Source organism: Sinohyriopsis cumingii, unplaced genomic scaffold (assembly GCF_028554795.1).
Source record: "Sinohyriopsis cumingii isolate HCF-2022 unplaced genomic scaffold, ASM2855479v2 utg000781l, whole genome shotgun sequence".
Lineage (NCBI taxonomy): Eukaryota > Metazoa > Mollusca > Bivalvia > Unionida > Unionidae > Sinohyriopsis > Sinohyriopsis cumingii.
The window spans coordinates 445001-558893 of record NW_028315930.1 but is presented as its reverse complement, the minus strand read 5'-3'; the positions used below and the strand labels follow the sequence as shown (position 1 = coordinate 558893).

The window sequence follows — 113893 nt, the reverse complement described above, 5'->3', positions numbered from 1 at the left end:
ATATATATATATATAGATATATATATATATATATATATATATATATATATATATATATATATATATATATATATATATATATATATATATATATATATATATATATATATATATATATATATATATATATATATATATATATATATATATATATATGGGTGGGGGTGGGTGAGGAGTGTCTGCGTCTGTGGCCGAGTGTCGTCTGTGCCGCTCCAAGATCTCGCTGTAGTTTCACTATCTGGTCTGGGAGCAATTTTAGATCCGTGATTACCACTAGCTGCGTATTAATACATGTAGTTGAATTTTTAAATCCGACAAGATCAGTGAGTTGCGCGTGTATATCTACAAGCTGTACGTTGAAGACTGTGTGTTTTCCAAAAATTCATCAACGGCCTTGTCAATATCCTAAAGATTTCTGCTAATTGAATCACCGGCTTTTGCAACTCACGTGTTGACCATCACGGTAATTTCATTTGTGATTCTCGATTGACACGTTCGATTCTCTGATTCGCCCAGCATAGCTGAGTACCACGAGGTTATTGGTGGTCGCACCGAGCACTCGCATTATAATATAGAATCACCTGATATTGTTCGTCTTTAGCTTTCCAAACCTATTTTGAAATAAAACAATTGAATCAGGATCTATTCATCATTGATAAGATAAGCTAAATCGTCTTTGTTCGTGTACTTTGACAGCTCAGTGTCTATCTAGTGGGATTTCGTGTTCGTGAAAGTCCGTAGATGTCCACTACTTTTATTGTATACATTTAAATGTGTATCTATGTGCAACTACGTGAAGAGGTAAACGTGATTCGGATGTTGCGTCGATCACCGCCGACCACATATTGGAGGATCAATCAGGTTTGAGTGGGGAGAATTGAGTGCCCGAAATGGGACAACCTGTTTGTCACTCACCATCGTTACTAATTCCGTGGATGAAGTTTTCTGCGGTGGTAGAACATATGAATCAAAGTAGACAACTCTGCTTGGGTCAATTACGTATGCGACATAATGCATACCTAGACCAATTTGTTGATCACAATTAATTATTCCTCGGTCGACGACGTCTGGTTTGTTTCTCAGGTAGCTGAACACCTATCGAAAGTTTGGTATCCCCTGCCGCTGTACGTCCTCTACGATGTCAAAATTAAACATTGTAAGCAATTTACTCACATCTGGACCAGTTGTAGTTCATGTCTAATTCTGCAGATGTTTTGGTGTTAGTCTCAAACTGCGCCCCTGTAGATATTTTGATGTTTCGGTGTTTTTCATGAAATCTTTTCATTTTTTAGATTGTCCCCCCATCGCATTTTTCAGTGCCTTTCCAGCTGAGGTTCCGACTGCACCGAGTGCAGCTGCTCTTGCCACAGCCGGTGCAGTGGCGGCAATCAACGAAAATAGCTGCAATATTCTAACAATCTTAGGGAGGTCAGAGATCACAGACGCTGATAGCGTTAACTTGAATTAAGTACTGTTTTTATTTCTGACAGCGGTAGTTTGTTTCGGCCTCCTTATAATTGTGAATGTTTTAGCGAAAGTGTTATCGAGTATTTGTATTCTGAGGCTGATTGCAGTTTTTTTAAGCTCATCTGTTGTCTGCGTAACACTGATGTGCTTGTATGACATTATTTGTTTCGGACGGTGCGTCAATGACTTTTATTTGCCCACCAATACCTTCGAGTGTCCTCGTTATGTCTGACAATATCACAGCAATCACTCTGTAATTAGCTATAACAGCTGGTTTATTTACACGCTGTGGAAAATACATGTCAATAACTGATTGCCTAAATAAATCGCGATATTGCAGCGAAAAGTTATAGATTAGATACAACGATGTAAAAAAAATCCCGCAGAGATATTTGTAATCCAGTGTAAATGTTCTGATCGCGTCACATAAGTGACATCAGTTCGTGATATGCACAAGCCATATGGTTGTTCTCGAAATCAAGCTGTATCTCTTCTAATGTTTCTTGATGTCCGTTTAATCGCTGTGAAAGTTCACCCACCCCGAGCGTGTCAAACACCACTGGATATCTTATCTGATTATTTTAGTCACGTGGCATAGTGAAAAAGTAAGAAATACAAGTCGTGCGTATGCAACACCCTGCTGAGATGTAATCTGCCATATAAAGTATCCTTTTACCGCAGTGAGATTGTAATTTTCATTCACCAACGCGACGTTGGCGTCAGCAAAGTTCATGGCTACGTTTTTACGCTCAGATTGATAAGTTGTGTCTTTTGTGACTATCACTGACGGCAATGCCGGGCGGGACGGGACGGCGGACCGAGAGTAGGCGTCGATATCTGTTTAATCCGAGTATCGTCTTTACGACGTCGACGTTGTCATGTCACGCTTCGACTTCTGTTCCGTCGATGATGTTTCGTGCCATTACGCTGTTGTTGACAAAAACCTAAACCAACGTGATCAGCAGGTGCCTAAGTTGTGTCAACGGATTTTACAATCCTACCTTTGACTTCACTGAATGCCACAGCGGTCAGCCATTATCTACTTGCATCTTGAACTTGTAGTTCTGCACGTCCACGCTGGTTAGGTATACGTGCGGGATAAGAATAATATTGATAATCGCACACGGATTCGTCTTTGAGAGCCTGCGCGTCCGTGTCGAATGCGGAATCTGTTACACATTGGAACATTTTATTATATTCGTGGTTGTTTAAAACCACGACCGCGACGTGCTAGCACAATACATTTTTACCCTCTACCTGCTATTGGCATTTGTTTCACTCATTTCTGATTGACTTTTCGACGGTACGCCGTCTTGCGGAGAAGTAATTGGATCTCTTTCACCAGGCGGATCACCAACCGATTCTCGTAATTGCGCATTTGCAGCTGCATTTATGATTTTGATGACACTCGCTGGCGGTGTTTGGTAGCGCTACAGACTTGCTTGTTTATGATACTACCCATGCAAGTCTAAGATATTCAAAAACGCTTTCCGGCAGTATCAAAAATTGTAAAAAAGACTTTGTCTCGGACGACACCAATAGCTTTCATTCCTAACTGTTTTGCGATCGTGAATGCCTTTGGAGCTAATCGCCGTAATAAACCCTGAACAACATCACGAAGTCCATCTCTATAAAAAGCTCGGTAAACAGGGAGTCGTGAATTCATCACTCTGACTTGGACGGGAATACGTTGCTGGTTGTGTATGATCATTATGTTGTTGCGTCGATTTCATTGCGACTTTCATCAGCCGCTCTATTAAATATCATCGATACGTTCATCGACGAGTACTCGATATATATGTCGTCCCATTATTTTGTTGGCATATAACCGATGGCAGATCTCAGTTGTTTCACTGACAAGTTTTGGGGAATTGTTGCCGTCTCGTAGACCACCAACAAAGACTTCTAGTCGATCAACGTCGGCGAAAATATTACCGTGACAATATGCAGTTTAACCATGGTGTTTTAACCCATATCCATTACCGGTTCATTCTTACTCGTCGAACTACTGTCTCCTAATTCGAGCTCGTTGACGCTTTGATGACAAAATTGGTTTACCAGCTATTCCTCTCACACGATCGATCTGGAGACCAAGTCATTATACCCATCTCTGTATCTTTTATTCAATCAGTGAAATATCCTCATATTCACGAAACTCCTTAGACCTTGGCCTGGACTATTCCTCAATGTGACTTTTGTTATCTTCGATTTCAAGACTAGTTTGATCAGCTGATTCAGTCGCTTCATCTATTTGTTTCGGAGGCATTTGTGCAGTTGTTTCTTTAAAATCCGTTATATCTGCTTATAGCGCTGCAAGAGTTTTATTCGTCGTCTTAGTTTTACCAGCGATCTCCATAGTTGGTGTGATAAGTAGTTTAAACAATTCTTCAGACCCCCCCCCCAGCGAGATCTTCTCGAACTTACTGACGCTCATGTAAATTTTCTTTGTCCCAATCTCTGTCAGGTATATATCGTCGGATTGCTTTGGGTCGTTACCGAGCTGATCGTGCTGTGCGTGATCCTAGCGGGACTGTTTTTTTTTGACTGTTGTTAGTGAGTTATCCTCGATGTAATTGTTACACACCCACCCATACCTATTCAACAGCATTGTGCGATGGCCATCACTGAAGTTTTCCGCCCTGACCATCGTGGTTGTCATACCCGCGAAGTAATGTTTCTTGTGTATAGCAACTGCTTGGTCTTTATTCTACCATATATATATATATATATATATATATATATATATATATATATATATATATATATATATATATATATATATATATATATATATATATATATATATATATATATATATATATATATATATATATATATATATATATATATATATATATATATATGAGATCCCTTATTATTTGAGGATTTTGGGGGTCTGTAATTTTGACTAAGTTGCTGTTTCTGTAAATATTTATATTATGTGTATATAAATGTCTCATATATATATATATATATATATATATATATATATATATATATATATATATATATATATATATATATATATATATATATATATATATATATATATATATATATATATATATATATATATATATATATATGTGTGTGTGTGTGTGTGTGTGTGTGTGTGTGTGTGTGTGTGGATCATGCAATAACCAGTCAGTATCCCCAACAATGAAAGCCTTTACTTACTATGAGACTTCAATTCTAGAGTGGGAGCTGACCATGAGGCCTGGTCCACCTGTCTCGGCTTTTACGGAAGGGGCAAGATCAACGAGAATGGTCAGCGACTGCTGGAGATGTGCTGCTCCCACAGCCTATGTCTGACCAACACTTTCTTTAAATGCAAGGAGATCCACCAGGTGTCGTGGAGACACCCACGTTCACGTCACTAGCACCAGCTAGACCTCGTCATCACTAGGCGTGCAGAACTGGCCAGTGTTCTCCTCACCCGCAGCTACCACTGTGCTGATTGTGACACGGACCATTCCCTCGTGGCCAGCAAGGTGCGAATATTACTCAAGAAGCTGCACCATGCCAAGAAGAAGGGTCACCCACGCATCAACACCTGCTGTGCAAGCAACCCAGAGAAAACACAGCAGTTCATCAGCATACTGAAGGAAGCCCTCACCAAAGTGACACCTGATGACACCATTGACAAGTGGTCCCATATCCGTGATTCTGTGTACAATTTAGCCATCACAGCTTACGGGAAGAGGGAGCAAAATAATGTCGACTGGTATGAGGCAAACTGGGAGGAGATGGAGCCCATGACTGAGGCAAAGAGAAAAGCCCTCCTGGCATACAAGGCTGAACCTAGCCCCAGAACACTTCAAGCCTTCAGGATTGCAAGGAACAACGACCAGAAGACCGCCCGCCGCTGTGCCAACACCTACTGGCTGAACCTTTGCAACAGTATCCAGACAGGTGCCGACACCGGTGATACAAGAGGAATGTACGAGGGTATCAAAAAGGCTACAAGCCCCCCCCCCCCACCGCCAGCTACAAGACCGCCCCCTCAAGTCCAAGACGAGTGAAGTCATCACAGACCAGGGGAAACAACTGTGGCGATGGGTTGACCACTATCTCGAGCTATATGCAACCCAAAACAATGTCACTGGAAATGCCCTGGACGCAATTCCAGACCTGCCTGTCATGGAGGAGCTAGACACACAGCCAACCCTGGAAGAGCTCGGAAAAGCCATCGATTGCCTTGCCTGTGGGAAGGCTCCTGGAAGCGACGACATTCCGACTGAAGTCCTTAAGATCGGAGAACCAGTACTGCTCCAGCATCTACACATACTCATCTGCCTTTGCTGAGAACAGGGATACATCCCACAGGACATGCGTGACTCCAACATCGTCCCTTTGTTCAAAAAACAAAGGAGACCGTAGCGACTGCAACAACTACCGGGGCATCTCCCTCCTCAGCATCGTCGGAAAGGCTTTCGCCCGTGTTGCTTTGGCTCGCTTGCAGATCCTAGCCTCTCGCGTCTACCCAGAGTCCGAGTGTGGATTTCGAGCCGACAGGTCAACTGTATACATGATCTTCTCACTACGTCAGCTGCAGGAGAAGTGTCGCGAGCAGCAGATGTCCCTCTAAATTGCCTTTATAGACCTGACAAAGGCGTTTGACCTGGTTAGTCGGAGTGGACTCTACAAACTCCTGCAGAAGATCGGCTGCCCCCACGTCTGCTTGATGTCATCATGTCATTCCAAGAGACCATGCACAGCACAGTGTGCTTCAATGGCGCAACATCTGAAGCATTCCCAGTCATCAGCGGAGTCAAACAAGGCTGTATCCTTGCGCCGACGCTCTTTGCCATCTTCTTCTCCATGCTTCTCCAGTACTCATTCAAGGACTGCAGCGAGGGAGTGTACATCCATACTAAAGCTGACGGCAAGCTGTTCAACATCGCCCGTCTCCGTGCTAAGACTAAAGTCACAGAGGTACTCATCTGTGAATTGCTCTTCGCCGACGATGCAGCCTTGGCATCACACACGGAAGATAGACTTTAGCAGCTGGTATGCCGCCTCTCCTATGCTTATAGCGAATTTGGGCTGACCATCAGTTTGAAGAAAACGAACATCATGGCGCAGGACACAGACTCCCCTCCCTCTGTCACCATCGATGGGTACAACTTGGAAGTTGTCGAGAACTTCACACACCTCGGGTCTAACATCTCCAGCTCACTCTCCATTGATTCTGAGGTGAACGTCAGCAGCAATGATGGCCAGACTTAACCAGAGAGTCTGGAACAACCCCATCCTCACAGAGAAGACCAAACTGCGTGTCTACCAAGCCTGCGTGCTCAGCTCACTTTTCTACATCAGCGAAACATGGACCACCTATGCAAGACACGAGAGGAAACTCAACCGCTTCCACCTGATATGTCTGCGGCGCATTCTGCACATCCAGTTGCAGGACAAAGTACCCAACACAGAGGTTCTAGAACGCGCGAAGATGAATAGCATGTTCTCCTTTCTCAGCGTGAGGCGCCTTCGTTGGCTTGGCCATGTCAAGAGAATGGACTCAATGTCAATGACTGGGAGAGCTGTGCAAACAATCGTTCCAGCTGGTGTCTAGCTGTCAGGCAGGGAGTTCAAAAGGCAGAGGAAGAGAGAAAAATAAAACAAGCTGAAAAGAGAGCTAGAAAGAAGGATAAGCAAAATCTTACCTTGGAGCTATGCCATCGTCTCCCGTAGACGGACTGATGCCAAGAGAGCAAGAATATATATATATATATATATATATATATATATATATATATATATATATATATATATATATATATATATATATATATATATATATATATATATATATATATATATATATATATATATATATATATATATATATATATATATATATATATATATTCACACATACATATATCAGACTATATATATTTATATATTTCCTGCTTTGCATCAGAATTCTTATTATATTTAAAATATTTGTTTTCTGTATGCATGCTAAATGTGGTAGTCCAAGCCCCGCTCCCCGTTTATATTTATTTAAGTATTTTCTTGGTCGATAATGTATTCTTTTTCCCCTTATAAAGTTTATTATTTTTTCCTTTATGTCATTGAGCTTTACGTCCATCAGGTTTTTTGTTTTAGTTATAAATTCTATCTGAGTATAAGATAAGTTTTGTCGAATTGTACCCTTTCAATTAGATTGAGTGGAGTGTACGACCAACTTTAGATCTATGTATTTGCTTTGCCTAAATGTTGTTAATAATTTTACTTGCGATGAATTCCCTAGGCTTTCACTGTTTTCATGATGAGATCGGGGAGGAGAGACCTGGGTGGTTTAGCCTCCTATTCCTATTTAAAGTATTTCTGATTAATCATGGTTTAAGTTCGACCATCGGGGCTTGATCGGGAAAGAGGGCGTCCGTGTTTTCTGGAACACCTTGCCCCGGCTACAAACGTACAGTTACTTGAAGTTTGACCATCGTTTTATTCTTGCACACGTTTATAAGGTGTTACGCAGACTTTGCGTAAATAGACACATATATTTTTGATGGTATCCAGCATATCACACTCACTCTCAAAAACATATAATGTTCGTTTAGAATATAAGAGAAGGACATGAAATTTTACAAAATATTCTATCCCTTATACCACAAAAATACTATGCATCACACTACCTCTACTATAAAGCATCCCCCTACCATCCAACACTCAATCTACACACTATCAGAAGTCTTCTAGGTTAGCTTATATGTAAGGGAGTCAGATGAAATCTTACAAAATAGCTACCCCTTACACCACAAAAGTACTATCTATCACACCAACTATACAATTCAACACCCCTTAAACACACTCTCCCAAACATTTCGAGTTTTCACTTATAATGTAAATGAACAAGATGAAATCGCACAAAGATAATATTAAATATACTTATATTATTCAACAGAACATACACCTAATTCAAAACACCTTGTGTAGTGTCTAAACTCCCACACCAACTCTCAGAAGATAGGGGTATTGCGTAGAAGAAGGAGATGAAATTTCACAGATATACTATTCAAACATACCAATAATATAAAACACTCACATACTCACACACCTCTAACCCTTATACACAGATACACACAGACACACACACACACACAAACACACGCACACACACACACACACACACACACACACACACACACACACACACACACACACACACACATAATACACAAACATACTAAAATAAGTACATTTGGCAAATTGATTTGTTTCTCTTTTCTAGAGATATGGTTGGTCCTGAGAGGACCGTTTTATATTTTTCAGCCACTTAGTGTCTGCACCTCCCGGAACAATCACCATACACACACGCTCGTCTCCTCCAATCGTACACCCAATCCATTGTGAAAGTGGGGAGCGCAGAGCGCAACATGCAGATGACTGTACTAACTTCATTCTGACGACTACACTTTCAAGCATCTGGAAAAAAATATCATGACTTTTTTGGAAAAGCTACTGAATAAAAAATAAACAATGCAAAAACTAGAATTATGCTAATACGACATTTTAGTGGGATTCACCCTGAACCTACTAATAAAACTGGTCAATGCTCTCAGAATTATATACGGGAAAAACTCCAAGAACAAACCTTAAAAATGTCATAGAGAAAATAATGCAAAATATAAAACTAGGGATGTATGCGAGCAGATATTTGAACTTAATTGAAAGAATATATGTCGCTTATACGACACAGTAGATTTCAATAATTAGATGCTATATATTATAAATAGAGAAGTTATTAATTTCATATAGGAAAGGAGATTACATCACATGTGTAGTCTAATCATCATGGCGTTATCGCTAAAAGACTTCTAAGTATGATGTCTAGTTGATTTTAAATGAAAATGGTGGAGATCTTATATATAATATGGCTGCCATGACAGCCATCTTGAAATTATTGTTGTCGATACATCAGCTAAATAGACGGCAATGTGAACATGGGGTTTTCATTAAAAGACTTCTTATGATTTCTAGTTTGTTCAAGATAAAAATAATGCTGATCAGATGCCAAAGATGTCTGGCTAAAGTGGCCGTCTTTAAAATCTTGTGTTAGGACTCAGTAGTCTTAAATCAAGTAAGACATAAAACAAGAAATGCATGTTTCATATAATTAGACAGATAATTTCATTGTCTAAGTTATAAAATAATTTTTTTATGGAACTTAAGTATTGTGAATTAAATCCCAAATAATCCAAAAAAATCTATCAAAATTCCAAATAAAGAGTGTTCCGAATGAATTCCACTGATGTTTTGAATGAATTCAAATATTTAATGTGTTGATGTACCAATAGTTTTGAATATGAAAATCAACCAGTAATCTTGATATCTTACAATATGTCAACCAGAACGACTTTGAATGGGCCCTCAATAATCACAAAACAAAGTTGTCGTCTGAAAAGTCAGCGAGCACTTTGTAATTCCAATGACTAATTTAGATAAATTATTCCTCTCAAAATATAACTGAACACGGCTAAAACTGATTGCACAAAGACTGAAGCTATTATGGAAATGAACACCTTTGTTTATCACAACTTTTAAATAGAGTTTAAGACACAATAATATGACCAAGATGTGGATCATTGTCCCATTAAACTTGCGCGCTTTATAGTACTCATGAACAGATTCACAAGGATGGCAACGTTGATGAGGTGATTTGACTATGTTGCCACACACACACACACACACACACACACACACAAACATATATATATATATATATATATATATATATATATATATATATATATATATATATATATATATATATATATATATATATATATATATATTTATGTGTGTGTGTGTGTGTGTGTGTGTGTGTGTTCTACGATATTCATAATGACATGTTCTGACAGAGTTCGTATTCGAAGACAGACAGCTTCTGCGTTCCAGTGCTATTGGGCTTTTCGTATACATACATACATACATACATACATACATACATACAAGCGTTTATCTATTTGGCGAAAACATTGCTATATTTTCCTGTCTCATTCTCTTATAAACCTCCATCGATATTTCAAGGTAAAAACAGTAGTGTTTGCCACTAACACAAAGCCGGTCATCAACCTCGGCGTAAATAACCTCAAATGACCCATCACCGAGTACAACACCAACATGAATTTTACCAAGCTGTTGTATGTACCCAACTGTGTTTGACGCGTGGTTAATTTCATCCACATTTTTGGGTTGTTTATGTTCAATGAAAGTGTAATGTAATTTTTTTAAATGTTCGCGCTGCCTCATTTTTGCATCGTGGTATTAGGTTTTGTAAAACAAATACAATGGATTGGTTAACACGAGTGTCACTCTTATACTTATGTCCCCCAGAACATTTGTTTAATTAGCCTGCTCTTGATTATCTTCGTCACTGATTTTATCAAAAGCTTCACTCGCTTTATACATAGTAGGTGCGTTATTGTGATTCTTTTGGGGGTGTACACTTTCAGGCACGATATTCCGCAGATTCTTTTTAGTTTTATATGCCTCAAACCTGCGACAATTCGTTCCATTTCTAAAGTTACTCCCAGATTCACCAACTTATCAATGTATTCTGAGTTTGTTTCCGTAACTTTTTACAACTTTGTGCATCTTTAATGAACATGTATGATACATTCAAATGATGCAGCGATCTCGATGTTTCTGTCACATTTTTAACATTCCGTTCTTTTGTCAGGTTTACTCAACTATTACAAATTTCCATGAAATCCTTCGGTATGCTTTGTGAATCAATAGTGTCGTCGCAACTCAACATTTACATATAAACAGCCACGAACATTTCTTCATATGAAAATATACAGAGCTCAACTTTTCTTTCTCGTTCACCAGTATATATTATAACACGCTATGGAAAATTACTATAAAGAAAAATCAATACACTGCAGAGGCTGGTATTCATTCATTTATTGTACATAGCTGGCATACTCTCCCCATCTTGGCATATTGCCAACTCAAGTCCGCTTGTAATAATCTACTGTTGCATACCGAACGAATCAAACACGTTATAGCGTGTCCTGCATCCCATATTTAAAAGGACCTCTAGTAGTCGCTGTCAACCAATGGGTTCTTAAATGCGAAATAGGCCTACTACAATAATTTTTCTCTAAGCACGAAACACTTTCATACTTGCAAGTGTGTGTTCTGACACTTATAGGACTTATTAGAAAGCCTTTCTAAGCCGAATATTATTAAGTTCACGCTATGCAACACAAAACACGACCCAAACGTCATAAACAAAGTATTATCAGTATTACCTGAAATTGCCAAAACATGTATAACTAATTTATCCGGAGGATTCCTATGTTAGGAAAATTAGAAATGGTCCATTTTACGAAACTAATTCATGCTGTCATAACTCTCGGGAGTACTGTAAATTATGCCGCCTGTTCCTATAGGATGGCTAATTACTCGAGTTGTAAAATATCTACACAACACCGACTGTTCATAATCACCACTAGGATCTGACAAAGCTACAGATGGAGACTTAAATACGAATGGTACATAACCTAGGTTTATTGTACTCTTTTATGCGACATTTTGACGCGTTCATTTGGAAAATTTAATTTGTCTCGTGCAACTTTCCTTCTTCGCATTGTATATGTAGACTGTGTTTAAGATATTTGTGTGTTTTGTGCCATCATCAATATTTTGTATGTATAAATTTTGTATTGCACGCTCTTTCTGTTTTCGATTCTTTCATGAAGCAATACACGTAAATTCCAATTCTCTTCTCTGAATTTGAAATTAAAAAAATGCATGTAAGGCTGTAGAGAAACGTAGGGTTGATTGTTTTGTTTTTGTTTTTTGCTTGAAAGCATAGTGAGGCAGTAAAGTTTCACTTTCTTTTCCTCTAGCGAGTCCTAACATTTTACATTTGTTTTCCGTGATGTCTGGCGTCATAGTTTCGCTTAAAGCTATCAACTTGTATGTATAATAATTTGGTTTCGCATTATGCGTGCACACATGGGTAAACACATGTCACTGATTTGTGAACGGGTTCTGGTGCGCACTGTTTGTGATGGGGTGGTGGGGTCACAGGTATTGTTTACATGTATTCAGGGGCGTACCTAAAGTATTTGGCACACAGGGCAGATCATTTCTTTCACACCCCATAAATAATTTTAAAATTTATACACAGAGAAAGTATATTATGTCTGCATGCAGCTTTTTAAGTAGTACAGTACTGTAATAAGCAGATTGCAAATACGAAAAATGCAGGATAATACAAATTCAGTGACAAGTAATACACCTCCTCCTGGCTGTCACCTGATGCGGACTGCCCCCTTCACACCCCCCGCCTTAGTACGCCACAGCATTTATTCCTTGTAAAGTCATCTTTGGTCGTTTACTTTCTATTTATAGTAACCCGCTTTAGTTTCTTCTAGCAGGTTAAGCCGAAGCGATAATTGGATAGCAGTGGATGTGACTCGTACTAGCTCGTATTGTTGTTCCGTCTTGAGCCCTTTATATATAATGAAGTCCAATATTCTGCTTTGAGATAGGATCTATATTTGATGTGAGATACTGTTTACTCTTGTAGACTTGGTTTGATTTACCGATAAGTTACATCATTCTGTACTACACTATGTGCTGACTGTGGTTTTGAAATCTGATATAATAATTCATTCTGAAGATACACGATACAATCATAATCTCAGAAGGGGGTGGGGGGCGGGGAGCGATTAAGATATTACCCTTGATAATCACTTTATAAAATTATCCATAATTATCCCATTTTGGGAATTGGTATCGCATGCCTCAGTACACTGCGAGGCAAAGTAAAAGAACATAGCATAATAATTCCTCTGTCATCAACCAATCAATGAATTAAAAGATGTAAGTCGCCTTCGCAACTAGTGCTTTCGCGACTGCTTAAGTCTCGAAGGACGAGATTTTCATTTGATCGGGACTGTAGGAATGAAGCCACTACAGTCCCGCTTTCATGTTTGAATGCCGTACTTTTTAATTCATGAACATGTCGCGTAAGATCAAATCAAGTCAAATTGTACCAGTGGACAGAAATATATTTGAATGGTGTGTGTGTGTGTGTGTGTGTGTGTGATTTGGATTTTTAACGTAGCTTTAACAATTTTTCAGTCATAAGCCACTCGTGTAATTTTCCTAATCCTTTCAGTTTTGTAATTTCATTACTATTTTATAATTAAAGTTGGAATTTGGTGTATATGGTGTACTTTTGATTTTCCGAAATGTTGTCAATCAGCAGGTGTGAGGCACCCTATACATGTTGGGTCACGCTGCTTTTACTTTCGGTTTCCACTTTTAATGGCGCTATACAAAGGATCGAGTTAGGGTTGTGGGGATAGAGCTTTTATCGAAAGAGGTCTTCAATAGCCAAAGGAAGAACCTCATATAAATTGGCAATTTGAAAGTCGATGTCCGTTTTCTTCTTTACTCCTTCATTCTGTGTTACCCTCTTTCTTTCTTCTTCATGCTGTTGTAGTATTTGGCTGTTCCGCTATAATTTGCTGTTCTGCGTCACTCGACTTCCATTGCCTTAGATCTTGATGTTTGCGACTGGGTTTTTATCGCCACGATTCTTTGTTTAATTGATATATTGAATTTCGAAGGTATAGTGTGCCCCTTTTTGTTATATAAATTAGTATGTTTGGTCTGAGTATCAGTGTTGGATTTACATGTCGTGTTAATAATTGGGGATTATGTTGTTGTTTATTTAGTTCCGCCTTGTGTGGGGCGCCTTATAGTCTTAAGAGGTTGGGGAATAAGAATTTGTTGTGTTTATTTATATCTTACCACTCTTTTTGTCGTGTTTATCTGGGCCTGGTGGCGGGAGGTTGCCACCTTTATAATATGTATACATAGTTATGGGAATATATGTGTTGTTCTTCTCAGACCATGATGGTTAGTATTGTGTTAGCTGCATGCCTACATGAGGAGAAAAAAAAAACCCACAAACAACAACAACAACCATGAGCGTACGCTTCAGCTAGCAGTCTTACGTTAGTAGTGTAGGGTGACGACAGGTGGACTAGGGGACTTTAATGTTAAAATAGGTAGTTTGGACTATAGGGACAATGGGAATTTAACATGGAGAGCACAGGATATGGAATATAGGGACAATGGGAATTGAACATGGGGAAGACAGGACCGACGTTATAGGGACAATGGAAATTGAACATGGTGGGACTGCCTAGGGACAATGAGAATGGAACAGGGTGGGATTGTCTAGGGACAATGAGAAAAAATACAGGACAGGCAAGAGACAAAACACATAACAACATTTAAAAAGAAAATTGAGGCATGAAAGTCAATGTCTTTTCGTGACCTATGAATGGCCCTGAAAAGGGCCTTTGGTTTTATATTAACATACCATACTGTTAACATAGAAGGCATCATTGAGGTCTCCTTCTTTTCCTTAAACTTTGTCTCACTTCTGGTCCGTAAATTAAAACCCTCTTTAAACAACCTTACCTTTCTATGTAGATTCCTGTCTTCCAAAGGTTTGTATCTGGTATAACGGTACCAATTGCGCAAGTCCAGGTGGGCGGAGCTTAAGGTGTATGGAACATTGTATTCAGAATTAAAGAACAACACTAGCTGTGATTAGTGCATTATGTAAGAGTTGTACTTTCTGTTTGGCTTAAAAAAATGTTGAGCCTCTTGGCAACATGTGAGTTTGTGTTAATTTCTATCTAGATCATATTTTATATTTTTTATGATTTTTTTAAAATATGGTACACATGGCTGAAAATGTGCTTGTTGTGACTAGATAACAATTACCCCTGTCTAGTTCCAGTAGAGTTATCTCTCTTAAATGCAATGGAGTACCTGGTTATGTCATTGTCAAATTGACAATCTAGCATTGTTCTATATGACAGTGTGTGACATGCATGCCCAAGTAGGACAGAAAGCATATTTATTTCACAAAACATTAGCATTGAGGTATATGGAAAAACAATTGGTACCGTGATATCATCTGTTATCCTGACAATAGTCCACGAGGATCGGACATACATTGGTAAGTCCGTACGAAACAGCATTGAAGAGACTAGAGTAGACGATTCCACGTCGGTCCACATCTTGGTGACGAGAACAAGTGAAAGAATGCATCGAACTGTGCTTATTTATAGAGGAAGGGAGGATCGAAACGGATTGAGTTGGTTAACCAATCCAAACACGCGTTACAAAATTTAGTCACCATTCCTCCAATCCGATGAGAGCAGTCTATGACGTTACATTCCCTGTATAGAGGCACTAGCGTCTGTGCGCAGTCAATCCGTGCGACAGTTTTCAATCATGCCTAAACTCTGAAGACAATGAAATGTGGTGCACCGGCGGTGGAAAACAAAAACGATGGAATCGCATCGATGACCCAAGGGAACCCGGACTTACTTCCAGAAGAGGTGAATTGGGATTTTGTGGACTTTCTTTCACAAGAATTTGTTCCGGAACCAGTACCTTCGCCACCTTCTCCTTCTTTACCACACATGGAGAATTTCAAACAGAGACAGAGAGAAGAATGGGAAAAATTTGTACAGCAGCAAAAGGAAGCAGAACGAGCTTTTCTCCTACAACAACAAGAAGAAGAGGCGAGAAGGAAACAACTAGAAGAAGCAGCATAGAAACAAGGATGTGAAAGTCAAACGGTCACGATACTGTTGGACATTTTAGCGCAGTTAAGAAGTCTGAAACAAATGTATCAGACTTTTTTATTACGACCGAAGAGAAAAAGACCTTCCCGAGCTAAACAATCCAACCCTGTAACAACACTTACTGTACCACACTTAGTGGTTTCTACCAAATCATCATCAACAGTACGCAGTCCAGTAGTAGGCCTTGGCCGTGGCAAAGGCTTAAGACAGTTAAAGTTGGTTGCTTCCTAAGTTTGTTGTTTAAATCAACAAATACACCAAAGGCCCTTTTCAGGGCCACCCATTTCTCTAGAAAAGAGATACTCTTTCAATTGCCATCATCAATTAAAATTCAAAAAAGCCCTTTTTTACCCCTATGGTACGTGTGAGTGCGTGAGTGTAGGTTCTTATTCTAAAAATCAAGACCAAGAGACACTTATGTTTTATGCTTGGTCTATTCTGGTACTATTTTGTGTACAATTCAATTCACAACAGAACATAGCACGTTAAAAAGTTCATTAGCTTCTTCTCTGTCTCTGTTCACTCTCTCTTTTATAAAACTTTCTTCACTGTCACAGTACAGTCATTTCATCCTCTTCATCCTCAATTTCTTCCCTTCTTCTTTTCTTCTCCTGTTTCTGTTTCTTCACCTGTCTGCTTTCTTCCTCTTCTTCCTCTCCAGAATCCCTCTCTTCTTCTTGCTCCTCTTGTTTCTTAGGGCATTCTGAAGACCAATGTTCTTTTTCTTGACAATGATAACAGGTATCTTGACATTTGTCTCTTCTAACCCCTGTTTTGCTTTTTTGACGGCTGGGACAATCTGAAGACCATTGTTCTTTCTTCTTACAGATATAGCAAGTATCTTGACTTTTATCTGGAAAGGAGGATGAGTAATCCGTTGGCTGGTCTGAAGAAAATTTTCTAATGACCCCTCGCAAAGCTCTGATGAAAAGTTCGATCTGTGTCGACTCTTCCATCGTTCTGCTCGGTTTGAGAGTGAAATGAATAGTGGAAGGCAAGTCACACACCCTTTATATACGATGGTCTGCGATGGATATAAAGTGACCCATTGTGTTTAACATGTAGTCATTTGACTTTTCGCCCGGGTCACCGACACCCTGACATCGAAGGAGACCGTTTAGGCGCCTGGACAGACGAACACCCCGACAGCAAGATTCTAAGTTTCTCGAGTAGCGGTCCTAAACATTACGGCTACGAATACTGGGAAAAGCCAGGAGAAGTTCACACGGAGTACAAAGTGAAAGGATTGACTCTGAATGATCGTACCAGTCGAGTGGTCAACTTTGGCATATTGAAAGAAGCCTTGCAATCTGAAGAGGATGAAAACTTGAAAGTGACCACCTACCAGCCAAACAAGATTGTACGTTTACCCACTCACGACATCGTCAGTCGACCCTTGGAAAAAGTCTATCAAATCGTGTACTAGAAGCAAGTCCGGCTTCCCAATCATTCACTTTGCCGTATCGACATGTCGGTATAAAACATTGGTTGTAAGAGGATAACCACCCACCAGAAGAATGACTTCATTACAGCAATCGAGTAACTAGTATAATAAGGGATAATGTGCAACATAGATAGTTCATTGGGACTACCAGGACTAAACGAACAAGATGAATCCTTTGAAAGAGACATCATTCAAGTTTGGGGATTGTAAAAAATGTACCTTCCCATAGTGTGACTAATATTGGATGGATAAGACCCATGCATTGCAACGGGAAATGTCCGGAAGGAAACTGCAAGTGTCCATTTGGTTACCAGTGTAATTGCGTCACGGAGTTTGCAGACGAGTGCGATTGTGAGCCGTGCAATATGAGCGATGCAGTAAAGCATCATGGGAACTTTAGTATCACTACTACCGCTACCCTTATCATCGAAAGTGATGCTGTGCGTGTCAAACCTGAGGGATGCGAAAGTGATGCTGCTCCTTATCGTGTACACTTTACTGGGTTTACTTTTAAAGGTGGATGTCAACCTTCACGTCTACCACCTTACGGATGTCAGCCAGCCCTGAGGAAACACCTGTCCATGTCACCCTACCCTCATCGAAACGAACCTGTGAAAGACGAATATTCGTTCCCTGTGCGTTTGCCTGAATACTGCAACTTTGAAAATCGTTTTCAATCGTTTAAAGGAAAATGGCCTAAGTATCTGGGAGGACCAACCCCCGAAGAATTAGTCAGAGCCCGATTTTTCTACTTGGGCGAAGGGGATAAAGTCAAGTGCTTCAGTTACGGTGTGTCACTTCACCACTGGGAACCAGAAGACTCGGAAAACCTGGAACATGCTCGATGGTCTCCCAGTTGTCACTATTTACCTTTAGTGGGACAATATCAGTAATCCCTGAATGGATACTTTACAAGAGACCATTTGTGGTTTGCCTGTAGAATTGAGAGAAAGGATTTACCGAGAACTGGTCAAAATTCAAGTCAAACGTAAAGAACAATTGCATCCGTTACATCACCGGTGTTTAAATCACTCGTACCTGAATGCTATATAAGGACTGATTCGGTTGAGGGTGTTTCATTGGTCAGACCTTCATCAACTATCCTTTGGTTCAAAGGATTGGTTTGTGATTGATAATTATATTTGCTACCAGGTAGACTTACTGCAACAAATTTCAGAGTAAGAAGAGTTAAAGGATTACCAACATCTTTTACAGAATGTCACCTTAGTGAAAGAGGAAACTTCTGAACGAACTGTGATGTGTAATTTAGTGACTAAACGATTTAGATTCGCTACTGGAGTCAAACCATGTCTGACCAGACAGTACACTTATTTTCTCTGACAACATAAAAGAGTTTTAGTATGACCTATTCATGGATACTTTGTAACAGAACATTCGTGGCTTGCCTATGGAGTTGAGAGAACGCATTTACTGAGAACTGGTCAAAATTAAAGTCAAACTTAAAGAATAATTCCATCCGTTATGTCATCGGTGTTTGAACCACTGGTACCTGAATGCTATAAGAGGACTGATTCATGAGAAAGTGTTCCCGTGGACAGACCTTGTGAAACACTTTGAGGTCGCGAATGAACCATGTGTTCATCATTTTCGTTACTTCGAGATTAACCTACTGCAACGCATTGAGGAAAACGAGTTTTACAAACGAGGATTACAAATATCTATTACGTGGAATCTGCCTAGCGGAAGAGGAAACTTCTGAACGAACTCTGACCTGTATTTTACAGTTTGGAAGATTTAGATTCCCAACTGGGGAACGAAGATCTCTGGGTAGAAAGTACATGTATTGCTTCCGACAAAAGAGTATAAAAACAGGTTGGGAAGCCACGACTTTTATCCAGTGTGATTGAACAGATTCCGTGGAAGGAACTCAATGACACTATTCAAACCGTGGAGGATTATCATCACTTAGTACAAGAACTATTTCCGTCGAATTTGGGTTGACGTGTGGTGTGTGTCTTAGTGACTTGTTTTCTGGGATTTCGTTTACCAGCCGATTCCTTGTGGACTCTTTACGAACAGTACTTACCACCCAAATGGCCTTAAATGGCCACGAGAGACTCATTTTGCTCAAAGCCTTGCATTTTCATTTGGATACTTCTCGGCCTCTGCGGGAAAAAAAAGATTCGTCAACTTTTAGCTACCGAAGACGTGTATGACGATGTGTGCGTAGCTTGTGACTTACACCCCCATTGGACAGATGTCCGTGACTGGAAAAAAGTGGGATTTTGAGGCTTGGACCCAAGAGGTGGCCCAGTATGCACGAGAGTTGTTCAAGGAAATATGTCACTTTTCAACCTGTGTTAGTGACAGTGCCAGAATAACCCGTCATCCAGGACAGAACAACTGTGATGGACATTCCTAAAAGGCCCTTTCGGGAGGACACTTGTGTGACCTTACCCCCTGTAGAACTTGTTTCTATTCCACGTTGATCGTTTTCATGTGCCTTTTATCGTTGTACTTAAGCCTTTGACTTTTATGCATTTTTATATTTTTGTTCATTTTTAAAGCATCAATAAACGTGTCCTGAAAAAAGTATAAAAACTCCTGTCTTGTCTGTTTTCGTGTCACAAGTGACAATCCTGACACTATGGCTACCTCTGCTGTCTCTGCTCCCTCTTCCTCCACTTTCAAAGTCATCGACAAACACTTAGATATTGCCAGTTGGGAGGCTTTGTATCTTCGCCATCCCTTTAACATGCTCATTGCTGGACCTAGCGGTACAGGGAAAACCGAATTTATCAAACGTTTGATCGAACATAAACATCATTTAACCGATCTTCCACCTCAACGCATCGTGTGGTGTTACAGAGAGTGGCAATCGGCGTACAGCCTCTTGCGAGAAAGTCAAGGCGATTCCATCGTGCTTGTGGAAGGCATTCCTAAAGAAGACGACGGAATCGTGTCTGACTCCCGTCAAACTGATTTGGTCATTTTTGACGACATGTGACGAGAAGACGAAGAAGAAATTAAACTGGTTTACACGCAAAGGGCATCACCGTAATGTCAGTGTCGTTTACGTTACTCAAAATATCTTTCAACAAAGTAAAGCCCATCACACCATCAGTCTCAATGCTCATTACGTGGTCTTGTTTAAAAGCCCTCAAGATAAATCGCAAGTGCAAATCTTAGTCACACTGTTAGGAACGCCTTGGCTCACTCAGGCGTACGACGATGCCACTCAAACTCCACAGGCCTATTTACACGTCGATTTGAAACCTACTACTCCCTATGATTAGCGATTTCGTACCCATTTGTTTCACCACTGGTGTCAAAAAGGAGGGCCTGTCCTGTACACGTCCCCGTCTTCGACTTAACCCAACAAAAATCTATAAAAACCTCGGACAATCTTCGTCTGTCTCACACAGCGTCAACGTCCCTTCAGTCTCATCTTCCTGTCAAAATGATTCTTGCCTTGTATGGCATCAGTCGCGAAAAAAATCCATAAATACGTGCTCGTGTCTTAGAAGCCAGTCTCAAAGAAGTCTTACGATGGTTCACGGTGACAGCACGTCAATTACTAAAAGGGATAATTCAGATTCCTCATCAAACCAAACACATTTTTGATAGAAACAAAGTCGCTTTGACCCAATTGGCCGATCCGAGCATCGACACTCAAACCAAAAAGAAATCATTTTGAAACCTGGAGGGAGCGATACTCTAGGAGGTGTCATCATTCGCTCCCTCTTAAGATTGAATCGTAATGCTCCCAAAGTTCTCCCCAAGAAAAAACCAAACGAAGCCCCAAGAAGAAAAAGAGCAACGGTGTCCAGACCAGGTCACTACCCCAGAAAAAGAAAAGCTCACCCCCCCCCCAAGAAGAAGAAACAGAGAAGTCCTCCGAAAGAGAAAAGTCCACAGAAAACTAGTCGCAGGAGAGGCACTTTGGCCAGGACACAACCTTACATTCGCAAACCACGGCCTGCAACGACGGTGACCGCGTCACCGGTTGCCTCAGGTTCATCCACTTCTCCGTTAATGACCCCATGGAAGCCCGTGTCTCCAAGAACTTCTCCAGTGGCGGGACCATCCTCTTTAGTGGCAGTGGCAGCTACTCACAAAGTACCTGCTCCCAAAATCAAAGTCCAAGATAGATCGGACATGTTACAGAGTTTACTGGATTTGACCAAGCAAGAAGTAGCTCGATTTAGTCCGTTACGAACCACTGCACGACGTGTCATGCCTGTCATCATGTTGATCATCAACAACGTAAAGACAATCAGTTGAGACGCGTTCCAGTATAAAAATGACTTGAGACAAAGCCTAGGTATCAGTGTTTTTGTGCTCCTGAAGACCCAAAGATGTCACCCCCAAAAAATATCCTTCATCTAAACCCCAATGAAAGAAAAGGAAAGGACTACATCCTCGTTTACTCAAACATAAGAACATGTTGTCTGTCCTGTCCAAAGCTTCTCCATCCCTACGAAAAAAATTCATTCAATCAGCTTCCAAAGAGGTCATCGATACCGTGTGCGAATGTTGTTTGGAGGAATTTTGCCACTCTTGCTAGGCCCATTGCTGAAAGGAGTCTTAGGAACCTAGTTGGTAGAACTCGTGGGAGCAAGATAAAAAGGCCATCTGAATCCCAAAATCTCAGAATTGACCCTTGACATCGAATGGAAGGACGAACACTAGCTTTAGTGCCTTACAAACGATGGATGGAATACCATCGTTGGCAAGAACAAAGCACCCCGCATTTACCTCCCAATCCCAATTTGAGCAAGATGTCCCAGCTACAACACGAATTGCAGTCCTTCATGGATCGCCAAGATTTGTCCGAAAGAGAAATCGCAAAAGTACGGTTAACTCTTGCAACGACTGCAACTCTTTCACCAGAAAGCTTCAGACGAAACAGCTGTACACACTCTGAAAGATTTTAAGACCTTGATGAAAAGTCCATCCCCACACCACCACCACCACTACTGCTACCAGTGACCAAGACAGAAAAAGGAAAAGAAGTAGATGGGTTTCAAACTCCACCAGAAAAAGTACGCAAGTTAAAAACACCACCGACCTCCAGAATTGGATGGATTAAAAAGATGATGACCACCCCTTCTTCAGAAGAAGAGAAAAAGAAGGTGAAGACAGAAGTGAAACAAGAATCGATATCCCCTGTTCAGACATCCTCCTCCTCGACACCTATCTCTGGACGGACACACAAAGCATTACAAACCAAGAAAATACCCCATGATAAAAAGAGTAGCATCCTCCAAGAGTGGGTGCCTTATTAAGAAACAAACAAAAATGGAGAAGGTGTTAGCCAGCATTTACTACGATCCATCCCATCTGTAGGTTACGGAGGAGTTCAAAAATTGTATGGTGCTGCCAAAACTTAACTGAAAAGTCTCCGTTTACCTCAAGTGCAACGATGGTTACAAGAACAAGCTACCTACACTTTATACAAACCAATTCGACGCAAGTTTTCCAGAAGTCGCACATAAGTGGAAGGCATCGATCATCAATGGCAAGCCGATTTAGCCGAGGTCTCTCATTTGGCCACGTACAATCATGGCTACAAATATTTGTTTTGTGTCATCGACGTCTTTTCCAAATTTGCCTGGGTCGTGCCATTGACTTTCAAATCGAGCAACGAGTTGGTGCGAGCCCTGCAACACGTGTTAAAACAAAGTGGTCGTCACCCTCTCCGATGGCAAACGGACAAAGGCACCGAATTTCTGAACCAAGCTTTCCAAAAAGAATTAAAGAAACGTGACATTCATTTCTTTACCACCGAGAATCACGAAGCCAAGGCCAGCATCGTGGAACATTTTCAACGCACTTTGAAAGAACCCATGTGGAAATATTTTACGCATCAACACACTCTGAAGTACATCGACATCTTACCGCAACTGGTGCAAGCGTACAACCAATCTTACCATCGAAACATTGGACGTACCCCGCAAGAGGTGACTCCTGGCAACGAATTGCTGTTTTCTGAGCGCTTGTTTGTTACGTTCCCGACGGGGGCTGTTCCCAAGAAAGGTGAAGTGTTGGCCGTAGGAGATTGGGTGCGCATTGGCAAAACCAAACGCACTTTCGGCAAAGGATACCTACCAAACTGGACCACCGAATTGTTTCGTGTCACTGAACGAGTGCATGGCCGTCATCCTGTCGTCTGTAAATTTGAAGACACGAACGGAGAAGTGCTTAAAGGAACGTTTTACTTGTCCGAGTTAAAGCGTGTCACCAAAAAAGAAGACGACGTGTACGACATCGAAAGCATTCTCGAACGCAGAACCCGTAAAATAGGCCAACAACGTGTCAAAGAAATCAAAGTACGTTGGAAAGGATATCCACCTAGTTTTGATTCTTGGATCGACGCTTCGCAAGTCATCAACTATAAAAAGAAGTGACCATCATGCCCTTTCACACAGACGCAGCTACTGCTACCAGTCCTTCACCCAGCTCTTCTCTGCAAGATTTACTAAAACAACCCTTGTGGATGTGGTGTGGAGAACGTGTGCCTAAAAAGCAAATCGTCTTTTTCTGCCAAATCTGTGTGGGTATTGTGTCATCGGGGCAGCCATTGCCAATTTGAGTTTGCATCAAGGAGACAAACAATTGTGGACCATTTTATTGAGCAGTTGCATCGGTTACCTCCTTCTCAATCCCTCCCTGAAATTCTCCTCGAACGGCAACAACGGGAACCTTGTGTCCAGTGCCAGTGCCAGTCACCACTCCAACAACAACAACAACAACCCCATTTTGGGCGGAAACACTCCTCTGACTTCCAGTAACTCCTCGGACAGTCACATAATTCTGGAATTATGAACAATAAGAGCCAATTTTACTGAACCTTAACCAGTGACAGTTCCATGGAGGTGTTTCCCAAGAACACTTTGTGCTGTTACACGGCCAAATTACCTCAGGCCGTCCACTTAGATCACGAAACCCATTGGGAAGTGGCTTTAGTGGAAATCATTCACCCGACCCAAGTCCTCAATGTCCTTCCCAATCAAAATTTTTTACGGTGGAAGTTCATGACGAGCAATTGCAACAGTACTTAGATGCCCATGCAAAATATGATAAGAAAGCACCTAGTACAAAAATCAAAAGTCGACCACCTATCACTTGTTCATTCCTCCAGGCTATTATTTTAGTGGTCAACATTTAGAGAGCACCGTAGCCTCCAGGTTTAAGGTCGTGTTTCTTAAAACTTTGGAGAGTGTCAAAAAAGTGTCACTCTGAAGTACCACAAAGTAGCTCGTCGCTTCCTAATGAAATTTCCTCGGGGGGGGGGGGGGCAAAATCATGTCAATTTTTTTTTGTCCTGAATTGTTTGACATGTTGGGCGGAGATATGGAGATGAGGATGGCCATGTTCAAGAAAAACAAATTACCAGTCATTTCCGACAATGATTCTTTAGCCAAGTTAATTCGTTCCCCAGTAGAACTGAACCAAGAACTCAATTTGATCTTTGTGTACTCCGATGTGGTGGAGTACAACATGGTGGGACCCACCTCCATATCGTTACTGCGTATCGTTCCTTGACGAGGAAGGTGGAAACACTTATCAACTACACCGCAAATTTGTACATCCTCATTATGTGCCCGTCAGTAAGTCTTATTTGGACACTGTCCAAATTGCTATAAAAGGTCAACATTGCTATAAAACCTCGGTTTTATGGTCAAAGCGCGGACGTGAAGGAAAATATCCCTACATGTTTTTCGAGTCGGAACGTTCAAATAGTGTGATGTGAGGGATAGAGAGAAGTCAAAGAGCATGAATCATGATACCCATAGCAAAACAAACCACAAAGACATTTTTTCAAAACCCAATTTGTTTTTATTCAAATCACTTAACACTAACAAGTAATCAAAATTTTTCAACAATAAAAATTTTTTAAAATTAAACATTCAATTTAGCAATTCACATTTTTTCTTCTTCAACTAACACATTATTTTAGACAGGGCTGACAACGTTGTGAATGAAATTGAGATTTCCACTGTTGGAAGTCATTGGGCCATTGATGGACACTACGTTTCCTAGCTAAAGACAAAAGATAAGCATAATGGTCACAAAAACCAACGATCTACTTTCACATCGTTTCTAGAAGAAGAATGACGATCAAAATTATTCACTAAATGCTCTAAAGAATAGCCCAGACTGCGATGATGCAGAAAATACACACAGTACTGTCCACACACCAAGGAATATGTGCCTTGTAATTTCACATTATTGAATCGGGTGGTCTGAGCATTTCTTCTCATAAAGTCAATGATATCGTCTTCCAAAGGGGGCAATCCATACGAATCAAAATATTCCACACATCCTTCTTGAGGAAAGTAGACGGCTACCCAGTGGGTTCCTGGGAGATAACTGTCGTCCGTCTTGATCACGTAAGCTTGATGGTCTTGAGGTTTGCGATGAGGGACTTCATCTTTAGCACAGACGACATGATTCCAAGAACCCGTGTACGAACTGTGGTTCAAAAGGTAATAAAGTTCCCAGGTATCCATGTTTTGTGTGGGTTTTTTTTCTTCTTCTTCACAGGTAATAATAAGTCATCAATTCGATCCTGACTTTTTGCTTGAAAATGTCTGACAAATAACCGTTTCTTCGCTTCGTCTCCCCACTCTGATTCAGGAGAGCTTCGATACGATGGATCTGTTGAGTGGTTAATGGTGGACAAGAATGTTCACGCAAGTCTTTATACCACTGATGCAACACGACTTCTTCCGAGATGAGACTCCAAGCTTCGTCCAGATACTCGTTCAATTTTTCTTCTGCATTAGGCATTTATCGTGTTGAATTTGACTGGGATGATCGTTGTGACATCCATAGCAATCTTTCTTGATCAATTCCGTCATTTTTTCGACCAAGTGTTTGGCAAAACAGGAGACTAAATGGGCTTCTTTTTCTGGCCATCTTGACTTCATCATGATAACTTCTTCGTCTTTGTCTTGAGATTCTTCTTCCCCGGTCTCCTCACATTCCATCTTCAAAGTTTCTCCACTAGGTAAAGAGGGATAACAGTCTTCCATGGCTTCTAATAGTCTAGAATGACTTCTCTCAAGCTGTTGATTTCTATCGTATTGTCAAATTCTGCATACAGGAGGACGTTCACTGTGTGATCTGGAGGTGGATTTGCAAACTGAAGTTCCACACGATTCTGACCTGATTTTATAGGGTGGAAATGTCCCTCGTCGTTGCCTTGGTCTGGAGTGAAATCAAAACCCCACAAAGCGTAGCCTCCTACATAATCGTCGTACGAAATACCGTGACTGGTGTTGGTTCCTAACTGTCCGGTGGCTTCGTACAGGGACAAGTACGATCTCAAATAATTCTTCGCGACACCAAAGTTAGGCTCAAAGGGTCGGGTAGACAAGGTCTTGCCGTCGCGACTGACTTCGATCTTGGACACATTGTAATGTTGAAACTCAAAAGGATTTTGATCGTGCGTTCCGTTGAAGGCTGAATTCCTGACGATACCAACAATCAAACGCTTGGGTAACTGTCCTTGGAACAGATGATCTTCGATCATAGATCGCTGTTCAGCGGGAATGGTGAACGTTTTCACTTCTACGCGTCGTATCGGATACTTGGCGGTCGTTCTGCTCAACGTCTGACTGACGTCGTTTCCCACTTTAGGTAACACTTCCACACGACGCACGTAAAGTCGGGCTTCTTGAATGATAGCTTTGTATTCATTGGCATGGGCCATCAAATGGAAAGCGGCACTGCTACGATTCAGTCTCAGACGGATATCCACCCCGTTCAGCAAATACTTTTCTTGTAACCACATGTCCAAATGCAAACGATCCATCAGTTCTAAACTTCGCCCTTGCAGAATTTTCTTACGACGGTCGTTAAACCCCACATTGTGAGGATTTTCATCTTCTGTTAGGACTGTGTCTTTAAACGTGCCTACACCTGCCGTGTCAGGTTTCCATACCACGCAAGCGGCCAGATGAGTATTCTTGGCTTCTTTTCCGTACGTCAAGAGATTTTCCAGGTAGGCACGATATGGGTAAGTATCCATGCTGTTGCTGGCCAGTTTGTTATTCAAGTACAAGTCCACTTCGCTGAACAAGGAATGCATGAAATTGTTGACAGGAGGTACTCTAGGATCGCCTCCTGGATTGGTGTTGAATTATTGAATCGTGTGGTCTGAGCATTTCTTCTCATCAAGTCAATGATATCGTCTTCCAATGGAGGCAATCCATAGGAATCGAAATATTCCACACATCCTTCTTGAGGAAAGTAGACAGCTACCCAGTGGGTTCTTGGGAGATGACTGTCGTCCGTGTTGATCACATAAGCTTGATGGTCTTGAGGTTTGCGATGTGGGAGTTCATCTTAAGCACATACGACAGGATTCCAAGAAGCAGTGTACGAACTGTGGTTCAAAAGGTAATAAAGTTCCAAGGTATCCATGTTTTTTTTTTCTTCACAGGTAATGATAAGTGATCAATTCGATCCTGACTTTCTCCTTGAATTTGTCTGACAAGTAACCGTTTCTTCGCCTCGTCTCCCAACTCTGATACAAGAGAGCTTCTATGCGATGGATCTCTTGAGTTGATAATGGAGGACAAGAATGTTCACGCAAGTTTTTGTACCAGTGATGCAACGCAGCTTCTTCCGAGATGTCACTTCAAGCTTCATCCAGATACTCGTCCAATTTTTCTTCTTGACTCAACATCAGACATTTATCGTATTGAATTTGACTGGGATGATCGTTTTGACATCTATAACAATCTTTCTTGATCAATTCCGTAATTTTTTCGGCCAAGTGTTTGGCAAAACAGGAGACTAAATGTGCGTCTTGTTCTGGCCATCGGGACTTCTTCATGACGACTTCTTTGTCTTTGTCTTGGGATTCTCCTTCCACGATCTCCTCACATTCCATGTCCAAAGTTTCTCCACTAGGTAAAGAGGGATAACAGTCTTCAGTGGCTTCTAATAGTCTAGAATGACTTCTCTCAAACTGTTGATTTCTATCGTATTATCGAATTCGGCATACAGGATGACGTTCAACGTGTGGTCTAGAGGTGGGTTTGCAAGCTGAAGTTCCACTCGAATCTGGCCGGATTTTATAGTGTGGAAATGTCCCTCGTCGCTGCCTTGGTCTGGAGTGAAATCAAAACCCCACAAAGCATAGCCTCCTGCATAATCGTCGTACGTAATACCGTGACTGGTGTTGGTCCCTAACTGGCCGGTGGCTTCGTACAGGGACAAGTACGATCTCAAGTAATTCTTCTTCGTGTCACTAAAGTCAGGTTCGAAGGGTCTGGTACACAAGGTCTTGCCATCGCGACTGACATCGATTTTGGACCCTTTGTAGTGCTTAAACTGGAATGGATTTTGGTCGATGGCTCCGTTGAAGGCTGCACTGCTTACGATACCAACGATTAAACGTTTGGGTAACTGTCCTTGGAACAGATGATCTTCGATCATGGATCGCTGTCCAGCAGGAATAGTGAAAGGTTTCACGTCCACACGACGTATCGGATACTTGGATGTTGTTCTGCTCAGCGTGTGACTGATGTCGTTTCCCACTTTAGGCAACGCTTCCACACGAAGCACGTAGAGCCTGGCTTCTTGGATGATGGTTTTGTACTCGTTAGCATTGGTCATCAAATGGAAAGCGGCACTGCTATGATTCAGTCTCAGGCGGATATCCACTCCGTTCAGCAAATACTTTTCTTGTAACCACATGTCCAAATGCAAACGATCCATCAATTCTAAACTACATGTTTGCATAATTTTCTTACGACGGTTGTTAAATCCCACATTGTGAGGATCGTCATCTGCTGTCAGGTCTGTGTCGTTAAACATGGTATCACCCGCTGTGTCAGGTTTCCATACGACGCAAGCATCAAGATGAGTATTCTTGGCTTCTTTTCTGTACGTCAAGTGATTTTCCAGGTACGCTCGATAATGGTAAGTATACATGCTGCTGATGTCCAGTTTGTTATTCAAGTACAAGTCCACTTCGCTGAACAAGGAAAGCATGAAATTGTTGACAGGAGATACTATAACATCGGCTTCTGGATTAGTGTTGTCCGTTTTGATCACTTTGACTTTCAAGTACAAGTAACTGCTATTCAGATCGATGTAATCTTCGGGCTGCCCTTTGAGATCGAACTGGAAGGGAGCTGAATCAGACAAAGAAGAGACGGGGTGAAATTCCACCCATTGGGATTCTTGCATTGTCATCATGGTAGGCGGCATGGCAAACAGATCCAGTTCCATCTTGGAACAGGCGCAAGACTCTCGGTACATAATTTTTCTGTTTCTCAATACTTTAATAATCAAAAACGTCTAAGTCTCGAACGGTTCTTCATTTCTTTGTCTTTCTAGCTTTAGACGTGTGAAGTCTGGTGAAGGGGTGTTTTCTTCGTCGTATTTTTCTACCGTATCCTTGCTGTGGCTTCAGGGAAGCGGGAATGCCTGACTCGGTAGCGTTCAGGGCATTTATAGGCGTTTCTCGACGAGCCATAAGGGCTTTGCCCGTTTGCAACAAAACATTTTTGCCTGCCCTTAAGAAGGCTTCTTTTGGGTTTTGTTTGTCATGATGACCTTTTTGGAGAAATTCTTTGCCTTGTGTCAGTGTGGCATCTTTCAATGCGTGCAATCCACGTGTCACCATTGGTTTCAACACCGGAGCCACCGAAAGAAAACGTATCTCCTAAACCGTGTCCTCGCTGTCAAGCAACCCCTCGGTACACTGGATACATGACTTACAATTTGTTAGAGAACCGGTTTCGGAAATGGAGTTTCACCGTGACTTTGCTTTTTGTTTTGCTATGGGTATCATGATTCATGCTCTTTGATCTCTCTCTATCCCTCACATCACACTATTTGTACGTTCCGACTCGAAAACCGTGTAGGGATGTTTTGCTTCACGTCCGCGCTTTGACCATAAAACCGGGGTAGACTCCAGTCTGGCAATCCATTGTCGACTCATCCTCCTACGAAGATGTGCTCCAGATTAGCAAAGGTGAACGAAGCCTACGTAAATTTGGATCGTACCAGACAAAGTTTGATACCGAAGCCTGATGAGATAAAGAATGTTAGAATGTTAAATGTCACCGAAGACCTGATAAAAGAGCTCTTCAAGGAAGAAATTATCAGGGAGAAAGAAGAATGGACAGAGAAGTACAGACTTCAGAAACAACAGAGAGAACAAAAAGAGCAGCAACAGCAGCAACAGCAGGAACCCGACAGAGGTTTTATCGACTGTCTTGTCGACACCAAAGAGTTCTCCTTCTCTTTCCGAAGAAGCAGACCTTATCCTGTAAGAAAGCCTGTCGTCAGAGGAGGTCGCAATCTTAGATCCTAAAACAGATTGCCATAGCTCCTCGTTCACACAAAAAACAGCCATTTTCAGGGCTACCCATACTCTACAAAAGAAATAACGTTCCATTGCCTATGGTACTATTGGTCAGTTAGAAAAAAAAAACAGAAGTGCGTCTATAAGCACATTATTTCTTTATCTTGGTTAGAAAGTGAGTGTATAAGCATTTTCTGTAACTTGATTGTCAAATTTTTTAAAAATAGTAATGGGTACTAAAAAGGTGAGTGAGTGTTTCTTTTAGGTCCGCGCGTTTTTGGTGATCATCTAGCTAATATAAGATTTGGGTCTTCGGGGATGTTTTCCTTCATGTCCGCGCTTTTCATATAAATACGAAACCACTCGGCAGTCTGACTACCCATCGTTGACCTGTCAACACTGAAAAATGAACACAAGAATTGCAAAAGTTCTTGAACTCCAGTTGCACTTGGAATACATTAGGCGCCTGTTAGATGAGCTGGCTATGGAGGCCATAGCAGAAGAAGCCCGAATAGAGGAAGAGGAGAAAAGAAGAAGAAGGAAGAGAAGGAAAAGGAGAGAACAATCTTGCCTCACGTCATGGTAAAAACTGTGTGTGAGGTGAAACTAGAGATAAAGACGCCTCCACCAGCACAACAGCCGCCGGTACCAGCACAACAGACAGTACCAGCACAGTTGCGTGCACAGGAGGCAATGATGTTACAACCAATAGCTGCACCACAAATTAGACATCCAAGATTGCGGAATAGAAAAGAGAGGGGAGCCTACAATATTCCAGAGACAGAAGATTGGGGTGCTGAAGCGAATCATCCTCCCTCTGCTCTCCCAGCCACAAGAGTCAACTGGGAGAATGATTGGAGGTTTAGATATGTCTGCGATGCCAGGCCAGGGAGATGCAAGCATTAGTCAGGTGCCTCTGGAGTTTGAAAAACAGCCCTTTTCAGGGCTAACCAAAACTCTAGAAAAGAAATAGTAATCAGTTTGCCAATGTGTGAATGTGGAGTAGTGTGATTATCAACACTGACTCCTTTCCTAGTGTGATTGTTATGTGTTTATGTGTGTGTGAATTGTAAGCGCTCACGTACCTTTCTGTGGATAGTAGATTATGGTTTTGTTTTTTGCTGCTTCGCATGTGTGGATAGCAGATTATGGGTTTGTCTTTTGCTGCTTCCCATGTGTGAATAGTATTGTTTGGGTTTGTTTCTGCTGCTTCGCGTGTGTGGATACTAGATTATGGTAATGTTCCTTGCTGCTTCGCGTGTGTGAATAGTATAGTTTGGGTTTGATATTGTTGCTTGGCGTGTGTGGATAGTAGATTTTGGTAGTTTCTTGCTGCTTCGCGTGTGTGGATAGTATAGTTTGGGTTTGGGTTTTGCTGCTTGGCGTGTGTGGAGTGTATTTCGCGTGTGTGGATAGTATAGTTTGGGTTTGGGTTTTGCTGCTTGGCGTGTGTGGAGTGTAGATTATGGGTTTCTTTTTTCCTGCTTCCCATGTGTGGATAGTAGATTGTGGTTATGGTTTTGCTGCTTCGCGTGTGTGGATAGTATAGTTTGGGTTTGGGTTTTGCTGCTTGGCGTGTGTGGAGTGTATTTCGCGTGTGTGGATAGTATAGTTTGGGTTTGGGTTTTGCTGCTTGGCGTGTGTGGAGTGTAGATTATGGGTTTCTTTTTTCCTGCTTCCCATGTGTGGATAGTAGATTGTGGTTATGGTTTTGCTGCTTCGCGTGTGTGGATAGTAGATTATGGTTAGATTTTAATGCGAATAGTAGATAATATGAGAAGAGTAAAAGTAGGGGATGTTTTCCTTCACGTCCGTGCTTTAGATATAAAACTCACAGCATTCGTCATTCGCGCCATTCCACGGAATACGCAGACGAGATGGAAGTGTCAAAATTGTTTAACGATTTATGGAATATTTACTTTTGGATGGTGGACGGGGAATATGTTATTGAGAGAATTGAAAGAGAATGGAAGTTAAAAATTAGTCTTACCTATCTCAACGCAATGCAATTAGCCAGGGAAATGATAGAGGGACTAATAGAAGAAGTCAAGAGATTGAGAGGGTTGATAAATCTCCACTATGTCAGAGTGGGGACAATAAAAGAGGCCATGGACAAGGTAACAGAAGCAAGCCACTATTTGGAAGAGATAGAACAACAGTCAGAGTGATCCTTTGTCAAAAGGGGTAGTGAAACAATGAAGAAAGTGGAAGAACAGATGAGATGTGTATTAGATGAGGAAGTGAAGAAGATTAAGGAGAGATGTTTAAACCAGAGGAAAGAACAAGAAAATATAAAGAAAAAGGAAGAGCTAGAGAGGCTGAACCTTAACTGGATGAAAATCCAGAAAAAGCTCAGAGCCATGGGTCACCCTGACTAGTTACCAGAAAAGGCAAATAGGAAGAAGAAAGGAATTTTGGGAAAGATAAGGGGATGGATGAAGAAATGGAGCGAATGGAAGAAGAAGCAGCGGAAGAAACCAAAGGCCCTTTCCAGGGCCATTCATAGGTCACGAAAAGACATTGACTTTTATGCCTCAAATATTTTTTTTAATGTTGTCTATGTGTTTTGCCTCTTGTTTGTCCTGTATTTTTCCCCATTGTCCCTAGACAATCCCACCCTGTTCCATTCTCATTGTCCCTAGGCAGTCCCACCATGTTCAGTTTCCATTGTCCCTATAATGTCGGTCCTGTCTTCTCCATGTTCAATTCCCATTGTCCTTATAGTCTATATCCTGTGCACCCCATGTTAAATTCCCATTGTCCTTATAGTCCAAACTACCTATTTTAACAGTAAAGTCCCATAGTCCCCCTGTCGTCCCCTACACTACTTACGTTACTGCTTTAGCCTTCTATTAATTGTTATTATAATTACTTGTGGCTGGATTTATATGTTGCCATGTTTGTTAATTTGTTTGAGGTACCTTATTATGTTCATGTATGTGGTATCGATGTTTCTGTTGCGTACCTTGTCCAACAATTCAGGGTATGATGTAGGGGAATTAATTTTCTTTTGGTAATCTTGGAAACCGACTCGTTGATTATGGTATCTGGGACAGGTGTTGAATACGTGGTACAATGTTTCTGCAGCAAGGCAATGTGGACAGTTATTAGTTTGGTTCAATTCCTTCCTGAGATGTTTCCCAAGGCTGTTTCGGAGTAAAGTTTTTCCTGTTTTGATCCTATTGAAAATTCGGATGTCCACGATTTCCAGGATTTTAGGTGTCTTGATTACCTTTGTGGGCTCTTTTTACAGTTGGTATAAATGTCTGCCTTTGTTGGTGTTGTTCCATTGCTGCTGCCATTTCTTATTCATTTTGCTTCTTATCTGGCTATATATCTCATACACACTGTAGTTAAATGTTTATGTTGCATTGTTCAGGAGATTGTATTTAGCCCTTCGGTTAGCTTCATCGTTGCCAATCAGATTGATGTGAGAAGGTACCCATGGGAATTCGATGGCTTGTTGTTTATCTTCGATCTACCTGATCGGTAACATAGTGTCTTCTAGCATATTTGCTCTACTTTTTGACGTACCAGTCTCTACGTATTTGAGTATGCTTAGAGAGTCTGTTATAATGACGTACTGGCTGTGGTTTTAGGTTTTAATCCATTACAGGGCTTCATTTATTCCCCCGAATTCTGCTGTGTAAATGGAGCAGCCATCTGGGAGTCTTGCACCAAATTCAACTTGTTGTTGCGGCACCACTATTGCAGCAGCAATTCTGTTTAGTTCTTTCGATTTAGATCCGTCTGTGTATATTTTAAGAAATCCAGAGTAAGTCTTGATGATTTTCTGGATTTATGTTAGTATTTTCGGTGGGTTTTGTAGTTTGGATCCTAAATTCTGGGCAAACAGGTTTATTTTGGGCGTGCAGTTTTTCCAAGTGGCAGGATCTTTGATTTTGTATTATTCTGCTTGAATTCCGGATAGTTGAATTTCATCAAAGAGTGTGTGTATTTTCTTGCCTGCTGCAGGATTTAGAGCTCGTTTTTGCCTGAATGGAATGTCGCACTTTTTAATCATCATTTTGGTTGGATTGGTGTCTTGATGTATTGAGTTTCTGGTAGCATATTCAAATATGTTCTCTTCTTGTATGAGGTGCAGCGGTAGATCTCCCGTCAGTATTTGTAGCTCCTCGAGTGAGATGTTAGGTAGAGTCCCTGTACATAGTCTAAGTGTTTTATGTTGTATGCTGTCCAGTTTCTTAAGCAGGTCCTTGTTTATCCAGGCATACACCTGGCAACCGTAGTCCAGTTTAGCCCTGAATAATGATTTGTAGAGCTTGAGCATAGTTTGTTGGTCAGCTCCCCACGTTGTCCCCTTGATATATTTTAGGAGGTTGATGTCTTGTTGTCATTTTTTGTTTAGGGTTGTTATGTGCGTTTTCCAATTAAGTGTTTCGTTAAGTAGCATTCCTAAAAAGTATGTTTCTTTTACGAATGGAAATGGTGTATTTTGGATGTAGAGTTTTGGGTATGTAGTAGGCTTCCTGTTTGTTAGAGAGAAAGGCATTCCTACTGTTTCAGTATCAGATATTTAGAATCCATAGTTGTCTGCCCATTTGCCGATGGCGTCTAGGCTTTGGTGTAGTTGTTTGATGTTGGTTTGGCTGTTGGGGTTGCCTGCCTTCCATATTCCACTATCGTCAGCAAATTGGGACAGTTCGACTAGTTTGTTGGTAATAGTGCTGCAGAGGTTGTTGGTCATGAGGTTGAACAGTGTTGGACTTATTGCGCCTCCCTTGGGAGTTCCGTTATCCAAAGTGTAAGTCGCGGAGAGTGCATCGCGTACTCTGGTTTTGATTTGTCTCCCCATTAGGAAGTTTGAGATCCAACGGTGCATTCTTCGTGTTATGCCGAATTGACTGAGTTTGGAAATGACGCCTTTAGTCCAAACCGTTTCAAACGCTTTTTCGAGGTCTAGGAATACCGCAATTAAGTGCCTATATTGTATTCCGTTTGGCATTGAAGGGAAGTTTAATGCTGGCTCCTAGTCGAATTAGCTGATCCATGGTGGAGCGTTTGCTTCTAAATCCACTTTGATATTCAATAAGTAGGTGGTTTTGTTCCAGGTGGTGCCTTAGCCGGTTCTTGATCATTGTTTCCATGACTTTGCAGATGGTGTTAGTCAAGGAGATGGGTCTATACGATATTATGTTTTTGGGTTCTTTTCCTGGTTTAGGTATGGCTATGACCATTGCTTGTTTCCATAATGTGGGTATGTTTTCAGTGTGCCATATTAGATTTATCATGTCAAGTATAATTTTTTGCATATTTATCGGGAGATGTTTATAGATGTCCTAGCTGAGGTTTTCTTCACCTGTGGATGTGGTTTTTTTTGTTATGTAGTACTTTTCTCCATTCATCGAGGTTCAATGGGTCATTTAGTGGTGAGTCATTGTTGGTTCGGTCCGTGAATATGTGAGGGAATTCTTCTTCGATTGCCCGTCTTTGCTCCATAAATGTTTGGGTATGATAGTTATCACTGTTGAAATTAGCAAAATGTCAGGCCAGCTGTTCTGGTTGGTGTTGGTTCCTGATATTTTAGTGATGTTGCCGGGACCTTCCCTTTCATGGCTTTGACTTTTGCCCAGACTTCTTTAGAGTTGGTATAATGGTTCAGTGTGGAGCATTACGCTCGTCATGAATTAGTTTTTGCTTCCTTTATTACTGTTCTTGTGTATGTTTTTTGTTTTGTTTTTTTTTTTTTTTTTGTTTGCTTATATATTATAAAGTCCGAAGCTAGTTTTGTGTGTTTAACACGGTTGAGGGCTTTCTTTGTTTCCTTGATTGATGCCTATGCGGCAATTGTCTGTCCACCATGGTATACTATTGTGGTTGGATTTCCCGGTAGTTTTAGGTATACTGTTTTGTGCCGTTTCATTTATAGCCTGGGTTATGTTGTGATAGTATTAGTTTGCATCGTTACATTGAAGTTCTTTTAGTTGTATCTTGCTCAAGGCTTGTTGGAAGAGGTCCCAATTGGCGTATGTTGTTTTCCATTATTATATGGTTACTTGTTGCGTTTTTGGACTGTGTATGCATAGTGTTATACATAGCGGGAAGTGGTCACTGCCAAGTGAGCTTTGTTGTAGCACTTCCCAGTCCGTGATAAGTGCAAGGTTTGGTGTTACTAGTGTTAAATCAATAAGTGTCAGTTTTCCGTGGATGGGGTCTATTCTGGTGGGTGTGCCGGTATTTAATATTACAAGTTGATTCTCTCTGGCGTATTTTTCGATGCTTCTCCCTCTTGTGTCTGTTTGGTCAGCACCCCATTCAGTGTGGTGTGCACTAAAGTCCCCACAAATTATGCTGTTTAAACCCATACCTTTGAATAGCTCCGAGTAAGTTTGGGTGGGGTTTGTATTATTTCATCCAGGGTCATATTTATTATAAATATGCAAGTTTTTTTGTCCCAATTTAATATTGTTTGATATTCTCTACTGCATCTGTAATATCGTTGTCAACATATATGGCAAGTCCTCCTCCTTTTATTCCATTACTACTATGCTTAAGAAACTTTGTGTCAAAACCATTTATTTTTGGGATAGTCTTACTTTTTTAATTTGAGGGTGTTTCTTGTAAGCATAGGATTTTCGGTTTGCTGGTGGCTATGTTAGTGGCTGATATTAGTTTTCCATGGTTTGGAATTAGGCCTCTGCAGTTTCATTGCCATATGATGAGTTTGTCTGCATATTCTTTGTCGTTATGTGCACCCATTGTTCAATCTATTTATTTGTTTAGTATGATTTTTAGTAAGATACAGGGAAGTTTGGAGTTTTTATTTGTCCTTGGGCAGGTTATTTTTCTAGTAGCTGTAGGAGTAAGAGGGTGAAATCTTGCTTTTTAATTTGATTGTGATGCGTGTTTTGTTGAATACCCTCCCGCAGGGCAGTAAACTAGTGGGTCATTACGGCGGGATCGATATAGTCCTGTGTTGTGGTATTTACCTTTTTTCCCTCTTCTCCAGCGCTAGGGGTGGTATTTTCCTTGTTTATGTGTTGACTACCTGCTGGTTCTTGTATGTTTTGTTTGGGTGTAGTATCTTTTTTAGTGTATTGTCTAATTTATGTGTGTCATTCCTCTTGGTTGTGGGTGATTGAGGTCGACTGTCCGTAGCGCGTGCTCCATGAGAGGTAGTTGCTGTTGTTGGTGTAGGGTTCCCTTTGTTTGTTTGTGTCGCTGCTTTTGTTGGGTTGTTGTTCTTGCTCAGTTTTGATGGCTAGGTTATAGGAGATTTGCCTGTCTTCCATGATTTGTATGATTTGTATCTTCTATATTGTGTAGGGGCACTCCCTAGAGTATAGTCTGTGTTTTCCTCTGCAGTTAGCAGATTTATACGAATTTGCCGCACATTTTCCTTTGTGCTTTCCTCCGCATTTATTGCATCTTGTGTGCTATCGGCATCGGGAGGTGAAGTGGCCCCATCGTTGGCAGCTATTGCAGTAACGAGGCTTGTTGATGTATCTTTGTAGTGTTATGGGCTTGCCATATGGACCGAGCCTGATACATTTTGGGAGAGGTTCTGCAAATTTAAGTAGTATTGTAGAGGTTTCCACTCCTTGATGAATCCTTAGTTTCGTAATTCGTCTTTATGGAATATGGTGGTATGTTAGATCGCAATTTAAAATATAACAAATCTGACACCATTATGATCAAAAAGATAAGGAAAATTATAAAGTTCCTAACATGGAACTATCATCAACAAATAACTCAACGAGAGAACAACTCAACATTAATTTTAACGAATGTAATTTCAACACAAACGTGAAATCCTATCACCGACCAACAAAATAAAAGTGACCTACACCTCAATATAAAAAGTCTTGAAGGTATCGTTCAAAAAACGATTTAGAAAAGAATGTAATTATGTATCGTTCAAATAACGATTTAGAAAAGAATGTAATTATGTATCGTTCAAATAACGATTTAGAAAAGAATGTAATTATGTATCGTTCAAATAACGATTTAGAAAAACATCGTTATGTATCGTTCAAATAACGATTTAGAAAAGCAGTGTAAATTACTAACCTATCGTTCATAAAACGATATTGAAAAGCAGTGCAAATTACGAACCTATCGATCGTAACCAGATATTGAAATAGGAATGAATGGAATCATGAACCTATCGATCGTTCACACAACGGCATTGCAATAGGAATGAACAACATTATAAACCCGTGTAATTATTCGCCTATCGATCCTTCATATAACGATATAACGATATATGTAATTATGAACGTATCGATCTTTCGTATAACAACTTAATAGCAATGAATGCCATTTTGAACCTATCGATCGTTCTAATAACGATAGTAATGAATGGATTGATGAACCTATCGATCGTTCATATAACGACATAGCAATAGGGATGAGTGACAAATGCAATTGTGGAAATAACATGGAACACTACAACTATCTTGACGCCCATTTGACGACCAAGATGTTAACTCCGGTTCCACGCGCTCTAGTAAATGACCAGAGAAGCACCCACGCATAGTCCGCTCCTCTCGGTCTGCTGAAGGATCCCTCACCTCACAGACCCGTTGGTCGCCAAGACCTGGTCCCTCGCACCGAGAAAACCAGTCCCCTCTTCCGATCCTACGTCACCAAACACAGCGCATTCGTCACAGTAACCCCCACGGAGTTCTGTGACTCCACATCAAACGATGTACAAGGCATGGCAGGCATGTATAAAGCATCTCTACAGCTGGTGACTCCACATCAAACGATGTACACGGCATGGCATTTAGGCAGCTCTACAGCTGGAGATTTGCTCCTGTAAAGGGGTGAGCGTCCTGACAAGACTTGGCGTAATGTTATGTTTTTCGAGAATTTGCTCTATAAGACACTAGCTGTGACAGATGCGCAGCTAGGTACTTAGTTTCCCCGCTGCAAGCCATTTGTTCGTGCAGCATGGTTTGTGTTTCGCTCAGGATTTCGAAATAACTAAGCCGAAAAAATGTATGCGGCAACGAAACCAGAGTACATTTTTGACAACATATACATATTGATATAACTCCTACCCAATTCCGTGACAATTATCATTCTGAAAGAATTTGGTAGCGCAGCATGGTGCTTGACTGGTTCTCGTTTTCTTGTCACTGAGAAGTCAATTATATCCATGTTTTAGAAACATATAAAATAATATGGATCTATATTGTGTGAAATGCAGGACGCGTACCCCAACAGGTGATCTAACAACTATTACTACACAAAATAACAGATCAGCGGTTACGGGTAAATGTGAATGATGTGGTCCAAAGAAATTTAAATTTATTCCCGCACAGTCGAGTTTAAAAAAACAAAAAAAACGAGGAGGTGATATTGCAGCAAAATTAACAAAGTTACCCGGAACTCCGTGGGCTAAATATCCAGGAGAAAAACATCTCCCAGGATATAATTACTGTGGTCCTGGTACTCGATTTGATATCAGACTTGATAATCAGGGTCAACCAAGACCCGGTGAGTATCCCATAAATGAAATCGATCGAGCTTGTCACGTTCATGATGTGGCGTACAAGAGTAAAGATCTACAAGACAGATATATCGCAGATGTAAAATTAATTCCATCACTGATAAATCTTTCAAGGAAAAATTAGCTAATTGGTTATTATGATCAGCGATGAAAGGCAAATTAGAGCTAGGAGCTGGTAATTAATTATAAATGGAATGAATTTATTACAGTCAAACGTTCTACTGCTGAAGCATGGTTATCCAAACAGTCAATATGGCAAATTAACTGCCAACACCGAAACGAATTCAATACGCGTATTTCGATGTTAGTGTTTCTTATGAAGTTCATCAGGCCATTATTTTATTTTTACCACACGATACTATACTTCATAAAATATAGAAATACACTCTAACTGTCGTTGATGTTGCAAGTAGATACAAGGAAGCAGAACCGCTATCAACGAAAACATCATCTGAAGTTGCTTCTGCATTTGATCGAATTTATCGATGAGGTGGTCTATGATGGCCACAAGTATTACAGGGTGATCCTGGTAAAGAATTTCTTGGTCCAGTATCATCGTTGATGAAGCAACATAACGTCACCATCAGACGTGGACATACTGCAATTCATCGTGATCAGGCAATTGTTGAACGATTTAATTGAACACTTTGCTGAGCGGTTATTTGGATATCAATACGAGAGGGAAATAATTCAGGATACGAGATCTAGCGAATGGGTTGCAAGATTACCAAGTGTGATAACTGCGCTAAATAATGAAATAACTTGAACAACCAACATGAAACCTATTAACGCAATTACCAAAAAAAATATACTCGTAGAACGACTTGATTTTTCAGAGCAGCCAGCATTAGGTAATGTTACTGTAAGATATTTATATGAACCCGGTGAACTTGAAGGTGGTAAAAAAGAGCGACTGATCCTATCTGGAGCATCACGACACACAATATGTCTAACATAACTAGATCTACTGGTAGACCCGCAATCTACAGACTGGATTCAACTGCTTCTCAGCGTGGATTTGTACGTGAACAAGTACAAGTAATTCTCGAAGACACTCAATAACGACAACAATCACTTATATAGCATCTCTACGCCGATTACATTCAAGACAGGTCAGCATCGTGTTTCCGCGTGTATGGCCAAGACGATTATCTTTTCTATCTACGGTAAATTGTCTTGGATTATTACTCGAGTACTGCCACAATATTATACAATTACAGCTGGCACAATGATTATTCTGCTGTTGTTTCAGCGCTATGATAAATTCAACATGAAGGTCAAAGTCGCGTTTATTTTATTTTAGTTTTTTGTCACACTGTTTATAACCACCTAATTTTTCTTATTATATCGTTGTCAAAATCATTATTGATCACTGACTCGTCCACGACAATTCTCCGCAACTGAGATATTTTTTCTCACTCTAGACACTGCTAAAAAAGCTAAGTTTGACCATTCCACACGATCATCAACGATCCAAACAGCTGTATCAGTAATAGTTAATCCTTGTGATGAATGTATCGCTATCGCGTATCCTAGCATCCACGGAGATTTATTTGTTTTTAGCGCATCTTCAACAATATTGACATCAACTAAAATAATATCATTTAATACGTGATTTTGTTTCTCGGTCTGTCCTGGTTTATCTACGTCAATATTCTGCCGTCACGTGTCTGCTGGTCGATAACACAATGGTACACGTAGATCTGAAAACCTTTCTTTATGTGACTGAAACAACCGCTGTTGAAGTGTATCACGAACTATCTTTCTACTTGCAACAATCAAATCATTTGATCTCCACGTTTGCAGAAAGTCGTTCATAGAGGTTTCGGGAATTATTTTACGCATTACTTCACATTGAATTTTATTCAGTTGTAGTCTGATTAGCTTTTGAAACTCCCTTAATCCTGCATCAAGTGATCTATAATCATCAGTTATCTCCGAGTAATAATCAACAAAATTCTTTAGCCAATCATGTGGAGATGGTCCAACAAAAGGTGGTGGTTGACCATGATCGCCACACATTATTACAGCAGTATTTTTCAACAACAGACAATCAAGAAATGTTTTTAATGTTTCTAACGGTACCGTACATAGTTCATCCCAAACGATAATCCTCGGAACGTATTTTTCTCCCATTCGATCAGAAGTCTATGCGTCACTGTTGTACCTAAAAAAAGCTGTGATAGGTACATGATTGCACTCCTCGTTGTTTCATCTCTCGCGCAAGTCTGTGTGTAGGAGTTAAAACAATCATATCTGAATTCTGAAATAGTTCGATCGCTCGAGTCGTCTTACCAGAACCCCCCGCTCCGTTTATATAAATCGTTTTGTTTCTGGTTATTGGATCGTACACCGATGGTGCAGATGATGATTTTGATATCTGATTATTTTTGTAATAAATATCTTTAATCGTAGCATCTGCGAAATCGGAATAATCGAGTATACTTTCTTTTTTTATTCTCCACGAAGTGTCGATATTTAATTTTTCCAACAATCCTAAATATTTTTTGTTGATATAAAACGAATCCGTAGCGACTCTGACAGCTAACTCAGGAAACCTGTTTATCATCGATAATAGACTTATCGAAACGAATGCGAGCATTGAAGATTTTAAATGAGTATACTGATGTGACTCACCGTTCTTGTAGCTCACGATTGTGCCTAATTTGGTTCCATTTGTCAAGAAAGCTATTTCTCGACTTATAAAAGTATTTTTCTTCGTTGTATCAGCGATTATACAATTTAACTCAGCATCGTCTATAATCAATCTCGTACAATGTCGTTTATGATGATATGATCCTCCTTGGGTGAATTTACCGATTATTTTTCTACCAAGATCTTTAGCAATTTTATTTTCATAATCGGTTAAATCAGGGTTTTCGTCATCAGAATATTTCTTTTGTTGTGGTAGCCAAACTATCGTTTTTTCGGTTATTGGGAATTTTAATTTTTTTCCTAACTCAGCGACATCTTTGATAGACGCCCCGGTGGTTTTTTTTATAACTGTTTCTCCCCATCGTTTATGACTTTACGTCTTTTGTCCGTTAGACCGTTTCCACGGGTCGCGTTTGTAAAATGTTCCCTTACTCGTTCGGCTACACAATTCAGCTCTGACTCCGTCAATGATGAAAATTTCATCGGCTTCAAGATATCAACGCTGGGTTTTTCATTTATCGGATAAATTCCATAAATAACTGCTCTCACAGGTTACGCTCTCTCATGGTACGGTTTGTCGATACCAGTCAACATTCCTGATTTGGAATTTTTACTCAGTACGGCAATTTTTTCATTGTGAAAGACAGGATCGTATTTGTCACGGATAATCCAATTATCTGTTTCTGCAAGTACAACAAATTTTACTCTGAAAGGATAATTTCTATTATCAAGGTAGTTAATGATAGTTGCCGCTCGTTTGTCATTCATCGTAGCGTCGATGACGCTGTCGACACCTTTGTCCTTGACAGAGTCAGTGCGTATAATCTTGAACGTTGACCATACATGAGATGCGCCATCTGTGCGAAATTCTTTCTTGGCTTCGTGAATTTTATTAATCAAACATTTATTTTTCGAATCAGCCAGATCTCGCATCGGTAGGTCAGGAGATATTCTGTCGAGATTAATTTATCTCCAAAATCCTGGATAATCTCTCGAATTCGTTCATATTATGTTTAAGACAATATTTAAATTAAAATATTGTATATACAATGTCTCAAGCAAGAGAGAAATGCAAATGGCTGATGATAGGTTCATTGACTCCTTGCAATAAATCCAGCGTAAAAGAATTCTGCGGACAACACTTGCAAAGCGTTCGTAACGGGAGTTTAGGATCAATACCGTATCTGCGATGTGGTGTCGGAGTTAGAGATAAGACACAGTTGTGTGTAGAATGTGGTGGTAAAAATATAGACAACTTAAGAGATATTAAGATAAAAAATAATGACCCTGACAGAGTTATAAAATGCGTAGAGGATTATGTTAATAAGTTTTCAGGCAAATTATGATTTAAACAAATGATATTACATATTTTGAGCAAAATAATGCTAACCATACAAACCAAGAATTTGTAAAGCATCCTATAATAACGATATACAAAGCAATGTGAAAACACCAGTTGGTTTTGTTAATAATCACGGTTATCTAATGTTTAGTGTTGGGAAGAAAAAAGTATTATTGTCATCGATTCACATATGAGTGTTTCTTTGGAGTGATCAAAGATGGTCTTGTGATCGATCATATTGGCGCAGACCCTTAAAAATAATTCTTTATCCAATCTGAGAATTGTCACGCAATGTCAGAATTGTAGATTTGGAAACATTGGCTGTAATGATAAGAGAGCGAAAGCAGTTGTATCCTTGAATTTAGAGACTGGCGAAGAGATAATTTTTCAATCAATGAATTCAGCTGGCACATATTTTGATATTAAAAGGTTTTTAATAAATTCTGTCGTGGAAAATATAACCAAATCCGCTTTCTCTAAAAAATATAACCAAAAAATTGTTTTCCAATATTATTGTTAGAGTCAAACTGTCAAGCAAAGATATCCCTAGCAGGTAGTTACCTGGAAGTATATTTACTAACTATTTTTTTGTCAGAAATTCCCATTTGCATACTACTTCTTTGTCGACCTGAGCGAAGGGAGATAATTCTGTAACATAGCTTTCTCCATAGATCGTGATTTTTTCAGTCGTAATTAATTAATTAACTATCTACGTCGTAATTAATATCAATAATGTAACGTAGAAAGTTATTTATAGTTTGTAACCTACAAACAGAAAGAATAACTGCAGTTACATTGTACAATATGATACAATATAGTAAGCTAGTTTTAGATCCGTTGCAGATATACATACAATGTATTTTGTCATTTTGATACTTCTGTCGTTGATGAGGAAATCCCCAGAAAACTCCCCAATTACTATATCTATTTATGGGTTTTCCCGGGTTCCTCCACTATATATACTGGCCTTATATGTTGTGTTTTGCCTCTAAACTTGCTAATCTGCGGTGGAAGACTAGGAGTTATGGGGCTTATATGTTGTGTTGTGTTTTGCTCTAAACTTGCTAGTCTGTGGTGGCAGACTAGGAGTTATGGGGTTACTGCTGTCCTTATATGTTGTGTTGTGCCGTGCCTCTAAACTTGCTAGTCTGCGGTGGCAGGCTAGGAGTTAAGGGACTTATATGTTGTGTTGTGCTTTGCCTCTAAACTTGCTAGTCTGCAGTGGCAGACTAGGAGTTATGAGGTTGTACTGTCCTTATATGTATCCTCTGAACTTGCTAGAATGCGGTGGCAGACTAGATGTTCATATGGGGATAATATGTTGTGGAGTGTACCCTCTAAACTTGCTAGAATGCGGTGGCAGACTAGAAGTTATGAGGGTTATTTTTATTTTTATTTTTTGTTATTTGCGAATGAAGAAATCATATATCGAATACTTTAGCTTGTTAAAATTCAATATATATATATATATATATATATATATATATATATATATATATATATATATATATATATATATATATATATATATGCTGTATAATAAACCATAAAAATATCAATGATATTATTTCTAATATTAAAAAAATAGTAAAGAAACGGAATTAATATATCCGATGAACTGAATTCTGAAAAAAATTATTTCTGATTTTGAAATTTTAGAAGAACGTAAAAATTATGGCGGTTATACACTTCCATCTGAGTACAAGTTCATAAAAGGAATTGAGTCACTAGCTGCAGTAAAAGATGATCAGGTGAAGGAATTCGTTCCTCTCTCTGCCGCAGTTGAAAAAATTAGATTAGAATTATCCCGTGAATACGAAGCAAGGAAAACGATTAATGCACTTACAAGAAAATTAAGAAAAATTATGTCAGCAAGTAACTTCGTTTCTGGTGAAACTAATATGACCGAGCATGTGTAATATTCTGAATTATTTTATTATTCTGAAATATTTTTTTATTATTCTGAAATATTTTTTGTGGTATTTTTTTTACAAAATTGATCAGTTTGCACGATTTTAAGTACCAACTACCCCATCAGACTTAACGAACTGATCAGTTTACACTATTTTGAGTACCAAACTACCCATCAAAATTACAAAAATCTGATCGATTTCATAAAAATAAAATATTTTTCAGAATAATAAAAAAAAATATTTCTGATTATAATTATTTCAGAATAAAATAAAATATATCTGATAATTTTACTAAATTGATCAGTTTACACGATTTTGAGTACAAGCACCCATCAGAATTACAAAAATCTGATCGATTTCATAAAAAATAAAATATTTCAGAAAAATAATAATAAAAAATTCAGAATAATAATAAAATATTTCTGGAAAAATCTTAAGACCAAACAAAAGTTAGGAAACTTACGTTGAAGATCATTACGATCTTACATATAGATTTACGAGTAATTCCTCTCCACGCATGTCAATTAAGTGTCCGAGGTGGTCGGTGAGTTTGAAATGTACTCGTGTTAATACATTATTATGACACCGTAGATAAACACGATTGGTTGGTTGTTGCACGATCAAACTCCCAGGGGAGACTTGTGGAGTGAATGTGTATAAAATATAGCCTTGTTGAGCCTGATTTGATTTTCCAAGATCTATTTGATAGCTGCCATCAATCACATCACAAACGAGATTAACCGCGATCGTTAAAGTTATATTAACTATTCCCAGTGAGACGTGACGTCCGCCTCCGTATGGATCGTTATTGTACCCGAGGATAACCGGAGGTATAGCTATTTTTCTCCATGCCTCAATAGTTTTAGGAAAGTTTTCGTTGATAAGATCATTGAGTGATTTTGTCAATTTGTCGGTTTCAAATCCTGGTAGTATAAAATTTAATAAATCTGCTTCAGCTATTTTATAATTATTGATGTATACTTGCCTGATGGTTATTTCTTTTTCGATATCATAAGTACTGGCATTTATTACCTCAGCGGTATCCTGATTAGCATATTTAAGGTCTGAAATAATCTGATTTAGATGTTGTATTGTTGCAATGATCTGATGTTTTAGATCGATATTGGGATACTCCAGTATATAATTTTTTAAATAAACGTGCTAATGTCGTTAATGTACTTGTGTATTCAGTTTTAATTCTGTTAGCTATTTCTCTGAAATCTCTTTCATAGACAATGTCAGTTAAAGTTTTTCTATCAACATCAGTTAAGGAAAACGACACCCCGGGATATCTTTTTCCATCAGAATCAACATAAGCAAAATATCCCGCCCTGTTCCATGAAACAAGCCTTCGATATTCTGGATCTGTTATAAATTTCATTTCGTCCGTGAGAAATTCATTTAACTTCGGTTCTTGTGGCCAATAATACTCCGGCGGGATTTCAGGCCAACCTAGTACGCTTCTTATCGATGATTGATAAATATCAACGACATGTTCAGGCGAGTGTATTTTAATCGTGGCAGATAAGGTTGGTTCATGAACATTAATTGGAATTTTTAGTCTTTTCCAGTTATTGATTTGATTCTGCGCTGAAATTCATCATTGGTTTGTTCAATCTCATAACTACCAGTGGGTATTCCAACAACCTGCCAGTCAGGGGTTTCATCCCGTTTGTTCTTATTAGCAGACAAGACACAAGTGAATTATTTGCATGTAATCCACCAAATGATTTCGAACTGATGTTTGGCCAACTATAGTATACTCGTAATTGTGCTAGTGTGATTTCTTATACTGGAATCGCAGTTGGAAAATTGATGTTAAATTCAGGATTAGTCGCACTTACTGAGATCATCATGGTTTTTGGTGGAGTTGTGTTCGTCACGATCTGTTGGAGTAATTCTACTGACGTCATTATTGATTATACTCGTACCTTTAATACCAGTGTCATCGTGATATATTTTAATCATCTCTGAAAACTCAAAATCAGAAATTATTCCATCACTGAGACTTGATGATAACAACGAAGATAAGTTGGAGTATGCTGTTGTCGCTGTATGTAACTTTATCATGTAATCGGATAATTTTTCATTCGTGCAAGTACATTTTTTTTGTGCAATAATATTGAAAACACGAGCAATAGTTGTTGTGACTGAAATACATATTGTCACGGCTACTGGTGCCATCATTGTCATTGTTGATAATAATACGCCGGTTCCAGCAATAACAGTGGATGCTGAATAAACGATTACGTCAACGATAACTAATCGTCTTCGATATTTTTTTATTTTTACCGTGTATTGTTCGACGGCATCTTTTAATTTCCTTTGCCATTCACGCGCTTGATTGTATCTGAATTTTTGAACGTCGATTGGAGTACTCATTATATTTTATACAGTGACCAATTGAGGTGTTTCAGCTACAAATTCTAGACACCACCAGTAAGATGGTGCGGTTAATTTCTTATCAGCTGCTTCCAGAACAAATGTTTCGTCGGTTCCTCTATTTAATATGATAGACACAAGTCCAGAAAACTTATCAGTTGAATGACGCCATGGATACGTTGTAAATATTTCAAATTTTGCTGCACTGAACACAGACAGCCTGTACGCACCAGTGACTGTTGCGGTATATTTGATAGTATTATTTTGCTTTGACCATGTTGCGAATCCAGATGATACGGTGTATACGATGTTCGTAATATGCCCGGGAGTTACTCCAGGTGGAATTTTAATCAAACTAATTTTGTTAACGATCTCATGAATCCCACTTACGATGACGATGTCTTCTTTGTTTTTTTTTTAATCGTGTCCAACGTTTTTTTATATCAGAGAGGTTTGCGTCAACGGTGAATTGATCACCAAAGAATTCATCTGCGATTTCATTAAGTTTACTAAAATTTCTACGGAGGTTTGTAAACGCGCTTACGTGAACGTCATACTCGGCCCGCAACGTGGACAGTTTACTATCTACGGTGTTGTAGTTAACGTCAACGTACTTTTTTGTCACGGCATCTTCGTCGGATATTGGATCTCTCAAAACTACTATCTTATTTCCGTTCATGCTGAGTTCTCCCGTCATTTTGTCGCCAGTGTTTCTCAACCAGTTAGCAACGCTTCTTGCAATTTCATCACTGATTGTTGCAAACGACATGCTTGAATCCCTGATCCTACCAACGTCAGTAAACAGGGATGTTATCCGTGACCGCATCGAGTACTCGTCGAACTATATCATTCCATTTGATGTTACTCGTTTTTAAAACACCGTATTTATCCTGAAAAACAACAACTTCATCTCGGTCAACTCCAGCAAGATTCATAATATCAGCGAGTTCATCTTTAGTCGCGTACTTCGACAGATCAATATCATCTTTGTTTTTTCTTAACGCTGCTAGAAGAAGCTCTTCTTCCGTAAATATCAATCATTATTGGATCTAAGATCAGTTTAAAACGCTTTGCGTTTAACGAAACGGTTACTTGTATAATCATGCACGACTTTATGAGGTTCCGCGGAAGATCTTGATATAGCGTTAAGCACATTAATTACTTCACGGCCGCATATTGGCGGATCTGTCATTGTTTGTGTTGGTAGCGTTGAATACAAAACTTTTATACCCAACGGTGTGACATACTTGATAAACTCACGCGGTTGAGCTAACCCGTACGAATCGAAATAAACGATTCCACGTGGATCAATTGCGTATGATACCCAATGAGTAACGGGTTCTGAATTCGAATCGAGATTAATAATACCAATTTAAATATTGTTTGGTCGTTCCGGTAATTGACCTCGCATGAAAACACCTGAATAGGCTTTTATTTTTTAGCTGTTTAGCAGCATAAATAAATCAAAATTTGACATCGGTATAAAAACCTATTGGGAGTTCAACGTAGATAGGTCCCTGGAAGCCTGAGACCTCTTCCTAGATAAGATCCCGGCAATCTTAATCCGGTCCCTCTTTTTTTAGTCCTTTTCCTGTTGCTTTCTTTAATGCCATTCCAGCAGCGGTTGCAACAGCACCTAACGAGGCTGCTTTTGCTACAGCTGGAGCGGCAGCAGCTCTTAACGCTGGTATAGCCGCTATAAGTGGAAATATACCACCTGTTTTAATCATATCTTTAATGGCACTCGGAGAAAGATGAAGTTGAACTCTAGTTTTTGATTCTAGGCCTTTATTGAAGTCTTTTATTTGATTCTTGTTTAATAATAATTTATTTGGACCGCCACTAGAAATCTGATTCTGTTTTAACGTTATTTTTGTTCCGCATTTACCTGCAAGTTTTGATTGTAATTTTGTCACCTGACCCGGGGTTAGGGTAACATTAACGTGTCCGTATGACATTTTTATGGTAATACTCGTGTTTCTAAATAACACGATTAAAGATTTTCTACTGGTGCGTCAACAACTCTCATTCGACCACTACCACCTTCAAGTAACATTGCTATATCGCTGAGTATGACCGCGATTGCTCTATAATCAACACCACCACCTGCTTTCGTTATGGCTTTAAAATGTATATCAACAACAGATTGGATAAATCAAGATGCTCCAGAGAAAAATAGTTGATCGGATACAGAGTTTTAAAATGAAGCTGTAAAATCTGTAAACCAGTATCTACATTTTGTTCACGTCCCATATACGTCATTAATCGATGGTACACACGTGCTATACGATTTTCTTCATAATCAAGTAGTATGTTTTCTGTTGGTTCTTGTTGTCCGTTTATCCGTAAAGAAACCTCGGTAACACCTAATTTATCAAATATCATACGAGAACGAAGTTGTGAGTTAAACTGATTAGTGAGCTGAAATCAATAAAAATATGTCGCGGTGCAGAAGCATGTTGTTGTGATGTTATGTGAAATGTAAAATTACCGTTAAGATCGGATTGAAGACTATCCGTGGTTGTTGTCAAACATGACAACATGGACTTACCACCTGCGTCCATGAAAGAAAGCAATTTTTGTTCTTCTGCGATCGTTGGAGTCATCACCGGCATCCACAACGACAGTTTTGTTAGTTTTACTTTACCATGAAGTGCTTTAGTTGCATAGTTGCATCATCATCAACTCCTTCAGCGTGCCAGAGAGTTTCGTCGTCGGTAACCTTTCTAACAATTTCAACCGCTAGTCTGGCTCCAAAGATAACTTTTCTAACATTTCTATACAATCCGAAGATATGTGATAGTGAACAGCGCATGAAAATTTGCTACGATTCCCTACTGACATTGATCGGCGAGTTACAAATCCTAAGCTGAAACTTGGGTTAGTTTTAAAAATTACCGGCTCCATAACTGCATCGGTGTTGGCGTCAGTATGTTTTTGGTCGTCTTTTTTCATACTGATTATCGTCGGGGTGATCAGAATTATCTTTTACAAACATCATCGTGGGACCTGCTTACCTTGTATAATCATTAGAATATCTTGCTAATCCTATTATTGTTGTAGCAACATCGACATCTTTCTGAATTGTCTCAATATTTTTTCCATCAATCATATAAGTGGCACTACTAAACAATGCCATGACACCGTTGTTAACAAAACCAATTTGCACCCCATCTGCGTGTGGATTACCATCTGCTTTCGTAAATTCACCTTCTACCTCAATAAAAGCTTCAGCAGGTGGGAAAAATCTTCTTGTACCATGGACTTGTAGTTCAATTCTTCCACGTTGATCAGGTGATCGTGCTTCATAAGAATAAAATTGATAATCACGTACAGAGTCATCTTTAATAACTGGTGCTTCGATATCAAATGCTGTGTCAGATATGCGCTTGAACATCTTATTATATATGCTTTAGTCTAACACGTGGAATGCCGCGTTTGGAAAATCCGCTTCTGGAAACACCCCCTCCTGATATTAAACTTGAAATATTCTTTCCCGATTCACCGAGTCCTTGATCTGCTAGCGCTGCCAGTTTTTGATTTGCAGCTTAATTTTTTATTTTACTGACATCAGCGGGCATAATTTCAGTACTTGGTAGTTTTACTGGTGGCTGTGATTTTTGTCGCATTAATCGTGCTATTCTTTCTTTGATTGCCGAGAACGCCTTACCAGCAACATCGACAATTGCACCAGGAGCTTTTTCACGAACGACATCAATAGCCTCCATCGATAATTGTTTTGCAACAGGCGCTACTTTTGGAGCTAACCTTGCAAATAATCCCTGAACAACATCACCAAGTCCATCTCCGTAAATCGCTGTGTAGGTTGGTAATCGTGAGTTTATTGCTCTGACCGGTACAGGTCCATAATGATTATCGTGTACGATCATCTTATTTTACTTACCATTTATCTAATCATGGTGACAAGAGTCACTGTAATCATCAACGAGTTCATCGATAAGTTCTCGGTAAACGCCGATATCCATGAAACCACCTTGAAATAATCGCTGACAAATATCAGCCGCTTTTTTCCGGTGTTATTTCCGGCACGTTTCCCTCCTATGAGAACCTCTAACCGTTCTGCATCATTGAGGATATTATCAGGACAAACAAAATTATTTCCCAAACCACTACCAGTAGCACCTGGTGCATCGTGAAATTCTTCTTTTGGAGACTGTGGTCGAGGAGGTTGTTACTCTGGTCGAGGAATTTTTTACTTCTGTGATGAAGGAGATTGTTGCGGTGAGGAAAGTTGTACTTGTGGTTGTTGTATTTGTTTTTGCTTTCCTTGTTCTTTTTGTCTTTGTTCTTTTTATCTTTGTTGTTGTTGTTTTCGCTCTTCCTGTTCTTTTTGTTTCTGTTGCATCTCATCATACAATGTTACTCCGCTCAAAAACATGTAATGAACACTGTCTTGTTTGGATATTCGATTAAAACCCCGGTTTATTTTATACACCCAATCAACCCATGTATCACGACTAACATTTTTAACATATTCGGGTTTTAAAAAGTCATGCCTTGATAGATAACTTGCAGCAGCAAACGAACCAAACTCTATTATATCCTTATTAGTTTTTTAACATAATTTTTATTATTACCTTTATACCATTATCAGTACATTTTTCCATAAAAGTAACGTGTGTTGGTAACCATCACGTAACTGCCTTTTCCCCCACCATCAGGTTTGCGTGCTGGATAGCAAATAGGTGTGTTAGTGACCATTACTCGACTCTCTTTCCCGTCCGTTTTATATTGTATACATGTGTTATCAGAAATCACGCAGAACATTGAAAAGGTAAAGTTCACTGTTCTTCGATATTCAATAGATTTGTAATGATGAGACTCTCAGTTTGTTATCCCTCTCTTCTCTCTCTCTCTCTCTCTCTCTCTCTCTCTCTCTCTCTCTCTGACACGTGTTGCACCTTTGATGACTTCGTATATAACATAACTTTTGTTCTTGACTCGTATGCCTGTAGCCAGAGTCTGATTTTTCATAATAAAATTTTGTTTTTTATAGCTCTTTCCAAATATACTAATTATATTTAGATCCTATCCATACTTATCTTTCCAATGCTTTTCGTTCACTTCCTCAGTTCATAATTGTCTCCTTTCAGCCTGCATTAAATTAAGAAAACTATAAATACTTGGTTTTAAAATTGTTATCCTAATCTGAATTAGAATCGCTTTGCATAATTAAACATTTTCCCAAAGAAATGATGTCTTGAGGAGGTAGTCATGAAACTTGGAATGCCACAGATGGCTTGACACATTGGTTTTATTTCGTTTAAAGGGATTCCTTTAAGATCTGTTGTTGTCTATGAAGATTTTTATTTTGGTATATTTTATGGTCATTTTAATTGGTAATCAACCAAAAAATGTGTTCTTCCGCCTCTGTCGGTTTATGCATTGCACTATAACTTGAATAAGATTGTGTGCAATTTAAGAAGGGCATATGCTATGGAAAATCTCCCCCCCCCTCTCTCTCTCTCTCTCTCTCTCTCTCTCTCTCTATATATATATATATATATATATATATATATATATACACATTCAAACACTAAACTTTGTCTTTAAGGCATAATACTTTGCCTTATTGTAATTCGGCAACTTTGTACATGCAGATTAACTACTGACAAATATATGTTTTTAAGTCTCGACTGATGTAACCTATATATGGGGAACCGGGTAACCGAGTGGTCTAAAGGGCTCGCTTGGCCGATCACTGCTATCTGACCGCTGTCCTCGAGTGTTCGAGTCTCTGACTCGGCTAATGCGGGAATGGCAGAAAGCTTGAATAGCTTTCGTGGTTCAGTGGTTCTTCTTTCATCATTTATACTGGCCGCCATGTATAGCTTATCATGCGCCATAAGAAATAACCAGAGTAATTTTCTAAATAGCTTCGATGATGTAATACAACTTATTCAACATTTCGAAAGTATATCTCAGTAAAATATTTCATACTCTAAAATTTTATATGGCGGCTAAATTGTCGACATTTTACATAAATATTCAACCTTCGGATAAAGATGAAGAAAGGAAGTAAAAACAAAAGAAGAAAAAAAAGATTGGAGAAAGAGGTGGTGAATGACACACTCGGGGGGGGGGAGTGATAAGTACGACTCTTCTTTTCAGAGAAAGAGACCGATCAAGTATGGTTATATCTACAGGCATAATTTTAAAACATTTTATCTTATCGTACACATTAATATTGTTTTGAGGTAACTAGGCTGCCGGTGTTTGAACTATGAATTGTCAAAATCAATCCAAACGTGTTAGGAATACAAAATAATCGGACGAATATCAATGTTGTTCAAGACTGTACTTTTCCGTGGTTTGGATCCTGTCGTATTTATTGAGGCATACTTCTGGCCTGTCCAACGTGTACAATTATCAAAGCTATGATATTATGCACAAACGACCTTTCCAGACTTATTGAAGAAAAGTAACCAGTACTGCAGTTAAACATGTACTTTATACCATATAAGGTAATGTTTTGTCGTCCCTTGTTTTGAATTCATTTCTTCAACACGTACATCTAACATGTTACAAATGAGCCGAAAATGAAGTACGCCGCACATTATATAGTTTAGATTAAATATCCTTTAAAGTTCATGCATACAGTTATCGAAAGACTAATCTTTTCGTACCATTACCAATTTTCATTAGGTAGAGAAAGAGATAGAAGGGATAAGGGAGGGAGACAGAGGGGAGACATGAAGAGGGAGAGAAACGGATAAAGAGGTTGGAGAGAGAGAGAGAGAGAGAGAGAGAGAGAGAGAGAGAGAGAGATGAAGATTAGATTTAATCAGTATACGACGAGTTTGTTATCATAAGATCTTTTCGCTGTCACACCTGTTTGGTACGCAATATGGCGACGCAGTATTAAGGAGACACAAATGTTTTAAAGTTAATTTGTTTAAACCATAACTATTTAATCCTGATAAGAATTATAATTTATATTCATGGATACAAAATGTGTTACCGTTTCCAAACACGAGATAATGTTATTCTCTCACTTTAATGCTGTTTTGTGACCTGTCACATAATAATACTTACGTTATCATGTCTGTAAGTGTGTGCGTGTGCGAGCGAGTGCGAGTGTGTGTTTGTGTGCCAGATAGAATGAGAGTGGGAGCGAGTGAGAATATGCGCAAGTAAATGAGTGCCTGCGTGTGTGTGTGTGTGTGCGTGTTCGAGCGTGTGTACTCGTGCTTGTGTGAGTGCGTGTATATATGAGCTTGTGTACGCGTATGTGTGTTTATTGAAGGGTCGATAATTTGTTTAAAAAAAAATAAAAACAATTTGGACATGTACAATTTGATCCGCGGAATAAAAGAAGCAATGACAGACGGCTACCAAAAATAAAAAATGAGAAAAGGTATCAAGATTTAAGATAAGGTTACGTGGCCTGATTTTTCTATATTCTTAAAGATGTTTAAAGGGATTTTCGCAACGATGCGATCATTTAGCTTTCGCAGTTTATATACTGATTCAAATTCATGGTCAGATATAGAATGATACTAGAAGACTTGCACAACCGCTCCTGTGGCCTAGTGGTTAGAGCGTCCGCCTCGGATGCGGGAGGTCGTGGGGTCGATCCCCGGCCGAGTCATACCAAAGACTTACAAAAATGGTACTTACAGCTGCCTCGCTTGGGCTCATCATTAAGAAGCTAGTGTTAGGACTGATCGGCCTGGTGTCAGGATAATGTGACTGGGTGGGACATCATGCTACATGTCTGCGGCATGATGCCCCAGTGCTAGACATCACTATAAACTGCCACACCGCAGACATCGTAGCGATATGACTGAAAAATTGTTAAAGCTACGTTAAAAATCCAAATCAAACACACACACACACACACACACACACACGACTTGCACATGATCTAGCCTGTTTAAGTCACGAACTCGTCTCAATTTTTCTCTGGAAATTAGATTAGTTTACCTTTGAGACGACCCTTCAAAAATTGTCCTATTCCAATTAATGCGAACGCTGTTTATAAAAGGAGTGGTAATAAATCGAAGCAAATAGGTTACTGATATTTCTTTACAAAAATAGACGGGTGTTAAAACATAACTTCATAAAGAAAATAGATTATAAAATACAAGATGATGATGATGATGGCGACGGTAAAAACGACGATCACGATGATTACGATTAAAACAATCGAGGCAACCATGTTGATGATTATTGGTATGGCGATACAATTCTATCTTACAATAATGATGATATGTCTTAACTGGAATGAAAGTAGATATTTTAAAACATTTCATTTAATGGCACCATATGATGAATATTTATTGTTTTTTTTATTATTATTTGTGGGCAGATTAATACACCAATTTTGAAGATGTTACCGGGCCATTGAGGTGAACCCCACCCCCAACCCCCAACAAAACTTCGAAAATCAAAGGTATTTAAGCACGTGAACTCCACTCATTCATTCCGGTCGTTGTAATTAGTGTGGATATTTTTAAACAAAGATTAATTTAAAAAAGAATATGAATGGGATTGTTGTTTAAATTTGGAAGAAACGTAATGTATTAGATTCCTAGTGTAAGGTTTCCATTCTTTCCGTCTTAATTTGGATTTTAATTTGGGCCTCTACTCCTTTGCTCTCGCGCATTTTATTTTCATTTTAGGGGGTGGAGTGAAGACGATCTCTTTATAATATTTCTTCACATAGCATTTTGGTTTCTGGTATGCAAATACAACACAAAAATATGCAAATATATGGCAGCAAAAGCACGTAGATGGACACAAACACACTTTTTATCTCATTTCTGTGATTTCTTGCTTCAATATGCACTTGGTAAAAACACCATATTACTTTTATAGAAAAGAAAATGATCCCATATAATAAATTTGGGCTGAAAAATAGTGAAGAAGAATGGTGGTTCAAATATATCCCGCACTCTCCATTGTTTATAAATAAAGTACGTTTCTCTACTTCTTTTATACATGAAACCAACAGATGTCGCTCAATGTATTAATTAGCTTCATTCGTCGACGGCGCGTCTGTTCTAGCTACGTGTTGGTTTCCTTGTGCACTGCAACAATTATTTTCCAGATTGAGTGGTTGGTGCGTTATTTGTGTCCTATTGGCTTGACACTGGATACAATGTAAGTACCAAATATTCTGATAATCTGCATGCTTAATAGTTTGGAATATTATGATAATCTCAATCTACACGTTTTTCTTTTCATGCTGGAAATCGATTTTTCGATATGAACATACTCTGAAACATGGCGGCAAAGTTTCTTTACGTTGACAACAATTTCAAGCTTTACTGCAGAAATACTAAGAGCGCATGATACATCTTAGAGCAAGTTTCACACTCAAATGCTGCTATAGTTGTCCGTAAGCATTATGTTCATAGCAAAAAGGTGAATTCGTACCTTGCCCCCACTTGTACAAACAAATGAATGTTGGGCAGAATTCTGTAACTACATGTTTGGTATCATTATAATGGATTCAAGGCGAAATGGACAATATGTAAAGTGACCCGCTTGACATATTAGCCCATTTTTATACATGATTTAGAGAAAATTCAACAACGATATTGTTTCACAGAATATCAATATTTATGTAAATGTGAAATGTCCTTTAACTCGTCTTGATCCATTATGCTTTAAAATTTAAACATGGGGCAGTGATGGTTCTACGAGTATTGAATGTGCCATCAACGTTAGAACTTACATAGTAGCCCTGGATTTGGAGCTATTGGGAGCGAATGTCCTATGATTCTTGAGTGATGTGTCTCGCATAACTGCTAAATGGTACATAGTTCTGAATTTTGTTTGAAAAATATTTGTAAACTTAGGTGAGAAACTTTTGTATTTTTGGAAGCATTCTTACTCAGGTTAAGATTCATTCAGTATTCACCCACTCGATGAAATATATCCGTTATTCTCAGAGCAAGAAAATATCCCCTCTCTATCTTTTGAGGAAAACGTATCTCTCACTCTCTCACCGCTCCGGTGGCCTAGTGGTTAGAACGTCCGCCTCGGATGCGGGAGGTCGTTGGTTCGATCCCCGGCCGAGTCATACCAAAGACTTACAAAAATGGTACTAACAGCTGCCTCGCTTGGCGCTCATCATTAAGAGGTTAGTGTTAGGACTGGTCGGCCCGGTGTCAGGATAATGTGACTGGGTGGGGCATCATGCTACATGTCTGCGGCATGATGCCCCAGTGCTAGACATCACTATAAACTGCCACATTGCAGGCATCGTAGGGATATGACTGAAAAATTGTTAAAGCTACGTTAAAAATCAAAATCACATCAGATCACATCACTCACTCTCTCTCTGATATATATATATATATATATATATATATATATATATATATATATATATATATATATATATATATATATATATATTCATTCAAATCAATTTTAAAAGGTGGTAGCGCGTGTGTATGTGTTAGCGTGTACAGGACTTTTTCCTTACTTATGATATTCAGCCAATATCATATTACTGTGAAATAATTTCAAAGGCAAGTAGGCTAACCGTTGACCGCTCTTTATATGTAAACTACTGACAGTGCGAACAATGTACCTCGTTCAACTTCCAGTTGTTTCATTTTGATGAACGTTATTAATCTCTTAGTATGGCAGATTTCAGTTTCTAAGGCACTTCTTTGTTGAACATACCTATCAATTTAGCCGCAAAAAATCAATATGTCAGCAGACACGCTGTCTAGACAGATGCATAGCATTACACCTCATGTACTTCTGGGGGAAATATCAAACAATCATGTAACAATATTTGTAAACACAGGTGTAAATCAGCTTCATGCAATCAGTAGTTTGATTTGATTTTAAAGATTTTATAAACGCTTTCTCCCTTATTCTAGAAATTGTCTTGTCTTTCTATTTCTTACCACTAACTTCTGCTTGTGATCTGAACACGTTAATAATTTCCTAGAAAATGTTGTACACTTTGATAGAAATGCAATACATTACTGTGGTGGTAACTTCTGAAGTTACAGTCATTTCCAGTTTGTTCATATCAAGTTAACATTGGAAAATGTGACATGAACTAACAAAAGCTGGACAAAAAATTGTTACAAACCTCCTACCTTATTTTCTCCGAGTAACCACATCGACATATATTTTCTCACTCTTTTGCTTTAATGGTGGATATGGATGGAAGGACATATACACAGAAACCGAAATGATCCATAGGGTGAGCTTCTGTTAAGGTGTGATGAAGAAATATGCAATGCCCATTGGACATTTTTTTATTTTATTGACTGTTAGCTCAATATTTAGGCTGCTTATGCATTAACTCAATGGTTAAAAATGCAGATATAATACAAACTCTTTCTAATGTACAGTATATAGTACAATGTATTGAAATGTTTAGCGAACTCTGGGAAAATATACACATAAAACTTATCGCCGAAAGGTAAAACTATGTACGCTCATACAAAATACCAACCTTTGGGCGACCGGTTGCCGAATGGTTGATGTGTCGCCCAAAGGTTTAGTATATATCTCGCTAGGTATAATTTATATGTGTCACCTAACAGTATTATATACGGTGTATTTCGCTATTACGATTACCAGCGAGACGGAAGTAGAGTGATCGCATGCGTTGGACGGTCTGAATATCTGGGTTCTGCTGTCGGCATCCATAAAATATTGGCTTATGTGATTACTTCTCGTAATCAGGCGACTGTTTTAGTATATTTATTAAACGGGACTGGAATAACTGGCCGTAATCCGGAAGAGCGTAATGGTTTTAATTCGGACTGTATAAAGTTTTAATCTTAAAGATAGGCGTGGTTATTTAGATATAGCTCGAATTTGCAAATATTTTGTAGGAGAGATTGTTGTTTAAATTTTTTATTATTTACTTTATATACAGCAATCATTATGTACATGAATTTCAGATGATTATTATCGTATTTTTATTATATGCTAGTCTGCGAATCAGTGGATTTTCCATTTAAAATATTTTTCCATAATTCACTGGAGTAAATTATGAATGGGGTCACGGTTGGCAGAGGGGTCTAATGCGCTCACCTTTATTATATCACTGTCACTTCCCTCTGTTTGCATGGGTTCGAGTGTTGACTCTACCTACGTGGGCATGCGAGAAAGCTTGCCAGTAGCTTCATGTGGGTCAGTGGTTCTTCCAGGGTTCTTCTTCCACCACAAATACTGGCCGCCATGTAGAGCCACATAAATTTGTGTAATACACGTACATATACCAACCAACCAACCAACCAATCAAATTAAACTGGTTTTTGTCCTAATGTAATCGATAGACGTTGATAACATTATGACCATGAACATCGTAGTATTCTTAGTTTAATGGTAAACATATCCACGTATCTCGCAGATGTACCATGTTGGAATCCAGCAAACTACTTTTCATTTTTCTTTTAGATTATGTGTATTCAACGTTGAGTTATGAAAGAGAACTATGTTATTACTAAGCAGTGGCCTTAGCAAACGCGGGGCTGGATTTGGATTATTTTGGCGGGACCCCTTGATTTACGCGAGGGGCCTCCTGTGAGCACTGCATTTGGAAATAAACCTTTAAACAAGTTTTATACAATATCGAACTTAATATTTCTTCCATCGATTTAAAGTTACTTTCTCTCAATATATATATTTTTAAAATTTACTAACGCGCGGGGCACCTTGAATGCGGGGCCCAACTGTGCCTCATCCGTCCAATCGGCCAAAAAGCAGGCTCTGTTACTACTACTATTTTCTATACAAATATCAAGAAAAACACAGCAGAAAATAAACGGTGATCAGCTGACATTATCCAGTAAGAGAGCTTCTACTTCAATTTATTATACAGTTTGCTAGCCAATACGTTCGAGCGGATCATAAAGTAAAACCGGCTTGTATTGAGTGAATAACTGATATATTCCATCCACAAAAAGTTAAATAAATGAAATATATCCACTATTCACTCGATAGAAGCAAATATTCTCTATCAATAAACAGCATACCTTTATTTTATATCCATGATGGTAAATGGAGAAGCTCTCTGAACTATTTCCAAAGTTGTGTGGCAAGGGCACAACCCAAATGATATATACTATCTTGATGAAAGTTTTAGACTTGGCTGACTTCTATAGTTTCAGATGTAGACGTCACCGTCCAATTCATATACAGTTTTGCTAGCTGTTACAAAATTACACTATAATAGCAAGCGAAAGTTTGAATTTTATTTTCATCAGTACGTGTACTAATCGCAGCCGTTTCAGGCATCCTGAAATACAGATTCGTATAATGCAGTCAAAACTGCAAAGAAATACAAGAAAACTGAATTATTCGACCGTTAATTTAGCTACGATTGACATGTTACCAAGTGAAGCTGGGCAAGATTGGGTCAGAACCTATGGCAATTAAACAACTCAGTTGTAGAAGACGAAGAATACAAAGCCATACTTAAAGTACTGTTAGAAACCTTTTTTAAAAATGGGAATATTACAACCTAATCGAAGAGTTGGGGAGGGGAATTAAGAAAAAAATTAAATCAATAACCAAAACATATTGTCAAGTCAAACAAAACATAAGACGGGGAAGGCAAAGAAAATGCAATAAATATTTAAATACAAAACGTAGAGGATAAAATAAAAGTGATGAAAGTACGAAGCTTTATAAGATTACAAATTAACTGGCACAAAATAAGGGCAGGAGAATTCTCCAATTTATATAATAAAGCAAGAAGTGTGCAAATCATAGAAGAAATAAGAAAAAGAAATAGCAGGCATATGAAAAAAACTAAAAAATATAACGTTACCATAACTAAACCAACACACATAATGGGAGATATATACAGCTTTTAAAAAGAACTAAACATTACACAAATATATCACCGGGGCGGGGGGATAAAAGAATATGCTGGGCATATAGAATTGTCGCAAATTCCACAGGACTCTAGGTCTCAAAGCGAAAAACATATAATATCAAATTAAATAATTGCAGCATTCAAGCAACTCCATAAAGGAAAATCAATTGGTTCTGGTGGTTTAACGACAGATTTATATATCACCTTACAATATCTCTTAATTCCAATATTTAAGATATGATATGTTAATATTCTTTAAATAATGAAATGACGTACACGATGAAAGAAGGGGTAGAAACACTTATGTACAAGGGGAAAGGAGATGTAAAAGACATAACGAGTTGGATATCGATATCGTTTTTAAATACAGACTATAAAATACATAGTAAGATCCTTTCTGACAGAATTAAAACATGTGTCGGATCTATAATTAACATTATATTCATAAGAAAGTTCTATCCTTAAAAACAGCGATTGATTTTTTTTTTGGAAACTAAAGAGAGGAGAGGGTCTTGATCTTATATATCAAGAAAAGGCTTTTGACAGAATAGAGTATAGTTACATAGGTATAGTTTCTTATATATGCACGATGAAATTTAATATAGAACGTTCCGAAAGACAGGATTGTTCCTTATCGATGATATTATATGTAATACAATAGAAACCCTCCGAATAAAAATACATAACAATACAAATATAAAGGGAATTTAACTCCCGAACCTCAAAAAGGAACTAAAAATGGTACAGCATGTTCGTGACTAATAAAATTTTTTACAGCCGATGCTTACACCTTCAAACATTTAGAAAAGGAATTTATGGACTTCGGGAAAGCAATAGAATCTAAAATTAATCATGCAAAACAATGAAATTCTGTTAATAAGTAACTGTCGGGGGAACAACACTGGACTCGAACCAGAACTTGTAAGAACACGTGTAATAGGTTTAGGAGTGACTTATGCGTGTGTGCGGGGGGGGCGGGGGATATAAGAGTTTACAAATTCAACACAATTGCGAAAAACTACGAACTACCTTACAAATGTAGGCACATGCAAATTTGAATTAAATGGATCGAATGCAGGTCGCTCAGACATATGTATATTAACATATGGTGCATGTTTAACTAGGTAGATTTAAAGGTCAGTATCATAGATACCTTTGACAAAGAAATACTCCTGTCCATATAGGGAGGGCAGTTACATTACCTCCGCAGCGAAACTCATAAAGTAATGATGAAGGGATGGCTAAATAAATCAACATCTTAGACATTATAAATTAGAAAATATTTGAAAAAAGCATTATATAAAAAAACTACATAAAAGGGAGTCTGTGTAAAAAATATATATTTCTTTGTGTATACGTTGAAACAAATAAATGTGATAAACAAAACAATAATATAACCAAATTAGTAGAACCACCAACAAAAATGAGATATATCAAAACTATAGGTCTTAAATATATAGTCAGATCAAGAAAATATGGACTGAGGAAAAATATTTGTTTGGCTAACTGGAGATGTAGAATTTAGAACATATTTTTAAAATTACCAGTATATCACTTTTTGTAAAACAAAGTGTATACGCAAAAAGTCATTCGATATTGAACTGAAAAACAAATATAGAGAGAAAGAAATTAACTGTAAAAATAAAAACGCAGCATCGTACCTTTTAGATAGAAAGCCTAATATACACAACGGATAACAATAGCAAATAGCTATACAAAGAAATAATAAATTGCATTACAGATGTCTTGATCAAATGTGGTAGAACATATTTTCCGACTTGAAAGAAGGAAGAAAAGAAAAAAACACACCACGGCATTGTAGAAACCCTCGTATATCTTATACATAAAAAAAAAAAAACATATTTTCCATTCTATATGTTCCAGCTGTTAAACAAGAGGACACGAGTTTGGAACTCGTAGCGGCATTCGCAATATATTTTTTAAATTGCTTTTTTATATTTATCTTCTAACTTCTTTTAAACTCTCTCAACCTGTTTATTTATTTATTTATTTTATTTTTTAAATCCCGTCCTAGGACGGGCAATCAAACTAGTCATATAAAAACACCCACATTTGTCTTTCTGTGAAATCCAGGCTGCCAAACAAGAGGTCGCGAGTTCGAAACGAGCGGCGGCATCACAATTCGTTTAAAACTTTATTTGTTTTTGTATGTTTAAACTTTCTTTTAAAGTCGCTGATCCCAAAATATTTTTTTTTATTCCCGTCCAAGGACGGGCAATTGACCTAGTAAATTAAAGCCGAGTGGTCCTGTTCGCCGAAACACAGAAGGGGAGGGGGGATGATGGTAGGGGTTGGTGCATTTCCAGAAAGGGCAGTCAGACATACCTCTTGCAGTAGAAGAGAGGAGCCCTAAGATAGGAATTGCACGGCTTCCCCGCCAGGTATGGGAGGAAAAAAAACATTCTGAATAACAATTTAGCAAATAGAACAGGAAAATCATGGGCTCATGTACCCGAGTGGTCTAAGATGCTCGCCTTTAAAATCACAAATTATTCTCATCTCGCTCGCTTCGGGTGACTCGAATTTCGGGCTCGAATTTAAGAAAACATATCCATCGTTAAGTCCACCAACGCATCGAATCAGATAGACAATAATATTAACAACAACAACACATACAAAGAAACAAAGTGCTTTAACATGCGCTAATGCTCGGGGTTCCTTTCCTAATTGACTCTTGCATTATGTGTGAGAGAAACTTTTGTTACGTCAGAATAGCATACCACTCAGACGTGATCTCCGATTTGTAACTTTGAAGAAATATAGAAATGGTTATGAATGGTTATCATCAGAGTTTAGACATAAGTGGAGGTAACCTCATTGTGTGTGAATTTCTAATAATCAACCATTCTGAAGTTACGAATGTTGTTGATTAACACACTTGGCCAACGGATTTCTCACGTTATACACTACACTAATGTTAAATCTAAGACCAAAATATTATGGGGAGGTCGGGGTGCAGGGGGGTGGGGGTGGATTATATGGTCTATGTAACCTTTACTATAAAACAATCCAGTGGGTAAACTGGATGGACTTCCGTCGAAAGAGATTCAACTCACTCTCGGATAGAAGGTGATCGTGTTGGAATATTTTTCTTCGGCGGGGGGGGGGGGGGGGGGGGGGGAGAACGTGATTATAAAAATCGATTATACCTAAACTCGATCCCTACTCGTACCTAATCACATTTCACTACACCCCAACCAAACCGGAGCAGGAAAAAATGGCCATTTCACCAGTATCAAATATATCTGGGTAAAACGTAATGAAATTATGTACAGTGTTGGTCTTGATGTCTAGGCACTTCTATACAAAAATAACATCAATTGGATATAGTTACTAGGGAAGATATTTTGGAAATTATATTGTCTCTACCATCCGAAGATAATAGTCGTATCGACATGTTTCTTTCTAACACGGCTGACATTAACAATACTTATGTATAGACTATTTCTTCGCACATTAATCTTTATTTCCTCCATTAAGAGATTTTGCATAAGGGATCGACTTAGGTACATGACAAAAACAGTTTCATAGTTACATAAAAGAATAGTTTCATGTATACAAAATATACACAGCACCTCCACGCACAAAAAAGAAAAACAGACACAAGGCGTTTCCCTTTATACATGTAGCTATGGGAGTGTACTTTTCAAACATACGCAGGGACCCCGAGTCGTCTAAAGCGCTAACCATTATGGATCACTGCAATACCACCTCTGTCTGCGTGTGTTCAAGTCTCGAGTTCGGCCAATGTGGGTATGTGAGAAAGCTTGCCAGTAGCATCTCGTAGGTCGGTGATTCTTTTCAGGATTCTCCCGGGTTCTTCTTCCACCATTAATACTGGCCGCCATATATAGCCTCTCTTGTGCTGAAAAATGGCGTTAAACCCTACTACAACAACAAACATACCCCGATGGTTTCCTTCATTTCGGCAATGGCTATGATGCAATACGACTATCTGCGAGTGACCCTTGATGCATTTCTCCAAGGATCCAAAAACTGAATCAATTCACTTCTTATAAATAAACATTCAACTGAAATTATTAGTATCATTTAAGATTGAATATATTATATATGCATAACAGCAACATATTGTTGTTCTTGTTAGTGCTACTCAGGTCAAAATTAAGAGTCATAATTTCAAAGTTATCTGGCTTGTTAGGACTCATTGGTCTTAAAATAAGTAACAGAAAGAAGTAAAACCAACACAAGAACAACGCGCTGAATGAAATACTACCTTCTCATTGGCCAACTGAAAATCAGTTATAAATAAATACAGGACATCATTTTATTTTAATCAATGAGAGGACCGTATTCCATTCAGCGGGATCTTACATATTAAGCGGGCGCGATCACTGCCATGTCGAGCAGTAGCATGGAAAAATGATTTGACATTCCTTAATGGTATGATATTAAGTCAAACGTTTGATAGGGATAAACAGTCGACTGCCTGAGCTAAATATCGGTACCAAATCATTAAGCTACGCAAAGCGTAGCTTGAAATATGAGCGTTTATTCTTAAATAGGTCGCGCGAGCAAGGAGACAAGTATTCTCCCTTGATGTTATTATATAGTACATGTATGACAGGTCAATTGTAAGCAACGATACGAGCCCCTGTGGTGAAAACGAAATGTCCGGCTGCAACGATATTTTTGTCATCTTCATGTGCATGAAATGCTTTATATATAGTGCCCAACGAATAAGGTGTTAGCACCTAAGTCAAGTCTTTACAAATACAACATTTACATCAAAAGTATATTGTTATTGTCACTTTCTTTCGCAAAAACTTTACATTTCAGTATTAATTATGGGCCATTAAAACTAATATTCTCTTTGCTATGGTCACCCATTTCTAGACTGGTCCATAGCTGTGCATATAATTAGTACCGCTAATCCAGTATACATATATACCGGCTAATTGACATAATGTCAATTGGTAGAAATTGAATTTAAGTTTTGATAGTGACTGTAAAGTGTAGATTCAGTTTGGATCTAATTAGGTTTTACATGAACAAGAAAACGTCTTAACAGTATCTAAAAGCAGCTTAATGACTTTACTTTTTAATTTTATGTAAACAATCATTTCGTGTCTGTTGTAGTGAAAAGTGATAGGTTCGCAGATCAGGTGTGTGTGTGTGTGTGTGTGTGATTTGGATTTATAACGTAGCTTTAACAATTATTCAGTCATATCGCTACGATGTGTGGTGGTTTACAGTGATGTCTAGCACTGAGGAATCATAAGGCAGACATGCAGCATGATGTCCCACCCAGTCACATTATCCTGACACTAGGCCGACCAGTCCTAACACTAACCTCGTAATGCTGAGCGTATAGCGAGGCAGCCGTTTGTACCATTTTTATGTTTTTGATATGACTCAGCCGGGGTTCGAACCCGCGACCTCCCGCATCCAAGGCGGACTCTCTAACCACTAGGCCACCGGAGCGGTCGCAAAGTAGGATGTACAAAACTGAGTCTTATAAGCTCGTTCTTCGTGTATCATGATACGTTCGGTGCTACATCATAATGTCGAGTTTGCTTCATTACAGAAAGAACTGGGGGCCCCGAGTGGCCGAGTGGTCTAAAGCGCTCTCCGTTAAGGATCACTGCCATCTCACCACTGTCTGCGTGGGTTCGAGTTTCGGATTCAGCCAATGTGGGTATGTGAGAAAGCTTGCCAGTAGCTTCTCGTGGGTCGGTGGTTCTTTCCGGGGTTTTCCCGGGTTCTTCCTCCACCATTAATACTGGCCGCCAAGTATAGCCTATCGTGTGCTGAAAAATGGCGTTAAACCCTACAACAACAACAACAACAACAACAAAAAGAACTTACTTTTTTATATAAAAAAACAAAAACGTGTCCCCACTAGTTTTCTTAATTAGGTTTTCATGGGATTCGTCAGTTGTGGTTAACATTGGGGGGGGGGGGGGGCGGATAAAGCTGAATTTGTAACTATCAGTTCGTGCGCATGATAACATATATATATTCTCTTGATTTATTCTCTGGTTCTTTTAGGCTTCATTAAATTATGGAAAGGTATATTTGCTTTGCTTTTAGACCTTTGTAGAAAATACTAATCTGTTTTTCAATCTACGTATTTATAATGGTTTCCAGGACAACTTATCCAATATCGAGGTCATACTTCCTGGCATATAGTCATAATTGGATGTAACAAACCTGGCTGCTCGTTTTCCGTATTCTTTTCAATTTCATCTTCTAAACCGTGGGAATTTGGGTCCCGTATTCTAAAATAGGTCTTACTAAACCTTTGTTAGCGAGATCTTTCGCATTTTATGGGCAAGATGACAAGATACGATACGTCTTTATTGGCTTAAAGTTCGAGTTAAGTTTGAAGGTTTCGTTTCAGATCACATGTACTTATGAGCTTTAAATATTTTGTTTGATTAAGGTTTTCTAACATAGTATCTTCTAGTAAATACGACATATTGGTTTTATGTCATTTCTTTCTTGTCAATAAGCATATGCTGCATTGTTAAGTAGGAATCGCATGCCACATTTTCGAACCCATCATCCTAGCTTTTTTAATGTCATTTGAAATATCTTAGTATCAGGCTCGGTTCTGATTAATCAGTAGCATATACAGTCATCTATGAATAATCGACGTTCTTAGTCAATTTCAATTAGAATGTCGCTGCTGTTGCTAGGAGAAGAGTGCTGGTCAAAGTATTGTTCCTTGCAGTACTCTAGAACCTACGTTGTACTATACTATTATGTACATTTACTTTGCATTGTTTGTTAGTTTTTATTTTTTATATTTCATTATGTGATATTGTAAAGTAACATTGCATATGGCACATAACCTTGTAAAAAATCAAGTTTATTTTCTACTTAACCTGAATTATTTTATGTTTATATTTTATTATGAAAACAACTAATATGTAGTAAAATATTCTCTAAATGCATGGGTTATTATAAGGATCATTATTAATAGAAGCAGATATGTTTATTTGGGTCTGGGTCTATGTTATTCGCATTCCCCTACAATTTAGCTGATATTGTCCAGGTCATATATTACAATTTTAGTAACAGACTTTCTAATGATAAACATTTTATTTTGTAATCATTCAGAACTTTTAGAAGGTTATTTTGCATTAGGTAACGTTTTGTTTCTTCTGGGGTTTTTTCCGTTTACTCGTGAACTGAGGTCAAGTAGGGAACTATACAATCTTGTCACTGGAAAGACTATTCACTCGTGCCAAATAGTTTATTTGTATTATTGTTGTGTCCATTATTAATTTGGAATTTATTTCTTCAAATTATTTAATTCAATGCTTATTTTCTCAGGAATCGCAGAGTGCTCACAAAAAATAACATTCTTGGATAGAGACATTCATTAGGATTTGCAGTGAATTAAAACCTGGAATTTTATTAGTGTTTCAATAAAAGACTGTTGGCGCATCAGCATGATACAGGTCATCACAGACACACCAACTCCTTCAGCATTGAACTTAATTTGGATTTCTACTAAGTTTATTCAGAATTTTTAATTATTAGGACTTGTGTCTATAATTATATGATTATTTTGGATTTAATTTGTAATACCGTAAGTTCTTTTATAATTTTCACTTTGTATTCAAGGCAAAGAAATTATTTGTTGAATTTTACAAAGCTTGTTGATTTTCACTTTTTTTGTTACTTGTTTTAAGAGCATAGACTTGTAACACCAGCCAGATTTGGGACCATTTGTCACTACATATTTTTCTCTGAAGCATAAAAAGCGCCTATCCAGCGTTGAGCTTTGCTTGCAATTCCACAATTCATGGGGGACCTGTCAAAAGTTTTTTTCAAAGTCAAAAATACAAATTGTCTGCTTGGTCACCTGTATCCACATATTTAGCCCGATCATTAATAACTTAGCAATGTGTGTTTCGAACTCTGAAATTTCCGTAATGCATTATGTTTATCATATAGTTATCCAAGTGCTTCATGATTAGAACAGACACAATGTTCAAGCTCTTTGCAAAGAACACTGATGACTGTGACAATGGGCGGTAGTTATTGGCCATTCCGTGACTACCTTTTTTCAGTAGTGGCCATGCCATTTATTTTCCAGATACCAATCCTTGGGATGTTGTAAATGTCCAGTGATTGTTAAAAGGTGTTTAAGTACTTGTGTCAACTCAGAAGATAGTGCCTTAAGTAGTTTTTGATTTTATCATCCGCTCCTGAAGTATTTGATAGGTTTAAACCATATAGCAACTTTTTAAGTCCTAAACATGTCACAAATGTATTACTCGTTTTTCCTTTGGGAATATACAAGGCGAATCCATATCACTATATTAGTTAAAACAATGCAGAATTGTGCGTTTATTGTATCGGTTTCTACATGTCTGGTGTCTGTCTTTGGTGAATCAATGTAATGCGCGTCTTGTTTTTCTCCATGTATTTCCAGCATGATTTAGAATCTAATGTTAGGCTTCCACTCATGTTGATGTAGTTGTGTGAAATTTAAATTTTAAACACACACACACAAATCATTCAGCTCTTACTCGTCTCCATTTCGTTCTAAAGTTTTCATTGCCGGCGAGTTCATACATGGGTCACCCTAGAGTCAGATGAGAAGTTTGTTTTAAAACTTATGCCATACTGTAGATTTACATAAGAAGCACTCTAGAGCCAAACAGGAATTTAACATTGTGTGTTCCTGGAGCCAAACGGGAATTTTCGGAATGATAATGTTATTTTTTTAAAATTAAAATCTAATACGTCACATTTACAATCTAGCTACGCGTTTTGTTTTTAGTGGGATACACGCGTCCCATAATCCTGCAACCGCTTTTTGATCACTATGCAAAGACACAAACTACAATCCAGCAATCGCAAAAAGATCAGATCTCCGCTGACAAACGTGAAGATGTGACGACGACCGTTTAAGGGTCATGTTCTGGTGACCTTAGAATTTGCCAATATAAAGGCAGCTTTAAAAAATTTGACAGTGAATCAGATCGTTCCGTACACATTGTTATTCTTCATCCACACTGGTCAGTCTCCAAACACAAAGATATAAGACTTCATCTGACTGGCTGATAAAATCAGCGATTATGGTAATAACATGTTACCAGAACACGATCCCCAAGTTGTCGCTGTCAGATTTCACGTACAACAGTGGAGATCTGATTTTAATCAATCCAGCAACTGCTTTTGCATCACTGTTCAAGCACACAGTCCTGCTATCCTGCGAAAAGTGTCGGAATGTTTATGCATACGTGCTATGCTTATATACACACAAACAGTAGAGTAATAATAGAGGTTTTTGATTGATGTAGATCTTTAATTTTTTTTATTAGTCATGACTGAAAATGGCAGTGATTATTTTTAGCTGAAAATTCGCACGTTCATAGGATCTATATTAAGATATTATGAACGTAAAATTGCATAGTATCTATAAATAGATGCCGACGCGCGTGTTTGCTGTTACTAATAATAAAAGTAGTAAATCTATTGACACGTTTTGGATTGATTCCCACTGGACAGGTCGGTTAGGTGGATTCTTGGAAGAAATGTTGTTTCATATTTTATAGATTAGAACAGGTGAACAGGTATTTTGAAATGTTAGATTAAGTAGTTAGATCTGTACCATGGGGTATATTGCGAAAAAAGTCGTATTAAGACTCTTCAAGTTCATATAAGAGAACTGAGCAATCAAATTCATTCCAATTTTGGATTATAATTTCATGTTAAAATGAGTTTGCAGACGAATTCTATGTTGTATGTAGCTATTATTTAAGAAGAAAAACAGTTGTTTTGATTATTCAGTGAAATAGAACGGGTACATTATTTATTATTGCTAAAGAATAAAGACAGCTATTGAGAAAGTTTATTTCTTTAAGGTCAAGGTCATTGTCATGTATTGGAAAAATACATTTGCTGAGTCAAATAAACCCCGGTCAGATTATATGGAGAATTATAAGCCATTTATGTCAAAAGGTTTTATGTCACTTATTGGTGACTGGGTCAATCCTATCCCAATAAAAATATTAAGGGAAGCAGGAGCTTCTCGCAATATTTTATTATCAGGTACTCTGCCTTTGTCTGAGAAATCTTCTTCTGATGAAAGCGTTCTTGTTTAGGGAGTAGAGTACGTTTTTCTTCGAATTCCTCTCCATAACGTTAATTTGTCTTCACACCTAGTTTCAGGACCAACGACTATCAGCGCTGTGAGTTCCTTGCCATTTAGGATGTTTATTTATTGATAGGCTTATTGAAAACGAAATCCCTTATTTATACCCTGCTTGTGCAGTTACTAAAGCTATGGCGATAAAACGCTCTTGGGAAAGATGTTTTTCTGAAAATTATTCCTTTGCCTGACACGTGTTGGTCAGACTTTTGACGAGGACACCTTTGCTCCTGTTACTGATCAATAAAAAGGTACTGATCATTGTGATCATATTTTAACTACTCATTCTCTTATTTCTAATCAGGCTGGCAAGTGACATTCGCTTGTCGTCGAAAAAGGAAAAAGTTCCTGATATCTCCTGTTTGTTTCAGAGGGTTATCAGTGAAGCTGATTCTGCAGATGTAACAACTTGATAGTTTTGGAAAATGGGTCGTTATGATAAAATCGAGACCACCTGAGGCACGCGCTGGTGCAGATAAGTCAGTGAGCTATCAAACTGTTGCTCTTATGTCGTATAGACAGGAAATTCAAAGTTTAGCTCATGAAACTATTTTGGCTGGTCATATAGGAGTCAAAGAAACCTATCAGAAGTTCTTGCATCATTTTTACATCTTCTTACATCATGTTCCAAACATTGTAGATCTTGTTTAATTTGTCAATGGCTGGTTTCAGTTCTTTTGAACTAGTTTATGGACATATATTATCCATGGACTTGTTAAAAGAAAATGCTTTTTTTATACAGAGGAATCTGATACAAATCTTTTTTAAATTATATCTCGGATTGTGAAATAGCAAGATATAATCTTCTGTCTACTCATTCAAAATTACAATTAACTAGGCAGGTCAAAAGTACAAAGGTAAGACTTTTTCAACCTGGTGATATGGCTTTTCTGGAAGCTGATTAGGCCAATATATAAGCATGTGCATCACGTTCAAAGGTATCACTTCGGAGGTTAAACCTAGAAGTTGGGAAAATATCTAGTTAATATATCAGGGTGTACACCTTACATTGTATTATTGGGATTAAGTGTAAAAAAAATTCCCATTACTTAAAACTATGATTGTACTGCCATTTTTCTGACATGTGAAAAGCCTTATCATTCCCGGCACCACGGACACATATCTATTACAGTTATTATCTAACATTTAATAGGCACAAAATATTTCATTCATCTACTCAAAGTAGGCCCACACTAAGCTTAAGAGTCAAATGGTCCATGGCGACACAATGTATACCGCAATGTCGGCCTATTCTGCGCGTCGGGTAATTCTGTGCATCGATACGTCATTTCAGTAAACATTTGATCATGTGCTATTTTGGGTCAAAAATCCATTTTGTATTCAGAAAGAAGAATTGTACATTAATTAAGAAAAGTGATATTTATAAAGTGTACAAAATATCCCACATTTAGACTCGAAATGCACATAAAAATGTGATTTATAAATGGCAACGTGAAGAACCACTTCATGACCTTCTTGAACCTGTAAATCAAAAGATCCGATTTACTATGCATCGTTTAGAATCATACAAATAAATATATTATATAAAAGATGGAAATGTGTACCTTAAAACAAAACTGTATTTTTATCCAAGTTTCCAATTTTGCAAGAAGTTGTCCCAAATGTACAAAATCGTCTGCTACCCAACGTGTCTACTTGCCGATAAAACATAAATTCTCAACAAATTCCCTGGCATATAGTCTGTTTCTAAATTATGTAGTTTTTTTTCCTCATCAATAAGACGTTATAAACACATTACATCCTATTTATTGCTGTTTCTCTTACACTTAATAGCTTATTTTTCATAAAATGTTGGGGGCCTTGAGTGGCCTAGTGGTCTAAAGCGCTCTTCGTTACGAATCATTGTCATCTGTTTGGTTTGGTAGACACTTTTCAGAAAAACGCTTGGAACCAATAGTTTTATTACGATATATGATTGATTTTAGAATACTGTAATCGTTGACGGTCAGTGAGGCAATTATATCATATCGGAAGCAGACCGAAGTTTGGTTACCATCACCTAACAATGATAGCGCCGCAAAAGATCTCGGTAGAAAAATAATTGGCAAGTTTGCTTGAGCATATGATCATAAACGACATTATGCACCATTAATTCTAGATGATGCTGAATATGATTTTATAATCGCTGATGCAACAGCGAGAAATATATTTGTGAGTCGAGAAAACGCTTATTTATCTGACGGAATAAAGTTGGGTACTATTGTTGGTTATATGAATGGCGAATGGCCTCAGTATACTCATTTAAGATCTTCAATGCTAGCTTATGTGTCTATAAATTTATTATCGATGATAAATATATTCCCTGACACTACAGTCAGAGCTGCAACGGCTTCGTTTTATATCGATAAAAAATATTCAGAATTACTGACTCGTTTTACAAACATTTATGCATCATGGGGTTCGTGGAGAATAAAACAAGAAATGTTATGTAATTATTCCGAATCGGCAGATGTTACGATTATAGATATTTATTACAGCAATCAATCGCCTCGACAAATGTCCAGGGCGGCATCCGTGTATGATCCAGTATCCAGACACAAGACGGCCTATCTAAAAGGTCTGGGTGGCTCTGGTAAGACGACTCGGGTAATCGAATTATTTCGACAGAATTGCGATGATATGATTGTGCTAACACCAACACACAGACTTGCCAGAGAGATGAAACAACGAGGAGTACCATCATATACTTACCACAGCTTTTTCAAATACAAGTGCGACACATGGACTCCTGACCAAATGGGAGCGAAATATATTCCAAAAATTATTATTTGGGGTGAGATAAGTACAGTATCTAAAGATATATTAAAAATGTTTCTCGATTGGTTGTTATTGAAAAATACTGCTGTGATAATATGCGGTGATTACGGTCAAACACCACCGTTTGTTGGACCTTCTCCACACGATTGGTTATAGAATTTTGTAGATTATTACGAGGAGATAACTGATGATCATAGATCTCTTGACCCAGAATTAAATGAGTTCAAGAAATTAATCAGACTACAACCGAATAAAATTCAGTGTGAAATAATGCGTGAAACAATTTCAGAAACTTCAATGAACGACTTTCTGCAAATGCGGACTTCAAACATATTGATAGTTGCAAGTAGAACGATAGTTCGTGATACACTTCAACAACAATTATTTATGTTACATAAAGAAAAGTTTCCCAAATTACCAGTGCCGCTGTGTTATCGACCAGCAGATACGCGACGGCAAAATATTGATGTTGTTATACCAGGACAGACCGAGAAACAAAATCGTGTATTAAATGATGTTGTCGCAGTTGATATTAGTGTTGTTGAGGATGCATTGCATGCTGATAAATCCCCGTGGACGTTAGGATACGCAATGACAATTCACTCATCTCAGGGGTTAACCATCTCTGATACTCGAGTTTGGATTGTACATGATCGTATCGAATGGTCAAACTTAGTTTATTTGGCAGTGTCTCGAATCAGAAGAATATCACAGCTGCGGAGAATTGTCATTGACGTTACAGAAACCATCAATGATGTTATTGACAGCAATATAGTAAGAAAAAAATTAGCCAGTTATAAGCAAAGTGAAAAAAAAATCGAGATTTTGTTATTGATTCCGAATTTATCATGACACTGAAGCAGCAGCAGAATAATCACTGTGGGAGCTGTAATTGTGTAATGTTGTGGCAGTACTCGAGTAATAATCCAAGACAATTCACCTAAGATAGAAAAGATAACCGTCGTGGCCATACACGTGAAAATGTGATGTTGACTTGTCTCGAGTGTAATCGACTTAACGGCGCTAGTTAAGTGATCGCGGTGGTAATTGCGTGTCTTCGGGAATTAATTGTAATTGTTCACGCGTAAATCCACGTTGAGGAGCAGTTGAATCTAGTCTGTAGATTGCAGGTCTACCCGTGGATCTTGTTATACTAGATATCTTGTGCGTCGTAATACTCCGAATAGGATCAGTCGCTCTTTTTTCCACCTTCAAGTTCACCAGGTTCATACAAATGTCTTATAGTCACATTGCCTAATACTGGTTGCGCTGACAAATTACGTCGTTGTATTGATATACGCTCGCTTGTGATTGCATTAACGGGTTTCAACGCAGTTGTTCGAGTAATTTCATTATTTAAAGCAGCTTTCACACTTGGCAATCTTGCAACCCAGTCGCGAAATCTTTTGTCTTGAATTATTTCCTTCGCGTATTGATATCCAAATAACCGCTCAGCAAGTGTTCTATTAAATCGTTCAACAATCGCTTGATCGCGATGAATTGCAGTATGTCCTCATCGTATTTTGACATTATGTTGCGTCATCAGCGATGATACTGCACCTAAAATTCTTTGCCAGGATCAACCTGTAACAGCTGTGGCCATCGTAGACCATCTCGTTGATAAATTCGTTTAAACGCATAAGCTACTTCAGCAGCTGTTTTTGTTGATAACGGTTGTGCTTCTTTGTATCTACTTGCAACATCAACGACAGGTTACGCGTATTTGTACGTTATTTGACGTCTCCCAGTTTTGATAGTATCATGTGGTAAAAACAAAATATCCACCTGATGAACTTCATCAGGAACGCTGACATCGAAATGTGCGTACTGAATTCGTTTAAGCGGTGGTAGGTAAATTTGCCATATTGCCTGTCGGGCTAACCATTTTTCATTAGTAGAAGGTTCGACCCCTGCTGCTTCAGCGAGTTTACTAATCGCTGCTCTACCTTTCCAGTATCCTCTTGGGAATAATAAATTGACTCCATTATTTCAATAATTGGTTGATTAATTACCAGCTCCTAATACAAGCTTACCTTTCATCGCAGTTTTTACTAGCTAACTAGCTTATTTTTCTTTGAAAGATTTATCCGTTATGGAATTTAGCGCGTGAATTAATGTTACATTTGCGATGTGTCGCTGCTGTAGATCTTTAGTTTTATTAACTACATCATGACCGTGACACGCTTTATCAATAGCATTTATTGGATATTCACCCGGTTTTGGTTGTTCTTGGTTATCAAGTCTGATATCAAGTCGAGTTCCAGGGCCACAGTAATTATATCCTGTGAGGTGTTTTTCTCCTGGGTACGTAGCCCACGGAGTTCCTGGTAGTTTGGCTAACTTGGAGACAATATCACCTCCGTGTTGCTTTTTTTAAACCGACTGTGCGGGAATAAATTATTTTTTTTTGTACCGCATTGTTCACATCTACCTGTAACTGCTGCCCTGTTATTTATTGTTGTAATAATTTTTAGATCACCTGTGGGGGGTATGTGTCCTACATTTCACACAATATTAATCCATATTATAATTATATTTCTATAACATGAATGTAATTGATTTCTCGGCGACAAGAAAACAGAGCCGGTTAAACATCATGCAACGCTACCTAATTCTATCCGAATGATTATCATAGGTCCATCTGGATCTGGTCAGACGCAATTATTACTTAATTTGATAATGAGATGGTTAAAATGGGATAAGTTGTATTTGGTGGTCCGTCTGTAGATGATCAGAGATGTTTGGATGTACTTAAGAATTATAATGAAAAATCAAAGTTATTAAATGAAAACGGTGATGGTGTTATCGAGTTTATTACGATATCGATGAAGCGCCATCTGTAGATGATATTGATGGGTTTATTAACAATTTAATTGTGTACGATGATGTGATGTTAGATAAACAGGCAAACCCTGCTCGGATATTTTCCCGAGGCAGGCATACAAATACAGATGTAATTTATGTGACACAGCGATATACACAAATTTCTAAAGTGATTAGGGACAATTGTAATATACTTGCTGTGTTTAACGGAGTTGACGCGCATACTTTGCTAAATATTCATCGGACTTGGTGCAGCGGAGATCTGGACATAATTAAGTTTAGAAATTTATTTAGTCAGGCTCAGTCAACCCCACATGGATTTATAACAATAAATTTGCATGATTCGCGGTCACGTTATCCAATCGGTCTGGATAACATTTTTAACTAATAGCAGCAGAGGGTGTGCGACCTCGATATAGCGTCATCGTAGTAAAACTCACGCATACTTTTCGAAAACGATGACTCGAACCCCAAGAGAGACTCTTGGAGAGAGACTCAATCTCGGAAAGTTACAGGCCTTGGTTTCACGGTTTTTTTTTTTTCGTTTTTGTAACAAGGGTTAGTGTACCAAAATAACGCTTATAAAATGAGGTGGGTTCGCCCCCTCTGCTGCTGTATATCTTATGTTAGATTCAATTTTGTGTATGGGTATGCAAATTAGTAACAAATAACTTGTAACACAGGAGCTAACCAAGTTAATCATTTAGTTTTCTTGGCAATGTAATATATATAAGATTGATAATATTTAACATAAAATGTTTACAAAGCAATCTTTCACATTTTATAGATAATGTCAGTTTAAATTCGGGTAATTACGTACTATTAATTAAATAAGTCTACGATTAAAAAAATTCTTTCTTCACGCACAATCAGAGATCACCTATATAGCTATTCAGAAAGCGCTAAGAAAAAAATTCGATGTAATTAACATGTCAAGAAATGTTGTTAAATATTTTTCCAGCAAATGTCGCATAGTCTTGAGCAAATGCAACGATTGGAACAGTGAAACGGCTTGACAGAAAATGCCGTGGATATTCCAATTGCATATTTTCCGGGTTAAGCCGAGATGTAGCGATTAAAAGCGATGTTTGAAAAGACTCATTCAATGTAAGAACCAAACACTGAAGTAATCACGACCAAATCGTATTCACTCCGAAATTGACCGGAAGTTGAGCTTTGGAATAGTCACCTGTGTGTGGAAGACACGAAGCAACGGAAAAACCTTTCGCAAAATTGGCCCTTCAAAATCAGTAAGGCAGTTTAATTGGTAATGGATGAAAGGTGTGGAGTGTCTTCTTTACAGTGGTGTACGTTATGAGTGACTCTATGCACAGATAGTACTGGAAAATTAGATCGGAGTCATTGAGGGGTCAGATTGTGACCGGTTTGAGTTAGTTAACTTGTGTTAATTGGTGAGTGTACACATTATTTTAACCGGGAATCAAGTGCATGTGGTCTGTTCCTCGGCCAAGAACGAGTGGTTGGTGCATTATTTGTGTCCGATTGGGAGGGAACATCTGTTTTTCATTCCACTCCCTCATTTTTTTTGTCCTCTTTATCCTCCTTTCTTTTTTTCCTTCTTTATCATTTCTCTTAACCATTCATTTGCCTTCCTTATATTATTTATCTCCATTCTGAGACTGGTGAGTATAGCCATAACCATCCTCCAATCTCACCAACATTTCCTCCACCATCCCAATATCATCAACCAATTTTTGCAGCTTGTTCATTTTGTCCAAATGATTACTTGCCATTGTCTTTGGGTATTCAATGTTGAATGGCGCGAATGACGAGCGCTTAACTTTATATATGTCAAGCACGGACGTGAAAGAAAAACATCCCTTACACTCAATTCACATATTACCTACTATCCCCAAAAACGTATGCGAAAGCATATAAACCCAAAATCTACTATCCACATACAGGAAGAAGAAGAAAAATCAATCACAAATATGCTATCCACACACGGAGAGAAGATGAAAAAAATATTATATACTATCCACAAACCCCAAAATTACTATCCACACACTATAAGAAGAAGAAAAAAATGATCACCAATGTACTATCCACACACGGGAATAAGAACACTATGATATACTATTGACAAACCCCAAAATCTGCCATCGACACACTGGAAGAGGGAAACAAACCACTATAACTACTAGCTGCACAAAAATACACAAACGAATACAAACATACACAGATACATAATCACACTACTCCATATTCACACAAATTGGCAACTTGAATAGTCTTTTCTAGAGTATTGGTGTAGCCCTGAGAAGGGCTGTTGTTTTGAACTCTAGTTACACCTCGTTGATGGTGACACCTCCCAGGCCAGGCACCACAGACACATTGACGGCTCCAATAGTGTTTCCAATGATATGAGTGCTTGGAAGCGCAGAAGGGGGATCATCCGTTTTCACTTTGTGGAATAGTGAAGACTTTCCTCCTTCTATACCACACCTGTGGATGATGAGGTTGTGGTGCTGGTATTGGCTATGGTGCTTGTACTGGTTGTTGTGGCTGTGGTTGACGTCTTATTGGTTGTTGATGCATCCTCGCTTCAGGCTTGACCTCACACAGAAACCTTAACATGAGGTGTGGAAGGATTCTTTCTTCCTTCTCTTTATTCCTTTTCCTCTCCTCCTCTTCTTCAAGCCTGGTACTTTCCAGGATTCCCTCCATGGCAAGCTCGTCCAGGAGGCGCCTGGCATATTCCAGGTGCATGTGGAGTTCAAGCAATTCGCTTATCCTGCTGATTTTGTCTCGTTGACAGTGGGTAGCCAAACTGACGAACGCTTCCTTTTATATTTGAGAAGCACGGACGTGAAGGAAAACGTCCACGGACAAAAAACCTCACAACTAATCTCATCTAATATTTTTGAATTATAGAGATGTGCGCCCATTTGGGCATGTATCTCTGCTTTATTCCTACACGGTAGGATTATTAATTGCTCCTGGGGGACGGAAAGAGAGCCACATCCCCCAGGCTTTTATGTGTTCAAGGAACACTTTTTAATTTTAGCCGTCGGATTGTAGGACTATTAGAGTCCCTAAAAACTTGAATGTAAGGCCATTGCATGAGTGGGAATAGATCCACGCACACTCATTGTTTCAGCTGCTATCTATTACAAGTGTATATGAGTGAGATTGGACCCAGCACACGTTCATATGACCTTGTCGGCACTGTTCGTGCACTGAACGCATGCGTTGTGATGTATTAACGAGTCAAGGGACGAGCGGGCGATCGGGTGGAGGCGAATTTCTTGGCACAGGTAGGTACTCCTAGACTCGAGGGTACTGGTCCTAAATGTCGTCCTGCACAATTTTTGAATATAACTCTACGCTGTTTATTTGAGTTTCTTAGGAGAAGAACCTAGGGTGACAGCTGTTGGTTATTGATTTTCCCACCTTGTATGTCTGGCAATGATGGTCTTGGGTTTTAGACCACCTTCGTTTGTATAAATTTGGGGTCTTATCGTTCTAATTTGTAATTTTCCGTTATACAGCCTTGTGCTGCGGGACCTGATGGTCTTTTGAAGTCTTAGACCACCTTATATGCACTAATGTGTTGTCTTATGTCCTAAAAATGTTGTAGTGTCACCTTGTGTGACGGGCTCTGATGGTCTGGGTTTGGGACCACCTTATAAGTTCTAAAGGTTTTGGGCCTTAGTAGTATTCTTGATATAGATATGACTGTCCCCTAGGTTGAAGAGGTGGAGTTCTGAAAGGTGGTAGAATGTTAGCATGGAGACCAGATGTTGTTAAGAGAGATGTTCTTAGTATGTAAGTTAGAGCCAAGATATTATTAGTGGGAGAGAGACGAGTATGAAATATTTATCCTCTGTTAATTTATATTTCTTAATTTATTCATCTGCTAATAGGGGCTGTACAGTGAGGTTTCATGTTGTATGTTACATCTGTTTATAGTATTTAATGGTAATCTAGTTTTTATTGTTACCTATTTTTATTGTTCAAAATAGAATGTTTGGAATTAGGAGAGTCGTACATTTTGTTTACCCCGGGTGACAAGGATGGGTCATAGGTGCAGGTTTGACGCCAACCTGCGCTCTGGCAGTACTCACCCCTATGCAGGTGGTAAACCGATAGTTATCCCTGCCCCCATTCCCCACCCAGTCACGCTAGATGGGATATCCATTGGTACGACTGTTTTGCTATATTTTAGAATGCTATTATTATATGATTCTACTGTGTAATTTTCGTATGGTATCTTTGTATATTTATTTAGTGAGTTACTATTTCCTGCATTTATACTTATTTTGTTATATTTTATTATGAAGTCTTCTTTTTTGTAAGAAGGATACTATATTTTTATATGTAATGTTTAGGGTAGGATTGGATTTCATAATGATTTCTGGGTATCTGGCTGGGGATCCAAGTTTATTTTGTTCTAATTGAAATGTTTCCCTTTCTTTCTGTATTCTGTGGCATACATTGAAAATGTGTGGTAGGTTTTCAGGGACCCGGCAGTTGGTAGCAATTAGGTTTGTGAGAAAAGGGTCATATGTATTGTTCGAAGCTGCTAGCCAGCTTGGTTATGCCTACGTATATTCTATTAATTACTTTTTGGTCTGCACCTTTGATTTTGAGGGCTTTCCTTCTTCTGTTTACTTCATTGATATTGTTGTATTGTTTACTGCCTTTGTTTTCATTCCAGCTGTCCTGTCATTTATTATTTATGGGTGTTGTCGTTAGGCTATAGAGTTCACTAATACTGTAATTTAGTTGTACATAATTGGGTTCGTTGAGTGTTTGCTTGGCTGTTAAGTCGGCTAAATGGTTTCCTAGTTTGTTAATATATGATGGTATCCACATGAACTCTATTTGTTGTTTATTATTGTTTAGTTTCTTTTTAGCATTAAGTTGGTGTGCCTAAGGAAGTTTTCTCTAGAATTGGTGTTATTATTAAGTATTGAGGAAATGACGCTGAGCGAGTCACATATTATCACCTCCATGGGTATGTTGTTTTCTTCAATCCATTTGAGGGCCTCTGTAATGGCCCAGAATTCTGATGTGTAGATAGCGCAGTGGTCAGGTGGTCTTTGTCCTATTTTATTGTTTACTTCTAGAATGACGTATGTGGCTTCTGTTCTCGGTGGAACTGTTATTTTGGATCCGTCTGTATAGATTTTGATAAAGTTTGGTTATTTAGTGTTAATTTCTGCTGTTATAATAGTATTTAGCTGGTGTTCCTGTTCATTTTTATTTCCATATTAGGTGAAGGAGGTGTTGAATGTAGGCCAGATGTTGTTCCATGGTTCCGTGTCATAGTTGTGGGTTATTGCCGCTTGGAAGTTTTCAGTGTGGAGTTGTCCCATTAGTTGGTGTACTAATTGTCCTGCAGGAATAGTGTGTTTAAGCTTGGTGCTGAATGGTTTGTTGCATTTATCTATAGCTATATGTGTGTGTGGGGGGGGGTGTACTAGGGTGCGTTGTTAATCTGGCTGAATATCTTAGAGTAAGTTCTTTCCTTCTAAGATGGAGCGGCAGTTCTCCAGCTAGTATTTGAAGTTCCGCTAGAGATGTTGATGGTAGGGCACCAGTGCATATGGTTAAAGCCTTCCTCTGTATGCTATCTAGTTTATTTAGGTGTTGTTTAGGTGCTGAGTTATAAGTTTGACATCCGTGTCTAATATGGATCTAATTAATGCTCTGTATAGTGCTGGGGTATTGTTGGTTTATTTTACGTTTGCGGTAAATAGTACTGAAACAGTTTTTTCATGAGATAGTTTGAAACCCCATTTATCAGCCCATTTCCATATATTATTTAAACTTTCCTGGATTTCTTTAATTACTTTGTGGTTGGAGGGCTTTCCTGCTCTCCATAGTCCACTGTCGTCCACAAATTGTGATAGTTCAATTAGGTTAGATGTCAGATTTTTGTCTAGATCGTTTATCGTGATATTGAATAGAGTGGGACTGAGTACACTCCCTTGTGGTGTACCATTTCCGAGGAGATGCAACTCAGAGCAAGTGTCAAGTTATTATTTTGCGGTCTAAGAGAAAGTTTTCAATAAAGTTGTGCATTCGTCCTGTGATGGCGTAGTGATTTAATTTGGCTAATAAGCCTTTGGTCCAGACGAGATCAAATGCTTTTTCGAGATTAATAAATACTGAATTAAGTTCCTGCCTCTTTACGTTTAGAGTGAAATGCTAATTTTATTGCAGTTTCCAATCGTATAAGCCGATCCGTAGTAGAACTTTGTTTCTAAAACCGCATTGGTTTTCAGAGATTAGATTGTTACTTTCTAAGTGATGTTTTAATCGATTGGTAATGATAGTTTCCATGATTTTGCATATGTTGTTTGTTAATGAAATTGGTTTATATGAGCTGATGTCATTGGGGTGTTTACTGTGTTTGGAAATAGGTATTACTATTGCGTTTTTACATTTGTCAGGTGGCTTTCCTAAGGTCCATATTTTGTTTAGTAATTTGATAGTTGATATCTTGATGTTATTTGGTAGGTTAATGTACCCTATCTGGTCTTCCCCTGGGGATGTTTCCTTTATGGATCTTAATGCTTGGCCCCATTCATAAGCTATTATGTCCTTATTTAGGTTTGATTCTTTTGGGCTAAGGTAATTGAATAGATTTTTTTGTAAGTTTGTTCTACTTTACCCCTATGTTGTTGAAATGATTGGATGTGGTTTGTATAAATGCTCATGTCTGAGAAATATTTTGCTAGTTGGTCAGCTTTTTCCTTGTCAGTATTGGCACCAGTGAGTTTAGGGGTACTGTTAATTGCTTGCTTTTCCTCTAATCGTTCTAATTTTGTCCCAGAATTGTTTGGTGCTGGTGGTTATACTAATGTTAGAGCAATAGTTGTTTCTTTAGCCTGTTTGATTAGATTTTTAAGTATTTTTTTCCCTGTGTTTATAGATGGTAGAATCACTGGTTTCCTGTTCGTCTAAATATGTTAAGGGCTTGCGTTTTCTCTTTGAGTGCCTGTTTGCATTGATTGTTCCACCATGGAGCGGCTTGTTTATTTGGGATACATCTGGTTTTGGGTTTGCTGATTGAGGCTGCTTGAGTTATGGTATTAATTACATTTTCATAATATATGTTGATGTTATCATTTTCTATGTCATTTGTATTAACTTTATTTAGGTATTCCTTAAATGCTGTCCAATCTGCTTTTTCGTATTTCCACCTAGGGGTTCTTTTAAGTGAGTTGAATTGGACCGTCATCTGCAGGGTGATAATTACCAGAAAGTGATCACTGCCAAGTGGGTCAATTTACTCAACTTTCCAATCCATCACCTGTGCTATGGATGGCGAGCATATGGTGAGGTCGATGGCGGACAGAGTTCCATCCTCAGGGTTGAGGCGAGTTTTGGTACCGTCATTGAGGATGGTCAGGTTGGATTCAGCAGCCCATGCTTCAACTAACCTGCCTCTTTTATCCGTCCTACTACCCCCCCCCACCACCCCTGCAGCTCGTCATGGGCATTGACATCGCCACAGATGACCATCTGATCCACTTGTTTATGGTTATTTATTTGCCTGTATGTAATTATAATTGATACACATTTCATTGCCATCCGGGTCATAGATGTTGAAAATTTGTATATTACCCCTCCCTATGTGTACTATGAGGGACTGAATTTCTACTTCTATATTGCTACCTGATGTTGATGTAATGGAAATTGGTGTTACATTTGGTAAGTTGTTTATAACAAAGATAGCTAATCCTCCCCCTTGCCCTTTATTTCTATATTGGAAGTAGCATGGGGCATAACCTTGGATTTTTGGTAATGATATGTTATTGTTTGAGAGTTTGGTTTCTTGAGTGCAGGTGATGTCAGGTTTGTGAGCTAAGTTTTGCAGTTTAATTCTGAGCTCATTTATGTTGCCTGCCAATCCTCTTGCATTCCATTGCCATATTGTAATATTTCGATTAGTTGTACTATTCATAAATGTGGTGGTCGTTTGGTACTTGATTGGTTTTGGTGGAGGTTTATGTAATCTTGGTTAGGATTAGCTGAAGTTTGTTATTTATTTGTTCTAGTTTTTGTTCATTCGATAGGAGTCTGCTTATTAAATCAGTTTTAATTTCACTAATTAATTTTTCTATTTCTAATTCTTGTACTGGTTTGGTGTTGGAGTCGGTGTTAATTACTTCATTCCTTTGGGGTGGGGGTGGTTTGTATGCTTTGATTAGTTTTGTGGTAGTTTGTGATTGGGTTGGTAGGTATTGTTGGTTTTTGGCTTGGGTTGCCACTTTGATTGACTTGGTAGGGATCCTACTGTTAGTTAGAGTTTTGTTTTCTTGTATTTCTTTGTTGGCAGCATGATATTGCATCTGTTTGGAGTTCATAAGGTGTATAGTTTGGCTTTCCCTTATGGCGAATAGACATTCAAGGGATTGGGGTTGGGGGCCCTTGCAATTGGTATATTTAGGTATTTCCCTTTTACATTTTTCCCTATGGTTGCCCACACATTGTTGACATTATTTATTAAATTTGCATTTGGATGCAAAGTGACCCCAGTGTTGACAATTGCTGCAGAACCTTGCCTTGTTTATAAATGGTTCCATGCGATATCTTATCCCGTAGGGGCCTAATCTTACTGGGATGGATAGTGGGGCTGTTCTTTTTTGCTGACGATCGCTTGAAAACTATGATATGTAATAGCGCATATAAAAGCATACCAAAGATTAAGTGCGTGTTGAAGCTTAGCAAAATCAGGTAAAATAACCTAAACGAAAGTCAGGATATCATAGAAAGGTTATATTTGTCGAAGTATTCTCACCGAAGTTAGGTGCGATAATCATTAATTTGTTAGGTTTTCATTGTGAATAGGACGCGTCGTTTACATAGTGCAAAACTGGAGAATTCATTCAGAAGTTAAGGTGCGACAAAACTGCGTAGTGATAGAAATGTGATCTATCCTCGAGCAGTCAAAACGATTCTGGTTCATGTCAGGTGTTTGTTGAATAAAGGGCATCGACAGTTGAGAAATAGCGTCATTATATATTGAATTCCTGGTGAATATATGGAACAGTCTGTATTTTGGACCAGATCAGTGTATTCTGCTTGTCAACAGATTATCCACGGATGGATTTAATATAAGTGCCAAATATTCATGAAATCTGCATGCTTAATAATTTGAAATATTGTGACTATCTCTCTCTCTCTCTGTCTCTCTCTCATACACACATTAGGTTACATACACAAACGCACATTTTCCATTGATGATAATTAAACTCTTTTATTTATTGAATACATGTACTCGGGTTTCGTATTTTTTGTGTGTGTACAACGGTACCCGAGGGTGATTTATGTATATTGTGTCGTATTTTGAAATAGTGAGTTCGGTTCATCCCATGCCGCACGTGCGAAGTGCTCTGGATGGGACGAACCGAATGCCTACAATGCACAGACTGTCTGTGTATAAATACCTCAACATACGTAAAATTCTTTAAAATACGGGAGTCTTGTCACCTGGCAGTCTGCTTCAAGGACTTGCACATCTTCAGCTGAAGAGCTGTCTAATGTCCGGGGTGTCCGGAGGGTCTAATATTCGGAGTGTTTCGAAGTGTTCCGAGTGTCCGGAATCTGTAGCAGCTGTGGAGCTGAAACAAAGTGTATTGATGGCTGCTGATGAGCAGAAACAAAGTGTACTGATGACAGAGTGTTTCTCCGTACATGTAATTTTTTAGCCGTTGGCTACTTTTGGGGTTCGTAAAACCCAGTATATCTTTCGGGGCTGTAAAGATAAGTTGTATATGTCCCTCCTCTTTTATCACCATAATTTCGCTACCTGAGTGAATGCATTTTACTATGTGAGTAAACGTTTACGTCGTTTACTACCCGAGTAAACTACATCCATCTTTTCCTTGTCAAATCATTGTGAACCATTCACCCCTTGTCTTTGTATTTGCAAAATTAATTTATTTGTATTTTTCATCATTTAGTCTATATATAATACAGATATTGTTTTTATAGCCTGAATAAACTTAGATCGGTGTATATTTTTTAAAAGGTTGTGATTTCATTTCATATTTGGATGAAAGTACAGTAATCCTTTGTGGAACATAAACTTGGGAGAGAATAACATATATCCTTAATTTATTATTATTTATGTACACTACACATAAATCAATCTTGATTAATGTAATAATAATAATAATAATAATAAGAAGAAGAAGAAGAAGAATATTCGGTGGATGGTATTTGTTACGAAAGCAATTTTACAAGATGGTGGTGTGTGTGTATGTGTGTGTTTGTGAATGTATAGCATTTTTTGTCTATATTCAGCCAATATCATATTACTGTGAAATAATTTCAAAGGTAAGTGGGCTAACCGGTGACCGCTCTTTATATGTAAGCCACTGACAGTGCGAACACTCTACCTCGTTCAACGTCCAATTGTTTCATTTTAATGAACGTCATTAATCTCTTAGTATGGCAGATTTCAGTTTCTAAAGCACTTCTTTGTTGAACATACCTAACAATTTAGCCACAAGAAATAAATAATGTCAGCAGACACACTGCTTACACCTGATGTACGTCTGGGGGAAATATCAAACAATTATAGAACAATATTTGTGGACACAGTTGGAAATCATCTTAGTACAATCAGTTTTTTTTTTAATTTGTTTTTTAATTTGTTTTTAAAATGTCTCCATTATTCTTGAAATTGTCCTTACTTTCTATTTCTTTACCACTCACCTCTGCTAGTGACCTGAACACGTTAATAATTTCCCGTAAAATGTTGTTCCCTTTGATACAAGCAGAAAATATTACTGTTATGGTAACTTTTGCTCAGGACTGTCATATACCCTCTCATTGGAGGTCATCGTACAACCAAAAAGTCTTAAACTTGTGGCTTATTAGGTGACGGTAATGTATTTGTGTAACCTTGGATACAAACCCTATCACCTTAGAATGTTTCATGTCCTAGGTGGCCGAGTGGTCACCGTTACAAATAACTGGAATTTCACCTCGGTCTGCCTGGTTTCAAGTCTCTGTTCGGCCAATGTTGGTATGTTTGAAAGCAAACCAGTAGGTTCATGTGGGTTAGAGGTTATTGCCGGGTTTTTCCCCGGCTCTTCCTCCAATTAATATGCTTTGTGCCATGTATAGCCTATCATGTCTTGAAAATGTCGTTAATGCGTTCAGTATTTCTTTAGTAAATTTGTGAAACATATTCATAGGTTATGAAAGAGGAGGCTTAGGAACTCGAATTTGACAAACAATACGTTATTATTAACAAATGAATATATATATATATATATATATATATATATATATATATATATATATATATATATATATATATATATATATATATTCGGATTATGGTTTAGTAGCAAGGGAGTCGACAAAACCGTACAAGGTAAGTTTTCTCCCTTGTTATTTGAAGACTTAAGGTAGGTTACTTTCTCCATTAACATCAAACTCTTAAGTGGGGTGCAGTCGCCTCTGACGAAACAAAATATCCCCACATCGCGGTTAGTGTATTTACTTTCCAAATACATTAATGTATAGTAACCGTAAGCAGTTCACCGGGGGATGTTTTTTTTTTTAGCAGGATCCATTCTTTTCTCAATCGCGTTAACAAATATACTTTCTCGTGCGGTTGCCCCTTGTTGTTATTAGGCTGATGCATTACAAAAAAGGCTTTCTTGGAAGTTATCAGCCAAGCTATCTTTGAGGGTAAAACCCTTGGTGAAAAGCTTTCAAACCTTATTCGCGAGCCAGGCGCCACCATCTCATCGATTTTCACGGCGCTCGGTTTTATCATAATTATACGTAGTCACAGAAGGAGGCGGGGCAGCATATTCCCATCTCCAGCCCGGTCACATAATCCAGGCCCTAACAGCGTAACAGAATGGGTATAGAAAGAAAATAGAGCCGCTAGCCGGATGCTGCATCTGTTAACAGAAGACACGGTGACAGTACTTCTCGGAATTATCATGTGTATCGTGTCTTTTCGTTCAGAGGACCGCTGGTAAGACCATCATCTGGCGGACCAGAAACACATGGTGCTTGTCAGCACCTGAGCTGTTGCGTTCTTTGCCTTTGTTTGATCTCACATCAGTAAAACAAAAACGATAGGCTGCCAGCGAAGAGACCAGATGCAGCAAGCCACACCGCAATAGCATCCACAACTAGTGCCGTTATAGTGGCTTTGCGACCTTCGGCTTCTTTGAACGCTTGCACGTTTTGTCTGGTGCTGGTTTGTATTGCTGTTGTGCTTGCCGTAGAGGCGAGCGGAGCGGAGCCTCTGACATAATCTATCTTTCATCTTCTCTGTGCGTTCGAATTCTCTTATTGTCGAATGACGTAGGGGTGTCGATTCCGCTGGTAATTTCAGCGTTTACTCGTGCGAGAAACTGTGTTTTGAGCATTAAATAATTCAAGTATGCGTCAAGACTTGTGTATGGAAGATTGATCAAACGTTTGCAACGACGCTTACGTTGAGACCCTTCATCCAGAGTTTAGTAAAGTCTTGCGACTTGTCCATTTTTAGTCTCAGCGTCCATGGCATTATATTCAGCTTTGTTTGTTGGTCTTGTAAACGTATTATGGGCGGGATAGTAAATCCATAGTCAATACAAGCAACTTTAACATTTAGAGTGCCCAGCCCAATGTTTTGGCCATCCTTCTGCCTCTACCCCGTATTTTTCCACATTGTACCCGTTATAAAAGCAGTCGTAGGCAACCATGACGATGCCATTTTGAAATGTATTTCTTTCTGTTTTGGCCTGAAAGGGAACATCCCAGGTGAGATTTGTTGTTGTAGGGTTTAACGCCATTTTTCAGCACACGAAAGGCTATACATGGCGGCCAGTATTATTGGTTAAGGAAGAACCCGTGAAAACACCGGAAAGAACCACCGACCCACGAGAAGCTACTGGCATGCTTTCTCACATGCCCAAATTGGCTGAATCCGAGACTCGAACCCACGCAGATAGAGGTGAGATCCGTAACGGAGAGCGCTTGTCGTGAAAGCTGACTTCGCATGCAGTGGTTACTCACCAACCGGCAAAGTTCACATAATGTTACTAAAGCGTCATTTCAAAGTGTTTTTCAGGATTCCAATGATTTATAAGATCTTCGCACGTGATATTCGATTGCACGTACTTGTCGAACACGTCGAAGATGGTATTGTTTTGGAATGAAACGAAATCATGCGCGTACTCTTCAGGTTGGGCAACAATCGGCGTAGATCGGCGTCGCTATAAAAGAATATCATCGGTGACCCAAACAACATTTCATGTAGCTATTAAAGCGATGTACGGGTGGAAATACCATCACCGCAGTGCTGGTTTTGACAATGTCTGTTGTATTGACCAAGCCCCAAAGTTATCCAAAGCCTCTATAACACGAACTGCGTCGACTTAAATATGCGCATAGCGCACCTGGAGATTTAATGTGAACCAGAAAGGGTAAACATTTTGGCTACGCTTGGTAACCATATTGTTTATCTGCCGCGTCTCCTGTCTTCCAGTGACAGGTGGATCAATTACAACTTCTCGTAAGTAACGGGTATGACAATAATATACGCTCGAAAATGTTTTACACAATCTTGTACACACCAATGAACTTTCTTATTTGATAAATCGATGAGTGGTCTTGTTTGGAAACGAAACGTTGATTAGCTCATTCAATCAGCATGAATGTTGGGTCAATATTAAGAGAAAACTGTATTATTTTTGCAGTCATTGGTCAATCAGCTGTATGGATAATCATGGATAATCAGGAGGAATGCGGAAATCTTATCGCAGGCAGCCGGAGGTAGTTGAGGGTTAGGGGATATACGCCCATAGCTTGTGATGATGCATACATACACATACACACAGATTATATATATATGTGTGTATATATATATATATATATATATATATATATATATATATATATATATATATATATATATATATATATATATACACACACACACATCCCATACATTTAATCATGATGACATTTTGGGTATGAATGTAAAGGATTCTTATCCCCAACTTATTTTCTTTTTAGGGAAAGCAAAGGACGAAAAAGAAAAGTTCCGGAAAAAAAAGACAAAAGTGAAAAAACAAACAAACTGAGTAAGAAAAATCAAGCGGAACGTAGATCGGCACAAGGTGAACATATTATTAACACCGCTGTTGTGGACATATTCAAAGATATTGCTTTGGCATTTCTACAAAAATTCGAACATTATGTAAAGATAGAGGATCTTTTGAGGATGCAATGTATGGATCCTGAAACGGATGTTTACAAATCCATTCAGTATCCTCTTTCTACTGAGATAATAGAACTAATAAAAAATACATTAGTAGTTCACATCCCAAGTTCAGAACCTTACAAGAATCAAAATGCTGATACGTTTGGCAAGAATAAATTGCGACTCGAAGAGGCCGTGGCTACTTACATGATGGATATACATGAACACAGAACTCATAAATCATCGGTGGCTGGAATTAAACATATTATAGATAAATTTATTCGTAAAAAGTATTTTGTCGACGCTGAAGCGCTGACGTTACTACAAAGAGAAAACCAAAATCGGATGGAAGACTATGAGAAGGCAAGAGAAGCAGTGGAAAAGATGTTACAAAAGTTATCAGACACTAGTATGATACAAAAATGGACCACAGAGCTTGCGACAGTAATTGAGAACTGGAAGAAAGAAAATGCAGTACTGATTAAATAAAAACATTGGAGTGGTTTGACTTTTCTTGTTTGGTTGTACTGATATTTTGTTCATAACAGAAAATAATAGTGGAGAAGAAAATATGATACTTATATGAGAGATGTACTATTTATTATGAAGATGATGAAAAAATTCGAGAGAAGAATGGAGAAAAACAATAGGAAAGGAGAATATATTACCGATAAGGTGATTTCATGTTGTCAGAGATTTACCGCACTTTATTGATAAAACGTGAGACTCCTGTGGTACGTATCACGTACATGTGTAAACGACAATATACGCCAATTAGTGCCAAGGCAGTTTCGAGGCTGTTTGTTATATAGTTTTTGTATTGTACACTTTTCATTTATAAAATGAATATAAATGCAAGGTTTATAAGATCAGTTGGCCATTCTTGCAATGTCCTACGTTTCCAAATAGACGCTTGATAGCGATGCTAATGCACGATATTTACAGAAACTTAAAAGTTGTGGAAATTAATGATTGTCCTTTTTAAATTTCCAGCAAATATTTGGGTCAATTACCCAAAAAATGGCCTGAAGTGACTTGGCCTGATATTTGCAACTATCTTACAGATACACCTAGTAAGTTTGTTTTTTAACAAAATATTTTGTTGAAGTAATTGAACACCTTTTTCTCAAACCTATTTTTCTTTAATTAAACTATATCAAAATCTGAAATTTTCAGTCGGTATTACTTGTGATCCTAATTATTTTTTAAAAGTTCTCATTAATTTATATTTTTCCATAATTATTCTTTATTTGTCCTATTAACCCTTGATTAATAAGTACTAAAAGTTGTGCATTTTTCAACCTATGTACATATATCCACACTGCGTTTATAACAATAATTGCAAATCTTAGGCATATTTTAAAATGTTGTATAAATGTCACCCACACGTTCTTAAAGTCACTAGAACAATGGCGGTCGTTTTCACCTCGTCGGTCGTAACTATGCACTGAAAATGCCCCGGATGTGAAAAAGTGCCCGGATTCCCGACCCAACATATACTGAGAAGTAAACCTTTAGTGAAAAAATTGTTAGGAGATCTTTTCCTACTTGTAACGGGAAAATGACCATGTTTTATTGATGGAATTTCAGTACTTTTATAACTTGACCTCAAAACAATCAATACTGAAAAATTAATATATTTTGGTTCTCTCCACATCCAGTATATCCGCCAGAAAAGCTGATATGAGAATTGTAACTGATTAAGTGCATCATATATCGATTAAACACTCGGCAGTTAATGGGAAGAAATGGTCTTTCTCGAAATTCTTTTTGCAATAAGAACCGTAAGAGTAACAGTACCTTCAGGGATCATTTTTAAATCATCATAATATATGACTGGTTCAATATAACACGAAAATTGATGCATAAATGGGTTATTAAAATGCTTTACATTTCAGAAACCATTACAACCATACTATATAGTTTGCAAATCAACACTGATTTCATACTAATGCTGATTTCTTTTTATCCGAGCTTTTTCAAATATCTGCTAGAACATTTTGCTAATGAGTAGCACATTTTAATTACTGCTTCCAGGAACACTTTTTTTGAAGCGGGAGTCTGCTTTGATAATGAGAATAAGGATGGTCTTATTTATATGATTCTGAAAATATGGGAAACGTTTCGTGCATAGACAATTCACAAAAAGATAAAACTAAACCAAAGCTGTAATTTTTTATTAATAGGTAATACGGAGAAGACATGTGATATTGACAATGGATATATTACATGGAGATAGTGAGGTATACGACACATAATCATTTGTTTCATGAAACTGCCTGAATAGAAGATTTATGACGTTTTATATTTATAGAATATAATACATAAAGTTTAATTACATATATAATATAGTACATATAATCAGTTTTGAAGTTGGAGAGCCTTATTGCTTGTTTCTGTAGCAGGAATTACATAATGTGGTCCGTGAAGCTACTTTTAGTGGAAGGCAAAATAAAAGGAAAACAATACCTCGTTATCATTGCAGCTTAAATGCAGTCAAAAACAATCAACCATTTAAGTAATTTGAGATGAAGAAATCTTATCGAATTGTTATTTGGTTTCATTTGATAAACAAAACTGGTCATAAATTAGAAATTAAATGTATATTTTATGCGAGACAAATTATATTATGGTGATAGTTACAAACTAAATACGTTTGATATAGTTATTATACGAGTCAATTATTTTATGATGATACAGTTAGAAATTAAATTCATTTTTTTATAGCTATTGCGTGAATCAACTATTTTATGATGATACAATTATAAATTAAATGCATTTTGTATGGCTATTATATGAGTCAGTTTATATTACAGTGTTATAATTACAAATTAATTGTATTGAATATGGTTATTTTGTGAGTCAGTTGAATAATGGTGATGTAATTAGAAATTAAAAGGATTTCACATGACTATTTTGAATCAATTATATTGTACATATTTTCCCTATGTCATGATTTCTTAACTTTACATTCTCTGTAGCATTGACTGTATTCCGTTAAGATGTTCTTTCTTTTCGTGCTCACCGTGGTTTTAAAAAAAAATTGTTGATGATGTATATTATATGTGTCGGTGATGAGGAAATTTGCCCTCTTTATAAGTTTCTCATATTAAGATGTTAAACTTGTCTCAACAAACAAAGCAGTTAATATGCCACTTTAGTCATATGATAACACGTTCATTCCCAATTTACAAAATGGCAATGTCAGCTAAAAATAAACATGCTTTAAATGTTCTTTCTAGCACTTTTGAGTAGTGTATAATTCAGACAAGGACCTATGTAGCTATTTTAAAGCTTATGAAGAGATTTTATAAAATAAAGTCTTTATTCAGTAGTTCATCATAATTTTTTGATAATGCCTTTAGGATTTGCCATAGTAGGGTATCGCTACTCAAACTATTTAGAAAATCATCTATCCCTCGATAACTTGTACCGGTTAGCTTACGAACGCGCTTATCATGCCGGGTCAGCGTGGATTCCAATTTGATTTCTTCTAAAAATTGCCGAAGGATTTAGCCGCTATTTGTTGAACATGAAGAAGATAGCAATTACAGTTGGTAAGAAAAACCTTGATGCATTGCTCATTGGATCATAACAATGGCAATAAGTGCCTGGAAATTTACAATCATCATTATACGTTATGAACGTTTTAATAAGAACTCAAATAGTTTGTTAGATTTTCTTGGAGAAACTGTTTTCTTAATATACTTTACATAATATACGGCGAAATAGTGATCATTTAAAATGCTGGTAAATGATAACATATGGGAACATATTAAGAAATAAAAGCTAATTAAAGATGTCATATTAGGTGAATTCGTGTCCATATCTTCATAAAAACATGCACCAATCCATTCTGACTTCCCATTATTGTCCCTTTTGCAATAGTTGATCTTGTACTTTTTGGCTGACTGCTCGGTTGAAGAAAAAAAAAAGATCCTTGCTGGTTATGCTTCATCGGGACCTTAAATTCATATTTTCTTTAAGGGAAAAGTTGTGACGCAGTCCTTAATTATCAATAATATTGTATGATAGCCAAGTTATAATTTTAGTGTTTTACACACGATAAGACACCTGCCCTCCCTACTCCTGGTGAATTTGAGATTTACTTGAAGAAATATGCAATATTACTAATGAGTGATGTCAAGTATGTGTTCATTGGTTCCAGTTTGAGCTTTTACATGTTTTATGGATCTTCGTCTATTAGTCTCACTATTGCCATTGAATGCAACAGCACTTAATCTGCTATCGTCACTTGGTACAGATTACACGCTCCTGCATCCCTTATTGAAACTTTTTAAAATTAATATAATTCATATATCATGTTCTTCTGTTTATAATTCGTTTAGTACAAGAATAAACTCTGCTGTTTTCTTAATTACAAAATAAAAGTAGTAAGGAAAACAAAGGGGTTGACACAGGCCTTAGTTTTATAATACTTTATCAATTGTATTTGCCATCCAAAATAACTATAAAAAAAACTTATCTTGTATCCGAATTATTTTCAGATGTCAGAAAGTGGGGGCACAGGAAAACTCTGTAGAGACACTCGCACCACAAAATGCATATAAATATATGGAAGTCCCTTTTCTTTATGATTCCACAATACATGGGCCTTAACCGAAAAACAGGAATATGTAATGTAAGAGAAACAACGCATATATTTCTTGCTGTCCAAGTGATTCACTAAGATCTCAGACTGTACAATCATTTATGGAATTGACCGTGTCTCCGCAAATATAAGAGGGACAGAAAACATATATAAGGAAGACTCGACTGTTACCACCCTTGAAGAGGTAACATATACTTCTTAGCAGGTTTATTGTGCTCCACTAAATAAAAGAAAAAGGAGCAGTATCCGTGGCTAAGATAGCGCGTCTTCCAAATATGCAGCATCTATAGTTAAGGACTAAACGCTTGCGTTAATTGTGTCCCCCCACTATAGAAACTCCCCATCTGACTAAATTTAGAGACAACACAGCCAAATCAGTTTGTCAATGTGTCACTTATAATTATAGCACAGATACTGCCCCTTCAAGTATTGGCTCCCTAGTTACCATTGCAATCTCCTGAAAATGGTTCTGCTTCGAAAACCAATATGTCCACCACAACTATGGATAGTCATATCAACATGGGGCTTTCACCCAAAACTTCTTGTGATATGTATTTTGGTCCTGAACAAAAGTAGTTATGAGGACATCTGACATGGCCGTCATAGGAGCCATGTTGAAAATCTAGTTATCGCTACTCCTCCTGAATCGATGAACACTTCAAAATGTTGTTTTTTTCAGTAAATGGCATTTTGTGACGTCTACCTGGCTTAAATTAAAATGGTTTTGATTTGACATCAAGTAAGGCCACCACCACAGCTGTCTTCAAAATCTTGTTACTGTTACTCCTAAATGGAAAGTCATATCTACATGGAGTTTTCACCAGAAGAATAATTATGATATCTCGTTGGCCAATAAAGAAAATGGCACTGATTTGACCTCCAAAGTGCCTGCCACAATATATATATATATATATATATATATATATATATATATATATATATATATATATATATATATATATATATATATATATATATATATATATATATATAATGAATTTTAACTGATTAGTCATTAGCAATGTAATAAAATAGCAATTAAAATTATTAATTATCCCAGTCGTTTAACTGAATTGAAGAGAGGACACTATTTCATCAAAATCCTGTTTTTTTCTTTGATCTCTCTCTCTCTCTCTCTCTCTCTCTCTCTCTCTCTCTCTTACGGATAAGTGAAAGAATACGGGTAGGTCTGTGGAGTGAGATAAAAAAAAAAATAATGAACTTGCAGCAACTAACCTACAAGAACCTCGGACATCGTAACGGTCAGGTATACACGTTCTGTGGGATTTTAATATGTTCGAAATACTAATGATACAAAGGTGCAATATCCTGCCTAATGCACATTGGTTAGGAGGAAGACACATAAAGTAATCTATTAGTGCTTTATTTGTCTTTATTACTCTCTTCCTATTTGTCTTTATTACTCTCTTCCTATTACAAAAAGCTTATTAATAAGGGTGTGAAAACAAATTATTTAATATTAAAATGTCAGAAGACCACTCTAACACACACACACACACACACACACACACGCCGTCCTTTCTCTCTCACTGAGTTAGTTGGCAAAACAGCACACTAATAGAACAACAAACATGTGTGTGGACTATACATAAATGCCTTCATGGAAAGTCTTTCGAACCCCACCACCACCTCTCTCTCTCTCTCTCTCTCTCTCTCTTTCTTTCTTTCTCTTTCTATCTCTCTCTCTCTGAACCACCGTAGAAGGATACCAGCGAAAATCTGTGTAACATTCCCCCACTGTGAGGCCAGGGTGAGCCATGGTTAACACCACATTTGACAGGAATAACAGAAATCCAGATGTGTTCATATAACATAGCCAACTACCATACAATAAAATATAATTAAATGTATCAAGAGAGTGTATAAAATAAATATAAAAATACATTTATATTTAAGGTATTATTAACTACAGTGCCACGTCAAATAACAAAATGTGTCAATTTAATAATATGTCATAAAAATATGATGCACTGAGGGCAATCTCTTCAGATTAATAATTTTATAGCAGACAGCAAAACTTGTTTAAACAAAATTTTCTTTTCTGTTTTCAGCTTTGTAAATCACTCATTAAATTTTACGAAATGATTGCTATATCAAAAACCCTTGTGAACTCATTTAATGCATTAAATATCTATATGTAAAAAGGAAATGTCAATTAGTCTTAATGAGCTCATTATTAAACCTGACTTTATCAACCTAACTGTTGTGGATAAATTCTTGGTTGATGAAATCATACAAGAAAACGACACAATTATTTTAATTTTTGTCCCCATCGGATATTATTACCCCCGTCTGTCCAGCACACCGAGGTTAATTCTTCACTTAGGTCATTTCATGCCCTGTAGTGGGACATTCATGTTTCTTGGTCACAATTTTGTTTATCAAATTACTGAAAATACATAATTATGTGCATGTAAAGACAGGTCATATTTTTTATGTAAGCATGGTAACAATAAATCTCTTGATTGTTTGGGGCACTATGTATGTTAGGTGTATTGATCAAATTGATACTTCCCTACTTGTGAATTGTATAACAAACCTCTCTTTCTGACAAGAGATTACCTCTCCGTGAGGTGGATTTTATGATACATTATATAGCCGAAAGAGTACTATCATGTACTAATTGTATGGAAATAAATTCAATGAATTCATATCAAAGAATGTATGTATATAAAAAATAGAACCATGTATGATTTTATTTTTAAAAAAGTCATACCAATTATCAGCTAAAAATGAGCTACGTTAACATATGTTTGGGACCCTGGGAAGTCACTTTTAACATGGACTATTCACTCATTGTTGGAACTTAGAATTTTCTTTTTCATTGCCATATGAATTCTTTGAGTAATCGGAGTACCCTGGCATGAATTTTTGTTTAAAAAATATCTTTGTTGGGTACAATACACATTTAAATGGAACAAGACTAAAGAATTCATGTTTTACAATGCATTATTATCAAAATACCCACTATGGGAAGGTAACTCATTGAACGAAAGAGAAATAACCTATGATGCTAAAAGAGCCAGTAAGGCTTCTCACTAGGCTACTGCTGGTAGCTTTGCACAAACTATCCAAGTTACTAACTCATATTAATTTAAATGTAACAGCCCAGACACTAACTCATCTCTTGTCTAATGTGGCACAATCACTGATATACTCACCTCCACCCTCTGTAACCACTGTAAATATCTGCCATTTATCCTATCACATAACCGTTAAGCCCCTCTACAACGAGTTATTATTTATAACAAGAGATAAGGTAAAAAAAAAATTAAAAAAATTCTCCATTATACATATAGGCCTATTTTAAAACCTTAGTTCAACCCTGAAGGACTCTATCTTGATAAATAGACTTGCTATAAATATATTACTTAAATATCAGTACCAAAGTGGTATAATTATTACTGAAGAAACAAAAACAAAATGCTAACGTAAGTGATTCTAGTACTGGCATATGTATGTATTTATGACTGACTAATTTTATTTCCTCTTCAACAGAGATTACATCAAGTTAATCAAATTCAAGATAATACAAAATCTCGAAACACAACAAAGGATCATTGTCGCAAATACACGAAAGAAGTAAGGCGACGGATAACGTATTAACAAAACGAAACTATTTAATGCATATAATAATATAAATGTGTCTATGGTAACATAGAATTACACATTACATAGCTTAGCATGGTGCTGACCTTCCTTAAACACTTGCTTGATGGTGCTAATGATTAGTGCTGATGCTAATGATCAATGTTGTAGTGCTATATAAAGAAGTGAGTGAACGTAATAAAGAAGTGAGGGAACTGATGGTACAGAGATGCGGGGGGGGGGGGGGAGGGTAATGACAAGCGCAAAAAAGAAAGGGAACGCGCAAAAAGAATAGAACACGGTTCCCACAACACAACACCCATGATAATGTTACTACGAATGTCTATGTTGTTAAATGATTGACATTAACTTTGAAATAGTAAAGACAGGGACATGAAAAAATACAAATGGCAACAGTAGTTGTATTTCTGACTAAACAACCAATGTATGTGTGTGTGCATGAGTGCGTATATGTATGTATACTAACTGGCTATTACCTTCTTTAGTAATCATCACACGGATAATACAAGAGCATGATACATAGTGAGCCTAGTGAGAAAAAAATAAAAAAGACATACCGTGTCAACAAAAACCTTTACATGATGAAACAGATGAATACATATAATCACATAATTATGTCAAGAAAATTTGGAACTGAATATTTAGTTTGATATAGCCCCAACCTTGTTCAAACTGTTTCCCTGATGTTTCTAATGTCAGGGCGACTGTCAGTACATCAAACATATATTGTTACATGTTTAACAATAACCTTGGAATAGGAAATACCCGGATATGTATGCCTGTTTTGAAATTTGTTTCAGAATTTTGAATAATTAGTCATAAAGCCGGTGACTGATATATTAATTCAATCAAACGTATCTAATGTGACAAAATTAAAAGAAAAACACAAATGGAAAATTTATGCAAACGGCAGCATTATGTGTCTTTTGTGTTTCTTATTGCAAGACGTGTGTATGTATGTATGTATGTATGTATGTATGTATGTATGTATGTAGTGATGGGGGTCACTGTAGGGACAAAGGAAATCCCAGTCAAAAAGGTCGTGGGTCGGTATAGGGACAAGATTTCTAGGGGCAATGGAAATCCCAGTCCAAAAAGTCTTGGGGCTGTATAGGTACAATGGGACTTACCATTAAAATATGCCCTTGGGTCTTTATTGGGACAAGTGTTATAGGGACAATTGGAATTTAACATGTGCCTATAGACTGTATTCATGTGACGTCATCAGTTTTGGTGTGCGCCATATTGGATTACAACGCCATGTGTTTCATTGTATAGCAACACTACTAGTACGTTTTTTCACGTTGTAAGTTTGGATCAGTTGCAATGGTAAACTGTTGTGCCGTGTTCGGGTGCGGAAATCATGCTGATCGTGAGAAAGACTTTCCATACTTCAGACTTCCCACAGTACGGCAGAAACATGGCGAACAGACACTACAGTTGTCGGAGGAAAGACAGCGCATGTGGCTGTCAAATATTGGACGTTCTGATATAAAGATCAGCAATTTTCCGTATACACGTGTATGTTCAGACCATTTTGTGAGTGGTAAGTTGACATGAACTTTGGAAACGTTTGTTATTCATATAGTATTATATCAAGATAGCGGTCCCACCCCACGATTTGCTTTGTTCCCTTAGTCAAGTTGATAGGAAATTGAAACTAGCATGACTAGATTTTGGCTAACAATAATCATAACTTATCTTAGTCTTAGGCTGTTGAATATCTGCTTACAAAATTTATCTCTTTTCTTTGTTAGAATATGTATATCTGTATGTAGGTATATAGCCTTGCATGTAATTAATTTGTATGTACATTTGAACATTTTGTACATTTTATTGTTTGTAAATGACAAGCCACTGTTTCTTGATATGTTAATGCAAACCGTCACTAAATCAAATCTGTCAATGTCTGCCAGCAGCATCTTGATACAATTTAATGATGTTAACATTTTGTGTTATATTATAAATGGGATGTGATGGTAAAGTCCATGATATTAAAATATGTTTTTATATTTAGGTGATAAATGTATTTGCAGATGCACAAGCTGAAACAAAGAACTGAATGGTACATAAATTGTGCCACCATATCATTAAATGAAAGACTGTTAACATAGTATTATTTTCATTTTCAAACGTTAATATATTATAAATTGCTTTGAAGGTAAACCTGCTGATTTGTATGACAAGACGAATGTTGACTGGGTACCGACCTTGAAGCTAGGTCATGTCAAAGTCTTGCCATCTCCATCACCTGCCAGTGACAGATACAATAGAGCATTGGATCGCGTCAAGAAACGGAAGAGAAATTATGCTGCTGAAACCCTTGTGTCACTCCAAGACATATTGGTTGATGACCAGTCATGTTTGACAGAAGAATCTGTCGATCACAACACAAGGGAGATCCAAACTGATTTAATGGGTCATAATCTAGAGGCAATGCAATAAGAGTTGAGAAGACTGACTATAGAAAACATGGAGCTGAAGTCGGCAATAGTTAACCGTAAGATGACCGCAGAGAGTTTGGAGGGAGATGATGACAAAGGCAACTATGTGACTGGTTTGCCCACGCACCACATCTTAATGCAAGTCTTTTTGCTTATTTCTTCATACTTGATAGAGACTCATTTATCATCCTTGACAAAGTTTCAACAACTTATGCTAACATTAATGAAACTACAAACTCAATGTTCACAATGAATTTCTTGGGATAATATTCCAGTGTGCACAGCCAACAGTGTCGAGAACATTTTTGAATACTCTTCATGTGATGACTCGTTTACAGCCTCTTATCAGATGGTCTGAGAGATCAAGAAGACTATGCCCATGGAATTCAGGCGTTACCTGAATGGTAAAGTTGTAATTATCGACTGTTTTGAAGTCTTCATTGAAACTTCATCAAATGCAGAAGCCAAAGCTATGACTTGGTCTTCATACAAACATCATAGTTAAATTTTTAATTGGTATAACTCCACAAGGGACCATCTCTTTCCTTTCCCAAGCATGGTGGGGCAGAGTGAGCGACAACTTCGTCACAGAAAACAGCGGTTTTCTAAATAAACTGCTACCTGGAGATGTTGTTATGGCAGATCGAGGTTTTGATGTAAAAGACAGCATAGGAGTTATGATGGCCCCTGTCAAGATGCCAGCTTTTACTAAAGGAAAAAAGCAAATGCCAGCTTTAGAGCTCGAGGAGTCAACAAATTAGCTCACCTTTGCATTCATGTTGAACGAGTAATAAGACTATTGCGACAGAAGTATACCTTTTTTTTCTGGAAATGTGCCTATTGACCATTTGCGCACCACTAATGACAAAGGGTTGACAACTATTGATAAAGTTGCCATAGTGTGTGCTGCATTAACAAACTTGTCACCAAATATAGTATCATTTGATTAAAAGTGATTATGCTATTGTCTAGGAATGTAGTAATGTGGATGTTGATGTATATATAATTAGGAAGGGAGGTGTATTAATCTATAATACATGAGAGAGATCTATTGATATTTACTGTTTTCCTTGAAATAGTGCAGTGAGAGAGAAAGTGACTATTGAAGAAATCAAAGCTGTTTATTGTGTTTTTGTCTACAGACATTTTCAGTTTAAATAATAAATCAATATTCACATTGTATTGTAGGTTATGTATTGATATATTCCTTTCGTCCTTGAAACTGAAAATTGTATCATAAATTGGCATCAACTCTCTACATCTCTCTTTATATCTCATATATGCACTAATCATAATGCAATACTGACAGATCAAAACACAAGGCTTTTTTGCATTATGGCTTTTGAATACATAAAAAAGTTGTCAAACAAACAAGCATGTACCATTATAAATATATAAATCACTCATATAAACACTAATCATAATATAGTACTGACAAGTCAAAACACAAGACTTGTTTGCATTATGGCTCTTGAATACATAAAGAAACTTTGTCAAACACACAAGCAAGTACCATTATAAAAATCTCTTTCTGTCTCTCATAAATGCAATAATCATAATTATTGTAATTATTATAAACATCAAGCACACAAGACTTGTTTGCTTTTAGGCTTTTGCGTAGATATAACACTTTCGAGTCAATTGACTTTGCTAACCCTACTCTTGCTACAAGATTGTATGCATTCAGGGCAATACCATTTTCCTTTTAGCTTTGATGCAATGCCTACACATTCAAAATGAAACAGCTGAAATTGGCAATTTCGATCATCACAGGCAACCATCTGTCCATATTCCTCATCCTGGCAGAAGCACCATACAGACTCTGATGGCTGGTGTGGTGCATTGCTTGGTTCTGGTGTTGTCGCTTTACTATTCTGTAGTGGCAAACATGTAGGCTCTGACGGCTGGTCTATTGCACTGCTTGGTCCAAGTGTTGCCCCTTTACTATTCTGTAGCGGCAAGCGTGTATAACATCTGGCCAACACTTCTGGCAGAATTCCAAGTCTGAAAACATGGAGTGCTTTTGGAAGCATATCTTCCCAAAACGCATGGCATTTCTCAATCCTCTCAATATGAATTGATTGTCTAGTCCAGACTACAAAGTGTGCATAATTTGTATCACATACAAACAATAGGCATTGAACTTGGTAATAATGTTCATGTCTTCTGTCGAGAGTTAGCTCACCGTTGCAATCTCTCACAAGGAATGATTTTTCAGTGTCAGCTTTACTCAGGTCCACGTCTCTCATTGTATATGGACACTTGATCTCTAAAGATCCAACTCCACAGCAGTCTCATGATGTGATGCCATCAGGTGATGCTCCAATCTCTGGATGAGTAATATGAATTACAAGACCAGATGAACGAACCATGAAATTTGTATGATTTTTCTTCATAGCTTCTATGTATTGATGCTTGGCTTTTGGCTCATATGTCAATCCCCAACCGGTCTGAATTGACTTGAATTTTCTCAGGTCAGGATAACATATATTTTTGATCAGGTGAGGTGCTGGCTGTGTTGAGCTTGTATGACAAACTGCTTTGAATTTTGAAGCAGTTATTCTGCCTGTTCTATGTTTCTGCCAGAGTTTACTCATAAACTGTCCTCGTGTTGCCTGCTCCAATGTTTCTATCTGGGATATGGTAACCTCAATTTTTAATTCAATGCACTGTTTCCTAATTTCGCATAAAGGAAGCTGATGTATCTCTTGATCAAACAAGTTTGGGATACATGTGTTGTGTCTCTTTTGGTATGAAATCATCACTAAAGGGCTGAACTATACTCGTAATGGCTGGCTTCACCTGACCATTTTTTTATCTCGTGCAAAAAGTTGATAAACTCTATCTCACTGATCAGTGGTACTTCCTTATGTTGTTTTACTCTGGAAGGAGTTGTTTCTGTTCCTGTGGCTATTGCCTCATCCAAAATAACTATAAAAAAAAACTTAAAGTCGGTCTCAGCAACAGGTCTGTAACTGATTTGTTTCAGCGATGCAGGCAGTAACCAGTATGCTGGAGCTTGTGTTACCGTTTTTGAGTCGTACTGTTTCACTGTTGCTTCTACTGCAAACATAAGAGATGCCACATGAGAACAGACTTCACCCAAACCTGCCATACAGTCACACTATGCAGTGCAGATGGTTCCAGTCTTCTCTGCAATAATCCATGGTTGGGTGGGCTTTTCTCTCAGTTTTTGTGAGTGGAGTACCTAAAAAAAATGAGGACTAAATTACAACAAGTTGATTTTTGTTGCCCATTCAACATGAATCCAAAATTAAAGTGGATCTGATATTTGCTTGCATGGAATACACTAAGGATACATTTCATCCAGTGGCTGAGAAAACAAAATGTGTTCTCTCAAATGGCAAAGCCACAAGTGAGATTACTAGTTGTTTTTTTTAAAATCCATAATAACTGAAATCTGAAATTCTGGAGTGTATTTCAAATATGCATGCAAATGCTTGCATATAAACCAATGTTTCTGACAGCTCATTATGAAAACTGGCATCTAGACTACATATTTAACTAATTTATTTTTGTAGGTGTGAAATATATGTGTACATGTACTCGTGAGCTATCAATCTGCATAAACTGAATTGTCAACATGCCAGGGCGATTGGGGGGGGGAGGATGGGTGGTGAATAGATGAGAGAAAATGGACAGAAGGGGTGGTGGAAACGAGAGAGAGAGAGAGAGAGAGAGAGAGAGAGAGAGAGAGAGAGAGAGAGAGAGAGATGATGATGATGATGATGATGATTATATTACCTTTCCCCGAACAACATGGTATCCATTTTTCACGCATATAGCAACTTCTCTAACCCATTCAGAAGTAAATAGATTGTATGCGTCAAGGCTTTTCCGGGCTTTCATTTCCTCTAAGGTATAGCTGCTCTTTGCATAAATGAAATAATTTATTATACCTGGGTACTGAAGGCATGGGAAGAAGATCTCCGTAGTACTCCACTATGACTTTGGTATTTGATAGGGATCTAAATCATCTATCAGCCGGCATTTACTTAAATATCTTTGCTTTGATGTACTGTCTAACGTGTCGATATATATCTGATTTTCTCTGATTTTCACTGGCTTCGACATTGTTATTAGCAACCACAAGTGTCGACCTCCGCTTGTAATCCAATATGGCGGCGTGCTTATGTGTGCACATAAAATTCTGACGTCACTGAATGCGGTCTATAGAGGGACAAAAAGTATTAAGCCTGTATAGGGATAATATGAATGTATTAGGTGAGGTGACGTCACTGTACTGGACATTTGCAACAATATCCACCAGGCGTTCTATAACGTGATATGTCCCGCTCCGCCAATCATTCTATCCAGTTCTATGTCCCGCCCCTCCAAGCATTGTTTTATTCGTATAGTTTTACCGCTGAACTATCTAATCTTACCCGCCCCGCCAAGCGTTACAGCCTTTCACGGTGAAATAGCGACAAGGGAAATGGAATAGATGAAGTGACGTCACAGTGCTAGACATTGGGAACAATGTGGCAAGACGCTGACCTCAATCGGGTTAAACAGCAGTAACAGTGGGTAGCGGGTATGTTTAGCCAGGTCAGCGGGTGGCGGGTATGTTCATCTAGTTCAGCGGGTGGAGTGTAGGTTCAGCTAGTTCAGCGGGTAGCGGGTAGCGGTAAGTTCAGCTAGTTCATAAACTATGCGAACAAAATAACGCTTGGCGAGGGCGGGACTGACGGGATATAGACAAAGACATATAAAACATACAACACCTAATCTATAAAATCGACTAAAAATTTTTGGGCAAGAAAGCAAATCTTTTCGAGGCATATGAGTTGTCCTTAAAAAGGGCCTTTGGGTTTCTTCTATTTTCATACAAATACCAAATATACTATCCAAACACGGGAAGAGGAAGTAAAACAAACCACAAATATACTATCCAAACAAGCGTACGCGAACACATACAAACAAATACTCTACTATCCACACTCGGGAAGGAGAAAAACATAATATCTATTATCCACACAAACGTAGGCGAACGCATACAAACCCAAAGTATACTATCAAAAAACCCAATATGTACTATCCACACAGGGGAAGGATAAAAAACACAATATCTACTTTCCATACAAACATACGCGAACATATACAAACACGAAATATACTAGCAAAAACCCCAATATCTACTTTCCACACAAACGTACGAGCTCGTATACAAACTCCAAATTTACTATCCACACAACGTACGCGCACGCATACAAACACACACTCTACTATCCACACAAACACACACTCTACTATCCACACAGAAAGGAAGGAGCAAAAAACAAACCCCATATATACTATCCACACAGAGGGAAGAGGAAAAAAGACAAACGCAAAATGTAGTATCCACGCATGGAAAGGAGAAAATACCCCCAAAATATACTATCCACACACATGAAGGAGAAACAAAAACCAAACCCCAAATATACTATCCGCTCACGGGAAGAAGAAAAACAAACCTAAATAATCTATCCACACAAAAGTACGCGCACGCGAAACAAACACACACTCTACTATCCAAGCATACACACACACACTCCTATCCTCACAAACGTATGCGAACTCATAAAAACACAATATCTGCTATAAAAATACCCCAATATTTACTCTTTAAAAAAACAATATATACTATCCACACAAATATACGCGCACGCATACAAACATACTCTACTATCTACACAGAAGGGAAGGGTAAAAATCCAAGATCTACTATCAAAAATACCCCAATATTTACTATAAAAAAACAAGATCTACTATCCACACAAACGTACGCGCACGCATACAAACTCACACTCTACTATCCATACAAACGTACGCGCACGCATACAGACCCCAAAATCTACTATCCACACAAATGTACGCGGACTCAGACACACACACCACAGAGGGAAGAAGAACAAACAAATCCAAAATATACTATCCACACAAACGTACGTGAACGCATACAAACCCCAAATGTACTATCCACACACGGGAAGATGGGGGAAAAAAAAACAACAAATCCCATATACACTATCAACACAGAGGGAAGAAGAAAAACCACAATATACTAACCACACAGCAGGAAGAAGAAAACGATTATATACTATCGACACTGAGGGAAGAAGGAAACGTTTTTTTTGAAAGCACCTAAGCCCTCTACTTACAATGACCGACTCTATCAAACACACACGCCCACACCAACACACACTTCATAACCCATTTAACCCGTTATTGTATGGCGTGAGTGTGTGATTTTAGAAACAAAATCAAGACACAAAATGATGGATGAACAAACTGACTATTTTTACCCATTTGCATGCCTAAAGTGCGTGCGTAAAGGAAAACATCCTTTCCATTTCAATTCTAACTAAAAGAAAAATGACCCACAGGGATAGAGATAGGTGAAAGGGGACATATTCATGCAGTGTCATTAAAAACAAAAGCACACCATCCTTATTATAAAAAGTCAAGACCAAGAGACACTTGCACTTTCTTTCTTGTTCATTCTCATTTAGAAGTTAGTGTGAATATTCACAACAGGTCCAACGCATCGGCTCAAATTGTCAATTGTTCCATTTCCATCTTTTAACTGGCACAAGTTCTTCCTCATTATCAATTTCTTTTTCTTCTTTACCCCTCTCCGCTTTCTCCTTTTGTTTCTGTTTCTTCTCTTTTCTATCAGGACACTATGATGCCCAATGCCCTTTCTCCTAACAATCGTCTCTATTTCTTAGACGAAGGAGGTATTCTGGAGACAAATACCCATTTACCCTGCAGATGTAGCAACTTCAACAGCACTTATACACCTTCGTATGACTCTCATCAAATCAACGACCAGAAGGGCAAGTTGTGTTCACACTTTTGCTTGTGAATTATGCTTTCGTACGACTCTTAACAAATCATTGAGTAGCTTGATCGTTTGAGAGTTGAATGAATAATCTGACTTTAAGAAATCTCCATATATACAGGAACCTGCTGCGTATGAAACATAGTCAAACGAAATTTTGCAATAAGATGAAACTATTTCATTGGAAAAGTAAGAGGCAAAGACGTGCCGTGTCGCCTCACACAAGAGCTGAAGTGTTAACTCAAATCCGTGTCAGCGAACTCAAAAACTACATCAGTGAGCTTGAATCAATGCTGTCCAATGATGTCACAAAACCAAGAGTCCTGATTCACGCCAAAGGAAATTTGTTCGGTCCATAAAAATATTACCACATTTGAGTAACGCAAGAAAGAACTTACAGAAAATTGAGAACGACGGCTTAAACCTACAACGTAAAATGTAAAGAGTTCAAGTAGTGTGTTAAACTAAGTCAAATTAAATTGTCATAATCAAGACGAAACGATTTATTTTCCAAGGAGAAAACAGGCACCAAGCGACAATGGCGAACCGTGTCACACAACACGTTTCAAAATGTGTTGGTACAGGTTTGTGCTTGCGATCTTGAAGATGATATAATTTTCTTATATCAAACCCATTTGCATCCGCTACAAAACGAGATCGAGAGGTTGAGAGAACAACGGTGGTAAATCCAATAGGATGACAGAACCAACAAGACCAGTGAAGAAATAGATTTGTTTCATACCTCATCAACATTATTGACATACACTTATACGGTTAAATTAAATGGTTTACGTCAATAGTTGCTATTTCTTTGCTATTAATTTTTTGTGCAAACGATATGTGTGCAAGGGAAAGCTAACACACACACACACACACACACACACACACAAACGCACGCACGCACACGCACACAAGTGTTATATCATTGGGTGACAGTAGAACGGGCAGTACTTTAGTCTGGAGTGTATGGGCAGATAGACTTAATATTTCATCGGAGAGTGAAATAAAGAGCGGTCAAGAAAAAAAAAGAAAAAACGTAGGACACCATTTTTGGTTATGTTATTTGTTTGCGGTATGATAGGACAAAGATAATTGAGCCAACCATACACTTGTGTGAGAAATATTCATTGTTTTCATGCATTCATCAATTTTATTAAAAGGTAGTGTGATATATATTGTCGACTGACTGCTTAACATTTTGCTGTATATCCCAAATTTAAAAAATGTTCCGTGTTTCGCAATCGCTAACAACAATGTTGCAAAGTTTTCACAAATCTAAGGGCGGGGAAAAATAACAAAAAGCAGCAACAAAACGCGCCTTGTTCGATCGACAGTTTAATCTGAAAGAAAATAGGTCGAACATTGTTATATTTTTTCGGAATGTGTGTTTTGGTTTTTAGTATTCAGAGTTAACTATTGGCAGGGATATAAAGTGCAATGTCACTCGCGTCGTTCTTAAAAAAGCCGTGTGTTTGTTTCCTTTCTTAAAAGATGGTAAATCAAATGATAAAGCTAAGAGAACTCAATTGTTCAAGCTCGTCAACTCAAGATTTTATTTCATCCAACAATTTACTGATAGAAGAAAAACATCGTTCTACAATTGTTAGGTTGTAAGTTTTTGAAAAAGAATTACATGACAAACGGAACAGTTCACATAGTTATGGTAACTACTGATCACATTTTTGGAGAGGTATCTCCTAACGAAACAAATACCGTTAGGATTTCAATCAATCTTATTACGACGGAGAGAGAGAGAGAGAGGTAAAGAGAGCCTGTTATTCCTACTTTTAAAAAGTATTACGATACTTAAGTTTGTTTTTCACGGTATATTTTCTCTACGAAAGTTTCAAGAAAATACACATTCCACTTGGAAAATCAAATCCACAGGAAATATCCAACATTGTAAAATATAACCAGAGTGAACTGATGGCGAATCCGACTAAAATATTCTCACAGAATAGTACAGTTAAACATTCCTTGATGTATTTTGCAATAAGATTGACACAGTTTCCATGGGATCGCCCACGGTACGATTGTTCGTGCATTAGTTTTTACGATTGTTCTTGTTTTTTCCTAAAATCACACACTGACGCCATATAATAACGGGTTAAATGGGTTATGAAGTTTGTGTGGGTGTGGGTGTTGATGTTTGACAGAGTCGGTCATTGCAGGTGATTGCTTAGGTGCTTTCACAAAAAAGTTTCCTTCTTCCCCGTGTTGATAGTAGATAATGGTTTCCTTCTTCCCATGTGTATATAATATATTTGGGGTTTGGATGCGTTCGCGTATTTGTGTGGATAGTATTTTTTTTTCTTCTTCTCTCTGTGGTGTGTGTGTGTGTGTGTCTGTTGATAGTTGATAATGGTTTCCTTCTTCCCATGTGTATATAATATATTTGGGGTTTGGATGCGTTCGCGTATTTGTGTGGATAGTATTTTTTTTTCTTCTTCTCTCTGTGGTGTGTGTGTGTGTGTCTGTTGATAGTTGATAATGGTTTTCTTCTTCCCTATCTGTGGTTTATATATTATGTTTTATTTCTTCTTCCCTCTGTGTTGATAGTGTATATTGGATTAGTTTTTTCTTTTCCCTCTTCCCATGTGTAGATAATATATTTGGGATTTGCATGCGTTCGCGTATTTGTGTGGATAGTAATTTTTTTTTCTTTTTTCTTCTTCTCTCTGTGGTGTGTGTGTGTCTGTTGATAGTTGATAATGGTTTTCTTCTTCCCTATCTGTGGTTTATATATTATGTTTTATTTCTTCTTCCCTCTGTGTTGATAGTGCATATTTAATTTGTTGTTTTTTCCTTCTTCCCGTGTGTAGAGAATATATTTGGGGTTTGATAGTATATATTGGGGTTATCTTTGATAATAGATATTGGGGCTATTTTTGATACTAGATATTGGATTTTTTACCCTTCCCTTCTGTGTAGGTACTAGAGTGTGTGTATGTGGGCGCGTACATTTGTGGACTTTATATATTGGGTTTTTTGACAGTAAATATAGGGGCATATTTATAGTAGATATGGTGTTTGTATGCGTTCGCGTACGTTCGTGTGGATAGTAGTGTGGATAGTAGTGCGTGTGTGTGGATAGTAGAGTGTGTGTTTGTATGCGTTCGCGTACGTGTATATGGATAGTAGAGGTTTTGTTTATGCGGATGATAGTGTGTGTGTGTTGTGTGGATAGCACAGTGTGCGTTTGTATGCGTTGGCGTACGTTTTTGTGGATATTATATCTGGGTTTGTTTTTTCTTCTTCCCGTGCGTGGACAGTATATTTGGGGTTTGTTTCTTTTTGCTCCTTCCCGTGTGTGGATAGTATATTTTGGGTTTGCCTTTTTTCTCTTCCCTCTGTGTGGATAGTATAATTGGGGTTTGATTTTGTGCTCCTTCCCTTCTGTTTGGATAGTACAGTGTGTGTTTGTGTGGATGATAACCTTTGTGTTTGTATGCGTTCGCGTACGTTCGTGTGGATAGTAGTGTGGTTAGTAGTGTGTGAGTGTGTGTGGATAGTAGAGTGTGTGTTTGTATGCGTTCGCGTACGTTTATGTGGATAGTAGAGGTTTTGTTTATGCGGATAATAGTGTGTGTGTTGTGTGGATAGCACAGTGTGCGTTTGTATGCGTTGGCGTACGTTTTTGTGGATAGTATATTTGGGTTTGTTTTTTCTTCTTCCCGTGCGTGGACAGTATATTTGGGGTTTGTTTCTTTTTGCTCCTTCCCGCGTGTGGATAGTATATTTTGGGTTTGTCTTTTTTCTTTTCTCTCTGTATGGATAGTATAATTGGGGTTTGATTTTGTGCTCCTTCCCTTCTGTTTGGATAGTATAGTGTGTGTTTGTGTGGATGATAGCGTGTGTGTTTGTATGCGTTTTGCATACGTTTGTCATGGATAGTAGATATTGTACTTGTATGCGTGCGCGTACAGTGTGTCGACAGTATATTTGATTTTTTGTATAC

The 113893-nt window shown here is 38.0% G+C and overlaps 1 protein-coding gene across 1 annotated transcript; it reads left to right on the top strand.

Annotated features, from left to right (window-relative positions):
- The first annotated feature begins 57640 nt into the window (after positions 1 to 57640).
- LOC149773241 (uncharacterized) lies at positions 57641 to 95736 on the top strand. Its single transcript, XM_089946562.1, has 2 exons — positions 57641 to 57746; positions 92216 to 95736. Coding segments are annotated over exons 1-2 (678 nt in total). The 5' UTR covers positions 57641 to 57744; the 3' UTR covers positions 92892 to 95736.
- Positions 95737 to 113893: the final 18157 nt, after the last annotated feature.